Here is a 144,179-nt window from a genome sequence, read left to right as displayed (position 1 = left end):
CTCATATCATCTAATCTATCTTTTCTCTTGTCTGTGTTGCTTTCCTACCCTGTGTTGCTCTTTGATTTTTGCTTCTTTTTAGATCTTATTTTGGTGGAAGCCTCTTTCTTATCTCTTCCTTCCCCCCTTTCTTTGTGTCCTACCACAATGATGGATTTGATTCTATTTTCCAGTTCTACTCTGTAGCCCTGATCCAATTCAATACATCAAGTATTCGAATGGGAATCTGGCTCATCATGTCTTGAGGATGTGATTGACTCAGCCAGTCTAGATTTCATTTCCTTTTTCTGGATGCTTAACCTTGGAACCATACTCAGCAAATCTCATGTGCGAGTAAGATATCCCAAGTCTGAATTATAAGAATCCTTGGCCCTTAAGATTTCAAATATATCTCCTTCATATGCTTGAGAAATTATCTCATAGGAAGCCTTCTTTGTTACTACTTTTTTTGATAATTTCAGAAGGTTGATTAAAATCTATTTTGATCAGTAATTTCACATTATTGGAGTACTGCAAGGAGGCATCTATCCCTATGACTTCTCCTATGATAGATCCTATTATTTTTAGGGTTTCCACTTATTTCGATTCCAGCGGTAAAGCTAGGATGTTGAACCATCTAGGGCACCAAAATTTTATCCCATCTAACCTAAAATCTTGACTCCAATCTATAAATTTAACAATTTTCACATTGAAGTAACAATCCAAAACATTCATAAACTCTTTTTTAAATATAGCACTCTTACATTGCAAGTAAAAGGTTTTATCTGAAAAGCTAGAGATACTTACTTGGTTGCAATAGATTTCCTCTAACTAGTTTGAGAGAAAGAAAAAATCTTCGCTTGCACTAGTCCATACCACAAAAAACCCCATTTCTTGGCATTTGCTCCATGCTGCTTCAATTTCATCATTATGAATAAAAATGGAGTTTTCTTTATGGACAAGTTTAGCATTATGATCTTTCTTCCTTTGTGAGTTTAAGGTATCCTTGTAATCCTTCTTTGTAGATCTTCGATGAGGTGGGAGATAGGGGAGTAGAGATTTGGCTAGGGCTTCAGTCGAACTAGGTATATAGGGATAAAGAGAACTAGAAAGACCGACCCTATCAGTTTCCAAAGAAGACAAATTGAAATGCTTGGAAAGTGCATATTTGGTTAGGCTAAACACCCTAAATTGATCATTCAAGCTTTTTAAGGTGAAAAATGACTGAGGCCGAAGATGTCCATCGAAACCTGGTATGGATTGAAAGGTATTGTCTTGCAAATTTCGTGGCTTCGGCCAACTTTCATGAGCTGCTTTCAAATGGGCTATCGATTTTCTAGGTTGCCCTCTATGTTCTTTAACATCTTCATTCTTTGCTAACAGGGAGAATCTATTCAAAATTTTCATAGCATATTTCGTTCCTTACAAGTTTCGAGACTCTTTGCATGTCTGCTCTACTTTTTTCGTGCGACTGCCAAATTTTGCCATTTTTTCATTGGAACTATTATTTAATTATTAGAAAAAAATCTATCTATTTATTATTATTATTATTACTACTACTACTACTACTATTTTAAAAATTAACAATTAAGAAATAATTTTTCAAGTTCAAAAACCAATAGAAAGAAGCTATATTTTACACACTTTACAAAATAGGCAAAGTACATTTAAAAAAACAAATTCTATATTATGTGTTAGTTTCCCTTTTTTTAAAGTTGTGGTTATTATATCTAATAGGTAATTAAAAAAGAAAAAGAAAATTTATCTACAATAATTAAAATTGATATAATGTGGATCATTATGGATTAGACACATTTGGTTTCTCACTCAATTGTTAATCTTATATTAACTAGAAAGGTTAATTAAAATTATCTACTATTTAAGGGCTTGAAATTATTACCCTCTTAGATAAACATTGTAATTTAAATCAAAATTGGTTCCATCAACCTTAGAGGAAGATTTATAGTATAATTAATTATTTTTAAGTATAATATTATTTCTTGCTAGATAATTTTATAAGTTATTAAGTCCATAGACTTTATGTGGGAGATTTGAAATTATTTTTTTGAGGAAAAGTTGTAAGACCTTTTTCCGATATTCCAAAAAATACTTAGTTTTCCTTTACCCTTTTTTTGAATGAAAATTAACAAAATCATTTTTGAAATAGTAAGTTGCCTTTTTCTTAATATTCCTTTTATTAATTTGTTTTTCACCTTTATGAAAATTAGTAAAAACTAAAACTTTCAAATCAAATATCACAATAAATAAAAAATAAAATTTTATAATAGAAAATATAAATACAATTATATGGATATGAAATCCATTATCTTATCATTTTGTCAAACTGTCTAGAATTATAAGAGTTTTTCAGGAGCTAGATTATCAAGCAACAAAGATATATAGGAATTCTTGTAAGCCATTTTTTCTTTTGTTTTTCATTAATTTTCTTCTTCTATCTCATATGCAAAATGAATAAAGAGATTGCATAAAGGAAATTGTATTTGGTAGATTTCTTTTAGAAGAAAATTAAGTATAATAGTATTGTTTGGAAATCTACACAAACTATGAATGGTCATTGGTTATACTGTGGGCATTTTCATTGATTGTTGTATTTCAATTGTTGACGCTATTGTGATATTTTTTCCTACAATATGTTGTGGATCTATATGCATTTGATTGTTAATTTGAAGTTTGTATTAGATTTTGGTTATTCTTGATTACCGAGTTTAAGGTTTTTTCCTAAAATATATTATGTACATGTATCCATTTCATTGATAATTTGAATTTTTTATTAGATTTTGGTTGTTTGATCGTTTGTTTTATAAAAAATTGTGATTTCATTTTATGATGCTAATATATTTTGAGATTTAATAACAATTATCAAAGATATGAATATTATTGAATTCCATTGATTTAGTTCATAGTAGAATTTAAATAGGAAGTTTCTAATTTCAATTTTCGACATGCTGATTTTTTAGATGTGGACTTAAAAAGGAGTCAATTTAATATAATCACCATTTTAAGATAGAATTTAATTTTTTTGTCAAAATAAAATTTACTTTCATATTCTATGCTATGAAATAATTTTTAAATTAATTTTTTTAAAGTATATGTTTGGATTGAATTTTTTATTTTAGTTGTTCAAAAACGTCATTATATTTTTTATTTTGATTTTAATCTTTCAGTTAGTCATAAAAAAATTTGTGTTTACATATGATTTCAAATTATTTTAGAAAGTCATATTATTTTAGAATTTCTTTTTGGTACTTTTAGATTATTTTATTTATTTATTTTAATCTTCAATACAACTAACAAATAATATTTAATTTAAATATTCTTTTTTATACCTATATAAAATTACATCAACATTTCATGACTTCTTTAAATTTATTTAATTATATTTAGTGTTTCTTTTTTTTACGTCTCATCTTTTTAAAGAAGTTGAATTTTAAGTTTTAAAGCTATAAAGTTTAGTAAGTTTGTAAGAGTTTAAGATAGAATATTTTTTAATAAAGTTTTCGATTTTAATACAATTTAAATTTTATTAAATAAATTATAAAGTGTATTTAAATCATTTACAATTAAGTATTACGTTTTTACATTTCTATTTTTTATATTGTTTCTATTACATATTTATTTACAAAAATAGATTTAGAAAGTGGAAAGTAAAACTAGAGTTTGAAAGTAAAAATAATAGAAAATAAAACTAGATTATAAATGAAAAAAGAGGAAAGAAAAATAGAGTTGGTTAGATATTGATTTTCATATCTTCTCAATTTAAGTTTATGTTTGGTTTATGTATGTTCTTAATCCTTTAGTGATGGACCTCTTTGTATTGAGAAAGGATATCTAGTCCTTATCTCATTTGTACATTCTTGTTTCATCTCTTTGTTTTGTTTTATTTTGTTGCTCATTCCTTTTCAAACACCATTTGGTGCTCCTATTAGGTTTCTTTTCTGCCATGTTGTATCTTTCGGTCCCTTGGACCCCTTATTGGTCTTTTGGCACGCATTCATATCATTATCTTATCTTATCTTAGCCAATCAAATTAATATTACTATAATACTATAAGATTAAATTTAAGAAGATCTAAAATATTCTAATTTTATCATTTTATAATATTATATTACTTTATATTTTAATATGTTGTTTGTAGTTATTTTTCTTGTCTGTTATTTTATTGCTATTATGAAACACTACAAGAGTTGATTAAATGATTGTTTTGATATTTTATTTTATAAGTTTTGAGTATGCATGATTTAAAGATTGTCCCTATATCTATTCATTTTGTGTTTTTTAAATTATTATAATTACAATGTAATTTAAATAATTTATTTTTTTCAGATGATCTTGATTGATGTGTTAAAAAGTGTTGTATTAGAGTTATGTGGAAAATTAATCAAAAAAATGAAAAAATTAAGTGATGTTTCCCTTAACATAATGATTCAAACTAATTATTGTTATTTTTTAGTGCAATTTTTGTGATTGGTAGATTTGGTGTTGGTTGAGTGCAAAATTAATATCTTTCTTGATGATGCTTATAGATTTAATGATAGTTTAAAGATGTTGGCTAAATATTTAATGATAAATCTAAAGAAGTTTTCTAAATATTGAATGATAAATTTAAAGAAGTCTTGAAGATAAGATAATCTTACTTTCTTACCAAAATTGTTCTTATTTTTTAGTAGGCCAAATCCAAATCACACAACAATTTATAAATCTCAGTTGTTTTTAAAAGGAGATGATTCATTTTGTAACATATTTTGTAATTTTAGCACAATTAATTAAGCTGATAGGCTTATTGAGGGAGCTTTGCTTCTGGATTTTTATTTAATGTCGATCATGTGAAAATTCATCAATCTATGATGTAAGATCTTGTAATTCCCAAGTTTATTATCTTCAACTACTCCTAAGCTAAGAACAAGGAATTAAGCAACAAATCTCCTCAAACGAAAACAAAATGCCACAATGTTTCTTCAAATAGTTATCAATTTTCTTTCATACACATGCATGATTGTAGATAGCTAAGTTCTTTCCATTTTTACATGCTATTGTGATGTAGTTTTGTCTTTATTTTTTGTTTTAATAGTTGAAATATATGGATATTAGAATCTTTGGTATGAATATAAATCTAGGAAAAAGAAAATTTAAACTATCATGAATAAGAGAATAAGTTTGTTTGAAAATTAAATTTGATCAATTTATATAATTAACATATTTATATTTTATCAAATATATTAAAGAAAATCTACATATATCAATTTTGATAACTAAAATGTGAAATTGTAAAAGTAAAGGAAAACCAAATTAAAATTTATGTCCAATTAAATATCACGCATATTTGAACTAATAGATTATCTAGGTTTTAGTTCTAGCATTTTACTTATATTAAATGTTTATTTAGAGAAAAATTTCACCATCTTTCACATGCTCAACCTTAGCATTGAATTCTCTCTATAATTGATTATTCGTACAATTATATAGAGGTATATCCTTTCTCTTTTAATCATATTGGTTCACTTTTAAACAACTCATCTAAGATCATTAATAATAGAATGTAAGAAATTTGATTTAAAAAATTAAATTACTAATTTTTTAAATTAAAATTAAATATTTATTAAAAAAATTACATAATCTTAATTTCTTTAATGTTAAAGTATTGTAGTTCAATACATACTTCCATTCTAAAAAATAATACATAATTTTTCTTTTTGTTTTATTTACTTATAATGAGAATTTATAAAATACATAATGTTTAGCAAGGTTTTCACTCCTATTGGCTAATCGTTGCATGTACATAAACAAGCAACTACTAGTTATATTTAGATGAAGTTATTATTAATATTAAAATAAGGTTCATTGTTAATTGCAAGCATGGTGAAAGAAGACAATCATCTTCTCTTGTCCCCTTGGTATCCTTGGTATGGCCAATATGTGCTTGTAATGTGAAAATTGTATGGTAATCTGAAAATTATTATGTAACATGAACTTTTACCATTACCTTTGTTGAGATTTCTTTTACTTTTCTTGTTATTGCCAACATTGTGTAGCATAAGGTTGGGGCCATTTGGCCAAGTTTCTTTTTCAAGGTCCAATTTTTCCTTGGGGACACCCTTATTGGTTTTTATTAAGTTTTTTTTTTTTTTTTTTTTTTTTTTAAATACTAGCGCCAAACATAAATTTTCTTGGATTTTGTTATATCTATTACCTTGGCTTTGAGTTTACTTTTTTTGAGGCATTTTTAAGTGAAGAATTATTGGCAAAGGTGTTCTAATGTGATTTATTGTAGATGGCCATAACCAAGGTGGAGTTTGACAAACCAAAGGAAAAGGGGGATTGGGCATGGGAATGTGTCTTTTGAGAATTGAGGGTTAATGGCGGAGATATCCTTTCCAACTATTGAGAGTAACCAGTTTTATAAAATCATCTTAGCAATTTTCATAGTATTTTGAGGCTTAGAAAGGTTAGGATTAAGGATGTTATTTATTATAATCCTAAGATTTATTGTAGTAAACTTATTACATTGCATTTTTACATAGCCAAATTATTTTTGAAGTGCCTAAATTATGGAACCTAAGCCCTCATTGAGTAAGGACCTACATAGGATTGATAATATGGAATTATAACCAATAAGAATTAAAGATCCTAGTGAGCATAAATGAGAAGCTAGTGTGAGGCATACCTTCTGGAATCAAAACCGACTTTCAGGATGCAGTCAAACCCCACAGGGGGAGGATGTAAGACCCCTCCTCTTATGCATTGAATAAAACCATAGTTATTCAAATACAAAGGATAATTTTGGTAACAATGGTCTTACATATACCTTCATGGGAATTCTCATTGATAGATTAGAAAACCATAATGTGATAACCTAATGTTAGGCGTTAAGATAAATTAATGTGCATAAAATTTGTAAGGCTACATATGGTAAAATGTTATAGTGCTATAATATGGTGAGTATTGATTATCTATATGGGAATGCTAAATAAAAGAAAATGTAAGTTCGTGTTACTTTCATATATGCTTGAGACAATAGATGATTTAATTGTGATAGAAATTGAACTAGAGTTTAACGAAAAATAAATAGGCAAGCTAGATATGTTGGTTGAAGTTGTTCTCATCTACTCCAGATGCTATGAAGAATTACCAAATCAATGATAACATAACTAGTATGAATCTTCATTAGTTGACTTAAGTAAATTTAAGGAAATGCCTCATATCAAGATAATAATGGGGTTTTTTAGTAATATTATTATGAATAATTAATTTGAAAAGGAAGCATAGCAAGAAGAATGTGCACTACATGGAAAGAATCTAAAATGGAAAGGAATTCAACATTATGTGAGATTCCAGTGTGAATTATTTATGTTGTATTTGTCTATTGGAGGGTAGTTTTTTTTTCTCATTTGGACCACGTGATGATCTCATGGGTTGTTGTTTAGGAATTTTTTTAGACATTGATATTTTGAATCATCTAGACTATGTGATGATTGCATGTGATGTTATTTAGGACATAGTTATCCAACTATCTATAAGGAAACTTGAAATAGAGAATATAACCACTTCCACATAACCCTTAATAGATCTGAAACAAATATGGAACTAAAATCCACATGCAAGAGAATAAACAACATACCCACAAAAATTGTGACACAAGATATATCCTGGGAGACCCTTGTTGAGGGAAAAACCCATCCTCCAAAAGCATCCATCACCATCTATTGTTTAGCAAAAAAACACCATTGCAATACAAACATAGAAGTCTTCAAAGCCATAGCCATTACCAAGAAATCCATGCGAACAAGCATGAATCCACACATCCCATGTCATACTTCTAACCTTCACAAATACTCCCTTGGCTAAACTGTCAAGCGTTTTCCTGTTCGACTCTTTCCCTTTTTTCCTTTTGTCTTCTCATACGCAACAACCACCCTTGTGGCTTCTTATATAATAGCAAGTCTCACAAAACTACCAAGTGGTATTACATAAACCATGTGCTAAAACCATGTGAGCTACCTAACCCATTGACCCCACATTTAATATTGTAAATATAATTCTTTCCACAATATTAAATAATTACATGAAATATTATCACAATGTTACAATACAACTCATCAAGTATATCCCATGGAAATCTTTGCATGTTGCATTTCCATCTAGGTGCAACACTACATAATAAAATAAATTAATACAATATTTTGCAACGTGTGCAACACCCAACATCCATTATCTCAACAATCTCCCACTTGTTGTATACATTGCATAGGGTCAACCCATAGCCACATAAATGAACAAGAGAACAACCTCTCCTAGTAGATCCACCATCATGCATCAAAGTACACCATGTGCTCCATCCTAGTACTTGCAACAAAATCAAAGTATCTAGCATCTCAAACATGAATGATCTCTCCTCCTATTATGCCACTGTCACCGGACATACATAGAAGCCATCAAAAGAGAAAGCCACCCAACTTGTCACATCAAAAGATCATAAAATACTATACCAAATGAAATGCCAAGCACAAAAAAACTAATCCAGAGGTAATCACATATATCTATAGCTTTCAAAATATCCATACCTGAAATAGAACCCATAGCAAGTGTCAAACCATCCAACTATTCATACCTCCAAAGGTATACCAACGGAATCTCACAGCATCAACATATCCAATCTATAACCTATAATCACAAGCCTCATGAACAATACCTGCCACATATAAACCAAGAAGCTCCCACTATAAAAGATAATGTCAAATCTATAACCAATCCACTCACAACATCTAAAAGAAGTGAATTCATGTAGTCTCAAGGACGTCCAAAACACATAAACCAATAACCTGCAAGAACAACTCTCATAAAAAGTCTCGAACTGTCTCTCAAGCTCTCCACAACCAACAGAGGAAAGAGATAAAGGAATAACCATGTCATCTCTCACATGACATACATGAGCACAAACCAGTGATCACAATCTCCAACCAATCTCAAATCCAATGTTAGTAAAATCAAACATCCAGGAAGACAACCAAGACCAAGAGAAACCATGCAAATCATAATTTGTATCATGTCCTTCTACACACACCTCTAGATGTAAACTATACAAGTATGATCTCCTCCATAAAACCCCAACCAAGAAGCCTCAACAACATTCAAACCGTACCATATAACTCATCATGGATGTAAGCATCTTACAAGAAGATCAAACTCATAAATGATTACTACGTCAAGGAATACGCCCAATATAAAACCATCTTGCAAACTTAACCAGCATAAAAACATATGCAAATGGAGATAACCAATGCTAAACCATCTCTCAAATGAACCCTCCAGAATTGACTCATGTACCATAGCCCAAGATCCATATCTATGAAAGATAAGCATAAACATAACATCACCTAAGTGAAACAATGGGCTATACCTCTCAAGAAGTAAACCATTGAGTAGACCACGAGTGGGGAATGAGAATGCTCATCAAGATATCCAAGTCTCCAACCAAGTCTCATCTAAGAACAATCTCCTCTCAATTCATATCAAGTGAATTCCCCTCAGTCTTCCTACTAAAACCATCAACTGTCCCAACTAATAATTATCTAATTTAAGAGAAATCAACATCACCACCATCTCTAAGTATCCATGAGCATCTATAACTAATCTATCCATGCCAAGTCCAAATGCAATATAGCAATATCATGAAGTATCTAGCTTATGATCAATGTACTCAATACCAAGAAACTAAACCAAGATCAACGTTAAAGTTCCAACCATGGCTTCAGGAACATAAACATGACAACATAATCTAACCATCTCAACCAAAGAGATAAGATGCTTCATATGAACATGCTATAACCTGTCAAAACTCTAAACATGTATCAAGAGTATACTATGACATAAAAATTAAACCATCCTAACACCAAGGATAACATGTCAAATGAAAGCAGAAACCACACATTTACCAAGAACCCTATGAGTCCTCAAGATGCAACCATCTCCAAACACCATGAAGAAAAACCATCTCCACATACCATGAAGAAACATCTCCACACACCATGAAAATAACCAAGAAACCCATAAGTTCTCAAGATCTAACAATCTTCACACACCATGGAGATAACAAGTGCACCATGCAAATGTCAAAGATGCTTCTGTAGCAACAAGATCTAAGACAAACCTCCAACATATGCAAAAACTCAATAAATATGCCAATGCCAACAACTCGCACTCAATCATGGTACCAAGTCATCTATGGCATCATTAAATCCATCTCCTACACAAAGATCCTCTAAGTCTACACTCACATAATCAAAGTGTTAGTAACAAGTGAAACCAAGAAGATATAAGCCAAACTAGAAACTAATCCTACACTGTCACCTCATCACTATCACAAGCCCCCAGTAAACAATGTATCCAAGCTATCCATGACATTATGATAAAAAATCATCCTCTAACCATGGGAATCAACCACAGTATCAAACCATCAAAGAACTCAAAGTGCACATCATGAGCTCCTTAAAAGAAACCAAATGACCATGATCTTCAACTAAGAAGATATACCATCATAACCAAATTAGGAATCCAATCCAATGAACATTAAGGATGTACCTATATATCCATGGCACTATGATCACATCCATGAACTAGGCATCTAACTCTCAAAGTCTAATTTGTCATCATAAAATAGTCAACCACAATCCTTCACCATGATTGTACTTGGTAACAACATCTCATCCCTTCTACATAAAGTAAAAATTAGCACATCATGTCACTTAGGGCATAAAAAATCCAAATCCAAGCCACGAATTTGAATATACATCAATAACGAAATATCAATGGGCAAAGACAACCTATATCTAAGCCATAAATGCAACCTATAAGTATAGACTGCTTACAACACTGCACAACTTGTAGACTCAACAAATCATCATACATATCTAAACCAAACACCAATAATCATATCATCATGAGACCAATCTGAAATATAAATTGAGTATACAATGACATCAAATCTTAAATCTCCAAACATACAATGTCATAAACTCACAATGTTACCATATTCAATATATACCATAAACTATTCAGATAAATATATCACCAAATAAACCATGCCAAACCTGTACTAAATCTAAACCAATGTGTAGAGCTCTCCAAGAGCTTTTCGTTGACTACTTGAAGTCAAAAATCGAACTTCGTATGCCCAAGTTATGTCTTAATTTGTGCTCAAAATAAATAACATCTAACTTTTAGGCTCTCAAAACCTAACAAAATTTCAAAATCATAGAACCAAACCTACACCAAGTTGTAGTGCTCTGAATTAACTTTCCAATGCCTATAAAAAATCTAAAATCTGATATCCTAAGAGAAAGTTATGGTTGTTTGACTAAGATAGTTTTTTCACCATTTCCACTACGATTTTTTTTTAATGAAAATTCTAATGGGATTAAATTTGATAGCCATCATGGGTTGAAACTAAAAAACCTTTGCATTTCCTCTTATCATGGCCAAATTAGGGCATATTATATATCAAAATTTATGGAAGCATCAACCCGAATCCAATGGTGAGGTTTATTTTTACCCAAGAGGTCATTTTTGCTTGAGCTCCCCCTAAAAACCCTCATTTAAATGAAACATCCAAAAAAAATCTGATCCACAATTTCACATGCCCAAAATCTACCAACATCCCATCATAACAAAAAACCTAAAACCCTCATATCTACAATAAACAACTCATATACCTTGCCCTCTCTTTTATCCTCTAATGCATTCCCATGGATTCAATCTAGGGTTACAATAATAAAACCATAGTTCTGATACCACTTGTAAGGAAACTTGCAACAAAGAATATAACCATTTTTACATAACCTATAACAAATTTGAAATAAATACATAATTAAAATGCACATGCAAGAGAATAGACAACATACCCACAAAAATTGTGATACAAGATAAACCCTGGAAAACCCTCGTTGAGAGAAAATCCCAATCTCCAAAAGCATCCATCACCATGTATTATTCAACAAAAAACACCATTGCAATACAACCATAGAAGCTTTCAAATCTATAGCCACTACCAAACAATCCATGTGAATAAGCATGAATCCACACATCCCATGCCATGCTTCTAACCTTCACAAATGCTCCCTTGGATAACTTGTCAAGCCTTATCCTACTTGACTCTTTCCCTTTTTTCCTTCTCTCTTCTCATACACAACAACTACTCTTGTGGCTTCTTATATAGTAGCAAGTCTCATAAACCACCAAGTGGTATTACATAAAACATGTGCTAAAACTATGTGCTACCTAACCCATTGACCTCATATTTAATATTAGAAATTTAATTCTTTTCCCTTATATTAAATAATTACATGAAATATTATCACAATGTTATAACACAACTCATCAAGTATATCCCATGGGAATCTTAGCATGTTGCATATCCATCTAGGTGCAACACTACATAATAAAATAAATTAATAATATATAACAATATTATGCAATGTGTGCAACATCCATTATCTCAACACTATCTTATGTTCTATAGGTCATGATGATACTAATTTGATACATTAAGTGTGATACTTTGGTTATCATACATGGTTTCTAGGTGATGTTAATTACTAATTTTTTAGCATACTTTTGTATTTGGGGTTATAATTCATATATCATTATTGTTAATGTAAAGTAATTTTGTTAATGCAAAGTAATTTAATTATCTATTTTTCATTTGTATCCTACATTGGCGTATATAAGTTGATTTTATATTTGGAGTACATAAGAATTATCATGATGCATTATGTTTAGGAATGTGGAATTAAGTATGCCAATGAACATGGATATGTAGATTTTCTAATATAATGGTTTCAATATTCCTTATGAAAATGATTAGAAGGGAAAGTTAAGTTTGATAAATGGATATGTTAATTAATGTGAATTGTGCAACATTAAATTGTCATGCACTTATATGCATGTATTTTTATATGATTTTTATTGGACTATTGATGCTCGAGTTCAGTGTGCAGGAAAAAGAAGCATGGAAATTTAGTGAAGACACAAGGTCCAAACTTATGTGGACACAATATAGCCAAGGAAAATCTTCGGAAGGATTCAAAGCCTTGTTGTGATGTTTTTATTTCATAAATGTAATTTTGCATGTATGTAATAAATATATATTCATGAATGAATTAGGGACATGTATTTCTCCTTCCAAATTGCTCAATCACTATCACCAGATGGTACTACTTTGATATCTGTCACAACCTCCCAAATGGTAATGTCAGACTCTTCATTTGGCTAGGTGGCTTCTCTTGCAGTATTCAACTCATTTAAACACTTATTCCACTTGGCATCTATTATAGCTTGAACTTCTGCAACTATCAAGTGTTGATATCTACTTCAACTTTTTACATAATGTGAATAATATCAAATGTTGTAACAATATCAGTTTCATCGTTACTCTAAGAAATGGATCTTTCGTGTTTCAATATATTATCAAAAGAATTAGACCATTCATGCCACTCCCATAAGTTATTATCATCATCAACAATTTTTTGAATGAAGCTAGGTGTCCCATTAGCAATGGTCTTCATCTTATTGTTTATCAACTACATTTTTTTCTGAGAAGAAACCATTCAACTGCTTGACTCTATTTATCATCTTCCTTATGGAAATGGTAAGCTCCTTTGGTAATTCTTTCTTTGGTGTCGAAATTGGGACATTTTTATCAAAGAATTAAATGTAAGGGCCCCACTTCATAAATAATGGAGAAAGTAAAGGTAATGCTTATGAATATTGATCTTAGCTCCTTGTAAAGAAAACGTAATTTTTCTTGAGATTTTGTGAAGCTTGTTTTAGGATATTTATTTTATGTGATAGCATGTTTTTCATTGTCCTTACTTCTATCTCTTTGACTAATTCTAATTATTCCACTTTCATTTGTTGATCCATATCCACATTTGATATATCAATGTTTGTTTGGGTCTCTTCAGCTTCCACCTAAGTAACTGGCCTCATTACATTATTCAAAGTTTTAACCTCATCTTCTAGACCAGCCATTTTTTGTTCAAGAACATATGTTTTCTTCATTTCTTCTTCATACTTCTTCCTTGTCTCAATTTACATGAGCTTTAAGTCTGAAATAGTAGTTCTTTCAACATGTCCATCTTGCTTTTCCCCATAAATAACATTGTGTTCATCATATTGTGTATATGGTCACTTGATGTTGTAGTAACATTCCAGAACATCACATTTCCTTTGGGGGAGTCTCTAACTTCCATAAGTGTTAGCTTATCAGACTCAGAGGCCAAACTCCATATTGTCATTACCTTATTTTCAATATTAAAACCAGTTCCCTACAATTCTACAATGATATTGGTCTCCTCAAATAAGAAAGATTTACTTTGTCTTCTAATCTGATCCAACATGAAAGATGAACTCATTTCCCATCTATGGAATAACAACATTCCACTTCTCTTTACTATCTCTCTAGCTTCATCTACAGCGAGGGTTTCACTATTTGGATGATATTCTTGTAATTTTTGCACTAGCTCTACAATAATCTCTTCTAAATCTTTTGGTTGCAATTGTAGAGACAGTTCATTTTTATATATCTTGAAAAGAAAAGATTTAATCTCCTCATAACTAATTAATTCATCATCCTTCATAAACACTTGATCTTGTATAATTATTTCATCTATCATCCTGGCTTGAAGCTTGAGTTTAATTGGGATTCTTTCAATTTTTTTGGCCTGCTTTATCAAAAAATTGTGCTTGATATCATCAAAATTATTTCTCCCTCTTGGCATAATATGGAGGGCCTTTTCCCTTTCTTTGTCTAGTATTTTAATCAACTTATTCATTTTCCTAAAACCTTGAGCCCAAGAAGAACTTACTGATTGTTCCTCCTCTTCATGAATTTCAATCATGATATACTACTCAGGAGATTCAGGTTCTATTTTGTTTCTAACTTCAGGGGACACCTGAGACATTATGTTTTCATAATTTTGGATATATTTTTTGAATGTATCTTAATATCTCTCTTCATGATAGAAACCCTTGAAAGAAGGATATTTTCTTTTCATTTCCTCTTCAATTTTCATTATATCTTTCCACTTTGAGGTCCTATCTTTGCATTCCTCAGTCTCCAAGAAATATACGATCAGATATTTTTCCTAGTAAGGCTTTCTAGTGGACAAGTTAAACTTCCTCATTTGTCTCAAGGCATGCCTAACAATATCACTAGGGTCATACATCCTAGCAGGAACTAAAGGCAATAGAAATTCTCTCATAAATTCATCCAACTCTTGTGTTGCATCTTTGCCTATGATAAAATCCCCAAATTTGACATTTCTCAATACAAAATATCCTTTTATTATTGTGAGCCCCAAATACTCTTGATTCATCATAATCAATTTCCAATAGAAATCAATGATTCTCATTCTTTCCAGAATGTGTCTTGGTAAAAGATGAGGAGGCTAGGGGCATCCATAAACCCTTATGATAGAACAATTTTCAAAAAGAAAAACATTTCCCTAATCATGTCCTAACTTCCTATCATCATCATAGCATCTAGAGGATTTAATTAACATTCTAACACCCCTAGGGACCCTCTCAATTATATCAGTTAACACATTTAAAATTGGATGCACAAAATCATTGTAGAAAGATAAAGAACTTGAATAGGGATAGAATCTTTGACATACCCTAGTCCACTGTTGTACTGATAAGTTATCTCCCATCTCCTTTGTGTAGCTGTAATCTCATTGTACATAACATTGATAATATGGGTAGTAAATTCATAACCCACATTGGTGTACAAATCTTGTATATCTAAGGCCATGATATATACATTACTAGGAGAATTCATAGTTCCATCCAACCCTATCACCTTGTCCAATCTAAAGACTATATACTAAAAATATGTACTGAAAAAATCCAAGGGCATAAGGTGTCCTACCTTTTTACAGATTTCACCCTTTTCTTTTATGTAATTAGGAGGCATAACCTTTCCAGTAAAGAAACTTTTTTTACTCTTCAAAATCTCATCGAGCTTTTCATGTTCAATAATTTTGGTCATAGGTCCTCCCATATTGAAGACTTCTAAGAATGTCTCCCTATCCAGTACATAGGACACTTCTATCCTTTCTATGAAATCCATGGGTCACAGGATTATATGCCTTTTTCAAGGTTTCACCAAATCTACATCAACAATGACTTCTGGCATAATCAATTTTGTCAAATTTCTATTCCAGGGAATTCAAATGGGGGGCTTACAAAGCCTTTTGTTATAGAAATACCAAAACAATTCATTACCATTTGTCTTTGGTACTTTAGCATCCCTACAGATTTTGTAAGGATCTATGAGGATGTGTGAATTAACTGACATAACATTTGTTGAACCTCGCAAAAAATAGACCCATTCATCACAATACAAACTTGTTACCTTCATCTTTTCTTTCTCAATACTTAGAGTAGCTTCTTCAATATATATTTGAACAATCAACTTTCCTTCTTGTGTCATATTTTCTGAATTCAAGATCTCTGACACTTTTCTACAATTCAACCATTTTTAACAATTCCACGCACATATATCTTCTTAGCTCTAAACTTTGTGAATGTTGGTGTTTAAAATTTTGTTACATAACCCCTTTTAATGGTGCTTGAGCATGGGAGTGGCATAAAGTGCATTTTTAAGGCAGCATAGATGAAAATTTTCAAAAATTCTAAAAAGTATCATATTCATTTTTTATGGTGCTTGTACTACTGGTGTTTAATGTTGGCAATATGGCTAGATAGATGAGGTAGTGTTGTCATTTATGGAAACATACATATTTTGGTATTTCATTGTGAAATCGGAGACAGAAGATTTTCTAAGTATTGGATAGTTTGCAGAAGCATAGAGAGAGATTCGATATGTATGGATGAAAGAGTTCAAGTTAGCTCATCCGCAGTTACAGACTAATAGATGATAGTTTCATAATGATGTAATTTAGTGCGCAGATCTGTACTGACAGTATGGTGACAATTATAGAGGAATTACTAGTATAGGTAATTAATAGACCAGAACAAAACACGATAGTAAAATTCATTATACATCTCAAGGAATTATTTTGGTAAAAAATTAATTACTTAGTCATGATGGGTTGACATCATAGATGTTAACCTCGAGTCATTTTTATAATTAGCCAAGCATGTGGAAGCTTTAAGGCCAACTAGTCAAAAGTTTGGATAACTTTCAAGGTATAAGTAAAGATCATATCTGGCACAGTTAATAAGAAGTGAACATGTGATGCAAACTATTGTAAAGGAATTTGATATGATATGTGAGCTTTATATGATGCCAGATCTTCTGTATGCTCAAAAGATTCGCAAAGTGCAGAAATGAGACAATATCATATATATATATATATATATATATATATATACTTGTAAAGAAACTTATTTGTATATTGCATGTTAGGGCAGTGGGCTCTTCTTGCATACATTGTAATTGTTCTACCAACTCTTAATAGGGTTGAAGCAACTCCTAATAGGGTTAAGACTTTTAATAGGGCCTAGTCCTCTAATAAGGACTCGAGATACTAAATGTATTTGACATAGTCCTAACAAGGTCAATATCCTTAACAAGATTATTATTTTTGGTGGATCATCTTGTGGGTATCATCCCCACTAGGGTTTCCCTAGTTAGCAAATAATGGTGCTATGAGTTCTTTGTGTATGGTTTTATTTATTGTTCAACATTGTTGGTTTACTTTCATATGCAAGTTATAAAGTAATTAAGAATATTCAGTTGTGGGAAAATATTTGTAGAATACTAATTCACCCCTCGCCCCACCCTCCCACCCACCAATGCCCCCCCCCCCCCCCCCCCCCGCCACTCTCAATATTATCTATTTCTAGCACTTCAATGTTTTCTAGCATTTTCAAATATTATTTCATGTTTCTAGCAATTAGGAAATCATAACAGTTATTTTGCCTCTTTATGCTTTAAGAAGTGACTATGTGAACCTTTAGCACTTTGAGTTGTTCACAGTGTCGCCAGGTTTGTTGTTTAATTCTTTTTTCTTTAATGCCACCAGTTGAAACCCTTACTCTTTGGTTTGTGGTCATTTTTCACATTTAATCTTTAAGCCATGTGAAAGAGTAAATACTACTAGTATCACCTCATCTCTACTTCACGACTTTCTTTTTTCCTTAAACTCTTAGCTGCATGATTGAGCATTAACATAAACTTCTTCATTTCTTAGCCATGTTCTAGGGTCTCACTTGTGTGCACTAGTTGCATTCCTTACACTACAAAGTCACATTAGCACCTTTAACCCATGATGGGGCATTATATCTTAAGGCTTGAATGATCATTTCTTTGCCACTAATTTTTTAAGGCTTTCAAATAGCTTGCAAAACAACGAACAAATCTAACTTTTATTTTCTCTTCTTCATGGCTTCTCCTTTTCTTTATAGCTTTAACAATCGAACTGAGCATTAACCAAATAGGTTTATCACACATCTGACTACTTCGTCATTTTGTGGTTTGTCAATTAAACTACAACCTTTATCCTTGCGAATGCATGATCGGAGTTGGTCTCCAGACCTCCCTGCTTAGTTAACTCTTATAAACTTTAAGTTGCGAAGTTGCATGAAGGGATTCTCTAACATCAATCTACGCTTTGCCACTTAATTATTCTTTTTGTAACATAATGTATTGTCTCAAAATGCCTCCACATGTCACATTTTAAAGCTATCATGAGGCTAGAGATCTGGTGTGAATGCCTTTCACATCATCACCACTTAAGCCATACACTCATGCTTAACCACAGAGAAGTTACAAAAACTTCCCATTTAGTTGTGTCATGCCTTTGCTACTTGAACCAACTTTTTGTAATAAACCACAGAGACCTCATGAACACCTTGCAGTTAACTATGTTGCATCATCGCACCTTAGAAAATTTTAAAACTTAACAAGGTAGAGATATAGAGATGAGCCTTGGTCGTGACTTCGCCACTTAAAATTTCAAATTTCTTTTAAAGCACAAAACCTTTAGCACATTCGTTTAAAACAAGAAAGCTTAAGACATGAAAATATGCGTGCAAACATGAAAGTAGGGCTTCTCTGGGAAAATCTTTGCAACATGAAAATACAAACCCTAATTACATCAATTTAACCTAAATTTTTACAATAGGTTCTTAGGATTTTAAAATGGTGAAAATATAGGCCAGTAGTGGCTCTATCTGGGGATAATGGATAGTTTGCATCCATATAAGAATTTAGCATTTTTGGGAGAGAAAACAATATACTTGATGTAATGACAACTTCTTCAGAGAGAAATGCCCAACAAAACAAGGAAAGCATAAGATATATACAAGGACTTACAAATGTAGGACCTAAGCTATTGTTCATGGAAAAACAAGTACCTTCAACAAAAGTACTTCTTCAAGAATTGTCCATGAACTGACAATTCCACAATGTCTCCTAGAAATTCTTTGACAAAATAGGAATCCTCTCCCCATTTCTCATGAATCATATATGGGCCCAACCAAATAAGGTCAAACTTTCCATGTTTACCCTTGTCTTCCATTCTAGCATTCCACAGTAATACCAAATCTTCTCGTTCAAATTTTCTTGCAAGTGCCTTTTTTGTCATACAATTGTTTTATCTGCAATTGCAACTTAGTATTTCTAGCAGAGGCTTATTTTCTATGGTCATTTAATCCATCCAATTTTCCATCCTCTCTTGCATATCATCTATGACATCTTCATCATACTTCAAGACATAATTGTATAAACCAATCAAGTTGTTCTAGGGCAATCTTACTTGAATCCCATAAACCAAATCAGAAGGTGACACACCTATTGCCTTTTTATTGTTATTCTGTCAGCCCAAACTGCAAGATGTAATGTGGAATCCCATGCCTTTTTGTTGTCATCTAGAGTTCTTTTAATAAAATTCAATAAATTTTTATTTATAGATTCATCCTATCCATTTCCTTGTGGGTGATATGGAGATGGTGTTGATCTAGTGATGTCATATTTGTCACAGAATAGTATGAATTCATCTGATCTAAAGCACATGGCATTATCAGATACAATTCTATGTAGACATCCAAATCTAGTGACTATGTTGTTTAGCAAGAAATTGTTCATAATTTTACTAGTGGCTTTTCTAGTAGGAATAGATTCTACCCATTTTGTGAAATAATCAGTTGCTACAATAATCCATGAATAGCTAGTACTAGACTTGTTTTCTATTTCTCCTATGAAATCTATTCCTCACTACTGGAAAGGTGCTTGAACTTCTACTGGCTTCAGATGGGTATTTCTAAAAAAAAATAGTTTATCAGCAAACCTTTGACAAGGATCACATTTTCTAACCACATAGCAAGCATCCTTGAATAAGCCTAGCCACCAAAAACCATCTCTCATCACCTTGTGATTTATTGTCTTCGCCATATAATGACCTCCATAGACTCCTAAATGCATCTCAATGAGTATTTTGATTGACTCTTCATGATTAATACATTTCAATAACACTCCTTCAAAGTTTCTCCACCAGAGCCTCCCATTGATGATAATATATTTTATTATTTGTAGCTTTACAGATCTTTTTTCATTGTCAGTCAAATTGGGTGGAGCTTCCATATGTTGTAAATAATAAATGGCATTTTTGTACCACTCACAGTCATCCATGTCACTTGTCTATGGTTGGTGGTCTTCATCAACAAGATTTAGTTGGTTAGCATCTAAATTGGATTGAGCCATTAGTTTAGCCAATCCTTGGCCTCTCACAAGTTATGTTATTTGGATCTCAATAGTGAACTCTTGGATCATGTTTGTCCATTTGTAGCTCCTACTAGACACCTATTGTTGGGAAAAAATGTCCTTCACAGTAGCACTAGAAACAAAAGCTACAACAACAACACCTACAAGATTTGACTTCTTTTACAAGAGCATATGCTTGCTTCTCATTGATTCATACTTAAGTTCTACATATTGGAGTGACTTGCTGAAAAAAGCAATCCATTGTTCAAAACCCTCCTCGTTCTTTTGGAGAAAAACTACTGCAATGGTATGGAAAGATACAAATGAAAAAATATGCATTGGTTTGATGTAATCTAGAGTTCTAAGAACTAGGGTTTCTTTATTACATCTTTTATTTCTTGAAAGGCCATTGATGGTTCACCTTCTTATTTGATTGTTGCCTCCTTTTTAAGCATCTTGGATATGGGCTAGCTAATTTATGTAAAATTAGTTACAAATCTCCTCAAGAAGTTAACCTAGCCAAAGAATGAACACACTTGATAGTTTTTGGCTTGGGAATTTTATCTATTGTTGCAACCCTTTGTGGATCAATTTTCACTCCATCTTTAAATAATATGTGGCCTAGTAGTTTCCCCTTTGTGACTCTAAAAGCACATTTACTTGGGTTCAAAGAAACTCCATATTCCAAATCTTTTTAAAAGATTTTTTATAAATGTCTATAATGATCTTCTGATTTCTTGGAAAAGGTTGTCAATTCATCTTGGTAAATAACCATGAATTTGTCTATATATTCTGCAAAGGCAGCAACCATGGCTCTTTAGAAAGTATCCCTTGCATTAATTAGGCCAAAGGGCATTCTAACATACACATATGTTCACCATGGTGTGATAAAAGTTGTCTTGAATTATTTTTCTTCATTAACTAGTACTTGGTTGTAACCAGAAAACTCATCCTTCATAGACATCAACTCAAAGCCAATGACCCATTGTAGCATAGCTTCCATGTTGGGTGAACCATAATTCTCCTTCAAGGAGGAAATATTAAGATTTCTAAAGTCTACACATAACATGATATCCCCATTCTTCATTCTGACTGGCACTAAGTTGGATACCCAAGTAAAATATCTCATAGGCTTAATAATTCCCCCATCCCTAAGATTCATTAACTCATGCATTTTTGGAGCTAGTGTAGGATTGACAAGTCTTTGCTATTGTCTAAATGGTTTAACATTCTCTTTTAATGGTATAAAATTCTTGAAAAAAATCTTCTCTATAGGCTTTTAGATCATCATAAGACCATGCAAATACATGTCTAAACTTCCTTAATAAATCAATTAATGATTTTTTTATAGCAAGGGATAGAGTCTTACCTATATACACCTTTTTGATAGACTTTTTTGTTTCAAGATTAATTTCTTCAAGATCCTCTAGTTTTTTGTCTTTGACCTCTAGGTGAACCCTGCCTTGATTGTCAAATACACTTTCCAACACTACCATCCCTTTAGGTACTTTATTTATCATCAACTGCACTATCTCTTGACCAAAAATGGTCTCCTTCCCATTTATGTTCTCAACAAAGGTATTGCCTTCTAATTCATGACCATGGTATTTGTCTTCATTAAAAAGAAAATTCACAATATCTCTGTCATCTTCAAATACTTGCCAATTCTCTATATTATCAGGAATTGAGGTTCTATTCTGCACTTCAATCTTTGAGACACTAGCAAAAGATATAGCATCAGGTTTGATGGCCACATTAGCTAGCAGATTAGTCATTTTATTATTAGTCTTATCCATCCGAGTGATTCCAAAATCATCAAATGCTTCAATCTCATCCCATACAACATTCATGTATTATTTCAATCTCTTATTCTTGGATGCATATGTCTGTCTAATTTGAGATACAACTAACTCAGAGTCACTGATAACATGCGACATTTTGATTTTGTGAGTTGTAGCTACATTTAAACCAATTAAAAGTGCTTCATATTCTACTATATTACTTGTGCAAGTGAAATTCATGGTAAATGAGTGTCTAAATGTGTTCTTCTCTGGTAATATAAAAACTACTCCGACCCCTTACCCTTCTTTGGAACTAGTCCTATCAAAATACATTGTCCAAACATTGTGTGAATCTATACATCTTATTGCTTCTTATCAAATAAATGGGACTATCTTTTCAGTTTCTAGATTAGTGATCTCAGCCCTAAAATTATTTACTTATGTATCTAATAAATATGTAGAATTAGTATCAATGTTGTCTTCAATCATATGAATAACCCTTGGTTCCCTATTAACCTTGATAGTTTTTTCCTCTATTTGAAATGTAGCATTGGACAAGTCACATTGTAAGCTCCCTCCCATTGTAGCACTCTACTTTCTTGAGAGAAACATTCCATATAGATGAGGGATATCAACTACTAAGACACTCATGATTAAGTCAAAATCAAGATAAGTAGCTAATCTATATGGTAATGCATTGACGGTGCCTATAACAAGGACTTCGCTTTGCATCCATGGCTTGGCATCTACCCTATTTAGTATCTACTTTTAGATTGAGGGACTCCATTATTTTAAAAGGAGTGATGGTATTAGAAGCTCTTGAATCAATCATACAATTCTTTAAGGTCTTCCCATTTATAATTAGGCTAACAAAAAAGGGGTCAATGTTCTCTATATATGATGTTGATGAACCATCCAGATACATTTGGGGTATTTGGAATATTACTCCTTTATCTTCCTTTTCTTTTATCATAGTTTGTCCCTCTTGTTCCAATATCAATTCTCTCCTAAGGATATTATTGTTCCCAATCACTCCTAACCAAGAGAGGGACTTACTCTTATCCTAAACATTTCAGATAAAGGGACCTTGACAGTAATTTGTGATAACAATAAATCATATCAATGGTCTCATAGACTTGGGATTTGCACGAATTACCTTTAGTTTCTTGTACTTGAGCAGTAGGATCCTTAATCTGTTTGATAGCATCAAGATTTAACTTCCTTTCTTCTGTATTTCTCTTGACTATTTCTACACCCTAAATTTGCACCTTCTTCTTAGGTTCCCACTTCTTATCTTTGTTGTCCTTGATCTTGACAACCATTTGATACTCTTCTTTATTATCATTATTCATTTTGTGGGTTATATCCTTAATGAAGATTGTTGATGCCTTCCTAGTAGTATTATTCACTGTTCTATTCCTTAGATTATAAGTACTATGAACTTGAGCAACCATCTCAGTAGTTATTCTATCAATTTCTTCCTTGGAAGGTTTTCTCAAATTCATGTATGTTCAACACTTGAAACCATGTTGCATGTCTTGTCATCAACATGATCTTCTTCATCTGGAAAAAATGGTTCATGGTATAGTAGGTACATGTTTCGTCGATCACTCACATCCATTTCAGACTCTTCATCATCAAATTCTTCACAAGAGTTAATCATGTTGCAGGCCACATCATCATGATTATTTTCTTCCTTCCTCTCTTCAAGCTATGTCTATTGAGATGTAGAGAATGACTAAGTAACTACACAGTAGTAAGAAGAATGAGGATATTGACAAATAATAGACCAAGGCATTTCTTTCATCATATTTAGAGAACTTCTTTGTAATGGATTTGGTGTTTTTCTATCATTTGTGCCTTGTAGATGGTTATTAATGAGCTTTCCATTGTGTGTTCTATGGGTAATTCTACAATCTAGTTTGCCTATTATAGTAGTTATTGAACTATGGCTTTTCACCAGTATTAGGCTTATTTGCATTTTTAATTGGAGGCTTCAACTTTTTTAGCAAGTTCAAAACCTGATCCATTTTTTCTTCGTCAGGATTTTTGGTTGTGATAGGCTTATCACCTTATTTCTTGTTTTCCCTAGGGTTAAATAATTTGGTATCATCTCTCCTTCCAAGCTTTCTTGATTCTCTTCTATTATTTTCAATGTTGATAGCTATCTTGAAAGTATCCCTTAATGTCCTAGGATCTTTGTCTCTCAAAAAATAAGCCATCTTATTATCAAAAGCATTGAAATAAGTAGTGAGACATACATTCTCACCTAATCTCATGACTTGGAATAACTTATACATACCTTTTTGGAACCTCAAATTAAAATCAAATGTAAATTCATTTTGATTTTTTTGAATATTGTTAAAATCATTCAACATAAAACTTGCATTAGTATTATCCCCATACTACTCCTTGAAAAACTTCTCTAGATCATCCATGAACCAATGCTATCATCAGGAAGTCTCCTAAACCAGTCTCTGACATCTTCTATGAGTGAATGTACAAATAGCTTCATGACAACATCTTCATGTTCCACTTCATAGTCATTTAGCATATCAATAAATTTTCTGAGATGTTCTTCACCACTTATGGCATTATTCCCAGAGAATTTTGTGACTTTATCTCTTAACTCATTAGCAATAGAATAAGGAAAAACACAGATACCTATAAAAGACATATTTTTGTATATTTCCATATCTAGATGGGCCTTTTCTGAAATCCTAAGACATTTGAAGAGCTAGGTCCTGCTCCTTGTGTTTGTATGGGATTTTTTCCTTATTGGGTTCTAACTGAGTAGTAGTAGTGGAAGAGGAAGCTAGTATTGATTAGGAAAAACCTTGGCTATTTATCACAGGACCACAAGTTGGGAGAGAAGGTATAGCCTGTGAAGTTTGGTTTTGCCAAGTTGTTAAGCCAAAAGTGGATTTAAGGAAATGAATTTTCCTCCTTGTCTCTAGTACCTCAACCTCATTTTTCAACTTTCTCCAGTTCTTTTGCAAGATCTTCCCTCTCCTTTTTTTCTCTTTACAACTCTAAATCAATTTTAGAAATAACAATATTCTTAGGGGCAACCTGAGGCTCATTGATTTGTATACCTACAACCTTCTACTTTCATTTATTAGCATTCTTAGTGGTAAGATCTATTACATTTTCCTCAATGGGTTTATAGGGTTGGACTTGAGAAATGATAGGTCCTTCTTTGTCTCATAGAATTCGTTCTTGATCTTGGATTTTGGACCTTATTTCTCCCATATCTCCAAATATGTCTAAATGTAGAGTAGAAGATTTCTCTTCCAACTCCCTATTCTGCACTTTAAGTGCTTCCATTCTTCTAAGAAAAAATTCTCTCTCTATGAGGGCATTCATAGTGATTACTTCCTTTTCTTTCTCCAAACGTATATGTTTGGTATCTTCCTCCACAACTTTCTTCCTATGTGTTTCAATCTTAGATAAAAAATCATCAAGATCTACAGAGGTGGTTTTTGAATCTATGGGATCGTCTAGATCTATGAGATTTCTTTCAACAGATGGAACTTTCCCAAGGTTTGGCATAATATTTAGGGTGTTCATATACCCCCATTGTTGGTTTACCTCCTTAGACATATTGGGTCTAAAAGTAGTATCTCCTATGGAAGAAACAATTTTATCCTAGTATATTCTTTCTTCTGCTAATGGGGTAGTGAAAATTTTACCAAGAAGCCTAGTTTTTTCAGACTCAGAATTCAGGGATGAGGATTCTCTTTCTATCACATGTTGATATTGTGAATGGGTTGAGGCATTATCTCGGGGCTTCCATGTATAGCTAAAATCTCCTTTCCTCTTAGGTTGGTTCTTCCTACCAACCTAAGGTAGTTCTATGTATAGAAGGACCTCTTTATTTGTCTTCATATATGCTCTTTTATTTTTCCTTCTATCAGCCATTTCATACACACTTTGAAAAATATGCCACTAGCTACTAAACTTTTGACTGAGTCGCCACCCACTAAAGGGAAAAAATTTAATATGGCTAGAAAATAGGAAAATATCATGAGAATACAATGTTTGACCATAGATTTGACACAAAGGCCCAATACATTATATACTTCTATCATGGTGCACTTTGGGAAATGAAACTCTTATCACACAGACATGACACTACCCTGATGCATGACCTACCATATATCAGGATACAACCCACGTCATGTACTTCCTACTATATTGAAACTTACTTCCTACTATATTGAAACTTTTTTAGATTCTCAAGGTTTGTCTATTAAATGAAACAAGCTCCCAAGTAGAGTCATCATTTTGTTGGCTTCTAATTTGATATAATTTCAATAGCCTTTTAAAAGTAGAGAAATACCTAGGAGTTAGCTAAAAGCCATGACACGTATTACTGAGAAAACAATTTAAAAGGACAAACTGACAAGACTATACAATGTCTTCTCCACTTTGAACTTTGCAAAATTCAGCCGAGTTTAAACTAGGAATTCATTTTCTCTATCCAATTTTCAAATCTTATTACGAATTCTAATGTAACAGATAATTGCCTTATTTTCTTCTAATTCTAGGACTATAAGAGAGATGACAAATGGCTAATCTATCAAACCCTAGAACTCCATGAATCAAGTATAGGCTCACTTTTCAAATCTTCTATAATAAAACATTAAAAGGATGATTTATAAAGACTCTTCATGTCACTAGGTGGCTTCTCTAATAGTATCCAACTCATTCAAGCACTTATTCCACTTGGCATTTGTTACAGCTCAAACCTCAGCAACTATCGTGTTGATATATGCTTCAAGTTTGTACATAATGTCAATAATATTAAAAACTATAACAATATTAGTTTCATCGTTGCTATAAGCAATGAATCTTTCATATTTCAAGATATTATCAAAAGAATCAAACCATTCCTGCCACTCCCTTAAGTTATTATCATCATCAACAATTTTTGAGTGAAGCCAAGTGTCCCATTAGCAATGGTCTTCATCTTACTGTTTATCAACTACATCTTTCCTGAGAAGAAACCATTCAACTCCTTGACTCTTTTTATCATCATCCTTGTGGAAATGATAACCTTCTTAGGTAATTATTTCTTCTGTGTCAAAATTGGGACAAGCTTATCAAAGAATGAAGTGTATGGGCCCCACTTCGTAAATAATGAAGAAAGTAAAGATAATGCTTTTGAACATTGATCTCTGCTCCTTGTAAAGAAATGTAATTGTTGTCAAGATTTTGTGAAGCCTATTTTAGGTCATTTATTTTATGTGACTTGATTGCTTCTAATTCTTCCACTTCCATTTGTTGATCTATACCCACATTTGATATATCAATGTTTGTTTGGGACTCTTCATCTCTCACCTCAGTAACTACCTCGTTACATTCTTCAAAGTTTTAACCTTGTTTTCTAGAGCAGCCATTTTTTGTTCAAGCACATGTTTTCTTCATTTATTTTTCATACTTATTCTTTTTCTCAATGTACATGCTATAAGTCTTATATAGTAGTTCTTCCAACATGTCCATCTTGTTTTTTCCCATAACTGACAATGTGTTCATCATATTGTGTATCTAGTCACTTGATGTTGTAGAGAATTTCAGAATATCACATTTCCTTGGGTGCAGTCTTTGACATCCATAACTGTTGGCTTATCAAACTCAAGGGCCAAACTCCATATTGCCATTGTCTTAGTATCAATATTAAAACTAGTTCCCTACAATTCTCCCCTCATATTGGTCCCCTCAAATGAGACATATTTACTTTTTCTTCTAATTTGATCCAACGTAAAAGGTGAACTTATTTTTCATCCTGCGAATAGTAACATTCCACTTCTCTTTACTAGCTCTCTAACTTCATCTAGAGTGAGGATTTTACTATTTGGATCATATTCTTGTAATTTTTGCACTACCTATGCAACCTTTTCTTTTGAATCTCCTAGTTGCAATTGTAGAGACAATTCATTTTTCTATAGCTTGAAAAGAAAAGATTTGATCTCCTTAGAACAAATGAAGTCATCATCCTTCATAAACTCTTGAGCTTGCATAATTCTATCATCTATTATTCTGACCTCAAGATCAAGTTTATTTGAGATTCTTTCATTTTTATTGCCCTGCTTTATTAGAAAATTTTGCTTGATATCATCAAAATACTTACTCCCTCTTGGCATAATCTAAAGGGCCTCTTTCCTTGCTTTGTCTGTTATTTCAATCAACTTCTACCTTTTTCTACCACCTTGAGCCCAAGAAGAACTTTCTGGTTGTTCCTCCTTTTCATCAATTTCAATTATGATATCCTTCTCAGGAGATTCAAGCTCTATTTTTTTCCTCACTTCAGGGGGCACCCAAGACATTATGTTTTCATAATTTTGGATACATTTTTTGAATCTGTCTAAATATCTTTCTTCATGATCGAAACCCTTGAAAAAAGGATATGTTATTTTCATTTCCTCTTCAATTTTCATTGTCTCTTTTCACTTTAAGGTCCTATCTCTACATTCTGGAATCTCCAAGAAATTTGTGATCACATCTTCTTCCCAGTAAGGCTTTCTATTGGGCAAGTTAAACTTCCGCATTTGTCTAAGGGCATGTCTGACAAGATCATTAGGGTCATAGGTCCTAGTAAGAGCTGAAGGAAATAGAAATTATCTCATAAAATTCATCCAACTCTTCTTTTGAATCTTTGCCTATGATAAAGTCCCCAACTCTGACATTTCTACGTACAAAATATCCTTTTTTTCTGATTGTAGGCCCCAAATATTCATTGTTCATCATAATCAATTGCCAAAAGAATTGAATGATTCACATTCTTTCTAGAGTATGTCATGGTAAAAGATGAGGAGGCTAGGGGCTTCCATAAACCCTTATGATGGAACAATCTTCAAAAAGAAAAATACATCCACAATCATGTCCCAACTTCCTATCATCATCATAGCATCTAGAGGGTTTAATTAACATTCTAACACCCCTAGGGACCCTCTCAATTATATCAGCTAACATATTTGAAATTGGATGCACAAAATCATTGCAGAAAGCTAAAGAATTTGAATAGGGATAGAATCTTTGCCATACCATAGTCCAACGTTGTACTGGCAAGCTTTCTCTCATCTCCTCTATTCCTTCAATTAAATCAGGATTGATTTACCCTATGTTCTTGTACAAGATTATATGCATTAACAATGAGTAATGATGAAATTTGAAATTACCCATTTCTCCGTTTTGTGCAGTTGTGATCTCATTGTGCGTAACATTGATTATATGGGTAACAAAGTCATACCCCACATTGGTGTACAAATCTTGTATGTCTAAGTTGATGATATATACATTAGCAGGAGCATTCATAGTTTCATCCAGCCCTATCATCTTGTCCAATCAAAAGACTGTATACTAAAAATATGTACTAAAAAACTCCAAGGGCATGAGGTTTCCTACCTTTTTAGGGATTTCACCTGTTTCTTTTGTACACCTAGGAATGTGTCTTCACATAACCTTGCTAGTAAAGAAACTATTTTGACTCTTGAGAGTCTCAGCGATCTTGTCATGTTCAATATTTTTTTATCATAGCTCCTCCCAGGTTGAAGACTCCTATGAATATCTCCCTATCCAATGTACATAGGACACTTCTATCCTTTCTATGAAACCCATGGGTCACAAGTTATATGCCTTTATCAGAGCTTTCACCAAATATACATCAACAATGACTTTTGGCATAATCAATTTTGCCAAGCTTCTGTTATAGGGATTTGAAATGGGCAGCTTACAAAATCTGTTGTTATAGAAATACCAAAACAGGTCATTACCATTCATCTTTGGTACTTTAGCATCCCTGCAAAAGTTGTAAGGCTCTCTGAGGATGTGTGAATTAACTAACTAGATATTTGTTGGCCCCAGTAGAAAATAGACCCATTCATTAGCATACAAACTTTCTATTTTTGTCTTTCATTGCTCAGTATTCAGAGTAGCATCTTTAATATTTACTTGATAGATGAGTGGGATGCTCTTCCATAGGGAATCAAGAAGAATCTGAACTTTGATAGATTTCTTGCATAGATGTGGGAGTACACTAGAGATAGGCATGCACCTAAGAGCCAAAGGCCAAGACAGACTAATTTGAGAGAGGCAACCAACAAGACGACCATGGCCCACTCTGATGAAGTCGAAAGGTTGCAACACGAGCTTGGGTTCATAAGCTTGATACTTATTTAGCATTGTGTCACATGACTGAGGAGGATGTTATCCGCTTTGTTGTGTTGCATTTGGATGGAGTAGTTCAAAAATTGGTGGTACCATGGGCTTGTGTAACTACATCACGATCAGATAGTTTCCTATCAAGTGTTTTTTGGCAGGTTGATAGAGCAATTTGATAGGAAAGATCTTGAGACTTAGTTTAGAGAGTTGGCATAGTTGAGACAAACATGGTCTTGAGGCCTTTATCAGTGACTTTTAGCAGTTGTTCATGATGGTTTACAATATTTTTGAGAGGAGAGAAGTTATGCTTTTCATTGAGAGTTTGGTTGAGCCACTTGGAGGGTGGATTAAGTCCTTGGAAGCACCTACCTTGCAGAAGGAAATGAAAAAGGCAAGGAATCTTGAGTCGTCTACACCACGAAGAAAGTTTGCTTCAAAGCCTACTGCTTTATCCTATGATAGGGAAGCCCCTAAGAAAGATAACATAGTTGATTCTAAGCATCCTATGGCAACCCTTTTAGATCAAGAGACTTTGAATGACCTGAGGAGGAGGACACTGTATTTTTTATTGTAGAGGACTTTACGATAATAATAAAAGCATGATTGCCCTAAGAAGCCTAAGGGTATCAATAAGATGGAGTGGTTCTATGATGATGAGGATAGTTCTAATTTTTCCAATCAGTCAGTTGATTATGAGCATGTCACACATGATGCTTTAGATGATGGTGATGAGGTGATAGATGATTCTAACCTCAACATTGTTTACCTTTCTAGCATGAGAATGGAAGGTATTTTCAAGATGCATGGATTCTTGTTAGGGAAACATGTTGTTGCTCTCTTTGATACAAGTGCTACTCATAATTTTACTAATTCACATATGGTTACAAAGAGAGGTATTAAGATAGAAGACTTTGAGGAACTTAAGAGCACATGTGCTTGATTGTTACACCCTATGGTGTAACAAGATGACTTTTGAGCTTCATATGAAGCTAAACAATTAGTCTTTTAAGGTAGATTTCTATGTGGAGGACATGGGAAACACTGATGTAGAACTTGGTATAAGTTGGTTGCATACCTTCAAGGACATTTCTATCAGCACCGAGAAGATGAAGATGATATTTACTGATGGTAAAACAAACATCCTTAAGGTTGTGAGGAATAGTAATTTGGAATTGATTTCTTTCAAAAGTACACATCTTTTAGTACAACATGATGAAATAGTTGATTCGGCAATAAAGTGTAGGATGTTGCCTCCATTAGTGGGACATATAAGCCAGCCTACCACCCTGACATTCAATATTTGATAACTAAACACTCTAACGTGTTTAGTGACATACCACTTAGCAGGCCACCTAATAGAGGGATTAAGCACAATATTGAGTTAGAGGAGAGCACTAAGCCTTTTATGATTACTCTTTACCGATACCCCAAGCGGCTTAAGGGTGAGATGAAGAAGACTATCTAGGATTTGCTTGATATGGAACATATTAGGTTGAGTAAGTCTCCTTTTGCTTCATGAGTTGTTTTAGTGAAGAAAAAGGATGGGCGACTGACAAGAAAACTATAAAGAACCGATACTCTATCCCTCAAATGATCTTATTGATGACTTTCATAGGGCATGTTACTTCTCCAAGATTGACTTGAGATCATAGTACCATCGTATCAAAGTAAGAGAGAAGGATGTGGAGAAGATGACATTCAAATCACTATGGCCATTTTGAGTCTATAGTCATGCCCTTTAGCTTTACTAATGTCCCTACCACATTTCAATCTACTATGAACACAGTCTTCCATATCCAATTGCAAAGATTTGTACTAGTGTTTTTTTATGACATCGATTTATAGTAAGACTTGAGATTATCACATAGCACACCTAGATAGAGTGTTGGGCATTCTTGATACAACTTCCTTCTAGGTCAACGAGTCTGAATGTGCATTAGACATGACAAAGTTGTTGTATTTGGGACATATCATCAATGCAGAGGGAGTTCACATGGACCCTAACAAGGTTTGTGCTATTCAAGATTGGTCTACACCGAAGAACTTGACACAACATAGAGGGTTCATTGTGTTAAGTGCATTCTACTGCATATTTATAGTAGGTTTCTCTCAACAAGCAACTCTCTTTACTAATCTATCCTATAAGGGTGCTTTTGAGTGGGTTACTCAAGCTCAAGAGTGCTTTGAGAAGTTCAAGGAGATCATGGCATCATGCCCAATTTTAGCATTGTCAAATTTCACAATGGCATTTTAGTTGCACTGTGATGCCTCGGGTGAGGGTATTGGAGTAGTTATTTCCTAGGATCACCATGTTATAAAACAAGTCTCTTGGAGAAAATCCAGCCATCTCTTTGCCATGTGTTTTTTGATGCATTTTCATGAGCTAATGAGGGTTTGGGCATTGGAATTTTGAGAAGACGAATTCCTCATTTTTGTTGCACTTTGAGCCATTGCAATATATGGCAAATTGCACCCTCTTTTTTAAGTTTTGATTCTACAATCAGGTTAATAATTTTTTGTGCCCTTGTATACGAAAATTATCATTCATACTGCGCTTCTCAAGGGAATTTTCTGAATTGGGCATCATTGAATTCAATCCTTCAGTACTGTTAATCTGTTGCTTGAAGGTGATTGGAATGTTGCATAGTGGCGCTTATATTCTGCAAACTATATTAATTATGGGCAGTGTTTATAGTCTGCAAATATACTAAGATTATGGCCAGCCAGCTTCCTAACAGGGCCATGTGTTTGCAAAGGGCTGTGAATCACTATTAAGGAGCAGCGTTTGAATGTGCAAGAGCTGCATTTGATTCTTCTCAAGTAATGTTGCAGCTGGAAGCAACGTGGAAGGGGAATTTACAGCTTGACGTGGAGTTTCACGAGTGGAGCTGCTACTTGTATTTGGACGCCAATCCAATAATCGGGTGCTTCAATTATTCTGAAAATTGTTGCGACAGTTTGCAAGTGTTATTAATGCAAACATTAAATCTGAAACAAATAACTTGTATTGGCATTGTTAGTAGTTGTCTTTAATTGTTCATTTCAGCATTCCATATATATTTGAAAATTCATGAAAGTTACGTATTGCAAAAGAACCAAAAAAATTGCAAACTTCCAAAAAACAAAAAAAAACATGTTCTTCAGCATAGCTAAAGAGTGAGCCAACAGGATTCTTACATTAAGCATAGCTAAAGAGTAAGCCAGCAGGGCTCTTACATTAAGCCATGAAAAAAATCAATGACAAGCCGTTGTGACTGTCATGAAGGGCGAACGACATAGTATGTACAAGTAGTGTGATAAAGCTGTCCTCAAAAGCAGAGATCTTCAAACTCCACATGCAAATACCTGAGTTTTCCAGGGATAACTTTTTGAAAGTGGTCTTTTTATTGTCTTGAAAGGGAAGAAGGCATCCAAACATTGTCATGAGAGCATATTAAGAAAAAGCACTATTATGAATGGAGATCAAGACACGTATTTAAGACAAAGTGCAACACCCTGAGATGTAAAGAGCAAAGGAAAAGATGTCATTCTCACTAAACAGAGAGAGTGTCAAGAGCAACTCAGGGTAGGAAGAACTCCATTAAAGTGCATATTTATTAGGGAACAATATTGAAAGGGCAGGGGGATTCTCTTTTACAGCAATTGCAATGAGTTGTGTGCATGTATTCAAATAAGTCAATAAATGGGTGAAATTAATAATATATCATGGAGTAAATGTTTCAAGATGTGGAAAAGTTCTGAGTTGGAATAACAATTGTAATTATAGATGTCATAACAGTAATTGTAAAAGCAAGTAGAATGTAAGAGGATCAGTATGCCATGATCATAAGTAGTGCATAAAGGTACCAAAGAATGCAGAGGCAATGAAGCTTCCCATAGACAATGATACTATAAGAAAGCATAGCCAAGGAATATGATGTGAAAACACAAAGAATAAGACTTTGTTGCTAAAACAAGCTTTTAGTCATCTTCAAGGAGCTAGTAGTTGAAGAATCAGTGGAGATCATCATGTCCTGAATCAAAGACCAGTTGAGGCCTATAATAGGTGATTTTTGGAGAAATGTAAAGCAGTTATATAGGTGTGTCGTTACTCAAGGCAAGTTTTGAGGCCACAATAAGAAACTTTCTTCAAACTGACGCATCAATTACCAACAAATTTCCATTTCTTCTTCAGATTTCAAGAAGCTCTTTCAATTCTAGATGCAATTTCTTTTCAGTTGGATTGACGACCTTTCTACAATGCAGTTGTATTTTCATTTCTCCAGAGTTCTTTCTTTTTGCATGTGCAAAGGCAAAGATTGCATTGAAACTCAGTTTTCAAAGTGGTTTTAAGTGGAGAGAAGATATTTTCAGATCTGTAACAGGAAACTCCTTTGTTTTTCAATAAAACGCAACAAAATGTTTGTTGTGAGGTTTTCACACCATCGCCTCAAAATTTTGGGGACCCCCTTTTTTTCCGATTGCCTTAGCAATTTTCGGTCCAGAGATTTCAAATTTGAAGATTTCACGTCTTGGACACCTTCAGGGCTAGTGGGGAGAGGGTTAGATTTATTTTCACCCGGTTTCAAATTGATTTTCCAGAGCCACCAATTTCATCCTTAGACCGAACAAATTTTAAAAGAGCAACACTTGGCAGGATAAAATTGTAAATTTTGTACTTAGACATTTTCTTTTGAAAATTTGGATATAATTGTATAAAATTGGATAATTTTCAAAAAATGAAAATTTTGTTAAATCTGGTCTTTTGGACAATCTTGATTATTTTTGGTGAAAAGGATTAATTTTTGTGATGGTGAAATAAAATTGCAAAATCGATTTTTGGCTCTAGAAGAAATTTTATTTTATTTTTGTCAAATAAAATTTTATTGGCCTAGCTAAATTGATTTGGAGAGAAATTGCAAAAAAAATTGGTTTTAATAGATTAAAGTTGCCTTGAAAACTTTTTGCCTTTAATGAAATTGGTAATTTAATATTTAAAAAAAAGCTTTTGGTTAGCCAAAATCCAAATTTAATGACGTATTAATTACTAAACCCCCATTAAATGAAAATATTTAACACTTTCAAGGCATTATTTAATTTCTTTTTGCAATTTAGAACTAATTGGCAATTTAGAAAGTCAATTTTCATCATGGCAAAATTAATTTTGGTTAAGTATTTAATTGTGGGCCATAATTTTGCATTAATTATTTGTTTTTCTTTCTCCCAGGGTCCAAGAAGAAAGTTGGGTATGAGACGAGGCCTCTCTCCCATTTCTTCCTCACTTCTCACTTCTCGTTCTCAAGGTGTTGGTAATTTTGCAAGAGTAGATCTGCACTCTTCTTGCTTGGCGAAATTTGTGAGAGCTGAATTTTGTGGAGGGCAAAATTTATGGGAGTTGAAATTTGTGGAAGATAAAATTCTGATTTTTTCAAGAGGCTGCGATTTTTCCCTACGTTGGGTAATTTTATTTGAAGGTGAATTGCATGATAAATTTCTGATTTGCAAGGGATTTGAAGTTCTTGAGGTCTTGTCCTAGGTTTCAAAAAGTAGCTGTAAGATTATCGGTTAAGGTGAATTTTCATCATTTAGAGTTGCAAGGGGTCCTTAAGCTGACATCCATCTTTCGTTCTAGTCTAAAGATTGCTCCTCTTGGTTCTTCTTGTCTTCTAGTCCACCACTCTAACATCTCCTAATAGGGCAACGAGCATGGAGGATGGTAGTGCCAGCAAGAATCCCAAGCGGGCAAACACTAAGAAAGACAGAGGATATGATGCCCAAAACTCACTTCTTCTCGAAAATGAAGAAAATATCTGACACCAATATCGCTACAGTGGACATGATACAGATGAAGGACAAACTAAAGGAAGGACAATCCCCCTTGGCTATAGGTAGAGGCAATTTCAAATCATTTAGAGTTGCAAAGGGTCCTTAAGTTGACATCCTTCTTTCGTTTTAGTCTAAGGATTGCTCCTCTTGGTTCTTCTTGCCTTCTAGTCCACCACTCTACCATCCCGTAATAGGGTGATGAGCATGAAGGATGGTAGTGCAAGTAAGAACCCCAAGCGGGCAAACACTAAGAAAGACAAAGAGGATATGATGCCCAAAACTCCCTTCTTCTCGAAAATGAGGCAAATAATGAATACCAATGGTGGTACCATATAAGGATATACAAAAGGCAATTGCACATCACAACCCAAGCGTCGACACTTTCATTTCAACCATGATGAGTAACGTTGAGGTGGCACTTGATTTTGAGGATATCAGAGAAGAGGATGTCAATGAAACAGATTTTGGATCAAGGTTGGATGAGTTGGGGAAGGTTGTTATCAAGAAGAAGCATTTGGGCACCCTTTCCTCTCTCAATGCTCTTATTGGATTTGAGAAAGAATATGAGAAGGATCACGAATGGATACTACAAGCAACAAGTGGCATGGCGAAGTCAGTGGAACTCAAGGCGAAGCACACACCTTGTCCTCCTATGGAAGAAGTTAACGAAAGGCTAGCTAAGTTCATTGCCTTAGCTAAGAAAATGAAAGAAAAGGGAAGAGTTATATTAGAAGATCATTTGATGTAAGCCCAAGTGGCAAATTTCCCCTTTCTTCTAGAATAGGACAAGTGTCTATTTCAGATTGGCCACCATTTTGGTGCCTTCTCATTGGTTGTCACTTTTTGCACTTTTTTCATTAGTCCATTAATGAGGTGGCAGCTTCTCATTGGTCGATGGGGTGGCAACCCTAATTAGGGTTTTGAGGATCCAATCTGGATCGTTGATCTTGTTTTGATCTCCACCGTCTGTTGTATTTCTGGCCCCTATAAAAGGCCATTTGCTCTCATTTGTAAAGGGGTTGGAGAAATTGTTGCGAAGATAATACCAAAATTGCTCTCTTTTTCATTGTTGCGATTTGCATGTTGATTAAGAACATTGGGTATTATTGCATGTTTTCTACTCCCACTTAGTTAGATTTCCTTTGAAGTCGTTAAAGTTGGTTTCATTTCAAATTGCTAAGTAGGAGTGAAGTAGATGGATAATTGCATGGTAGCATTGGTAAATGTTTGATAGGGATCAATACTAGGCCACTAGCATCCTAGCGGCTGGTCGGGAAGCTTTGTGTGGTAAACTAGTTTATCATTCCTTTGAATCATTGCACCTGTGGAAGTGAGGCCGTTGCTCAGCTCTCATTAGGTTTGATCCCCGTCCATTTGCTAACCTTCCATTCATAGGAGTAGGAGTAGAATAGTGAGTATCTAGGTAGTGGAAGTTTAGGGAAAGAAGTTAGAGTAGGTCGAGTATTAGAACACATCCATTCACCTCCCATAACCATCGCTTTCCCATCAACATCATCCTTGGCAGACACATCCTTCATCACCACCACCATCAACATTATCTGCCACTCGCATATTTCACAAACCCATCATCATCTCCATCATTCCAGAAAAGTCCAAGTCACCCTTGAACGAATAGCGTAAGGCCGCCTACGTGATTACCAACAAATCACATCGATAAAACTGAGCAAGTATCCACAAGAGTAAGGAACATTGGAGTTATTCTCATATCCCATGAGCAATAACTTTTCAAGAGAGGAATTGTATGTTTGATATTTTGTATTGAATATTCAATTACTAATATGTTATGTAAGTGATACAAAACTCGCATCAACAATGTTCCTTCCAGATCTTTTGGGCTACTTTTGTCTGTGTGATTTTGAGTAACTATCATTGTTTTCGCTAAGTCCTTTAACTTTTTCGTTTTCAGAAAAAATGGAATCAAGCAAAATTATGAAGATTAATGTTGTGTTTTGCTGTTTTCAATATGTTAAAGCTGTGAAACTTAATTTCCTTCAAGTAAACATTGAAAACTAGAACCTTTGTATGGTTATTTAAGTATTCCTGGTTATGACTCAAGTTTTAAACAGAGATTAGCTTTCATTTGAAGTCCATTGTGAATAAGTGTAGCTGTCAGAGATTTTGGAATTTCATAGTTTGGTGTATCACCTTTAAGGCTTTTAGCAATTCAACTCAAAGCAATTCTTCTGACCTTTCACTGTCAAGAATTAGTTTAGGGTGATCAATAAACGAAGCTACCTATAATCTCGACATTCACCTTTGTTATGAGCAAGCCACAGGTTTGAAGAAGTTTTCATGATTCACAAGATTGTTGAGCTTCTGGCTTAGCATTAGGGTGCAATCCTTGTGGTAATTCCTCTCAAAAATTGTGTTTTACTACTCAGCCATGCTTGACGAATAAATTATAATTCAAAGAAACCTACATTGAGATACGAAGATGATTGGAAATGTACCATCCATACAATTAAACCCATAATGAAACCTTTAGGTACAACATTACACTCTTTGTAAGTATATTACACTCTCTGAATCAAAGCACATGATTTCTATAAAAACTAAAAGACATTGAATAACAAACTCTCTGCCATTCTGTATAGGCCAAATTCACCAACTGCAAGAGATTTTCAGATAAAATTGATTGTTGCAGCCTCTATTGTCTTTTCACATTCAACTTCATAATTATAAGCATCTTGGTAAAGTTCAGAACTATCAATTTAAAAATCATCCAATCATCCCAAGCAAGCTATCTTGTATTTTGGGAATTTGGTTTGTTCTATATAGCAACAAAGCTCTTTATCGATCATTTTAATTTTTTTCTTTTCAAAAAAACTAACAGGCATTTTGCAACACTTACAAAAATATAGTTATGTTCAAAACTCTTTAAGTAGCAGCCAACACAATCCTTAGTTGAAATGTACTTCATCATGCTTATCTTGAAAGGATGGGGAGAAATTGTAAGAGGTCAAGTAGTGACAAAAGCAGACTAATGAGCTGATACATACAGCCACTAGTAATATAAAAATCACCAGGTTTATAATGAGTCTGAAACGCTGAAAAGGAGACCAAGGTAAAGCATTCCAATATCTGAGAAATCATTGTCAGGCATTGACAATTTAATCAAAGCTAAAAGGATACACAATTTCTTTTCAGTTCAAGATTCGGATTAAGGGTAAAAAAAACAACACCAAGGCAACTATTTTTTTGGCTGAGGAGTGTTTGCAAATTGCCACGTTGCACGGTAAAGGCCTTCGCTATACCTCAAAACTGCAACCTCATGTTCTGGAACAGCTGAAGCAATCTCGTTCAGCTCGTGCTGTGATAGCTTAATTTTTAAGGAACCAATGTTTTCATCCAAGTTCTTTATTTTTGTTGTTCCTGCAAGCCAAAGGTAACATGAGGTGTAATAAATCAAATTCAAACATAGACACACTTTTATATCTTAGGTGATATCTGCATCCAATATTCATCATTTCTGTGCTGAAGGTTACCTGGTATAGGTGCAACATCTTTTCCTTGGTGAAGTATCCAGGCAAGTGCCAACTGTGCAGGTGTACAACCATGTTTCTGAGCGAGTGCAGAAACTCGTTCATATAATACTTTATTCTTCTCCAAGTTCTCTCCAAGAAACCGGGGTAGCCTGATCTAGACTCAGTAAAAGCAAAGGTTCGTAGGGAAAACGAACCATTTTGCATCATCTTTGAAGATGATGCAACTTAAGAGTAACTGTAAATATGTTTGGTTTTCCAGTAACGGCAAAACATTATTGTTTTCAAGCCCCTTTCTTTCAAGAGCCTCCATAATCGCTATGATTCCTATAAAAATTACGTGATATGTATTTGGACTTTTATATCTCACTATAAAAGGCGAGATACACAAGATGTCATTTACTTATACTTATTTTCAAGAAAAACAGTTTTTTGAAAGGATAGCAGATTTATTTTCAAATGGTTATAGCCATAAACAAGGTTAACTATTGAAAGAATGTCTTCAGTGAGGTTTTCCTACAAAGCAGTGTTGTGAGGTTTCTGTATCATTGCCTCATTTCAAAGCGGGACCCACTCTATTCAGTTGGCAATGGAGTAGTTGTCCCAGGTAGTCTTAGTTAAGTGGCAATATTCAAATCTCCGAGTGTAAGAGATGAATTTGAGTGACTTTTGCCCATTACGGAGTCAAGTTAGTAGGGGATATGAGTGAGAACTGGCCAAGCTAATTAAGGATGTGGAATTCACATCAAGGGATTTGTGAAGAAATGAGTTGTAATCATAGTTACACCACCCTGGGGGACGGGGGGACGGCGAAACGGGGGGACAAGTTTCCGGGACGGGGGGACAGAGGGGCCTTAATTTGGGGACGGCGGGGGGACGGTGGGGGGACAGCGGCAGGGGACAAGAGGGGTGTATATATCTATGCATATGGTATTTAAAAATGTTAGTTATGAAAATATGTATTGCAATATAGGATGTAAAGATGTAAAAGAGTGAATACTTGAAACATTGCATTGAATTGGAACATCGAACATTAAACATAAATAGTTGAATTTGCAAATAGTGAATAGCAGGATGTCCCCCATCCTCGGTGGAGGTGGTGGAATCTAGCGGCACCGCTGGGGACGGGGAGACAGAGTCCCCAAGTCTCCGGTGCGTTGAAGTCTCCGAGACGTCGGGCAAAAAGGGGGGGGACGTGTCCCCGTGTTACTATGGTTGTAATCCTTGTTCTAGTTTTAGATTTATATTGGGAAGTCAGGAAAAGGCATGACTAAGAACACTGATGGAAGCAAGCTGACTGAAATTTGACTGTCATGAAATTTTTGGGATTCTCAAAATGTACAATCTCCACTGTATCTCCTGGCGACCTGAAACCACTCTCAAACATCATCATGGTATTTATATAAAATGTTACATTTATGTTATATTTATATAATATATTCCGGCCTCCAAGCAGCGAGTTGACACTTAACAAAATTTTGATCCTTGGAGTGAGCCCAAGAGAGGATTGGAATCCGACCTTTCCTGGGGCTCAAGGGGCCCAAGAGAAGGTCTGAATCGAACCTGTTGTGGGGCTCCATGCCGTATGTCATGCATTGAAGTGTTGAATTGCAAGTCAAAATGGGGAGATAACACAAGTTCGAATGAAGAGTCAATGACTTATGCGACTTTTGCCTCTTGGTCAAGCCCAAGAGAGGGTCAGAATCCAACCTCCCTTGGGGCTCACGAACTCAAGAGCAGATCAGAGGAGGGTCGACTTGAAACTCAAGAAGATTGATCCATGAAAGTTCAAGTTGCTGAAAACCAGTGTATAAGTTGGGATGATCAAAGTGTGAAAGATGAAGTGGAGAAAAGGATAAATCAGAATGCGAAATCAACCTTGAGGGCATGAAAGAGATCGAATTGAAAAAGTTTAAATTAAGGGTTGAACATTTTACCTTTCTCTTGGGGCTCAAGAGACCAAAAAGAGGTTGGATTCTGACCTCTCTTCAGGCTTCATGTCCAGTCAGCTCCCAAACTTACCCAACACAGAGGAAAAAATAAGAACATGATCAGTTAATGCAGATCATGTTTGAGAAGTGAAATCAAGATTAAGGATGCAAACTAGGTGTTTAGTGGCTGTTTAAGGATCAATCCTGATAAAAACAAGCAGCTTTCTGTTATGTGCAAGGAAAATCAAAATATTAAGCTTTAGAAAAAACAAAACTCTACCATCATACTGAAATTCATAACTTGGCAATTGTTTTACAGATGCAACTTTATATCAAGTTAACATCCTGTGAGTTTCAATTATTAGTTTATGTTAATGTTGTTTATAGTTGCCATTTTTTAAGACAAGGTTTTTTTTTTCCTGTTTTGGAAGGGTGAATGTAAACAAATGACAACATGGAGGCATCATCAATGCAATCACTACTGATTCACCAGCAAGTTGCAAGAGGTTTGAGGTCAAAGTACAAGCCAACATGTAAACTGAGTTCGAGGACAAAATAACAATGCAAGTATAAACATGAGAATTGATCAAGCAAGTAAATCAAAATGACATTGAGATCTCATGTACATGCAAGTTCAAGGCCATGCCAATGAGAAGATTTCCAAATTTTGAAGATGCTGAAGTGGAGTTTAAACAAAGATTGCAAGATAGAAATGTTGATGTGGCACCTATCCATTTCCAACCAATCAGAAAATTTATGTGGATTTGCCCTAAATTCTCCAATCATATTATGCCGAGTGTACATGCGGAAGGCATCTAGTGCCTCTCCCTAACCTTTTTCTGATTAGTCAATAAAAGCAACATAATTTTCTTATTTGCCCCCAAAAGTGTCTTTTTCTGACTGGACAGCATTAAATCTTTGTAGCTAGAAACCCTGATTAGGGTTACGTAAATTAAGCTTGGTAATTGATCTCAGATCAATCCTAGCCACTCATTGTTCTTGGAATTACTATAAAAGGCAAACACCTTCTCATTTGCAGCTCATTAGAGAGAGTAGGGGAGACTTGGAGAAATTGTTGTTGTAATTATATTCAAAATAATTGCTAATTCGTTGTTGGTTTTAGTGGTGAATTGTTCGTGTTGCTCTTAAGTATTGCATAGTTTCTTCATTCTTCACTTAGATTAGGACTTTGTTTCATGTTGATTAGAAATAGTGTTTAGTTAAATGGAAGATATCTTGGATGCATCTTTGGTGAACTCACTTAGACCAAACAACTAGCTGCTTCTTGGTTGTAAGTTTCCCTTGCATGGTTAAATGAAATATTTATTAACTTTATCTTGATTATTGCTCATCTATGGATGGTGTTAACAGAATGGTGATAGTTTGAACATCTTATATTTACCTTAGGAGATTGAACTAGCTTGGTTCGTGCCAATGGCTAAACTAAGTCTAGTAGAGTCACAAAGGCATTCATAATCTCCTTCATTTTAGGAGCAGATTAGCTTTCTAAATCCTTTTCCCTTGTAGTTTGTTAGGTTGGGAAGTAGTAGAAGTGTTGATATCCATTGAATGAACATCACAAGTCCCTTTGTGATACCCAACATATCACACCATTACAAATGAGTTATGTTAAACTTGAACCAGATTAAATTAAATATCAGCGAAAAGACATTTTATCTTGTGAAAAACCCTCTTCTTGAAGAAACAACCCAGCTCCACTAAATGATGCCTTTATTTATAAAAAAATACTTCCAGGCCTTTCACAAGTTTGAATCAGATTCAAACACTTACGAAGATTACAATCTTACACCACATATGCAATAAAATCACAAATGAGAATACAATAAACAGAATTCTGATGAGGTCTTAATCAACAAGACTACACACTGATATAAATCAGTAAAACCCTACAAATGGAGGAAGCAAAAATGAACAACATACTATATGCGAAGACACTGCCAGAAACCTTGAGACATGCATATACAAAGCTAAATACAAGAACTAGTGCAAGTGCTCAAATAACAGAGATAACGTGTAAAAGAGGAACCGAATCCACCTGAGAATTAGAGAAAATTGATATAAAAGAATAAGCCTGCACTTCTCCTGAAAGCTACACACACACCCAAAAATTGAACTCCACACACCCATGTCTTAACTAGATGAAGATTAATATAAAACTGATGTTCAATAATGAGCAGCTTCCTGAGAATAGAAAGGGTCATCTCAGAAGCTATAAGCACGCAGAGCGAAGGATAATAATCCCAACAGTTACAAAGAAGTGTAACCATCATTGCTATAAAGAACAAGAGCACCCGATAAAAATATCTGTTGCAAACATGAGAAGAGTGTGCCAAAAACAAGACCACCCGTCGGAAGACAAAGGAACTAATATGCCGCCAATAATAAAAATTCTAACATGGACTCCAACTGTTATACCTGTCGTGAGTAGTTCATACTCTAACGTGGAAGCCAACAAGGAACACAACTTTTGACGGATGTTTGAATCCAGCATAGAAAACTTGCTTGAAATGAAGCCCACCAAAAACTTGCTAGAAGCGTAGTATCACAAAATTGCATGAAGCATAACAAACCAAAATCTCATGAAGAAAAAGACAGAGAAAAACATCTCTCTTGCAGCTACATCAGATCTTCAACACTCCCTCTTAGCAAGAGAGAGATCTTTGATTCTTTGTTATGAGATAATATCAAGTGGTTGCAACCAGTCAAATAGTTAATACAATGTTTCTCATTAAATTTATACTATAGTCATCACATTATAACAATAGATGAATATTATCTCAACATAAAAATAAAATAACAATTGCATTCACAAAATACTATTGTTATCTTCTCATAACAGTATCACAAAAATCGTTATCAACATATACATCATTATAGCTACTCCTATAAGATGAAGACAATGCAACATGCTTCCATCACGCCTACCTACAGAGGATGGATTTCACTATGCCTACTTGCAGAGGGTGTTTGAATGAGGAATTTCACCTCAATCTTCTCTCTGCGAAGATTCTTTGGAGAAGACTTTTTATTTATTTAAACCATGCCTACACGCAGAGGGTAAGTTCACCATGCCTACATACAATGGGTGAAGTATTTTCATCATGCCTACTTGTGGAGGATGAACACAAGTATTATTATATGACTTCTCTCCCAATGTACTCACAATGAAATAGTTACTAAAACTAAGACTCTCTCTCAGCGAGTATATCATTCTCCATTAGACCAAGCTTCTTTCAGAAGTAGTTAAACTCCGTCCTAGGTAGAGGCATGATAAGAAAATTTAACCACTTGTTCTTCGGTAGAAACATACTTTAGTTCAATAACTTTCCTTTGAACCATGTCTCTAAGATAATGATATTTAATTTCCACATGTTTAGATCTGTCATGAAAAACAGGATTAACTGAAAGCTTTATACAACTTTGATTATCACACATAATCATAGTAGATTCTGCCATTACCAAAAAGATCAGAGAGCAATTTGCGAAGCCATACAACTTCTTTTGCAGTCATACATGCTACTAGATACTCTGCTTCAGCAATACTTTGAGCCACACAAGATTGCTTCCTGCTACACCAAGAAGTTATGGCTGAACCCAGGCTGAAACAATATCCTGAAGTAATCTTTCTGTCAGAAACAAATCCTGCCCAATCTGAATCAGAAAATCCTGCCAAAATTAAATCAGCTTTTGAATAAATAAAAAAAGACATAACCCAATGTACCACGAACAAATTTCAGAATATGTTTGGCTGCAATTAAATGAATTTGCCTTGGTACACACATGAATTGACTCAGAGTGTTAACAACATAACAAATATCAGGCCTTGTGTTAACCAAGTACATGAGAGAACCAATGGGTTGTCTATACATAGTAGGATTAATTAGGTCTGAATCAGCAGCCTCCTCATAGAGCTTTTTCGGTTTGCTTCCATTGGAGTGGAAACATACCAGACCTTTTCAGAATGTCTATTGCATATTTACCTTGACTTAGAAGAATACCTTTAGATGGTTTCCATACCTCAAGACCAAGGAAATAATGCAAGTAGCCAATATCTTTCACTTCAAATTCTGATGTAAGATATCTTTTCCATTTCTTAATCAGATCATCATCACCAGCAAGAAATAAATCGTCCACATAAAATACGAGGATCAGAAAGTTGTTATATTCCTTTACGAAATATAAATTTGAATCAGCATGATTCTTTTCAAATCCCAAACTAAGAAGATAATTATCAATCCTTTCACACCAAGCACGAGGGGCTTACTTAAGGCCATATAAGGCCTTTTTCAGTTTGCACACATCGGAATCTTTGTCATGAATAATGCACCCTTCAGGTTGTTCAATAAATACTTCCTCTTCAATAACACCATCAAGAAATGATGTTTTAACATCCATTTGATAGAATTTCCAGCCCTTCACTGCTGCAATGCTAATGATAGATCTAATAGAGGAAGAATGAGCTACAGGAGCAAAAGTTCCCTCATAGTTTACGCCCTCCTTTTGAGAAAAACCTCTAGCAACAAATCCGGCCTTATATTTCTCTATACTGCCATCAATAGAATGCTTAATTTTAAATAACCATTTTGAAGAAACCGCAGACTTACCTTTGGGTCTTGAAACAATATCCTACACATCATTTTTGAGAACAGACTGATATTCTTCCACCATTGCATCTTTCCATACTTGCCATTTTGAAGCTTCTTTAACACTAGAAAGTTCTGAAGCAATAAAGTGATTCATTAGAGCAACATATCCAGAAAAGTTATGGGGCCTCTTACTTTCTCTAAATGTGCCACAAGGTGCAGCAAAGGGCTCACTTTCTTCCGCAAGATTTCTAGCCCATAGGGGACATTTCTTGCTAGAAGAGGAGGAGCTAGGACCTGCTGAAATATCTATGAGATCAGGAGGATTAGAATTAAAATCTGCATTACAAGACTCCCTCTCAACCTCTACAGGAGATATAGGATCAGAATTAAGGGGAACTTGAGGAACATCAACATCTTCTTCAACATTATCAGAACTTGAACCATTTGAAAGTTTACAAGCTTTTAATTCATCAAATTTAACATCTCCACTAATCTCAATTTGTTTTTGACCTAGAATGTAGATCGAGTAAGCTTTAGATGAATCATTTTATCCAACAAAAATGCCACTTTCTCCTGAAGGTTCAAGCTTAGATCTTTTCTCCTTAGGAATATGAATTAACCAGACAACCAAAAAATTTGAAATAACTTGTATCTGGTTTAATACCTGAGAAAGCTTCTTTTGGAGTTAAATTGCCAAGAATTTGATGAGAACATCTATTCTGAATATGCATGATGTCCAACAGGCCTTAGCCCATAAAAAGATACGAAGGTCTTGATCATGAATCATCGCTTTGGCTGCTTCAATAACAATCCTATTCTTTCTTTCAGCCACAATAATCTGTCGGGGATTATAGGGAACACAAAACTCCCTCTTAATCCCAACTTCTAAACAAAAATTCTGAAAAAAATCCTGCCATATACTCTTTGCCATTGTCTGATCTCATTATCTTAATATTTTTGTTCGATTAGTTTTCAACCAAAGCTTTGAAATCTTTGAATCGAGACAACACTTCATCTGACTCTTTAGTCTTAAGAAAGTAGATCCAACACTTACAAGACTAATCATCAATAAATGAAATATAATACTAGAATCCACTAAGAGAAACAACAAACATAGGACCACATAAATCTGAATGAATGATTTCTAAAAGTCCTTTAGATTTAGATTCACTAATATGAAAAAGGATTTTGATTTCTTACCTAAAGCACAGCCTTTGCAAACTTCTTCGTGATCCTTCTTAAGATGAGGAAGACCAATAACTGCATCCTTCATGTCATGTCCCCAAATTTTAATATAATAATTGAATTTAATTAATTAATTAATTGGTCCTAGAATTTAAATAATATAATAAAAGGACTTTTAATTAGTTACTTTAATTAATTAATATGGGGCCCCAATTATTAATATTTGTATTTGTGGTTCCAATTGATTTAGTAAATCTCGGACCCATTTTTATTTAATTGTTTCCATGGGTAGGTGTGGTCGTCGGCTATCTTTGTACACCCTCCGAAGGTTTCCCGACAGGTATTTAAGCATGGCATGTAGGTAGTAGTTGATATGCGATTTGGATTATTTCCTTGTACTGCGAATTCCCGTTAGGATTTTTTGTGGTTTTCTATTTCAGAACTGAAAAATCTTCCGTACTTGGCTTTTTCGGTTTTGGTGGGATTCAACCCTCACCCTATTTCGTTTGTGTACTTCTTAGCTCGGATCTTGCAAATCGGAGCATCATTTGTATATAGAAAATATCATTACTATTCAGTAACAAGTGTGTATCTATCTGGTCCATGGCTTTGCAAATTATTTGTGTTTAATATATTGCATTTACATTTCAAACAACATTGCCGAATTCCTCCTTGCCGTGATCACCTTAACCTTTCCAACCTCCTGCATGTACCACCGTATGGACGTACGGCTCCTTGCAAGCAGCACGCAATCATCCTCACTCCTCCTTCAGCCTCCATTTGTCCTACCGTATGGACACCATCCACACCGTACAGTCATATGTACAACCCAACCCTGAATACTGTACGGTTTGACTCATCTCCTCATACCGTACAACTGCAACTCCTCAGACCGTACAGCTACCAAGCATTCCCACAGTACATTGCTCTTCCCTCACCCATCACACACTCCATTTCTTCTGCACAGACTTCTCCTCCATACTGTACGGACTTTGTGCTAATCGTACAACTACCCGAGGGCCTACCGTACAACCTCCCTATCCATTCTGTACGGCATCCCTCTGCATTGTATACCGTACAGCTCCTTTCCCCTTCACTTCCACCGTACGAACCTCAAATAGCCATTTCTGCGTAACTAAGCATAGAATCAATCGATCTGCACTTCAAAACATTTCAGTGGTGTCAGAGCAATTGCCTCCGAATCAAGTTCCCCTTTGGGTCGAGATTCCCTTCGGATCGAGTTCACCTTTGGATTAGGATTCCCTTCAGACTGAGTTCCCCTTCAGGTCAAGATTCCCTTCGGACTAAGTTCCCCTTTGGATCAAGTTCCCCTTCACATCGAGTTCCCCTTCGGATCAAGATACCCTATGGATTGAGGTCCCCTTCAGATCAAGATTGCCTTTAAGAAGAGATCCCCTTCAAGACGAGATTGCCTTAGGGCCGCGATCGCTTTTAGGTTGAGTTCGCCTTCGAAACATTACATTGGTATCAAAGCAATTGCCTTCGGATTGAGATTCCCTTCGGACCGAGTTCCCCTTCAGATCAAGTTCCCCTTCGGGTCAAGATACCTTACGGATTGAGGTCCCCTTCGGATCAAGATTGGCTTTATGTAGAGATCCCATTTGGGCCGCAATCACTTTCAAGCTGAGTTTTCCTTCGAAACATTACACTTCATAAATGATAGTGATCTGAAATTCAAGTGACCAAATCTCTTGTTCCATAATTCATAGGAGTCAGATGAATTCAGAGAAAGAGCTTGAACAAGGTGAGCAGAGAAGTGATAAAGACTATCACGACAAACACCAATCTCACAAGATGAGTTAAAATTAGAATTCTTTATCCAAGCCAAAACCTTCCCTTCAGCAGATGCTATATTAAAACCCTTATCTTCCAATGCAAAAATGGAAATCAGGTTTCTCTTAATACCCGGAACATAAAGAACATCACTTAGATGAAGAGGAACTCCAAACTCCAATTGAAAAGAAGCAGAGTCAACACCTTTAACAAAGTAACTAGCATCATCACAAATAATGACATTTAGGTGAGTCTTTCACCTTTAAGTCTGATAAGTTTGTCTTTGAATGTAATGCCCCGCCAAGGGATCCAAAGAATTAACCTAGAATTTCACTAAGTTTAGTAGCATTTTTTTTTTCTTGAAAGTAAATACCACATATAACTTATGCACAATAACGGAAGCAATAGTAATGTCCATCTGAAATTAAACATAACATACATAACAGATTACATTCTTTAAAATCCCTTAACGTTGAATTACATACATGAATCCATCTAGTACAACATCCACATGAAATAATAATGATAATTCCAATGTTTATACATTACATTTCAAAATGCTCAATCATCCACTGCACATGTCACAGGGTATGACAAGCTCAAAGAATACACATACATGAAATAAGGTACATCATCCCATTCTAATCCATGATTCATCAAAGTAAAGATAATCACATGATACATCATCATAGAAGACATATACATCCATCATAAAGATCAAACATAATAAACTAAGTGCACGGTTCCTCCCAACCGTTAATAGCATCATTAGACCATCGTGGATCCTAGCCATCCCTCCGTGTGTAACATTCCAAATCACCGAAGAGATCATCGGTATTAACATAGCAGGGATGTCACTCCCTATATACACAACATCATATGTAGAAAGTAATCTAACATGCAAATAAAAGCATAAGATAACATCATCTAACATATGCTAATCATCAATAAAAAGGATACATATCCACCATCATGAAGGACGCATCAGTCACGATGTCTCAATGAATCTCAAATGATAAGAGTGGAAAATACACTACCACCTAACCACGTGGTACCTAAGTGGTCCACTCCCACCATGCTGAGGAGATAATCTCAAGTCCCAAACAGGCTATCTAAATCACATAGCATAAATATCTATAAGTCCAGGAATCCTAAAAGTATACTAACTCAAAGGTTCCTAACACAAAATCTGACATGTAATCTCAGAGGCACACAATGACATGTAGGAACCTACTATGCAAGCGGGAAAGTGTCATCGCAATTATCACGTACAAGTTACCCTGGCAGTTAGCTAAACTCCACGGGTCCATATTGATCTCATGCGGCCACTAGTATCCTCTCATACTGACGAGGCATACTACGGAATGCAAGGTTGCAACCATGCGTCTCACTACTCCTATCCTAGCCTGTACAAGCACTCAAAGCATGGGCGAGAACAAAACACTTATCTTTTTAGGTTCATTCAGTTAGTATTAGGTGTGAATGTTATCACTTATTAATCCAACTTAGAATGAGTTACCCTGGCAGCCTCTTAGGGCCCCGGCCCCCATTGCAAGCCACTTCCCATCACTACATGCAGATATCCTACCCTAATGCTCACAGAATCATAAATCTCAAAATCACAAAAGATAATCCATAATAAAATCATCAAATATGCATTAAAGCATCAAATCTCCATGAGCAAACATCAATAGAAAATCATGATCACAACAGCTCTCTATTGGCAACTGAGGTATCACTGATAATCAAAGTATCCAATGGTTCTCAATAACCAAAATATATCTCAATCAAACTGATCGAAGACTCCAAAAATGGTTGAGTCAAACATGTCACATCATGACATCATCAAGAATAAATCCACATTACAGTCCTAACATGGCAACTAGAAAATAACTAAGGATAACTGATCGATGACCAAAAATAATGGTTAAATCAAGTATCTCATACACAAGAATTCTCAACTATCTGTAATCACATCCAATACATAGAGCATTCCATCACATAACCATGGTTGGGTTTATAAGGATCGAAATTTAAACATCATCATGACATCACAATCACATAACTCCCAAGCCTCTGGTAGACATCCTATAACTGGTCAACACTAGTCAACCCAAAAACCCAAAACAATAGCATAAAGAATACACAATGCAAACATATGTTTTGGTTTTGCTAAGTTTACAAATTTGAATTTAAATGCAAAAGTCTCGGTTTATGTTTTTTCCAATTTAAATATCAAGTGGAGAAATTTCACGTTTAACCTAACCCATGCTTTTGTATTGGTAGATAAAAGTTTCTCCAAAAAAATCATTAGACTCAATTTTTCTAAATGTCCTATATTTCCATTTAGACCCCCATCATTTTCAAAATAATATTTGAAATTCTTTCTATATTCATCTTTCCAAATTTAAAAGATTAAATTGAACCTATATTATAAAATAATTTGTTATTTAAAGAATTACTCTTTAAATTCCAATCATCTATTAATTACTTATTATTAATAATATATATACTTATATATATATATATATATATATATATATATATATATATATATATATATATATATATATATATTCATATACATATATATTTATCAATTTATAAAATAAATCATATAAAAGAAATCGAATTATCATATGACAACCGCACATCACATAACTTAATATATAAAATTAATAACAATTGCGGATTATATACAAAAAAATGCGCGGGCCTTAAAGCGACCGCACCGCAAGTATACTACGGATCGCAGGTACTCTGCGATCTCGCAGGCCTGCGGTGGGTGGGGTATGGAATACCTGTCCGCTCAATATCATAATGCATATGTATATTTTTTTAAAATGTTTTTAATATAACATTTTTATTTTTTTTAATAACGTTTCTCAAACGAAATTACAACTCGCAAATGCGTTTTAATGAATTTTCACTACGATAATTCGCTCGGCTTTCCAATTAATTTTATATATATAGATATATATATGTATGTATGTATGTATGTATGTATGTATGTATATATATGCATATGTATGTATATATATATATGCATGTGTATATATATATATATATACGCAGAATTTTATATATATATATATATATATATATATATATATATATATATATATATATTTTTTCACAAAGAATATATATATATATTTTCACAAAGAATATATATATAATTTCATGAGTTTCCTATAAATATTTACTCTCTAAATTTTCTCAATAATTTTCTAATGAATTTGGCTACAATTCAACCCTAGCCCCGTATTCTTTTCAGATCTATGCATATAAAGATTCTCAAATAAATTTTAACTACTCATATTGAGCATGCATACAATTAAAATAGGAAAAATTCTCAGAAGACATATGGAAGACACAAAAAAGACAGGAAATGCAAGATGCGGAAATAGCATAAGTAAAATCACAAGAATCTACCCAGATTCTTATGCTAATTCGCTCTTCCTCAGAGAACCCGCAGATCAAGCTCCTCCCTTCTTCAAAGTTCTCGAGTCCTCGAATGCTCCAAAAGCTCTCCACCCTATCTCTAAGCCTCTATGAATGCCTAAATATAAAGAGCTTTTAGGAAACATCTAGAATGCTTCTAGAAACAGTTGGAAGGTGTCACCAACTAAGCATGGGTCTTTTTCCAACCTTCAAGATGAGCCATAGGGTTGTAGACACCATGTGCTTAATTGATGCGCTAACCCCCGTGTTGTTGACACATGAAATATAGAAAAGTGCATTAACTCCCATGCAAGCTTATAACTCCATTTCACTTTTATATAGTTTCCATTTAAATATTTATAACTTCCATTTTAACTTTTATAACTTTTATTATTATTATTTATTTACTACTTATTATTATTTTATTATTATTATTAATTTTAATTTCTAATTCTCTTTTATTTAATTCTTTTTTCTCAATTAATTCTCATTTAATTAATTATAATCAAAATATCAAAGATTATGATATTTTATATTAATTTTTCTCAAATAATTAATTTGTTAATTAAATCTATTTATTAAGACTTAATTAATAGAAAATTCACCATAGACCTCCAAGATAAAATATGAAAACCCATCGTAGAGCAAATCACACAAAATCAGTCTAAAAGGTTAAACATCACGAATCATGTCATCCGACACATTCGGTGGGTAAAATATCCAGATACTTGTCCTACCTCACTAGGACAATTGGCTTAAGGGTTTGGGATTTGGACTTGAGAATTTATCTCCCTTCTCTTATCATTGAGATAGTATAACAGGGTACGCTCATCCTGGCAATTCAGGGAAGTCGATACCCAGTACCTGCAACCTGCAGAAAAACCATGCATGTACATACAATATATATAATGCTAAGCTAAACAGACAATGGCAGCAAGTGGTGCATCGTGTAGATCCCGACTAAGCAGGCGACTACAACTCCCTTCCTTAACCACATCAGAAACGCTATACAATAAGAAAACACGCACACCATACACATGCAAGTATGGGGTAAGTATCCATAATAAAACACATAAGATAATAACCATCAACTAATCATCAATAATATCTAAAAACAATATAATGATCATCATGTATGCATGAAACGTAAAGTCTAAATGATCTCATCACATAACCTTTGAATCCATAACATAATGTCTGATAGTGTCAAAACAATACCACTAATCCATCAACATAAAACTAGTCCATCACAGTCTGATAATAATAGCAACAATATGTCCAAAAAAGATGTGAACGAGGGTAGGCACTACATTGAAACCAATAATATGACGGGAGGCTCCACTGCCAATCAGCCAAGTATTACTGTTAGAGGGAATATTGCTGGAAAGAGCAGAAACAAAAAGAAAACCTTCATTTATTTTGCAGGATTACTTTTTCGAAGAAGAGTTCTCCACATCTACAACAACTCCATGAGATGGCTTTAATTTCACATGACAATCTCTAGCATAGTGACCAAATTTATCACATCTGAAGCATTGAATGTGAGAATGATTTATTTTCTTTTCATGTAGTCAAAAGAGAAATCAAGATCCTTCTCTTTGAATCTTTTAAAGTTTCCTTTATTCCTTTTTCTTTTAGATGTATGAACAGAAAGTACATGATCATCTTCAGAGAAGGACTTCCAATTAATACCTCTTGCCTTATGCTTGCATTCTTCTTGAACACAATCTCCTCTTAAATGATCGAACTTAGGAAGTTAACCTCTACCACTAATACCTTGAATGAATGATTCACGTGATCGAGGAAGTCCACTCATAGCAATCATTACCAAATCTTTGTCACCAAAAGATTCACTTATGGCACCAAGTTGATCTTTTAGATCTGTTATTCTCATTAATTAAGAAACCACAGATTCTCCTTTAGACATCTTAACATGCAACAACCAACTTCTCAAGGCAAGAGTCCTACTAGTGTTATTGATTTCATATACCTCCTTCAAGGTATCAAACATATCCTTAGTTGAATCTAATTTGGAGATGACTGAAATCAATTTATCTTTCACAAAATCGATCATGACCTTTCTGGCCGAGACTTTATTTTATCTCCACTGAGATTTAGCAGTCTCATCAGAAGGTTCGAAAACACAAAAGGTGACATAATCTAGCAAATCATTTTCTTCAAGAACTAGAATTTTGGGTTTCCGTGATGCAAAATTTGTGGAGCCTTCCAATCTATCCTCAACTTTAAGTCCATTCACCATCTTGAATACAAGAGAAATTAAAGATAGAATCAAGAAACCTGGTTCAAAATAGATCTTCAGCAACCTGGCATTGATACCATGTTAAATTTGAACCTGATTAAATTAAACTACAACAAAAAAAACTTTTATCCCTAGAAAATCCCTCCTCTTGAGGGAAACAACCCAGCCCCACTAAATGATGCCTTTATTTATGAAAAAATACTTCCAGGTCTTTCACAAGTTTGAATCAGATTGAAACACTTATGAAGATTACAATCTTGCACCACATATGCAATAAAATCTCAGATGAGAATATAATAGACAGAATTCTGATTAAGTCTCAATCAACAAGACTACACATTGATACAAACCAGTAAAACTTTACAAATAAAGCAATAATGTAGATACGCTCTGATACCACTGACGAAGGTACGCTCTGATACCACTAACAAAGGGCCACACCACCCTTACCAACTCATGACAAAGAATGCAACAATTTAAAGACCAAGAAAATAAAATGCTTCCCAAAGAACTCTTTTATTATACTTGAAAATCCAATATCAATTACAATAACATTTTTGCAAGATCTCTCAAGATCCAATCCAAACCCAAGCTAGCCTAGATCCACACTCTGGTAGAAACCTCTAAGATCTCAAATTGTGCTCGCAAGCCACCAAGCAACCTCCTTGTTTTTAAACCGCAGTCACTAGCTCTTCTCCAACTTTATCCAAGATCCAAGTGTAAACTACCTCACATTCGGCGCTCTGTCTACACACTCACAAGTCCATCATAATCCTGCTGTAAACTGCCTCACATTCGGCACTCTGTTCACAGACTCAGGAAAACTCACTCTTCACTTTCTCCTTTTTCTCTTTCAAACCTTGAAACTTTCCAAGCTTTCCTACCACACCTTTCTCCTTTCCAAGCTTCTACTCCTTGAGCTTCTCCTTCTCAAGCTTCTCCTTGAGCTTCCACTTCTCAAGCTACTCCTTGAGCTTGATTAGAAATGCTCATATGCTTTGCTTAAATAGGCATTTACCACCCAATGCATGACTTATCCACAAGCTTCTAGAATTCCTCCACAACCTTCTACAACTTCCACAACCTTCTACATTATCAACAAATTTCTATAATATTCATAACTTTCTAGAATTCTACCCACACACCTTGATAAATGAAATAACAACCATTTATTTTTTTATTTTTTTCTATTATGCCACCTATGCACCTCGAAAATAGAAATCCTCTTTTCCTTTCTTCTCTCCTTTTTCCCTTTTTTTATTTTTTTATTATTTCTCCTCTAATTTTCGTCACTTTCTCTCTCCTCCACAATTTTTTTTTTTTCCCAATAATTTTTCCATGCGAGATGCTCCTGCATCAAACTCCCCCGGTAGATAGAAAAGTGTGTCCCACACTTTGATGCCAAAAAGAAAGATCTACCACCATCTTCATCTTCACCAAAGGTTTCCACCTCAACGGGGACAACAAAACCACCATGCAAATCTTCCACATTTGCATTACTCTATCAAACACCAGAATCTTAACCATCCAATCAACATGCTCATTCCCAGGAACAAACTGAACATAATGCTTCATTACCAAACTCCCATTCACATCAACAACTAGTGAATTCACACCCAAAGCAACAAACCCCACATCAACAGCCACATGTAGATCTCCATCAACACATGCCAAACTCTCAACACTAGCAACCTCACTGCTCACAACAAGATGCTCTGCAAGATATAAATCACCACCAACATCAACTAGATCATCCATGACCAAATGCTCTGTAGTCTCCATGTTAGACTCAACCAACTAATCATGAAAACCAACATCTGTCCCAACACCAATAACATTAGGAATATCTTCAGCAACAACCTCTAGTTGCTTTGCAGATTCTGCATCAGGCTCCACAAATTGATCAGCAAAACCATCCCCTTCCACCTTGACCTTCTTAGCTTGATCAGCCAATCTAGCATCCAATCGAGAAATCATCTTAGAAAAATTCCTCTCCACTATATCATGGATTTTGGCAATCATCTTAGGGTCCAATCCTCTTGGAGCCATCTTCCAAGATCTTCGTAAACCTTCTGCAACAAATCCTTCCCACGCTCCTTGTGACAACCTTGAATTGTTTGCAAGTCAGATCGCAACCTGCCACCTTGCACGAACAATCAGGAACCAAATCACAAGTCTAGGACAATGGATCTGCAATCCACAAGCTCTCCACAATCATGCCTCAACAAGTCCAGTCTTCCATCTCCGCATTAATCGATCAATCTACATGTCCTCCCAAGGTCCTAGTGCAAACTACCTCAGCTTCGACGATCTGTTTACACGCTTAGGAACTCCCACTCTAATAAACTTCACCCAACCAAGGTCCTGGTACAAATTGCCTCACTCTTCGGCGATCTTCTTGTACACTCAGGAACTCCTGCTCTGATAAACTTCACCCAACCAAGGTCCTGGTACAAACTACCCCATACTTCGACGATCTGCTTGTACACTCAGGAACTCCTGCTCTGATACCACTAATGTAGATACGCTCTGATACCACTGACGAAGGTACGCTCTGATACCACTAACAAAGGGCCACACCACCCTTACCAACTCATGACAAAGAATGCAACAATTTAAAGACCAAGAAAATAAAATGCTTCCCAAAGAACTCTTTTATTATACTTGAAAATCCAATATCAATTACAATAACATTTTTGCAAGATCTCTCAAGATCCAATCCAAACCCAAGCTAGCCCAGATCCAATCTCTGGTAGAAACCTCTAAGATCTCAACTTGTGCTCGCAAGCCACCAAGCAACCTCCTTGTTTCTAAACCGTAGTCACTAGCTCTTCTCCAACTTTATCCAAGATCCAAGTGTAAACTACCTCACATTCGGCGCTCTGTCTACACACTCACAAGTCCATCATAATCCTGCTGTAAACTGCCTCACATTCGGCTTTCTGTTCACAGACTCAGGAAAACTCACTCTTCACTTTCTCCTCTTTCTCTTTCAAACCTTGAAACTTTCCAAGCTTTCCTACCACACCTTTCTCCTTTCCAAGCTTCTACTTCTCGAGCTTCTCCTTCTCAAGCTACTCCTTGAGCTTCCACTTCTCAAGCTACTCCTTGAGCTTGATTAGAAATGCTCATATGCTTTGCTTAAATAGGCATTTACCACCCAATGCATGACTTATCCACAAGCTTCTAGAATTCCTCCACAACCTTCTACAACTTCCACAACCTTCTACATTATCCACAACTTTCTATAATATTCATAACTTTCTAGAATTCTACCCACACACCTTGATAAATGAAATAACAACCATTTATTTTTTTATTTTTTTCTATTATGCCACCTATGCACCTCGAAAATAAAAATCCTCTTTTCTTTTCTTTTCTCCTTTTTCCCTTTTTTTATTTTTTTATTATTTCTCCTCTAATTTTCGTCACTTTCTCTCTCCTCCACAATTTTTTTTTTTTTTTTTTTTTTTCAAAATTTTTTTTTCAATTTTTTTTTTCCCAATAATTTTTCCATGCAAGATGCTCCTGCATCAAGCAAAAACGAACAAAATAATAAATGTGAAGACAATGTTAGAAACCTTGAGATAGATGCATATGCAAAGCTAAATATGGGCACTATTGCAAGTGCTCGAATAATAGAGATCACGAGTGTAAAAGAGGAACCAAATCCGCGTCAAAATGAGAGAAAACTGATATAAAATAATAAGCCTGCACTTCTCCCGAAAGTTACACACACACACAAAAATTGAACTTGACACGCTCGTGTCTTAACACAATGAAGATAAATATAAAAATGATTTTTGATAATGAGTAGCTTCCTAAGAATAGAAAGGGTCATCTTGGAAGCTATGAGCACATGGAGCCAAGGAGAATAATCCCGACAATTAGAAAGTAGTGTAACCATCACCACTATCAAAAACAAGAGCACCTAATAAAAATATCTACCGCAAATATGAGAAGAATCCGCCAAAAATAAGACCACCCATCAAAAGACAAAGGAACTAATATGCCACCAATAATAAAAATTCCAACATGGACTCCAACTAGTATACCTGTCATGACTAGTTCACACTCCAACATGGAAGCCAACAAGGAACACAACGGTTGAAGGATGCTTGACTCCAGCATAGCTAGAAATGAAGCACACCAAAAAATTGCTTGAAGCATAACACACATGAAAATTTCATTAAGCAGAAGATAGAGAAAAAATCTCTCTTGCAGCCACATCAGATCTTCAACAAAGTCCACATTAAAAAGAAACCTTCTGGTTGTCTAATTTGTTTAGACAATTCACATACAGTATTTAGCATATGAACATCCTTATCCAAGAGAGAGTTGGAGATTAGGTGTTTCATCTCAGAATACTAAGTATTTGATTCTACATGTTACAGTGGCATAAAATTCACATCAACAAGCAATATATTTGTTAGTTAGCAGTTTGTTTCCTTACTTTGAATTATACCTTGACTCTTTATAGAGCCCAATGCTTTGTGGAGTGTTGTCCTCCATTTTGTCACCACAAAATGTTGGTAACAGCACGAAACTTTTTCAAACTAGTTTTGTGTCTCTCTAAGCTTGAATTTGATATTGAATTGCTTAATGTTGATCGATTGATCCATATCAATTCGAATATCAAATTGTTTTATTGAAGGCCTTCGTCAAGTCTTTTTTTGTTTTGTTTTCTGTCGAGCCTTTGCTTTATTTTTGAAGCCTCCATAGTCCGTTCTTTGTTTTTGAGTTTGAGTTTGCTTGTTTTTAGTCCTTTGGATTTGTTCATGTCATGCCTTTCTTCCCCTTTGATTCGGTCTAATCTTGAGGTCAATTGGAGTTGTCAGTCAAGAGTTATGCCCGTTTTAGTGCCTCAAAAGTGGACATTTTAGGTGCAACAACACAAATTTAAAAAATGATGTTATATTTTCAATTTGATATTCACTTTTTCAAAAATACAACATTTTACTCACTTTTTGTTATGTTTTTAAGTTACTTCTACTTTAAATTTATAACTTAAAGTGACTATAGTGCACTTTATGTTATAATTTTAAATTGAGTTACTTTTTAATTTTTCACTTAAACTAAATATAGAATTATATAGTTACATTTTAAATTTTTGGTTTTAAAATCAAATACTTAATTAAATGTCACTTTAAAATAATGTTTGTGTTATATTGAATCATATGATAAATGAATATTATTTTTTACCCGTATTGAGGACATTTTTATAATTTTAAATGAAATACATGACTTAAAGGCCTCAAAAGTGGACTTTTTATGTGCAATTGCATGTAAAAATTATGAAAAGTGGAAACTTTTCATGTTATTACATATAAAACTCACTTTTGAGGATACTTTTCATGCCATTACATCAAAAGCTTATGAAAGTGGATCTTTTTGATGCAATGACATGAAAAGTAGAGATTTTGTGCTTAAGTATCAAAAAGGTGAGACACATTTTAAAACATGTAAATTGCCTCAAAAGGTCCGATTTTGCCCATGAGCATGTTTTAAAACATGTAATGCACTCCAAAAAGTGTGATTTTGCATAGAGACATTTTAAAACATGTAAGTGACCTCAAAAGGTCCGATTTTGCATAAAAACATGTTTTAAAATATGTAATGACCATTAAAATGTCCGATTTTGAGAAGGAAATGTGTTCTTGCTCCCCAAGAATCTGATTTTGGCCATAACTCAAGATTTTCTTCATGGATTTGAACAAAATCTTTTGCATTCAAGGCGTTTTTGCTTGGTGATCATTATGCTTCCATCAAAAATGAGTTTAATGAGCTGAAAAACATTTTTGGGAGTCCAAATCTAGAGCACGTTTTTTGTGAAAAACTCCACAAATCTTCATTTTTACCAAATGTTTTTGCATGGAGATGAATTGTTTTGCCCTTATTGGTTGATTGCATTGCATTTTGATTCATATTTTGGTGTTTAAACACCAAAACGTTTTACTTGCAATCCATGGAGAAACACGTTTTTTCTAAAAATGTCTCAAGAGCATGAATTTTCAAAAACGTTGGAAGTTGGAGAGGTTTTCGGGCACGTTTTGGCATCTTGCAACTTATTCTCCTTGTTTGCTGCCCTCTCTCATTCGAATTTGCAAGATTGGAAAAGGTCTCACCATTTTTGAAGAATTTTTCAAACAAAGAGCATCTTTTTCCTTCATATTTGGCACTTATTCTTCATGTAAGTGGACTTCTTCCTTCTTGTAATTTAATTCACGCTTATCTTTGCTGATTTTATGCATGAAATCATTAGATGGTTGCCATTTGTGAAGATCTTTGCCATAGAAAGTGCATTTTTCCTTTAAATATGATGTTTTCTTTCATTTTCATATTTTTGGTTCTTCCCCAAGTCCCAATTTCGAATTTGAGCTTTGAAGTGCATTGCATCTTGGCATGTTTTGAGTTATTTTCAAAGGTACGTTTTTTCTTTTGTTTTTGGTTTTTCGTGTTTGTTTGCCGGTTTTTCTCCATTTGGAGAACTTACAAGTTTTTTCCCAAAAACTTGTTTTTGCTTCATTTCATGCGAAAGCATCGTCATCTTTCACATTCCATTTCCATTTCCATGTCATTACATTTCATATCTCATCCGACAAATGCGATTACATGTTTTCCATCTCATTTGCCATCCGCACATGCATGTAATCCCATTTTCCATTTCCATTTTCACCTATTTCACTTTTCACTTCCATTCGCACGACACGATAACACAAAATGTCTTACGTGTAATTGCATCCAAAATGTCCGATTTTGATCAAAAGTCACATTTTGAAAAGACAAAAAGATGTCATTTTTGCTTCCTGTGTACTTTGACTTCTCATTTTCCCCAAAAGTGACTATTAAACATCATCTCACCTCCATTTTTCATTTCCATCTCTTCATACGCATTCGTGCTTACATGAATAAATACATGTTTTCGCCTCATTCCATGCTTTACATCTTAGTCTTCATCCGCATATACACGTAAAGTGTATCTTTCACTCGCACTTGCATTTCATTTCACCCTCCACCTTCCGTTACATGTTGCATTTACATGTACTCATTTTTCATACAATAAAGCCTTGAAAACGCTAAGTTGCTTTTGAAATCAGCAACTCTCACTTTGCACGCATTTCCATGCGTTTCACCTTCGCACAATTTCATTCCATTCCATTTCATTCCATTTTCCATTTTCACACTTTCATATCATTTCATTCCACATTTCGTTCATTTCATTTCACTTTCCGTTCCGTTGCATATGCATATGCCTTCTCTTTGAAAGTCACTCCTTTTTCGAATCTTCACTGCTACTCCGGAATTCACTTGCATGGAGATTCCTTCTGATGATGTATTTATGTTTTGGGATTTTTGTGTTACAGCACAAGCATAAGATATGTCCTCGCCATCCAAATTCAAAGGCAAAATGAAATATCAATATGATAAAGAATTGGCTCATGCAGCTCCTTCAGTCACATCTGTTTTGGATAACGTGCTAGACACAAAAATTGGTCATGTAGACGTGGCTGATTTTCTAAAAAGAATTGAAGCTCCAACTACTCATGAAATGAAGCGCATTAGAAGAAGCAACATCCACTTGGTGTCTACGTTTCCCATGTCGACTATAAAACCTGACTTTGTTTATGGATGTGCTCGGTGGTTTACTCCTAAGACAAGGACTATCAAAGATGCTGATGGCAAGGTTATCATTAGCCTTGATCCTGAATTTATTAAGCAAATCTTCAAAGTTCTATATAAATCAGAACGTGCTGATTTGACTAAAGAATCGTCATTGACTTGTTGGAATGAGCAAAAGAGCAGTTATCAGAAGTATGTCAACCTTTACTGGTTAGACAATAAAAGAAGCAATTTTCCCAGGTGGCCAAAGGCTCTTCATCGGTCAAATTTTAAACAGGAATACAAGGATCTCATCATCCTTCTCAGCAGGATTTGTAGTCTTAAAGATTCTTCTGATTTTGAGCGGTGGATGTACAAGTTTACGTTTCAAATTATGGAGAATAAAGAACACATCTTTTGGGGGGAACTTATCAGTACTGCACTCTGCCAGCAGATATGCAATGTAGGAACATCAGTGCCTTTCTATATGAATTCTTATCTAGTTTACATTGCTGCTGCCATGGGATCTTTTTCTAGTCTTTCTACCAAAGAAAATCGTCTTCAAGTACCTATCTTCAAGTACCTATTTGGGATTACTATGACCAAATCACTTTGGCTAATAGTAAATTCCACTATGGAAGAGTCCAAGATGCCTTCTTTGGACATTAAAGGTGTTTGTTCGACAAGCAGTTGTTTATCAAAAGAGTATGAGACACAGCATGGGAGAAGGTGAACCAATACGGCTGCATTTTTCTCCAATTTTCCACTTTCACATACAATAGTTTGATATTTCAAGGGAGAGCCATATACCTTACCTAGGTATGTTACAGATCGAATCATTCTGATGGAATTAGCAAGACAACTCATGGACGTGCAGAGTGATCAGCATGCTTCACATAGGCCAGGATTTGGCATTACCTCAGCTAAGCCTTTGTCTACTAGCAATTATTCAATTGTTTATGTGCCTAAAGCAAAGAATATGGAAGCAGAATTGCAGTTGATTACATTGAAAAAGTTCAAGGCTAGATTTGATTTTGATTATCGAGAGATGAACTCTCAAATAAAAAGAGTCTACACTCATGTTCATCGCATTGAGGATATTTGGATTGATATGAGAACAAAAATTGACATCATGAAGATGGATTACTGCAGGTTAACTTTGTAGCAAATAATTGATCTTAACATGTTGGAAATCCCTCCAGAAGATGGCGACATCCTTGATCCGGAATTTCATCAAGCCGATTTTGATAAGATGTGCCCTTTCCTTATTCAATGGCAACAAAAAGAAGGTACATCTATCATGGACAGAGTTCAATCCATCTTAGTAAACACTAACAAATGGTTGAAAAGTAAAGGCCTTAAAAGAGTAAATCCTAAGATGGGTCTGGATTGTGGAAGTTTTGGTCCTCCTGGCAAGAAATCACAACTGAAAATTACAGGGAAAGATGATGCCTCATCTTCAAATGTCAAAAATGCCCTCAAATTCAAGTTAAAAGGCGGAAAAGGAAGTAAATCATCTCAAGTTCCTGAGCCAATTCAAAAATCAGTGGCAGAATCAGAAGAAGAATTGGAAACAGAATCTAATTAAGAAGATTCAAATGAAGAAGGAGAAATTAGGATCATATCTCCTGCACAAGCCTGTACGTCTTTTCTACATGAAGAACCCTTTTTGCATGAGGTTGATGATGATGTAGATTCATTTTCTACTGTTTTCACTCACTCCATTCCAGTCTCGGAGGTTAACACCATGGCTCTTCCTATTTCATCTCCTGCTCCTCGTGTTCCTACACATGAACAATATGAACACTTAGCAAATGTGTTTAAAGATTTTCCAACTCTTACCAGTGGTTAAGTTTCCCAACTTGATACATCTTTGATAGGATTTGAACTTTTCATGACAGAGTTTTCACATGTTCCTATGCCTTCAAGAATACAAATTGAATCCTATTCAGTCACTACGGATATACAATCAGGATCAATGCCAATGTTCTCCACTGTGCCTGCTTCTACAGATGAAAGTTTCAGCTTGCCTGCATGGTTGAGTAAAATAACAACAAAGAGAAGGAAAGTAATTGTTCCTTCTGATAATCTCCCTGTGAAGAAGACTAAATCCAAATCTCTGAAAGATAAGATTGTTTCTAGAATTTTGGTTGATTTTGATAAAACCAAATATGTTGAGGTTGTTGAGCCCTTGGTAGATAAACCTGTTGAGGAACTTATGACTACAAGTTTACTAAGGTTGAAGTTGGAAAGCAATCTCGTTTGAGTTGTTTGCAAGATGCTGAAGATGCATAGACAATTGTATCAAAAAGTAGTCATGAGCTTTGGGAAAAGAAGAATTAGTTGAAACATGAGATATCTCATTTGAATGAGGTTATCCAGAAGCAATCTTCTCAAAATGTTATTGTTGCATCACAAACATCTAAAGAGAGAACGTTGATTGAAGCTGCTAAGTCTTGGATACAGGAAATCATTTATGAAGGAGTTCGAGCTATCACAAATACACTTGCAATTCTAAGGCGTGTTGGAGAGATGAATGAAATGGAACTAAGCTTAATTTCTTCTTTGACTCGAGAAGCAAATAACCTGAAAGAAACCCTTGATGATTGGGATGAAATGATAAAATTTGATCTGGATGCTATGGTCTCGTGACGTTCTTCAATCATGTGAAATGTTCTTTAGATTTCAAGGACTCATTGGTTACAAGAAGGAGACATTAAGAAAGCTGATCACAAAATTGCAAGTGGCCCTTGAAGATTGTCAAGCAATTGAAACAAGTCTTACTTGTGATTTGGAACAAACTGAATGCCGTGTTACTGATGATTTTGGTAATCTTTTGGCAACAAAGAAAGTGAATTCAGAATATACAATCAGGATCAATGCTGATGTAGATTCTGAAGATTTTGGTTCGCACACAATGAACAAGTTTGTTTTGTACAAATTCTTGACAAAACACTTGTTAGATACTACAGCAGAAAATTCCAAAGTTGTGCAATCAGCATATGAGAATGCAGTGAGAATTGAAGCCATATCAAAGACTATGGAGATTGCTGATCTTCCCACAGTGCATGACATCATTGTCAAGTTCAAGGCACCGAGAAACAGTCTTTAAGATTGTTGTTTAGTTTCTATTTCATGTTAATAGTTGTCTAGAATGCATTACATGAAAAAATGTAATTACATGTAATACGAGTTACATGTATAAGAATGTAGTGCGAGTTGCATGTGCAATTGCATGTAACCCTTTATGTTCTGTAGTTAGACTTGGTCAAAGTTGGTTGAGTTGCTTTCACTTTTTCCTCCACCTTTTTCTCAACTTCTTTGCCTATATAAAGGAGTGCCCCCTCATTGTAAAATCATCATTATCTTTATGCAAGAGAGCTCTGGAGAAATTGTGCCAACAGAACTTTGTTTGTGTCATTACTATTTTGAGATAAAGTGAATACAAAGGAGCATTTGAGACTTAACTTTGATTAAGTGAGATTGTTATTTGTGTTAATTGTAAGCTTTATTTATAATTCATTCAAGTTATCTTTGATTGATACTATCTTTTGTTATTGGTATTGTATCTCATGAATTAATAGAAAAGAGTTAAAAAACAATTGAACCCAGAGCTTTGACCAGGAACAATTGTGAAAATCTATAGCTAGAAGCTTTGTCTGTAGCTTATATTTTTGTCTTAATTCGCAAAATAGTGAGGTTATTCTTACTTTTAGGAGTCTCTGTGCCTTAATTGTAAAGCTTTTTCCATATAGATGTATGACCAGACTTAGAGCCAAACTGAAACATTTTAGCTAGCCTTTGAGTTAGTTAAAGTTGATCAATATCATTGTTTCCAGGTCTTGATAAAAGTGTAGTTAGAGATTCACCTCACCCATTATTCACTCTACGAGTGAGTGGATCCTTTCTTGAAAGTTAAGAAGAAAGGATATTAGTAACACCCTGTTTATAAATCTCTCAACTTCTTGCTTACCTTGAGTTGATCCAAGAAACGGTGAGAAGGGGGAGGCTTCCCTTTAAGGTAGAAGAGACTCTGTGTCACATGCTGTGGCTGGTCATCTTATTTTGCGACTGGATTTTTACCCAAAACTGTTGGTTGCAAAAATATCCACCCAACATGGAGAACAATGATGTTAATAATAGAATGGATCAATGTAGTGATCTATCAAGGACCCTTGAATTGAAAGGTACAACTCCCTTTTGAATGCAAGATATGCAAAGAATGTTGTTTTTTGAGTTTTTGGGGTATGCTCTTAACCAGAGAGTAGAAGAGGCAAAAACCAAATTGCTCAACACTTTGAACAACTTAGGCAATAAAAGGGGGACTAACTCACAACAAGCAATCTATTCTAATCTAGATGCAATCAAAGGAAACATGCATAAACAGCTACAACAGCGGGAAGAAAGGAAGAGATGGTGAAATAAGTAATTCCCGAATTAGACAATTAGCTGATGTTTTGACAATACCCAGATTATCTATCCCTCAACTACTCCACACACCAGTTTTTGGCTTCCTTATGCAACAAACTATACTAAAACACACAAACTAAAACGTACAGCACAGAGAACAAACGAGATGCTTATGTTGAAGAAAGTAAAACATACAATCTATTGAATGAAGGAAACAAAACCAAGTTCATTCACATTCATCGAACTTTCAACATTAGCACATTCATACCATACACTATACTTAAACTAAATGAACAACAAGGCTTAAGATGAACTCAGAGTCACACACAATAGTCCTAGCTACAAGGGTTTGCCCAAAGTAAATTATGTCGATCTTATTAACTTCTTCAAAGATTACATTTATAGGCCTTATCAAAATGGTTGGTTACATTGGATGATTTCTTTGCAGAGCATCTCTAAGCAGAAAGACTAAAAATAGGACAAGCTTGAATCATTGTCCCTTACAAAGACTGACAAAATGCCCAAAATGGCTACAAAAAGAAAAAGAAGGGGAAGAATGATAGATGTCTGGAAGAGCATTAGAACATCATGTCTTTTTAGGAGTAACTAATTTAGCTCTATAGGCTTTCATAGCGTCAATTACTTTTTCTAGCTCTTCGACACTTGGAATGATGATGTTGTCGGCTCAAACCATCCAGTTGTCATGCATCTCTATTAATTCATCCATTCTGGTCATCCTAGACAGGAACTTCTCTGATTCTCTCTTTATGATTGCATTCGCTACTAAGAGTTCCTGGATCTTGGACACTTGGAAATTGAGAGGTTCAACAACTTCATCGACAAATGCTAAGAACTTTGATTTCATTCTCTCGATATCCACAAGCTTGCCATTGCTGGACATAAAAAACTCTATGTGCAATATCTTCAAATATTGAAACAACTTATCAATGACCTTTTGCACCAGGTCATATACATCCTTGAGCTCATTTGCGGACCTCATGGAGCTTTCTATGACAAACTTTAGGGATTGTTTCCAATGAAACAATGGCTCCTTACCTGTCTTACGGATCCCTTGAGCAATGGCCACATTTGTCTTCATGTCAATTACTTCTTGTAGAAAGGTCAATCTCTCTGTCAATCCATTAGCTACCTTCTGTATGGTTGTCTGATGATTTGAAGTTGCTTCCCTAAGCTTGTGAGCCTCCACTACTAGGCCTCCCAAGTTTTCAACTAATAGGAGGGCTTGAGCCTCCATCTAATCTATCCATGCTCAGCCAACCTGCTCGAATTTCCTTTCCTGTTGCAACTTTAGGAGTAGGTTTTTGTTCTCCTCTGCATTCAGGTCAAATTGACTCGACAAAGTGCTCCCAAGTGCAGACCTTATGTATTCCACCAATTCTTTGTTCGAGGTCTTTAAATTTCCTTTTCTGCTCTAAGCTCTTCCAACTTATCTTTAGTTTTCTCATTTGTAGATTTCCATATGTTCACCATGGAGTCATGAACTGGGATGCCAAGATCCACTATCCTGATCTGGAAATCATCCTTCGAAAGCTCATGAAATTTGCCTTCCCTGTGTGACAACAATTTCAACTAGCATATGGCCAGTTGTTGAATCCGTAGTCAATGCAGCTATTTGTCTTCTGCTTCTTTGTCTCCTTGGATGGCTGAGAGGGAGTGACTTGTGTGATCAAGTCCTTTAATGGGGTTGCTTCCTCATCTCCTCTTTTTCCTATCAATGGTCTCTTCAAGCCATGACTCTATAGAGAGCACATTGATAGCCAACTGCAAGGCAGTAGGGTGAAATAGCTTCCTCGGGATTAACGAAGTTTGCTCTCTCTGAGAAGCAACAAGGAAGGCCGCGACCTTGGTTACTGAAAGGGCTAAGGTGTCTCCTAGCTGGGATGCATCTTGTTCTTGGCCATCCATGGGGTTGGTATCGCCATCCAAATTGATGACTTGGACAAGGGAAGATGGCTTGGCCACTGATTTTTCTTGTTCTTTCCCCTTATCCTTGCCATCCTCCTCCTCTCCCACTTTTCCGGTGTTAGGAAGAGAGCTAGCTCCACAAGTAGGAGTAATGGGCACATTCTTCTCTAGAGGTTGATCTCCTCCTTGAGCAATGGATTGTGATGGGCCCGCAGATGTTGATGTAGTCGTTGTGGTAGTTACTGCTACAGTTGATTGAGCGGCACCTGAAGATACTCCAACTATAGAACTAGTGCTCCCAATCCTCTTTTACCTTGCTGAAGTCCACTCCACCCATTTATCAGTTCTCTCAATGATCCCCTGCACAAGAACCTCCATAGTGTCAACGAACGGACCTACAGGTGGGGTAGACAGAGTTGGAGTGCCCTTGATCTTCTCGTAGGAGGTGGGATGCATGTAAGCTCCATCATCTGCAAGGTCAGAAACATCAACAGAATCATTATACAATTTAATCTCATCGATGGTTAACTGTGACCAAAACCTCTCCCGAGTTTGGTATTCATCAAGACACCGCGTCCAGAAGTCTTCAATGTCTGGGACATGCCTATAGGCATATCCTAGCTTTAGATGATCCTTCACAAAATTGAATGGATCATATTGAGGCCTGAGTACCTCGTAGTCTAACAATTTGGTCTTGTTCTCGAAGCTCTTCACCAAATTATGAGCATCTAATCTAGAAGCACATGACTACGGACCAACCACAATAGGGAAGGGAATCTTAGCAATCTTCATCACATTTGAACACAGGGTATTCACTTCAAGGATTTGTCGACACAGTTTGACTAGAACCACCATGTCTTCTAGATATCTAGGCAATTTTTTTGGAAAGCCGTCATAAACCCCTATTCGCAAATAGGAGAAACTTGGAAAGTGGATGAACGAGCATCCGAACTAGCTTATGGTCGAAATTGCCTCTGGTGAGAATCTCCTTTCAGGGCATCCCTACAATTCTCGACACAACCTTATTGTGAAAGCATCATTAACAACCACATACTCCTCATGGCTTCTTTGCAGCTGCAGATGTGGGTAAAATTCATATACCTTGCTGTGCTCGTAATTCTGGATGCTAGGGAGGCTGGGCCACATGTGGTGAGTTGCCAGGGCATAAATTAGATAAGAAGACATGTAAAATTGCTTAAACCCTTTGGCCGAATTTAACCATGAAGAGAGCTCATCACAAATAATCTGCGCCCAGTCAATCTTCATATCTTCTACACATATAGCTTGTACGAGGAAGAAATGGTGCTCGATGAACTCCAAAATCTCCTTTTCTTGTAACCTGAGGAGCAGGGCAAGGATGTCTATTATCTCCCTTTTCATATTAGTCCCAAACAGAGTCTTAGGCATTTTGCTCTTCTTTGAGCAAGCAGTCTGTAACCATGTCCTCTCGTCTAAGAGTTTTCTTCTCATTAAGCATGGACACAAAAGACCCAAAATCAATGTCACAGTACTCTTCCCTTACTGGAATGCCGAATGTGGACTGCATCAACGCCTTGTTGATTAAAATAAGGATAGATTGATCCGAGAATAAGATTTACTTTGTCTCAGGGTTGTATCTCTCGATACACTCCTTCACAAGCTCAAGTGCATACACTGCCATTGGAAAACCCGTTGCCTCAACTAGTCCACTCCCCTTGAGCTTCTGAGTAATGGGATGAATTGGTTGAGAATTGAATCTCCTATGAAGATCACCCAAGTCGTAGAATTTAAAAGATGTATCTGTTAACTCTCTTAATTCACTCTCCAGGCCAATTAACTTATCATAACCAACAACTCTGACTGTCATTCACGATGATTGCATAGGATACAATTCTCGATAAATAGTCATTTTGATATACTTGTAGAAACCAGTTACATGCAATTCCGATGAAATAGATTTAGGAATTAGAACATTGGTGCCACACGAACGAAATTAAGTTCGGCCAACGATTATAACGGCAAGATTTGCATTTAATTTGATGAATAACGACTATTTGAATTTTCTGTTCATTTGCATGTATAATATTAATTTCTCGAAAGCTCTATTACTTCACATAAAATAAAGTAATATGACCAGGAGTCACTTAATAACACAAATGCTTTAGCTTTACGTGAAGTACCCTACTTTGCTTCAAAATCTGGATTGCAGATATACTTGATAACATTAACATGTGCGGGAAAAAGGGAGAGACTTAGCTTTTCCACAAACCAATTTTCCTTCTATTCGGGATCGCTGCACAGGGAGTAATCCTCCGATGGCTTGCATACTTCATTCCTTCACTTTCTGCCTAAAGCCTTTAACACCTCATCACCTTCATAACGAGGTTGCATTTTCATCACTAACTTTTCCGAAAGTATCCTTTGAGCATCCCCGAAGGATTTTTACATTTTAGAGTTACTTTACTTTATATTGTCAAAGCTTTGGAGAAGTGGCCTATTTCATTGCCTTGGGATGGAAAACCCCTTTCTCAACACCATTTCCCGGACTAGAGCACTGCAAACAACACTTTAACCTTAATCTCAACCTGATAGCCTCAAAGCTAGGTCTTCAAACATCCCTTACCAATTATGAGCCCAAGATGCTTCATTCAACATCGTGTTCACACTATTTGATCACTGAGACTAAGATTTGGCCCAACTTATTACAGCATCGAAAACAGAACAAATCAACCTTCTTTCAAGGAGTGCGCAGCAGAAAACCCATTGACCCGTGCGGCCTCATAGCACTTGATTTTACCTCTATAAATTTGAATGAAATTCATTCTAGCTTCGATCCACAACTTCGAAGGCCTTCCTAGCATGACTTCATCACATTCACAGCTTATTATTTACCGCCACGGCTTCATCCTTCGAATTCGCACTCAATATATAGTTCGGTCAAGGGGGAAATCAGCTCGAAAGCTCGGAATCTGTGGGACATGGAATGATAGGGCAAGATCGTAGAAAATGAAAAACGGAAATACTTACTTCTCATCGGGAGGATGCTAGATGACACCCCAACCATGCCTAGATCACCTAGACCCCATGCGCACCGGAAAAACAAGAAACCCGCATAGCATGATTAGGAAGCCCAGAAAGCAAAGAAAGTGACATACTCGGGAAAGATGAGAAGTAACCTAAAGGATACTTAGACATCACTTTTGAACACAAATTCACTTAGATTCCAATCACTTCAAGATTTTAAGGGGAAGACTAAATCTTGGGAACAATATCCAAGGTTGAGATGTCACACTCTTAGAAAATATTGGTCTAGTGAGTCATATTAAAACACCTTTGGTAAGTATACATTTGACACTACAATTTTTAATAATCATGCTATGACTGAAATACAACAAAAGCAACCTAAGGTAACCTCACATCACAAATAACAAGCAGCACATGTGAGCTCGAGGAAGCCACCATAAAGAGTTCTGTTTGGAGAATTCCTTCTTATCAATCCCCAACTGTCCAACTCAATAACAATTGACAACCAACAATGCCTTCAGATGATATTGTATCAAAGCATTTTTTTAGCCAATTGAAGAGCTATTATTTTTTATAAATAAGGAATTAATTATTATTTCTCCAAGCAATATGCAGCCTGCTAGAAGTACACTCATGATCAGTAAACCTGAGATAAAGAGTTACATACATATTCATATTTGATTGTGCATCATAGCGTCCACAGAAAAAATTTAGTCTAAACAATTCATCATGACGAACAGTGTTTTTCTATGTAAATTTCTGTAAAAAGTGTGGGTTTTAAGGATGTTCTCCGTATGCTAAAAATAAGTATCCTATTATAAGTTGTAACCATGAAGCTTCTTGACAATTTGACAGGCTCTGTACCCACCTTTCTTTCGCTTATATGTTTTACTTTGTCAAAGAGAACAATCAATATTTTAAGGCTATCAGTAGATTAAAATCTCATTATTTTGTAGTAAAATACAAATGCAAGTAATTTAAAGTTTAAACCAATTTGGAGGCATTGAATACTTACCAATCGGCTGTCACCCTCATGTAAGCTTTCAACAATTGCTTTACCAGCAAAAAAACCAAGACCAAGTGGACTCTATGGTACAGTCCCTATACCCATATCTCTGTATAATATAAAGGATAACTGATCGAATCAGATATTAATAATATAAGGCTAAACACACAAAATAAAAATACATATGTGGGCCATAGTGGTCAACATAAAACGACATTTACCCAATCAAATTACATTACAGGCCACAATGCCATTGCTGTCCTAATTCTTGTCAGTATGTTTAAATATCAATATGTGCCTCATCCATGACTTCTAAGAGACTTTAAAAACATAAGAACAAACGAATAAGATGAAAATAAAATAAAATCCTCTATGAATTGTGTAGCAAACATATTTCAATGTCCTTAGTTACATTATAAAATAAGCAACGACACTTTTATCCCTATATCATGAACAAGAGAAGGTACAATAACAACTATCCTTGAAAGTGTGGATTAAAAAGGGAAAAAAGGTTGCTAAATTGTTTCCACTGACAATATGTAGAGCTTTCAGGTGCTGCTGATTATACACTTCATTAAGCTGGCAATACACCCTGTTTTTGGACACAAATTGTTCCAACTTCTTTCTTAATGCTAAGCACCCCCTTTCCATCTTTTTGAGAGTAGTTATCAGCTGTCATTTATTTCCTAGTGAAATCACACTTACAGATAGGTGATCCAGGTTGCCCTTTTATGTTATGAGGGTTCATAAAAGCCATGGGGTTTGGTGGGTTTATTCATGCCTACATGTTGGATCTTGGACTTGGCATTTTCAGACTGGATGTATGCTCCATTGGTGGGTTTTGAATGATTTTTCTGAGGGTTTTATCTCTGCTTCAATGGCTTGCAGTAGGACTTTAATATATTGGGGATTAATAAGAATGAGTTGAGACTTGAGAAAATCCTTTTCCCTGCCTTGCAGACATCAACAAACTAGTTTAGGTGTAATTCAGTCCTTCTGCCAAGCTGGGAATGCTTGCTTTCTGATGGAGCTATAAACATTCAAGTTGTTTTGGTCTGCCCCATGTGTCAAGTTCTCTAATTTTCCAGGTATTTAATAGCATTATCTGGTTGTATGTTCAGTTTAGAATTATTTAGATATCTATTTTGTCCTCAGAATTGAACAGCAGATGATAAATCATAAAACCGATTGTAAACAACTCATCTAACATTTGTAACAGAAAAGCATTATTTAATGCCAGAATATTAAACTTGTGATAGCAGAAAATACTTTCACATGCTCATTTGTTTGATCCTTGATGGGTTTCATTAGTATCAACTTTCAAAACCACTTAGGGAGCGTTATTTCAGTTACTCATCAACTTTTGCACGGTTTCAGAGCTTCAAAAATCTTCCTATAGAAGGGAAAATTAATGAAACAATAAGATTATGTATCCATTTTCAAAACAATAACTTTGTAGAAAAGCACATGATAATTTGGCTAAAAATAATCCACCACTGAGATTCCTAAACATAACTAACCTGCAAGTGGGTAATATTTCACACTCAATATCACGTGTCCACAAAGACCATTCAAGTTGAACAGCTCTTATAGGATGCACCGCATGAGCTTGTCTGATTGTGTCCACATTAGCTTCAGAGAGCCCAATATATTTGACCTTTCCTTCTGCGACTAGTTTCTTGAGTTCCCCTACCTATGACAAAGTCCAGCAGTTATCTTGCAAACAGAAAATGGCTACGAAAAACTGAACAAATATAAATACAAAATATGTGATTATCATATCAATTCTTGTAGTCAATAAATCAAGAACCGCCAACAAAAGCTAATTTTATTGCTTAAAAATTTAATTACACATACAATTATTAATTAAACTACCAAGGACATAGGAGTAAACCATTTAAACTAATCAATGAAAATATGATTCACTGATGGAAAACAACTAAGAACATTAGAAAATTACAAGCCTTCTATCATCAAAGAAAACTTACAGAAGCCTTCCAACAATGCATAAACTAATGCATAGGATAAAATATCACAAAGAACTTCAGTAAAAGTAAGCGATTCCAATTAATAGAGCCAACTTTTCAGCTATTTTTTGGTATATAAGCATAATATCTCGTGTTTAACTGTTTGCAAAAGTTGAGGCCATTTAAGCTTGTATAATTTCCATGGGGTAAAGCACAATTAATTGTTGTTAAAATATATACCAGATTGCATTTGATTATTTCAAATGCAATCACAATATATACATTTATAAGATTGCACATAATATATAGGGCTCCTGAAAATTTCCAGCCATTTGTCATCAAGTTATTATGGAGATATTTGGCTGGACGAGTTTAAAATTTAAATTAAGGTCATTTCTCACTTGACTGAGTTTTTAAACAGTGTCTAATACTGACTGGAACTAAAGATGCATACATTTTCCCTCTGGTGAGCCTTTGGTGTTAGCAATTCACAATATGGCAACATTTTGTGTGTCTATGACTCTATGCATGTGTGTGTGCGTGCGCGCACATATTAAATAAGATCTTTATGTTTTAGCTTCCACTAATTAACAGTTTAACAATGAACTCTTTTGTGAATCTCATCTTACCATGTTTAAGTGTCACTCACAAAGACATCTATAATCAAAGTGAATTTGTACTAATCCTTAAGTGTTTTTGTGTCATCATTAAAGCTTTTTACTGTCCAAATTAGCTGCAAACTCTGGCAGTATGCATTTGCTCTCTTTGAAACAGTCTGCAATGACAATTGTCAATAAACAAGGATTCAAAAGTAGTACAAATTATTCAGAAATGATATTCCACATTGGAACATATCCATGCACAACATGTAGTTATGAAAACAGAAAGCAGAACATTATGCAAGAAAATTTGAGTACATTTAAGCACCATGTATGACATATTAAAAACTTACAGTATCCTCTATTGGAACTGTAGTATCCACCCGATGCTGGTAATAAAGATCAATGTATTCTACATCAAGACGCTTGAGACTGTTCTCACAAGCTTTTCGCACATAATCTGGTGAACCTTTAACTTGCATAACACCATCTATTAAGACATTGCCAAACTTTGTAGCAAGTTGAACTTTCTCCCGAGGCAGTCTTTTCAAAGCCTGTTGAAGTGAGATAAAAAAAAGTTTAACCATTTAGAGAAAAGGATTTCTACTATCTTTGAACAGTGACAAGTAGTATCGTTCTCCTGATCTGAATAACAATATAATTGCACTTCAAAATAAGCCCTTATTTTATACCCTCCCTAGTTTATTTATTTCCTTGCAGCTTGTTTCAGCCTAACCTCAAGAAATCATGTATGCCTAATTACAGTCATATAACCCTGGAAATCGTTATTAGGCATAATTACTAGCCATTCAGTTTTGACAAATTTCCTTGCAGATTGCTTTGGCTTGACTAAACAAGTCACATATGTCTAAATATATACATACAAGTATGGACATGTTTGGACCTTATGCCTACCTATTTGGTTTGTACCTAGGGGAAATGAACCCAAGGTGGACCTAGGTTAAAAATGAGAAATTGAAACACAAAAACAATTATTAAAATAATACTGATTAAAACAAAGCTAACTAAATCAAAATTTCTTTTTTTCATTTTTGACAATTTTGGAACTTGGTTAAAAGCAACACAATTATAAAAATGGCATGTGCCATGAAGGTTTGTCTGGCCTTGAAGACTTTAATTCTATGTTACCGGAATCAGCCAAAACTATACATACCCTTGTACGATTTATTTAGAATTAAAATCAAGTTCAATTTACCTATGGATGTGTCTAGGACACAGTTTTTTATGCACGAATTCATTTGTAATTATTCATGAGAAAACCCAAGCAGTTCAAACAGTGAAAAACAGTATCAACGCAATTTTCTTTACTTTTGACAATCAGAATTCAACCCCTAAACCCTAAACCAAGTCATTTTTACTTGCATTTTCTTTGATGGGTAATATGAAAAAAGAAGTATTGCATTTTTCTTGACAAGTAGGTAATGCCAATGTAAGATCTGCAGTCACCAAGTAAGCAGCACCATGAATTTCCTCTAATTCTGCAACTACTTCCACTTTTTGTGTCCGATTGCACTGGGATACATTTAATACAATCGGTGGTGGGATTGCTTGCAGTTTTTCAAATCTTACTCCATCATCTAATGCTGATAATGATAATGATGTTTCTCTTGATGAAAACTATATTACACTGATTATTCATTGTATTATTTCAATATTGAAGAACGATCATGACATTCATGCTTTACAAATAGACATGATATTGGTATATATTTTCAAATTTGTGATATTTGTGGTAGTTTTGTTAAGAACATGCATCATATGTAGTATTCCAAGTTTAATTTCTATTTATGGCTGTAAATGTGTATATATTTATGATTTTTCTATGTTTTTGTACAGACATACCCAGAACACAACAAGACACAACCAGCCCCCAGAAATTCATGATACCGGCAAACCTGATCTATAGTTGATTCCAATTTTCCAGAAACTTAGCTTAACTTGGTCTTAATGACATAGGATCCACCTATGGATCCTCACTTTGGCCTCACAAAGAAAAAATAAATGTCTAAATGGAAAAGCAGCAGGTTCTTAGATCTTTTTCAATTAAATCCCAAGTAAATGAGTCCATTAATAATTATGATTTGCGGAATCAATCCCAATTTTATACAATGCCATTATATCATATGCCAAGTTAATTTATCTTTAACATTTATGCCAAGCAGTACTCCATTATCGAAAATCAGTAGTGATCTCAATTCTGTAACCAATTTTGCACATTCTGTGAAAACTTAGATTATTTTACATATTTTTATACTATACATGTCAACAGAGTATCCTTCAATACAGCCATACTGAACCCAGTAGATGTCAAACCCAAATCCCAAACTCAGGCCAGCAACATAGGGAGAAGTATTTAAGATAAGGAAAGGAAACGAAGGATGCTTCTCTATATCCTCTAATAAAAGTAGATTACAGGAAATGAACAAACTGAACATGCCTCTAATTGTGCAGCCTATGCTCTAAATTGAAAGCAACAGAATTGAAAAATCAAAAGGATGAAGCTTCCACAGGCGGATAGCAAGTTACTGAAAGGATTTTTGACTTCAGTAAAGCAGATTTACAACCACGGATAGGGTTCTTTTATTATGAGTACAGAACTGGCAATGTAGAGTTTTCTACCATAGAAGACTTGTATTTTGCAGGAAAAGAAAGACCCTATACAATGGTACGGTGACGAAGCACCAGAGTTGCAATCATTTGCAAAGTAATTACTTTCACGGGTGCATGTTTTTTTCATCATGTGACAAATTGGAATACATGTGGTTCCATTAATTCTCTATATGTATAGAGAAACCAACATGAGTCAAGGAGGGAAGAGGACATGGGATACATTCATTGTACCCATCAATCCATCACCATATTATTTTCTGCACCAATCAATGTCCCCATCTCCAAGACTGCTACTAAAAATGTATTAAGGTTCCTTGTCAATTTTATCATTAAAAACAGCCACAATTGTTGATCTGATATCAATCCAGTCCAATAAATGGCATTATAACAAGGCAAGTGTTCCTAATCTGTTTACTTCTTATTTATAAAAGATGGCTCATGTGTAACTAAAAGGAGCACTCTGCACATAGGGATGAAATACAGCTTGTACACAGTATTAACGGTTTCACAACAATGTCAATTGATGGTCATTAGTTACAATTTGTCATTTTATTACAAAATAATTAATTGGAAACTTCAAGTATACCTTACCAACCAGAACCTCATTTGTGAAAGGTCCATACATGTCTGCAGTATCAAAGAAAGTGATGCCTCTGTTGAAAGCATGCTCAATTAAAGCAATACCATCTTCCTCTGCAGTAGGTGTACCATAAAATGCTGACAGCCCCATACATCCCAAGCCAAGTTGAGAAACCTATTAGCATTGTATAATTCAGCATTTATATTAGAAAATAGGATGTATCAAAGAAACAAGCACGTGACTAAAATTTTTCAATAATTAAACGAATAGGAATCCGGTAAGAAATAGATACTTTAAATTCTTACAATCCAGATAGCTTTTATCACATTAGCCACCAAGTTCACATTCGAATTTGATTTGGTCACAGTGAAAGTTGGGAACTTTCGCAGTGGAAAATTTAGAATTTTAAGACAAAGATAGGCATGTTTTATTATAGATTTATGTATTCAAGTTAAATATGTTTACAGAAGCGACATTCCAAAATGGAAAAATCAAAGTTGGGTAACAGCAATGGTTACTACAAGAGTTTAGTTAATAGACTGATCATTTATGGTGTCAGTGCTCAAAATTCACAATATTTATCAACACAAAATTACATTTCAAGTAGTTTAAACTTTAACAAAAAATAAAAAATAAACTTTACCTTTTCTTCAAAAATTACATTTTTTTAAGGTATCCTTCTGAATAGGATGACATTCCAAAAATTTAATCAAAATGGAAAAACTTTCTCCTAGATTATTCCTTTTACACTTCATAAATAACAAAGAGGACATAGTAACTAATGGATCGAAGATCAATAGGAAAGACTAAAGAGATGAAAATTAAATTAATAGTTTATGCAAAGCCTCACTTTTAGCATGCTTTATATAAATGTTTAGCCCTACAATCGAGACTGACACAAAGATAATTAGGTAGATAGTTGTAATGAACTAGTTGTTCAAGTTTATGAAATGCAAGCAATAAATCAAGCAAAAGTGGAGGTCAAGATATATTTTCAGACCTAAAATCAAAGAAACAGCAAAGCTTTAATCTTGGCTCTATCCTGACTGATGGAACCCTATATTTTTGCAAATTTAGAGTTCCAGATCCATGACCAAGAAGCAAGTTTCTCATCAAGTATGTTCTTTCTATTTCCAACTCCTAGCAGCCAATGGTCAATCTCTAGGTATGTATGTATTTCACATGAGAAATCATTCCAGAGACGCACTCTTGGATCCCAACTTCTTTATATTTGTAATTTGAGTATTCCTATATTCCACTATAAACCTAAGCATATTAAAATACATTTTTCTTTTTGAGATTCACATAATATCACTAATCCATATACATTTTGAGAATCTTAGAGCTTGTTTTCTTTAAAGGAAATAAATATTAATATATCTCATGTAGTTTCAATTACAAAAATAAATTAAAGTAATATTATGTAACGAAATCATATTGACAAGACTCATGCACATTACAATATCTAACTCATCTAAGCGCTTGAATAGTAGTTTGATATAACTTTGCAATAAAAGAAAATCGATAAACCAAAGTACATTAGAGGATTGTAATAAACATATGGATAGTTGACAACGTCTCTTCCTTTTGAGAAACTTAAACAAAGACAATCTGCCTGTATACGATGAATGTCTGGGCGCACCTGCACTGTCCCATTTGCGCTGGAACCACTAATATCACCTGTACTTTTAAGGTGGAAAGTTTTATGGAGACAAAAGATCTTATTGGAAGGCAAAGTGGATGACCTTATTAGAGATTGTTGGTGGATTGAAGATGAAATGAAAAAAGCTATTACATTAAAGAAAGTATACAGCTCTGGTGAAATTATTTTCAAACATATCAAAAGCTAGTTACCAATTATGAGTTGATGGCAGCTGCTATTTGTTAATGTCAATTTTGTACCACTACATAACATATAGCAATTGAATACTTGATATGGAATATCAAACACTCAATCCCTATCTTGAAAAGTAAATAGTCATGAAGACATGAGGAAAACTCCAATGTTCCTTATACCTGTGGATACTAACTCAGTTATATTAATGTGATTTGTTGGTTAATCACGTAGGTGGCCTGATGTTGTTCATTCAAGGATTGTCGAACTCTCGTTGTGATGGTGATGATAGTTGGCTTTGTAAAGTATATGAGCGCCAAATAATGTTGATGGCGATGATGATGGAGGGTATGTCTGCCAATGATGCTTCTTCTTTTCTAACTTTCTTCCCAATTGAACTCTAACTACTACACTATTTGTTGCCTTACTCCTACTCCTATGAATGGAAAGATTAGCAAATGGATGGGGATCGAATCTAATGAAAGCTTACCAACGGCCCTACCTCCACAAATGCAATGATTCAAGAGAAAAAGACTAGATTACCACGCAAGGCTTCCTCACAAGCCGCTAGGATGCTAGTGGCCTAGTTTATAGATCCCTATCAAACATCCACTAATATCACCATACAACTATCCATCTATTCTTACTCTCAACAACTTTCTTGAAATAAAATCTACTTTAACAACTTCAATTAAATTTAACTCTAACTATTGGAAGTAGAAACCATGCAATAACACCAAGTGTTCTTATCACCATGCAAGTCACAACAATGATAATGAGAAGCAATTTTGGTATTATCTTAAGCAGCAATTTTCTTCAACCCTTTACAAATGAGAGCAAATGGCCTTGTATAGGGGCCAAAATTACAACCAACGGTAGAGATTAAGAGGCAAAATTAACGATCCAGATCGAATCCCGAACACCCTCATTAGGGTTGCCACCCCATCGGCCAATGAGAAGGCGCCACCTCATCAATGGACCAATGAAAAAAAGGAAAAGTAGCTACCAATGAGAAGGCACCAAAATGGTAGCCAATCAAAATCAGACACCTATCCTACCCAAAAGAAAGGAGAAATTGTCACTTGGGCCTACATCAAATGATCTTCTAATATAATTCTACCCTTTTCTTTCATCTTTTTAGCCAAGGCAATGAACTTGGCTAGCCTGTCGTTGACTTCCTTCATGGGAGGGCAAAGCGTGTGCTTCATCTTGAGCTCAACTAAATTCATCATGTTGCTCGATGCTTGTAGTGTCTTCTCGTGATCCTTCTCATATTCTTTTGCATATCCGATAAAGGCATTGAGGCAAGGGTGCCCAAATGTTTCTTCTTGATGGCAACCTTACCCAACTCATCCAATCTTGATCCAAATTTTGTCTCATTGATATTCTCTTCTTTTGATATTTTCAAAATCAAGTGCAGCCCCAACATCGCTCATCATGGTTGAAATGGAAGTGCCAACGCCTGGGCTGTGTTGTGCAATCTCATTCTATATCTCTTCAAGTATCCTCAATCTGATAATGAAGGCAACAAATCAAGACTCCACCGTACTCACTCCTCCATCTACGAACTTGGTTCTCTCCAAATATCTCTCCGGTAGCTCAATAAATGCCTGTAGCCTGGGAATGGCTAAGTCCTTTATTGGAAGGAAATCCTTCCACTCCCCTTCAAATGTTTTGAATTGGCAAGAAATTTCACCCATCTTGAATTATATCATTGATCCAATCTTTGACTTCGCGCAGTTGAGCTGCTATCTCTTCTATGTTGCTCCTGTTGTCTTGCGGAAGGGCTGCCTGATGCAACTATTGGATAGGCTGGCAATCTCTCCAACACTTGTTTTTGGCCTCCAACTTTACAATCCTCTCATTTGCCTTCCTTAACCTTTCTCTAATTGAAACCATACCTTCCTGGATCTCCTCACATTCCATGTCATCTGTGATTCTTTCCAAGTTATGCTCTACTATCTCATACTCCTGGGCTACAATTTCATCTACTACCTTGCTAACCTTTGGTATAGGAATCTGAACTTTTCAGTGACCCTCATCATCACTCCTGATTACCTTTGCCACCGTTTTTGCAATTTGTTTATGTTTCTCACTATCTTCCTTTTCCACTAACCCTTGAATATCTTCAACTGTTCAGACAGTCACCACCTCGCCTCTTGGCATAAGCATTTGCCTTAACCATAGTGGTGCAGTGCATCTCCTCAAATCTGGATTCGGTTCGACTAGCAAAGCATCACCAACAGCCTTGGGTGCCTGGCTTATTTCCTCAATATCAATTGGCATATCCTCTTCTTCACTAGTGATTGCATGTTGGTTCTTCGAGAGAGGAGAGTACTTGGTGTTGTTACTATAACCACTTGATTTTGAATCAAAGCTCACCTCTACTGCGACCCTTTGTCCACTTGTATTAACCTCTTGGCTCCTAGCCTAAATTATGCTCTCCCTTGACGGTGTTGCATTTTGTCCCTTTGCTAGAGGTTTCAGATGTTCTTTACTTTTCTCAACCTCCAAATTTCTCTTCTTGCTCTTAACTACTCTTTGTTACCGGCTATTGCCCCCACCTTTCTGTACTGGCATCGTTGGAGCTTCTTCCTCTAGTTTCATCCTCTCATAAGTAAGGCGTACCTTCCAACTTTGTAATTGTCTTAACTTCTCATTGTACCATGATTTAGTGTGTAAATCAACTATCCTTGTAATTGCCTCTAAGGAAGGATCCTAATGATCATCCCAATCCACTGGACCCAGTTTTGTTCCATCCACTGTATCATAATCTTCCCTTAGCACATTTTCATCATCTTCCAGTTGATCGGGAATACCAAGGCGTCTCCATCCGATTGCCCTCATCATGCCCACTAACAATCTTGAGAAAGATAGCTTTCTCACATGAAAGTCATCCTGTACATTGGCCCAAAAATCTTCTACAGTAGGAATATGTTTGAATGCGTTTTCGTGAGATGCCTTGCTAAGACCATTAGGATCAAATCCCTGTCTTGCTCTATACCATCCTAGATGATACCATTCTAACTCCTTCTCCGTAGCTACAAAGGCAACAAGATTGGGGCAAGTATTATTGCCTATTCCAAACGAGAAAGTAACCCTTGTCTCTCCTTTAAGTTTTATCATTTTGTCATAATGCTCAAGTTGCCTAGCAAACTCCATCAAAACTATCTTGTCGGGCGGGTACCTTGGAAGTCTCTTGGGACAAATTGTACTTCCTGCTACTCTAATATATTTGAATTGTGGAAATTGGATGAACCAACTCCCATACTTCTTAACTTTTAATTCCGCTTCTGTTGAGAGCCTTCTAGCAGGTGTCCCTTGTAATATCCTTACTGTCTTCATGGCAAAGGCGTCATAAAACATCTTATATATTTGGTGTTATGCAAATGAAGTTGTGAATAGCACTCATGCACCAAACATTGCCCCGGCCTATTGCCAATCACTCCTAAGGCCTTACGTCTAGGATTTTCATATAGTCTCACAATCAGATAGAGAAGATAGGATCCCATATAGAATTGTTTTTGATTTTGCACTGTCCTAAGTTGCAACTTTAGATTTTCACTTATAATTCTAGCCGAATCAAATTTTCTCTTTCCATTTTGAATTTTATCAATAAAGTAGTACATCCAGTTCTCGAATTGCATACCTTGAGCCACGCCCATGATCCAGTTGAGAAGCACAATTAGATTGCCATACTCCGATTTCAAATCTGACTTGGTGAGCTTTGACGACTTGGTGACTCCCTTCTTGCCTTCGTGTAACCAATTCTACTTTAAATGAATGAAGTAGGCCTCATGATTATCCTAAAATAACTTGGCCAATTGATCCATCATTACCACTATTATGCCTTTATACTGGGGAATATTAAATACTTCTTCGACCACTTATCCGCTGATGTTAGTCAACACTCTCTCCCCTTATCAAAAATGATGGACCTAGTAACAATATCAAACCATGATGCACACTCCATTACCAATTCCGGACAAGACAAGGTAGGAGGGAAAGTTGTCGTATGTACAATTCCGCTCTTGTAGAGCTTTGCCATGTGAGATTGTCCTTCCTTCAATCTATCCTTCAACTGTACCATGTTCACCGTGCCGATATTGGTATCACTTATTCGCCTCACTTTCTTAGAAGAAGGTGATCTTAGGCATCATGTTTTCCTTGTCTTTTTTGGTATTCGTTCCCTTTGGGTTCTTTCTTGCACTAACATCTACCATCCTAAACACTTATTTCTACCTCTTCGTTCTAAATGATATGGACTACACTTATCAATCTCCAACCTTCTTTCTATTAAAGGAATCTAGCTTATTTCTGCCTCTCCAAGTCCTATCTCTACACTTATCAATCTCCAAACTGCAATCCTAGGGGTGGGACTACCACTTATTTCTACCTCTTCGTTACCTTAGGATGGACTACACTTATATCTCCCAACTTCAATCCTAGGGTGATCCAGCTTATTTCTGCCTCCCCACATGTCTTATCATGAAATCTACACTTATATCTCACAACTTCAGCCTATCAATAAAATGATGAAGTGGTAGATGATGAGTGCAAAAAGAAAATAAGGGAAACGAACCAAGCAAGAACAAGGAATAAAATCCACCTTTAAAACCAATCTTCACTTCTAAAAATGAGTAGAATTTTACCTTAAATATGTCTTTACCAATAATTGGGTCTCTTCAAATTCAAAATCAGATCTTTGAAAATTCAATCCCGCTTGCAAATAATGATGCCCTAGCAAAAATCAAAATTTTGACTTCCTTGAAATCGCCCACACTTACCAAAAATCAGAACCTAAATCACATTGCCCTTTCACCAAATAAAATCATCAAATTCTAGAAGGAGAAATCGGTGCCAAAGATGGAGAAACTTGACCTCAAAAAATTGCCCAATTCTGCAAAAAATCGGATCTACCCCAAAAAATATGTCCTAAGGCAAAAATTCACCCAAGCAAGGAGGAAAAAAGTGCCGCCAAGCTATGGAGAATCTGCCCCAAAAATCACCCAAGCTGAAATTTGCTTCCCCTTTGAAGAAAATTGCACATCCAAGGAGGAGGAGGAAAAAGGAATGAGAAAATAAGAGGGGAAGCCCCTCTTATACCAAACTTTTTGTCTCTCCAAGTGGGCCGACCTGCCTGGCGGGAAAACAAAATTAAGTTAATCCCTTAATTAATGGTCATGATTTAAATGCAACATTAAATTTACTTAGCCCATCCTGAAATTGGCCCATTTAATTGCTAGTTTTGATCAAAAATTGCAAAATAGAAACAAGGTAAGCCTAGAAAATGTCAAAATTTTCAATTAATAATGTTTTGGCAATCAAAATATCATTAAAATCAAATCTAGCAAGCCAAAATCGATTTTCAATTCCAAATTACCAATTTCTTTTAACATTTCTAAAATCCTTTAGGCAAAATTTCAACCAATTTAATGCGATTTTGCAATTTAATTCCATTTCAAATTTGCAATACAATTTTAACTTTTAACAAAATAAATCATTTTCCTGGCAGTCAAAATTCAAACTCCAATTTCAATTTCACTATCAAATATTTCCTTTTCACCGATAATTTTAAGATTTCCCAAAACGACTAAATCTAACCAATTCTTTTTGAAAATGCTCAAGTTTATACAATTATATCAGATTTTCAAAATCCATCTAAGTCCAAAATTTGCAATATTATCCTTCCAGAGATCGTTTTAACCATCTAAAAAATGTTGTTTTTGAATTATGTTTGGCATAAGGATAAAATTACATGTTCCAGAAAATCAAGTTTCACACTGGCTGAAAACAAATCAAATCAAATCCCTCTTGGCCCGAAGGCATCCAAGGTGTAAAATTTTCAAATCGAAAACCCCTAAACTGTTAGTGTAGTTTTTTTTTTTTTTTTCCTATTTTGCTAGGTTTTTCCTACACTTTTAATAATCTCGCTTAGGTTAATAAAGCATGTCTTATTAGCTGAATGGTTGTGAGGTGTCACCTTCCTACATGTGAGCATCCATTAGCTATCTTGGGAAGATACTTTGCTATCTTTAGTCCGATAGATGGTTGCTCCTCATTGGTTGGTGTTGCCACCTCCTCCCTCTTCCTAGCCTATATAAGCATGCTACCTGGCTTGTATTTGCATCTCTTGTTTTTGCATCCTCTTAATGCTATTTTGCTTCCAGCATTTGCATTACTCTCTTGGAGACGAACTCTATGATGCTATTTTGATTTTGTATCATTTGCATTCATAGTTTAGATATTTATTTTTTGCACTAGTTTTATGAGTTATTAATCTTTTCAGATTCTAACATGGTATCAGAGCTTTTCTATGTGCAAAAGTAGATTTTAGTTTCCTTATTTGAGAGATTCGGGGGGGGGCTAAAGTTTATTGTAGTTTTTTGAAAAACGAAGTATGCTCTTCTCTTGCATCTTTGGATGATCTTGAGAATTAGAAAAGTTTTGACAAAAACAATTTTTCTCTGGGGTTTCAATCTCAAATCTGACAACCAACTTGCATATTTGGAGTTTTCAATCAGTTTTGCAGGTTCCAGCATGCCATTGATGGACTTAGGAAGCTGATTCAGCATTTGCATGTCATATTCTGGTTGTTGGAGTCAATTTTTGATTTCTGGAGCTGTTTTTTACTGTTAAAGGCATCTGATTTACACTACAGCAACATCTTCTGTACATCAGCAAGAAAAATGTTTTTTGGGTTTTGTTCGCAGCCCTGAAAAACCATCTGGGTATCTTTTAGATTTTGCATGCAAGCTGTATATTTTGCAGAATCGAGCATGAAAGGCTACAGCCATACCCTTCTCCGTTGGCAATCGCAAATTTCAATGCAGTTTTCAAATGTCTCATTCTTGCTCATACGGACTCCGATTTTGATGATTCTTGTTATGAACTTGGCTATTTTTTTGTGCTCTATCCACTAGTGAAGTTGTTTTTTGATTTTCATGCATAAATTCTTCAGAAATTGCAGATTCTCAGCCGTGACTGTGCACAGTTCTCGCTTTGGAAACTTCGGAGGATCATAACTTTCTCATACAACCTCATATCGAGGTGATTCTTTTTTTGAAAGTGCATGATTTTTCGAGTAAATCGCAGTGGTGCTATTTTTTTCCTTGATTATTGTGCCCAAGTTTCACTTTTAGCATATGCTCTTCATTAGGGTTTGTAATGCATTGAAATCAAGACCACTAAGTATTTCTTTCTAGTGCTAGTTGTAAACGCACTAAAATAAAGTGTCAAATCATATTTCTTTGGGGGGGTTCTTTGATTGAATAAAAAGGGGGGGGCATTGTCGTGGCTGGGTTCTCTTCTTTTTAGCATTTCTTCTCTGCATTTCTTCATCATGGATCAAACAAATATGCCCATCCTAACTCCATACAATTACTTTGAGTGGAAATCACGCATGACAATTCACTTAAAGAAAGCTGGATTAAATAAGATAACTAGGGACTTGAAACTGAACCTACTAAAGATGAAGACAAGCCTAAGTGGTTTAACAAATGTGATGAGGCATATGGAACATTGTGTTTGTCTGTTTCTCATGACTTTCTATTTCACATTGAGTCTGTGGATACACCAAATGAAGTATGGACAAAGCTAGAAACACTATTTGGGACACAAAATTCAATGAGGGGTCATATGTTGGAAAATGAATTAATTAGTTTGAGTCCAGGCAATTTCAACACAATCCAAGATTTCTTCACCAAATTGAAATCACTAATGCTAAGTTCAAAATATTCTGTGTTTGTCTCTACCTTCTATGCTACTAAGGGTGCACTTGGTACTCAATTCACCATGCCATCTTTAGATGATTTTGCTGTCAATCTCACTCGAGAACAGGACCAACTAATCCAGATGGGCACTCTTAAGTCCTCTAAGTCACATGCCCTGGCTGCCAACCAAGGCACAAAAGAACAACAAGGACAAAGTAGTAACAAAAATAGTAAGGATGAGAAACAAAATAATAGTGAGGAAAAGAAGGATCAGATACCAATTGCTTCAAAAGCAACTATTGATACCTCATCCTCTAAGGGCGATAAGCCTAAGAAAGAAAAGGTTAAATGTGCCTATTGTAAAAGACCCGGTCATGATGAACATAAATGTTTGAAGAAACAAATTGATCACTTGACATACATTCTTGAGAAGAATAATATTAGTGTTCCTGAGTCTATCAAACAAAGTTCTAATGAAGAGTCTAACAAGGCAAAAGAAAACAGCAAGGGGAAAGGAAAGGGCAAGGCCCTTTTTGCAGTTGCTTCCTCACCATCCACTTGGGTTCTTGATTCGGGTGCTTCACATCACATGGCTTCATCTAAGGAAGAAATTGCATCCTTGGAGCCATGTACTATGCCTTCTATTTTGATGGGTGATAACACTCTTGTTGAGGTGTGTGGGAGAGGGTCTGTTGATGTGGGGGTTGGCACATTCCATGATGTTCCTTGTGTACCCTCATTGCCAACTAATCTCCTATCGGTATACCAAATCACTCACACAAGTTTAAGCAAGCGGGTTGAGTTCACTCCTAGTTCAGTGGAGATATGTGAGTTGCACAATGATTCTATAGTTGCAGTTGGGAGAGCAGATCATCAGTCACGACTCTATATGTTTTCTCACTTTGTTCTTGATCCTCCTTTGACTGTTTTGCTCACTCACTTTAATAATGTGAGCAGATTATGGCATGAGCGGGTTGGCCATCTTAACTTCCACTACTTGCATCAGCTTAACCAGCAGAGCATGGTCACAAGGTTGCCTTCTACTTTGACATTGGAGTCACTTGGAATACATGATAGATCTTCTGATGGGCCAGATTCACTTGAGCAGTCTTCTACCTCCACTATTGATGCAGAGAGTGATTTAGAGGACTCACCTCCTTCCTCTCCTCATCATCATTCACAGGTTGATGATTCTCCTCTAGATTCTCCATCTTCTGGTCCACTTTGGGATAGACAGACCTTGCAGTTTGCAGGTGATTGGGTTGGGGATCAATCAGACACCAAGCAGACTCGGTCACAATTCAAGGATGCTCTACATATCTTCATTGCTACTGCCTCAAATCCACAGTCCTTTCATGAGGCTTTTGGTATTTCTGAGTGGGATACAGCTATGCAGGAAGAGCATAGTTCCTTGATGAGGAACCACACTTGGGATCTTGTCCGTTTTCCTAAGGGAAGAAAACTTGTTCGATGTAAGAGGATCTACCGGACAAAATTTGCAAGCTTTGTTGGGGGTGTGGGATGCTTCATCTTTTGGGGGGGCCTCTTCCTCTCACTTGGAGTCCTAATTTTCTTTGGAGAGTCTCTTTTCTCTCTCTTTTGGGGGAATTTTATGTACATGGGTACCTCATCAGGCTTGACTTGTCGAGACCCATTTCTACATCCACCTAAGCTTCGCTTATCAGGGGGTGTTAGTGTAATTTTTTTTTTTCCTATTTTGCTAGGTTTTTCCAAGCATGTCTTATTAGCTAAATGGTTGTGAGGTGTCACCTTCCTACATGTGAGCATCCATTAGCTATCTTGGGAAGATACTTTGCTATCTTTAGTCCGATAGATGGTTGCTCCTAATTGGTTGGTGTTGCCACCTCCTCCCTCTTCCTAGCCTATATAAGCATGCTACCTGGCTTGTATTTGCATCTCTTGTTTTTGCATCCTCTTAATGCTATTTTGCTTCCAGCATTTGCATTACTCTCTTGGAGACTAACTCTATGATGCTATTTTGATTTTGTATCATTTGCATTCATAGTTTAAATTTTTATTCTTTGCACTAGTTTTCTGGGTTATTAATCTTTTCAGATTCTAACATAGACAACTCCAAATTTGCTAAGGCAACTGAAAAAGGGGGTTCCTAAAAATTTTTGGGGCGATGGTGTGAAAACCTCACAATGATATTGAATGGACAAAGGAACGAATGATATCCAAATTGTGAGAGTTCATACAGCTGAAAATATTTGTTTTAGAACAAATGTGATAGCAACAAAGATGCATCTTTGACACACCGATAATAGACTTATATATTAAATAGTGCCAGTGATAACATAACCCTATAATGACATTTTATGACTCATGACCAAATCATTATACCAAATAGCTAGCATGGATCATACCATGTGACCTAGTACCCACCACTAATTCAAAGAGTTTATTTGAAAAGTTGAGTTGCGTTATTATGAACATTATTATAAGATTATGATCATTATATTGCAAAATCTTGCTGTCATTTTAACGATTCACATCATAATTCCTAAGTTACCAATTTGGATGTGAATTCTGAAGTGGATTCTGGAAGCAAATATGTGATGTGGGGAATTTTTTTTTTATGCAAATGCGGGAGGAAACCTATATATGTATATATATACAAAGAAATGCAAGAAACATACAAAAAGAAATCATTTGATAGTATGACTATGATACTTCACCCTCTATCAAAATTCATATGATATATCAATATGTGCTTGTCCAACATTAGAGTTTAGTCTTAGACAATAAGTCCAAATAGGTCCTGTTCAAGATTCCAACAAAATAAAAACTTAGTTAATGATTCAAGATTCAATCAACTAATATGCATCAGAGTCCAAATCACAAGGATTCGAAGGAAAATCCTCATTCTCATCATCATCTCCAATTGCTGAAAGATCATATGAAGCAAACATGGTTTCACTTATGCTAGATTCACCACGTGCAATGCTATCATCATCACCATCTCCGGCTGTAGTACGTGTTAAAGTTGTAACTTTTATCGGATTGGTTCAGTCTGAGATACATTATTGTTATTGGTAAATCATCATTTCCTATATATATACTTATCCATGATAAACAATATTATTGTATATATATATATATATAGATATATATATATATATATATATATAGATATATATATATATATATATATATATAAGTAGGAGATAATTTCCACATCAAGTCAAATTGTGATATTGCTATAAGGTTTTACCTCTGTGATTTTGAGTCAAACTCATTGACCCATGTTTCATGAGTAGTGATTCAATATGAATCCATCTCTCATGAGAATAAATGGAACACTTAGCACTCATTGGATCTAGGTGATGTTCACAGGGGTGAAGCACCGGGACATCCCGGGAAGTCACCCATCCCAGTACTCCTCCATCCTGAGTGCGCTTAACTACAGAGTTTCCTCCATGGTTAAACTCAAAGCTTGAAACCCCATTTGCAAAACCTTCACCAAGTGTTGCGCCTTATGAACCATTCATTAGAAAGCCCCTCAAGCTATTCAATTGATAAGTAGGAGATAATTTCCACATCAAGTCAAATTGTGATATTGCTATCAGGATTTAATTGTGTGACTCAATATGAATCCATCTCTCATGAGAATAAATGGAACACTTAGCACTCATTGGATCTAGGTGATGCTCCACAGGGGTGAAGCACCGGGACATCCCGGGAGGTCACCCATCCCAGTACTCCTCCATCCTGAGTGCGCTTAACTACAGAGTTTCCTCCATGGTTAAACCCAAAGCTTGAAACCCCATTTGCAAAACCTTCACCAAGTGTTGCGCCTTATGAACCATTCATTAGAAAGCCCCTCAAGCTATTCAATTGATAAGTAGGAGATAATTTCCACATCAAGTCAAATTGTGATATTGCTATCAGGATTTAATTGTGTGACTTTGAGTCAAACTCATTGACCCATGTTTCATGAGTAGTGCTTCAACATGAATCCATCTCTCATGAGAATAAATGGAACACTTAGCACTCATTGGATCTAGGTGATGCTCACAAGGGTGAAGCACCAGGACTTCCCAGGAGGTCACCCATCCCAGTACTACTCCAGCCTGAGCGCGCTTAACTACAAAGTTTCTCCTCCATGGTTAAACCCAAAGCTTGCAACCCCATTTGCAAAAGCTTCACCAAGTGTTGTGCCTTATGAACCATTCATTAAAAAGCCCCTTAAGCTCATCAATTGATAAGTAGGAGATAATTTCCATAGCAAGTCAAATTGTGATATTGCTATCAAGATTTAACTGTATCAAACTCATTGACCTATGTTTCATGAGTAGTGATTCAACATGAATCCATCTCTCGTTAGAATAAATGGAATACTTAACACTCATTGGATCTAGGTGATGCTCGCAGGGGTGAAGCACAGGACTTCCCGGGAGGTCACCCATCATAGTACTACTCCAGCCTGAGCGCGATTAACTAGGGAGTTTCCTCCATAGTTAAACTCAAAGCTTCCAACCCCATTTGCAAAACCTTCACCAAGTGTTGTGCCTTATGAACCATTCATTAGAAAGCCCCTTAAGCTCATCAATTGATAAGTAGGAGATAATTTCCATAGCAAGTCAAATTGTGATATTGCTATCAGGATTTAACTATGTGATTTTGAGTCAAACTCATTGACCCATGTCTCAGGAGCAGTGATTCAGCATGTATCCATCTCTCATTAGAATAAATGGAACACTTAGCACTCGTTGGATTCATGCTGAATCACTGCTCCTGAGACATGGGTCAATGAGTTTGACTCAAAATCACACAGTTAAATCCTGATAGCAATATCACAATTTGACTTGCTATGGAAATTATCTCCTACTTATCAATTGATGAGCTTAAGGGGCTTTCTAATGAATGGTTCATAAGGCACAACACTTGGTGAAGGTTTTGCAAATGGGGTTGGAAGCTTTGAGTTTAACTATGGACGAAACTCCGTAGTTAATCGCGCTCGGGCTGGAGTAGTACTACGATGGGTGACCTCCTGAGAAGTCCCATGCTTCACCCCTGCGAGCATCACCTAGATCCAATGAGTGTTAAGTGTTCCATTTATTCTAATGAGAGATGGATCCATGTTGAATCACTACTAATGAAACATGGGTCAATGAGTTTGACTCAAAATGACACAGTTAAATCCTGATAGCAATATCACAATTTGACTTGCTATGGAAATTATCTCCTACTTATCAATTGATGAGCTTAAAGGGCCTTTTAATGAATGGTTCATAAGGCACAACACTCGGTGAAGGTTTTGCAAATGGGGTTGCAAGCTTTGGGTTTAACCATGGAGGAGAAACTTTGTAGTTAAGCGTGCTCAGGCTGGAGTAGTACTGGGATGGGTGACCTCCCGGGAAGTCCTGGTGCTTCACCCTTGTGAGCATCACCTAGATCCAACGAGTGCTAAGTGTTTCATTTATTCTCATAAGAGATGGATTCATGTTGAATCACTACTCATGAAACTTGGGTCAATGAATTTGACTCAAAATCACACAATTAAATCCTGATAGCAATATCACAATTTGACTTGATGTGGAAATTATCTCCTACTTATCAATTGATGAACTTGAGGGGCTTTCTAATGAATGAATCATAAGGCACAACACTTGGTGAAGTTTTTGCAAATGGGGTTGCAAGCTTTGGGTTTAACCATGGAGGAAACTTCGTAGTTAAACGCACTTAGGTTGGTGTAGTATTGGGATGGGTGACCTCCCGAGAAGTCTCGGTGCTTCACCCCTGTGAGCATCACCTAGATCCAATGAGTGCTGAGTGTTCCATTTATTCTCATGAGAGATGGATTCATGTTGAATCACTACTCATGAAACATGGATCAATGAGTTTGACTCAAAATCACACAATTAGATCTTGATAGCAATATCACAATTTGACTTGTCGTGGAAATTATCTCGTACTTATCAATTGATGAGCTTAAGGGGCTCTCTAATGAATGGTTCATAAGGCACAACACTTAGTGAAGAATTTGCAAATGGGGTTGCAAGCTTTGGGTTTAACCATAGAGGACACTCTGTAGTTAAGCGTGGTCAGGCTGGAGTAGGCTGGAGTAGTACTGGGATGGGTGACCTCCCAAGAAGTCCCACTACTTCACCATTGTGAGCATCACCTAGATCCAATGAGTACTAAGTGTTCCATTAATTCTCATGAGAGATGGATTCATGTTGAATGACTACTCATAAAACATGGGTCAATGAGTTTGACTCAAAATCACACAGTTAAATCCCGATAGCAATATCACAATTTGACTTGTTGTGGAAATTATCTCCTACTTATCAATTTATGAGCTTAAGGGGCTTTCTAATGAATGGTTCATAAGGCACAACACTTGGTGAAGGGTTTGCAAATGGGGTTGCAAGCTTTGGGTTTAACCATGGAGGAAACTTCGTAGTTAAGTGCACTCAAGTTGGAGTAGTACTGAGATGGGTGACCTCCTAGGAAGTCTCAGTGCTTCACCCCTATGAGCATCACCTAGATCCAATGAGTGCTAAGTGTTCCATTTATTTTCATGAGAGATGGATTCATGTTGAATCACTACTCAAGAAACATGGATCTCAAGAAACATGGGTCAATGAGTTTGACTCAAAATGACAGTTAAATCCCGATAGCAATATCACGATTTGACTTGTTGTGGAAATTATCTCCTACTTATCAATTGATGAGCTTATGGGGCTTTCTAATGAATGGTACATAAGGCACAACACTCGGTGAAGGTTTTGCAAATGGGGTTGCAAAATTTGGGTTTAACCATGGAGGAAACTTCGTAGTTAAGTGCGCCTAGGCTGGAGTAGTACTAGGATGGGTGACCTCCCAGGAAGTCCCGATACTTCACCCCTGTGAGCATCACCTGGATGCAATGAGTGCTAAGTGTTCCATTTATTGTCATGAGAAATAGATTCATGTTGAATCACTACTTATGAAACATGGGTCAATGAGTTTGACACAAAATATCACAATTAAATCCTGATAGCAATATCACAATTTGTCTACTTGTGGAAATTATCTCCTACTTATCAATTGATGAGCTTAAAGGGCTTTCTAATGAATGGTTCATAAGGCACAACACTTGGTGAAGGTTTTGCAAGTGGGGTTGCAAGCTTTGGGTTTAACCATGGAGTAAACTTCGTAGTTAAGTGCGCTCAGGCTAGAGTAGTACTAGGATGGGTGACCTCCCAAGAAGTCCTAGTGCTTCACCCCTATAAGCATCACCTAGATGCAATGAGTGCTAAGTGTTCCATTTATTCTCATGGGAGATGGATTCATGTTGAATCACTACTCATGAAACATGGTTCAATGAGTTTGACTCAAAATCACACAGTTAAATCCTAATAGCAATATCACAATATATATATTGTTATACATATTATTATTATTTATGTTAATATAATATTATTAAATGGTGATTACTCTAGAGAAATGTCTCTTCATGAGACATGTCTCCTCTCATATTTATATGAGATCCAAATCTGCATTTGGAACACATCAATTATAATGGGATAGTACATTTGCAGAAAACAATCCATGTTACTTAACATGGTATCAAAGCAGGCTGCAAATTTAGAAAATATAAAAGATACAGAACAATGAAAATATAGTAAAGGAAGAAATAATCCTTGTAATTATCTTTGGATTCAAAGTTATTTTCTTTATCAATTCATTATGTGTATCGGTCTCCCCAAGTGTGGTGGTTGATGGCATCAATCGACAATGAGTACTGAGGATGTTACCCTCATTATTGGCATTCTTTCACTGTTGAAACAACAAAGCCAAGACGATTTAGAAGAAGTGGATTGCTTTGGACGAACAAAGAATGAACCGAGAAAGCTATAGAATGCACAGCATCGAGTGGAGTTTACGAGCCGTGGGATGGGCTAAAGAAGGAAATAAAACTATTGAAACTTCACTTTCTTATCCTTACATTATGGCTAATTTCACAGTGGAATGTGCACGGGATTCGAGTAGGGAAGTGATTTATATAGTCCAACCGCTAGAGATCAAGTCCAAGTTGTCACAAGATAAAAGCGAGGATACATTGATAGATAGCAATAATCACAAACATCAAAGGAACGAGAAACAATAAATCTGAGTCACGGTTGTACTAGTGATATCAATTTGAACAGGAATGGGAGTTCGATAGTGACTTTTGTAGGATCAATGCGGCAAACACCGTGAATGTTGAGCCCTCACACATTGACCGCAAAAGCATGAGATTGTCGAGAGTACATGTCATGTGAAGATAAGGAGACATACCCAAACTCTCAATATGTATGTGACAGTCAAAATTATTGGAAGGTCATTGGCCCCCAAACTAACCACTAAGATCAAAATAGGTCAAACCCATACAAAATCCTCGGTCAAACAACTAACACAAATGTTGTAATCTCCAAAGTTGTGAACCACATGATGATGCAAGTTGACACAAACAATAGTAAGAAGCGTAACGGTATAAGGAAGTTAAGTCCTCGGGTAACCACCAAATAAGAGTGTATTTGGGTAGAACACTTCTATATAATAATGGACTATTCAAATAAGCAATGTAAATTGAGATTGTCATATTTAATATGATATGTTTATCTGACAATCAAACCAATCAAATTCCTGTGTGTCCATGTAAGCGACTCATGGGAAGATAGGAATTGGCATCGCATACTTATAGGCTACTGTGGAGCCACATCGAAGACGGAAGAGAAATATAAAGCGGATGATCAGTGTTGGATCGACCTTAGTTTCTTGTAAAAACAGATATGTCCGAAAATAGTATGGGAAGCATAAACATATTCAAAAAGGGAAGTAACCAAAGAATGTCGAAACTAAGTTTTGAACCCGTAGAGATAAGATAACATACGTGCCATAGGATGGGCTACGTTGGAAGGCCCCACCAAACATGTAGAGACATCAGAGGAATAAGACTAGGAGATCGGATCGTCAAATATCTTTTCTGATGTCTACTTCGTATTCTTTGTAGATTGCTCATGTCGATCAGCAGCCTCTTTTCCTTAGATACGTAAGTACAAGTGCTAGAAATCAGAACACCATTATTTTTTCAAATGCTATAATCAGAAGACATAAAAGCAAGCATTCAAATCAAAAGATCTTACAGAATTGCTATATTAGTCAGACATTCCAGGCAAGTATTCATACAGATCAAAAGTCTTATCAGGCCTACTTAAGTTCACCTTTGCATATTGATAAATCCATATCAGACATAACAGGTAGAGTGATCCACCAACCTGTAATATATCGTCATATCACAAGAATAACAGACGAGCGAGTGGGTTGATCAAAGGGGAACCATTTTGGATAAGTATACTGTGTTATCAGGAACAACTTACTCTTATGCTACAATCTTCATAAGTTTTTACAGAAAGAAGTCTCTTGCATTTGACGATAGTCCAAAATCATAAAAAGATTGAATTAGGAAACAGTACAATCTTTCAAGTTCTAATTAAAACAATTCAAGAAATTTTTTGTATGGAGGAACAAATGTATTCTTTAAACCAATCAAAGTACATACACGAATGAAAAATCAAAATGGGCATTGCTTGATTTGGTCGGTCATAACTACAGCCTTTCCACCTGTGTAAGGTGCTCTTCTGGATTTGTTAATCATTCCAAGAGGATCCTCGATGGAGGGAGCTATTTCCAAATGTCATCTGAAGACACATGGGGAAGAATATATATTTTACATCTGTTTACATAAAGAACAACTTATCAACATACAAAGTAGAATCTATCTACATTGAAAAGAGGATGCATATCATGGAAGGCACCAGATCACCAGGCATGATTAGAATGGATTCAGTTGAATCTAGGAGAAGGCCTCGCTAAAATCCTATTGACTAGTTTTCTCACTACCCTTTGTATAGCCATTCTCAGTTACTCATCTGGTTCTGATGGCTCAATTGTGTTCTCCAGGCGTGCTAAGAATCAGAGATATGATCCGGAGGGTAGGCTTGGTGAAACATCAAGTCCAGAGCTTTGCGATCATGGGCAGATCTCTGGTGCATACCTTAATGCAGCAATGGGTGTAATTCCTGGATTGAAGATTAGAGGCACAAATTACAGCACTCCTGATGGTACCCGTACTAGAGATTACATTGACGTGACTGATTTGGTGGATGCACATGTTAAAGCCTTGGCTAGTCTAGTGCTGGTCATGGTGAAGTACATATATATAATATTGGCACTGGCAGAGGAAGGTCAGTCAAGGAATTTGTAAAGAAATGCCCTTGGTTATCCTACGATTCTGGGATATGCCAATCTTGAATTGAATGTACAGTATCAAGAAGCTAAAATGGGCATTATTAGGAAATGAGGGTTTCCTTCCTAGTAATTGGGCAATAATGGGCATTATTTGGATATACCTTTATTGTAATTGGGCAACGAAACGAGGTTTTCTTCCTAGTTCTTTCCCTGTGGAGCCCTTGAACTAGATTTTTATTTTATATATTTATATATGGTAGCTCTGTCTACATTATTTTCAAAAAAATATATATATACAAACAGATAAAAAGGGGAATCATTAATATAATAAGGTTGACATTCTTATCACAACTATTGTTGACAATAGTGCCCTGAAGATTAGTCTTCATCAAAAACAATTGCATTGATCAAAGTATCTCAAAGAAAGAAGGATATTGAAGTTCTACTAATAGAATAAAGTCATAACAAAAGATTATCATCCTTGGTTAATAGAAGAAAAAGATTCCCACACATGTCTATCCTTATAGTACACGAGATTAATCATTTCATAATTGGTGTAAGGAAGCAAATAAACATTGGTCTATCTATCGAAACTAAGAATCATTACAGAGTCAGAGAAATATAATTATCCTAAGCATGGATATAGACAATGTACAGGAGAAATATCCAATCGGTACACTAACTATTTGAGCAAAATGATAACTTCAAACTATATGCGGATAGTGATTGTGGTCTTATAAGAAGCCAGTGATCTTTAAGTTTGACAATAGATAATTTGCCCTTTTTCAGTGAGCCCTCAAGTCAGGCTCCGTGAGCTGATCCTCTTAAAATAGAATGAGTATGTGACATAAAAATACTAAATAGACATATTCTGGTTACAAGATGGTTAGAGAATTATAATCACGATGGAACTGATTGAAAGAAAGACTATCCTAACTTTAAGACAAATCAAGTGAACAACCTAAGATGTATTTATGAAGTTATTTATACATGAATTTAGAGAGATTTCTTATAGGAGAAATGGCACCACGAGAACCTTTAATAGGCATAAGGAACATATCTCAAAGATTATAATATAAGAATTCAGATTAACTATCACTTATGGTATTACTCAGATCAGAATAGGATCTCAAATAAATAAACATATGAAGAATAGAAACATCAACCCTTATATAGTACATCTCTATACTAAATATAAACCTTTTTTATTCATATTACAAAGTCAAGTAAGAGGAAAAAGAGGGAGATTGAGAGGGAGACTGACACACACACACAAGGATCATCCCGAGAAGACTGGATATGATTATAATTCATCTAAAAGTTGAAGTGAACTAGACTATTTTATCGTTCAAATTAATAATAACGAAGTATGTGGGAATTCTACATTATTGGGGGGTGAATGATTACTTTAACCAATGTTTCATTCCCCATTGGAGGCATTTTCTTGTTTGATGTATATGGACCTTCATTGGAGCAACTTGTATCAAGAACGTTAATGTGCAGATAAGTATTCATTATCTTTGATTATTATATTTACTTGCTTATTATTTGTAATTCTACAATCCTATAAGAGTTAATTGCCTTGATCTTTTCCTTTGTGTCTGATGATGCTCTTGCAGGAAAAGCAGGTTGGTTTACCAAATATAGTGTAGACTCAATCTTATGGCAACAGCTGTAAAGAAGCTATACATTAGTCATTTGATGATCTGGCTGATTAAAGTGAGGCTCAAGAAGCGAGTATCTTTGATGATTGAGGTTATGAGTATACTTTCGTATCAAAAGAGAGTTCAATACTTCATCAAAGACAACCATATACAAGGAGCTTAAAAGATTGATACTTAGACGAACTCTAATATACCTATGTATGACTACATAATTGTGATAGGCCTACTCATATGTACATCACAAGGAAGTAATAACTTGTCACTTGAAGGTTGAAAGATTAATATTGGATTGAAAGCGAGTCTAACAGACATCCTTGGGTGAAGAGAGTCTCAAAGGGAGTAACTAGAAGACTTGACTTGCCAGGATCATTGTTCAAAGAGAAATTTTTTGAAGTGCAAACCTTTGTGAATGATATCTTCTCTATGAGGAAGAAGTTCTAAGTAAAATTTATTGTAATGTATTCTTCCCTGTGAGAGAGAATTGAGGTGAAAACCCTTGTACCACCCTCTCACTTGGTTCATGGTGATTACTATTTTGCATATGATATGTAATGAAAGGTGACGATCTCTCATTGACACATAAACAGAAGGTAACTATTGTAAGGTGGCAATCTTATAAATGATAGACCTGATAGACTTCATTAAGTTGTTGTCACAAAGTGCTCAAAGTCATGATAACGAATGTATCATGACAGACTTCATTAAGTTGTTGTCACAGAGTGTTGAAAGTAATGATAATGAACGTATCATGATCAGACTTCTTCAAGTTGTTGTCCCGGAGTGCCAGAGATCATAATACTTGTCATGATAGAGTTCATGACATTGTGCTTTTTGTTTATCTGATTGACTTAATTGTCTGAGAGAGCCTGAAATCAGATAACTCATTCTCTTGATAGACATCTCTTATTTGATGCCAGTGCACATATCAAAAGAATATAAGTATAATGAATATCATATGATTAATATTTCTTGTTGAATCATACTTCGTATTATATTTTGGATTATATTGAAAGATTCTAAATCGACAGATATACTTTGATATCCTTAAATATGTCATTCCAAGAATATCATACTAAGATGATATTTCTTCATATACTTGAGAGCATAATGTGTTCTACAAATCCTCCCTAGCTAAGAGGGAGTGTTAAAGTTGTAGCTTCTATTGGATTTGTTTGATCTGAGATACGTTATTGTTATTGGTAAATCATCATTTCCTATATATACTTATCCGTGTTAAATAATATTATTGTATATAATAGTATATAATAAAATATATATATATATATATTGTTATACATATTATTATTATTTGTGTTAATATAATATTATTAAATGATGATTACACCATAGAGACATGTCTCTTCGTGAGACATGTCTCCTCTCATAATTATATGAGATCCAAATCTGCATTTGGAACACATCAATTACAATGGCCATGATAGTACATTTGCAAAAAACAATCCATGTTACTTAATAGTAAGATCATGAAGTGTTGCATCCAAATTCGCACACTCAGGGGCTACATCCCAAAGCTTTGTTGCCCCTTCCTTGTAATGATCATTCTTACATGACAAAAGATGCAAGTTGGTGTAGAAAAAGACCGAGTCCTTAGCTTTCTTGGAGCCCAACCGATTGCACTTCACTAAATGGATAAAGAAGTATGCACTCCAATTCCTTGCAGCAACAGAAGAACTAAGAACCTAGATAGTTCTCACAAAACATACAAATGAAAAACAAATTATTTTTAAAGAATGTGTGAAACACTAAATTCTAGAATGCAAGTGTAAACATAAAAGTCAAACAAAACAAAATTAAAAATTTACTTGTGATAGAACCTTGATTGCAAGAGGTTGAAAATGCTTGAAAGGTTGACCATACATGTACCACCATGTGATAGCTCCCATTCTATTTTGGTCCTTTAGTGCAAATGGAGAATGCTTTTGTTAAGAATGTTAGCCTATTAGTGAATTGAAACATCTAATGAAGTATTAATTATTCATATGTTTCTATACATCATACATCATATATATATATATATAATTTGTCATAACCTTATATTGCAAATACCAATTATCGGTGACAGTCTATTCACTAATGTTTTGTCATTAATGTAATATAAGGTACTTGGGAATCATGTATATTAATCGTATCAACCATGTAAGATATCTGTATTATTATTTGGAGTCTCGTTTTGGCTTACACACCGATTGGTATTAGGTATTTTGCTTCGCTTACACACCGATTCGTATTGGTTGTTTTGTCTTGCCTTTCACATTGATCAGTATCAAGTGATTTATGTTTTGTTATGATACGGTACAATTAAATATATGTTGAGGCATGATCACGTAGGGTCATGCCCCTACGTGATTATGTTTCAATATATGTGTATATATATGTATGTATGTATGGGTGTGTGTGTTCTATTCAATCTAAAGATCATTATCAATAACATCGGCATATTTGATCTCAAGTTATATCAGAATACTACTTCAAAATATATATTGAAAATATATTGAATTTACATAAATCATCAAGTAGTCATATAACTCTAAGATCTCCAGATTTAGTTCATCTCAAGACTGAAAATATAGTTGCTTAGTCTCCACCAATAAAGATCTATCAAACTTTACATGGTATCAGAGCCAAGTTGGTAGAGAGACTTTCAAATTTAATCTTGAACCAAAACTGACAATATGTAAAATAATGTTAGAGTAGAGGACAAGCTTGAAGGAGCAGCAAATTTATTTTTTTAGAAAATTCGGATTATTACAATTCTCGAAGAATTAGAACTAGAATCTTTTATTGAATCAGACATTTTGATACCTAAAGATGAGGCAGAAAAAACCACTTGGAAAAGACGAAATAATAAAGCCAGGAAAATCATCGTGGTCTCAGCAAAAGATTATATTCTTCCATCCATCTCAAATCTCAAAAAGGCATTTGAAGTATTCAAGACAATTAAGGTTACATTTGAAATCAACAACTGAAGTAGATTGATCACATTAAAAAATCAACTGATCAATACAAAAATGAATAAAGGAGAAACAATCTCCTCCTACTTTGGAAAGATTTTCGAACTTAAAAATCATCTATCGTCTATTGGAAGCAAAGTAGAAGACCAAGAACTATCAATAATAGCATTTAGAGGATTATCCATATCTTGGGAAGCTTTCATCCAAGTCGTCAGCAGACCCTCAATACTAGCTTTTGACAAACTAAAAAATGAGTGCACGTCAGAAATCAAGAATAATCTCTTGATGGATGATCAAGAGGGAGAAAATCAGGCTCTCTTCTCAATCTCTAACAACAAAAGGAAAAAGAGGAAATTCAAAGGAAAGAAATATGACAAAAGGAAAGGGAATAATAATTACAAAAGAAATGACTTCTCCAAAGTTAAATGTTATAAGTGTGAGAAACTCGAACATACCTTCAGAAATTGTCCAGAAAGGGAAAAAATCTTATCTTCTTTAGCCGAAACAAAGAAGGCTGAAAATCTATTATTCTACCCTGTCTTATCAAACGAGATGAAATCCAACAAAAATGTGTGGATTATAGATAGTGGGGCTTCCCGACATATAACAGGATTCAAAGATAAGTTTGAAACTTTTGGAAATTATCTCACTGAAGGAGTCACCATTGGAAACAACTCCACTTATCCAGTTAAAGGAATTGGGACCTATTCTATACAACTAAGGACTGGGGTCACACTAAAATTGAAAGATGTTCTCTTTGTACCAGGCATAAAAAAAATCTAGTATCAATTTATGAACTAGTTGATGAAGGTTTTCAAGTCACCTTCAATGAAGACAAAGTTTTGTACTGGCCTAAAAACACTAATCTAAAAAATGCTATCACCATAGGGACTAGAGATGGAACCCTATATAAACTATGCAACATTCAAAAGAAAGCTATCAACCACAAAGTGACAAATTCTAATGAAGTGGGGCATAGAAGATTCGGATATATTGGACTTAGTTCACTTCCAAATGTAGAGAAAATCAACACTAGAACACTTAGCCTAAATTCAAAACATATAGGCACATGTAAAGGATGTGCTCTAGGAAAGAACATTAAAAAACCTTTTCCTCCTAGTGAACACAAATCTAAATCAATTTTGAAACTAGTTCACTCTGACTTATGTGGACCTATGCCAACACTTTCTCTACAAGGTTACTCTTACTACATAATATTCATTGATGATTTCTCTAAGAAAACTTGGACCTATTTTCTAAAGGTCAAAGAATTAAATGAGGTTCTATCAAAATTTAAAGAATTCAAAGAAATTGTGGAAAATCAAACGTCAAAAGGAATTAAAACCCTAAGATCAAACAATGGAGGAGAATATAATTCTGAAAATTTCATTTTTTTTGGTACCTCTGTTGGAATTAAGAGGGAGTATACAGTACCTTATAATCCTCAATAGAATGGGGTAGCAGAAAGGAAAAATAGAACCATTCTTGAAGTAGCAAAAGCCATGCTTCATGTTCAAAACGTACACTTCTCATTTTCGACGAAGGCCACCACTACTGTTGTATACATTCAAAACAGATGCCCACATTCAATACTAGAAAACATAACACTTGAAGAAGTTTTTACAAGAACTAAACCTAACTTAAGTCATCTTAGAATTTTTGGTTGCCCTATTTATATTCACATACCTAAAGAAAAAAGAACTAAGTTAGAACCATCTAGGAAAAAAGGGATATTTGTTGGGTACAGTGAAAACTCTAAAGGGTATAGAGTATATGTACCTGGCCAAAAATCAGTTGAAGTAAGCAGAGATGTCATATTTGAGGAAAACACTGTATTAAAACTATCAACAAGTATAGAAGATGAGCCCATCACAAACTTAGATGAAAATCTACAAAGTGAAATTCAGAGGGAGAACATATCAGAAGAAAATGAACTATTCCAAATACAAAAAATAGAGACATCTCTAATATCAAGAAAAGGCCATTATAGGCAAGAAAAATGATTGAAGAAAATAATGTTGAGTCAAATGAAATTTCCAGGGAAAGCAAGAAAACCATAAACAAATCTTGTTACACTACGTTAGTAACTGAGCTTACTAAATCTAAACCATCAACTGTTGAAGAAGCCCTAACTTGTTAAGCTTGGAAAGATGTTGTGGTTCAAGAATATCAATCCAAACTACAAAATGATGTTCGGAATATTGTACCTAGACCAAAAGACAAATCAGTTGTTTCTTCAAAGTGGTTATACAAAATCAAATATGCTTCAGATGGCAATATTGAAAAATATAAAGAAAGGTTTGTTGCTCGAGGTTTTTCTCAAAAGGCAGATATTGATTATGAATAAAACTTTGCCCCTGTTGCTCGATACACTTTGGTATGAACAATTATTGCAATTGCAGCAGCCAAAGGATGGAAGATACACCAAATGGATTTCAAGATCGCACTCCTAAATGGAGTCATTAATATCATAAGAAGAACTATTACCTCTCTTTTATTTTGAGACTATGGAAGTGGTCAACATTGTAACTTTACACACACACACACACACACATAATGCCACCATGATATTTTGGTAATATCTATGAATTGCACTTACATGTATATATACATATATGTGTGCACACCTAGAGAGAATATAATGATAAAAAGGTATTATACATACTCTCAAGTTACACACATGTATAGATATATGTATATGTATGTATAGTTATAGGTAGAATTCAATAGCATGATGACATTATATATATATATATATATATATATATATGTGTGTGTGTGTGTGTTTCAAACCATGAGAAAGTATAATCTTTATATCTTAATTTTGGCTTCATATCGATGAGCACTACCACCTTTCATATCAGCTTTATTTTTTTTAATCTGAAAGTTATGAAAGTTTCTTGTAACCGATATTGACATTGATCGATTTTCCTTGTAACTGAAGTCATGGGAGACACTGCTTACTCTCCTCACGGCTAGAGTGAAGCATTCAAAATCATTTCTTTCCTCATGCAATTGCTCTGAACTGAAGTTCCTCTCTTCCCATTGCACCTTTTTTTCTAAGAACAGCATATTAGAGGATCACATTTAGATACCCTAATAGCAGCATTGGCTATGCTTGATAGTATTCTCATGCTAGAGTCGTATTGCTAGACCATACCATCAAATCCAAAGCTGCAAAATTTCTCAGGTCATGAAATCATTCAACCAGTCCTATTTCTTATTTTATATGTACATCTCTTATGTTGCATTCTCTGAAATAAATTTCGCAAGGAATAACGAAACATTATGTTTAACGCATCCATGATTTGAAGGCTCAACAGTATGAAGAACTCTTAAAGAACATCATCTTTGCCTTCCATTTTATGTAATCATTCTTACATATCGGGTGCTAGTATAGACTCGCAGAGTCCAGCCCGAAGAGACTCTTTTTGTTTGTTGATCAAATACTTGTGTAATGCTTAATGTTGAAAGATGGCATAAGAATAATTCTTTAAATTTCACGAGAATATATCTGACTTATACAGTGGTATTATCGATATACCAGTTGAGATAAGAACCAGATTTGTGTTCATAAGTTCTGAATAAGAATACATAGATACCAGCATATCTCCCAAGATGCACCCAAGACCAACTGGGTCGAGTATAAATGGGTGAAGAGAAGAGCTATCCCTGCAAGAAATAAACTGAAAATCAGAAATCAAAGAGCATGAATATCTAAAGAAAAGGGGAAAACTATTTAGTCCAAGTCAGCTCATGATTGTCCAAAAAATATTTAGTTGTCAAATCGAGCGGTGGTGATCGGGCTATTTATTTGCCCATCTAAATCTGGGGCCAAGGTAGATTAGAGACATGCTTGCCACGAATGATCATTAGAGGTCAGGAGTGCTAGCTGACAGAGGGAAGGTTGATGGAGGAATTCCTCAGCCTTGTCTGCTTCTTAGCCAACACTCTTAACACCGGAATGCTCGGATGGTAAGACTATGGTGCCCCAAGCCTAACACGAGGTAGGGAGGGTCTTTCTTGTAAGAGATTGTGTGGGGATATGATAAGGTCTATGGTTGGGAGGTTAAGCCTATGCTAATGCTTCTCTTCACAAGATGCCAAGGCTTGCACAACACATCGACAGTTATTTCAGTTCATGTATGAATTGTAAATCTTTTACTTGTACATACTTTTATATTACTTGACGTGTATAATTGTAAATATGGTTTAGTTGATTTGTTCACAAATGTAATCAAAGAAGTTAGTTATGGAAGTTAAATTAATTGTCTTTCTTATGAAATGGATGTAATCATTACTTAAATTCTGATTTTATATCTTGTATACTCAATTCAAGAATAGTTCTATTTTTGTAAGATGTATCGGTATATAAATTACTTTGTCATTCTGTTATGATATTCAGTTATAATCTTAGAATATGTTCTCTACTTTCAGCTTAGTAAAAATGGTATGTTACAGGTGGATAAACACCCCAATGATATCCTTTTCCCCTTTTCGAGACAAGGACAACATTTTTAGGACATACTTGATACACATGGCCTACATGACAGCCAATCACCATCCACATCAGAATAATGTGAGTACTCTTATTGTTTTCCTTGTTTTAAATTCATAATCTAAGTACATAGATAGATTTATGATTGAATTTAAATAGTTGCATTTCAGTTTCTTAAAAGTGTACCAATTGCATCCTTTCATTTAATGGAATAATCACATGTGTGTCATTTATCAAGTAGTACTAGAGTAGAATCTATGTTGTTGATTACTTTGAAAACTTCATGCAAAAAAAAAATACATTGGAAAGATAGCCATTTTACTATTGAGTTGAAAAACGTAAACAATTGCATGTAGAAAACTAATTGATTTTTACATGTTAGATATTATAGTTGTTACACTTGGACAAGCGACGGAGGAGTTATAGCAGCAAGCTCGTGTGATAGAAAGGGGCTTCTTAAAGCTTGGAATGACAAATTTGGGGAAAGGGGCTGCCTCTACTTCTGGTTCTATAAATGAGATAACTTGAGTCTCATTTGTTCTTCTATTGTAGAAACTTTCCTTGCAACTTTCTCCTCAAATTGTATCTATTGGTCCTCCATCTCTTCCTCGTATAGCCTTTGTTGTGCTTCCAATTGCTACTTTTTTTTTCTAAAATTGCTACCATGTAATGCCTTTTCCAAATTACATACACAATTGAAAGATCCAGTGAGTCAGTTCCTCCAAGTGCATATCATATCCTTGTCTCCTCTACTTTCAAGCAGTCGTCCAACCCAACCCAATAAATTTTTTTTTTAAAGTCTTGATACCCCAAATCATCCATATATATGAGCAAGTCTGGGTCCCGATTGAAACCCAAGTCAAGGCTAATAAACCTATGGCCAAGATCCACAATTTGATCCCTGATCCCATCAATAGCCATTTTAGCTAAGTTGCTGATTCGGGTTTGGGGACGGATTCAAGTTTGAAGTTCGGGTCTGTGGGTTTGAGCAAATTTTTTTCCCCATTTGTGTTCGTGGGTGGGTTCGTGAGTATATATACATATATATACATACATACATACATATATATATATATATATATATATATATATATATATATATATATATATATATATATATATATATATATATATATATATATATAAACACACACAAGAGAAACATGCATAGTTGCAAAGCAAAGTCGTTTCACAATATGAATAAGTGTTGCTTGATCATTGGTCAATGCCAAATGTCAATGATAAACATTAAATACTCGCTCATTAATCGATCTTCATGATTGTAAAGAAAATTATACATTGAATTACTAAATTGCAAAACATAGACTAGTGCATCAAATAATAAAGTTTGAAACATCATGATAGATGACAAGTGTTTAGTAGTTTATCAATAATCATCATATCAAATGCCCTTCAAGGGTCAAATGGATCATCATAAAATGAGGGATCAATGGCTTCATCCCCAACTGCAACTATATCTAGATCCTCATCATTGGAACCCAAATTGGTTCCACTAGTGTCATATGCCGCTATATCATCCTCCTCCTCAACATAAGAGATTAGATGAGTGAAATATCTTTTATTAAGTTCCTTTTAGAGGTACATAAGGAAAAAAAAACACACTCTTTAAAGTTGTTTTAGCCCCAAGTCCTCTTGGGTTCGTTGTGCATTTGTTTGGGTTCACTCCAATAAGGACCTGGGCAAACCCACAGTCCAAACTAAGAACCCTGCCTGGACCCGCTACGGACCCGTGGGCGAATCTGGACCCATGCGGACCCAGACCCAAATTCGAGCAATAGGGGATGAATCTAACAACTTAGCATTTTAGCTAAGATGTAAGTAGGGGTGAGAGGGTGACAAGCAGGTGAAGCGTACTAGTCATCTAAACTGAAACCAAGCTAAGGTTTAGAATAATATTGGTGATAGGAGGGTTAAGGGGCAGGAATATCAAGATATGGAGGATGATATGATGTGTTTCTATCAAAAGGCTCCATGTTAAATCATCAAAAAGCTGCAAGTTCATAGAAAATGTTTTTTTTTTAAACATAAAAGATCCAATTTGGTCTTTACATACACTAGCACTAGGACGTAAAAGTTAGAACCAATAGATTTTGCACTTGGAGTCACCATGATGTTTAAAAAAATGTCTCCAAAGGTTTGTTGGCATTGAGAATAACACCCAAATTCTTAGCGGAGAAAGTTTAGAATGGTCAACAAATATGAATGTTGGTCCCATTGAGCATGCCAAAAGCTATTATTACAAAAGTTTGCACTCTTGCCTAACATGTTATCCTCAGGGAACCTTGTGAAATATTAAGACTAACCCCGAGTGTGGGACTTGCGCATGTGAGGTTGAATCTCTATAGAAGGTTGGCTTCCTTCCAATGAGGGTGCATCTAAAGTAAAACTTTGAAGGAAAAGGGGAGAAGGAATATAGAAAAATAAAGGGGGGGTGATGCACCAAATTGAATGTGGTTGCTCCCTACCTGTAGCTACACACAACATCAATAAGGACTCAAACTTACACAATTATCACTTTGATTTGCCCCCAAAAAACTCATATGAAGATTAGAGTTTGTGAGATGCTGAAAGGAAAATAATTCACAATGCAACATTCACAAACTAGATTGACACAACATAAGAATTAGAAAGGGAAAAAAGAAACAATTATAACAAGACAAGAAATATGCACAAATAGCTAAGTGGGAGAAAAGATAAAACAGAGATGTTATTGATGCATGCTGAAGACAAAGTTACAGTTGTAGAAAAAAGATTTCTGCAAAAGAACCAAAGAAGAGTCCAGAAAATATGGAAAAGATTGTCTTTTAAAAATTTCAAGCATAACCCAGATTACAATAGTTATTTATAGAAAAGTTGGAAAGTAAATAAGATAAATCAAAATAAAATCTAACTTCTATGTGCACATTTGATCCATGAGGTGACAGAAAAAAGCCATAAAGATGCATCCGGTAGATAAAAAGGACAACAATATGCTTACAAATAGTAAATGAGCATAGAGATCATTGTTATAGGACTCTGCGAGTCCAAACCAAAGTCCACATTTCCGAGGTAAATGGCCTCTAGACTCGGACTCGACAGAGTCAGCATGGACTCGTCGAGTCCAAGGACTCTCCTAACTCACAGAGTCCCGAGCTCTGGACTCTCTCTGGCAGCATGACTCATAAAGTGCAAAAAATAATAAAATAAAGGGTTAAGTGAATTGTTTATGCTTTGTATAACATCTATTTTACCTAAAAAGGTCATTTCATCCTTTGCTAATGCTTGTGATAGAGACAAATGAGTAAGAGAAGAGTATTGGGATTTTAAGAGAGAAATTAGCAAACCAGTTGGTTCTCTCATTTCGATTGTTGATTGTTTGTGCAACTTTGTAGCGTGCACTTAAGTATTGAGAGGAGCTAAAAGAAGCATTGGAGGAGGCTTCTAAAAACTTACTTGCATTTCCATTGTTTGTGCAAAAATTGAATGATCTTGTCTTTGTAGTTTGTTCACTACAACCTTCGCCTTCTCCATAGACAAATCTAGGGCACTGATATATGACCGATAGTGTTAGAGATTGTTGATCCACATACAGAGTGGAACACAAAGATTATTGATCCTTTCTTCAGTGATGAAGACGTGGAGTGGGTTGATTAGGTGGATTGGGACGCAGAGGCAATAGCAATGGCAGTCAAGAACGCTACAACGCAAGAAGACTGAGTGCAAGACCTTAAGGCTGGGAGTGATAGATCCGAGTCTGATGGTGAAGATTATGTGGGTATGGATGAGGATGAAGATGCCCTTGAGGTTCAGCCTTGAACACAGGGAGAAAGGATGGCTCTAGAGTCTTCCATTAGTTAACTAGGCGTACTCGTAGGAGGGCATAAGCTACTATGAGCCTTTGTCTTCTACACTCTAGCTGATATTTTGATTCCATCGATTTCATATATTGTAGACATTTGACAGTGACACTATGTTTAACTTTATAGCTTACATTATGTTATTCAGTTTTTTTCCTTCAAAAATTCACTTTTATACTTATGTGATCTATGCAAAATTGTATATGAGTGTTGAGTAGCTTCTATTTATCTCAATTATTGTGTATTTGATGTTAATTGACTAAATGATGTATGAAAAAATCGTTAAATCCTTAAAAATATTTGAATTTCATGGGTTTTTCGATTTCTGAGTCCTTGTTGAGTTTGGTCACCGAGCCCAATTTTGACTTTCCGAGTCAGAGGTGAGTCCAAGTCCCGTAACAGTGATAGAGATGCACTAGCGTCGTGTTTACAATGCCCCAAATTAGTTTGGCATTGAATATTCAGTCATGGTGTCGTGTCATGGCCACAAACTAGTAAAAATGTGATGGTGGCAAAGAAATGTCGAAAGAGGAAACACATTGTGCTAACCCACTAGAGATTTTGGTGACATCATTTGCCTCCCACCGATCACCGATGTCTCATCGACATTCATCTTTGTTTCATTTCAGCGAGACAAAAGGGAAGCTCTAACGAACCAACTAGCAAAAACCAAGAGGAGGATAACACCTCAAGTTAACCATTGGAAAACACGACAAGTTAGCCTACTATAGCAAAGTTCAGCCCATGATAATGTCTTAGATCAGTTATCTATAGTAGGCTAATGATAGAAAAAATAAACAACAATACAATAACTTCTTGCTTGTTGTTGGAGTGGCTTTGTTGGGTCTTTGGCCTTTCCCTTTATATTTGTTGCTTTGATTTAAATTAATTAAATCCTTTGACTATTGTGCATGTCACTATCTAGGCAGCTACTTCATTGACAAAGTACACCACATCCTTGCTCTAATACTTGCAACAGCTACACTATATGTAAGAATTTGCCTTAGGGAAAGATTCACCCAAGATTGTAGAACTCAAACACAAGCACAACTGTAGACCAAAAAAGAGTATGATCAATTAATCAGAGTATATCCTCATACATTGCTCTGTATTGTATGTACAAACACACTAGGAGTGCCTATATATAAAGGCCTCTCAAGAAGCACCTAGAATGTCTCTAGAAAGAGCCAGGAGATAAGATAAGCATGGCAACTAAGTGCACGTCTTATCCATCATTCTAGATGATAGGATAAGAATGATGAGGTGTATCTCAAGTGGAGATGTGTGTAGACACCATGTGCTCAATTAGTGTGCTAACTCCTATGTTGTAGACACCATTTGCATAAAAGAGATGCGAACTCTTGTGTTGTCAACATGACAACTCACAAGAGTACGCATACTCCTAGGTGACTAATAAATAAATAATAATAATATGCATTAACCTAAGTAAACTTAAGTAAGTGTAAATAGTAAATACTTATTTACACCAACACCCCCCCTTAAGTGAAACTTAGGGGAATGCACTTAAGCTTACAAAAACTAAGATGAAATGCATAATGGATCTTAGCTACTAGGCCATGTTAGGTACCCATGTACATAATGAAATGCAATCTCTCATAAAAGCGGAGAAAGAGAGAAAACCTCATGTGAAAAACCCTCCTCCAAAAAGAGAGATGATAAGGGATGCATGGATGGATGGAGTAATCAAGACCCACCCATTACGACATACATCCAATATATACAAATAAGAAAAATGAGAAGGACAAAACCTACTAAGAGAAAAAAAAACACCCCAAAAAGGAGAAGAAGAAGACGAGTTAGTCCCCCCCCTTTAAAGGTAGTGTGCCGACCAGTGAGAAATGCTCCAACATAAAAGTTGATCCATGACCGTTGAATGATGTTCCTCCCCTTTGGAAGAAACAAATGCAAGGGTACAAAGGAGATGTGCCCCCTCTATGGAGAAGGAATCTCTATGATGAACGGTGTCTCTGAAACCTGCTCAAGTGTCTTTGTGTTGATGCCGATGGTTGCTCCCTCCAAAACTACTGAAAAAAAATGTGCACATCGAGCAAGTAGTGATGTAGAACCTATTTCAGGAAACCAACAATCTTCTCAAATGATAAAGAGACCTCCGACAATTGTTGTACATAAGTATCCACAATTATGCCAACCTATAAAGATTGATCATGTAGAGAATGGACATGAGGGTCAGAGTGGGCCCTCGCAACAACTGTAGAAGGATCGTCCTCAACAAAGAGAAGCGGTAGATCATGAAAGAAGTCCTCCAAATCTGTTGTGTGCGACTCTATGAACAAACCTGAAATGTCAGTCAAGAAGTCATCAGCTGAGGCTGGAACTGGAAGACAAAGTGTACCCTGTTGTGCTGAAGTACATAAATTTGTCAACTATGGCAATGAATGAATTATTCGCCTCAAAGAGAAGACGAATATCATCAATAGTGTCTCCCACATCTTCAATGTGAGACTCCATGAACAGGCCTGCAAGGGCAGGAAGGAAGTCATCACATGAAGGTAAAGTAGGAAGACATAAAGGGTTCTGCTGCACTAAATCTGAAGCATCTATGGCTGGAACAGGATCATTAGGAGCAACAAGAGCTGGAGGTGTGATCTCACCTGAAGAGGATGCAGTTGCAACTGGAGATATTAGATCTTTTGGAAATGGAGGAATGTGTGGATCTCCATACGTCTCCCAAAGATGAATCCAATGAACATATGGATAGTTACCTTAAGGTCAATAAGTGAATCCAAAACCTCCATATCCATATATAGAAAGAGAACGCTACTAATGAAGGAGAAAGTCTCAATATCATATGTAAGTCCTCTTGCATATGGTAGTGCATTATGCTCGCTGAGATATTTGATAGCAATTTGACTCCATTCCTGATTGTTGTCTGAGTGCAAATAAATCAAATCTGCCTCTTCCATGATGGACTAATCAATGTAACCTCCAAAGAATCAAAGAACCACCCCCCCAATGTATGATTTGGGCACTTGATAGCCACTTGTCAATTTAGTGCCTATTTCTGAAAGCAGTATTTCTGTCCATAGAACCTATAATTTGGTTGCAGATTTGAAAAGTAGACAAAAAAATATGCACTTTCAAAAAAATGGAACCTGATTATGTGTCCAGATGAGCCCGTACTAAGCATTTGAATTGGCAAAAATCGAAATTTTGGAATTGCAGAAAAATTCAAGAACAGAGAAATCAAACTTCCTACACTAATATGTAAATCACAAAATTCTACCCCAAACTAAAAAAAATTGCTCGCAAAAAGGAGTCCGTATGAGGGAGATATCACTGTTTAAAAATCACTGCTATTATTATTTTTTCTGAACCGCCGCTGTGCCTCCAAAAATCAAATGACTCCAGATTTCACCTCTGATGTCTGATTTTGGTGAAACAAAAGTTGATTTGGGAGTTTTTTGACCTTTTGAATGTGATGCAAATATCTGATTTGTACCAGCAAGCACCAATCTTCACCTTCAAAAAATCTCTCCTATGGCCCGATGGCCAAAAAAATTCCGGAAAATAATGCAAATGCAAAAAAATAGCAGAGATGCAAATGAAAAAAATGCAGATCTAAAAATTAAATATACAGATCTGAAATGATCATACCAAAATTGCAAATCGGGCCTTCAGGTGCCGATTTGCAAAAAAAATTTGCCTCAATTTTGACTATGCCTAGGGTAGGCGAATTTATAGTCAAATTCACCAAATTGACGCACCGGACGCAATGGTGAGGTCCACTTTGGCTCTAGGCGCTCCCAATAACTACGATACTCCGAATCTAGGTCGAGGTGTCCTCTAAGAGGTGAAGCAAGAAGATGGTCTTGTTGGCTTTGTCAAAAGAAATTCTCCAAGAGCTTTGATACCATGTAAGAATTTGCCTTAGGGCAAGATTCACCTAAGATCGTAGAACTCGAACACAAGCACAACTATAGACCAAAAAAGAATATGATCAATTAATTAGAGTATGTCCTCATATATTGCTCTGTATTATATGTACAAACACACTAGGAGTGTCTGTATATAAAGGTCTCTCAAGAAGCACCTAGAATGTCTTTAGAAAGAGCCAGGAGATAAGATAAACATGACAACTAAGCACACATCTTATCTATCATTCTAGATAATAGGATAAGAATGATGAGGTGTATCTCAAGTGGAGATGTGTGTAGACACCATGTGCTTAATTAGTGTACTAACTCCTGTGTTGTAGACACCATGTGCATAAAAGAGGTGCAAACTCTTGTGTTGTCAACATGACAACTCACAAGAGTACGCATACTCTTAGGTGACTAATAAATAAATAATAAAAATATGCATTAACCTAAGTAAACTTTAGTGTAAATAGTAAATACTTATTTACACCAACACTATATATAAAAAATAAACATTTCAGTCGTCTTTAATTATATTCTATTCTATGATTAATGATTATAATATGAAAATAAGTAAATGGTTTTAAAATGGAAAGATATCAATTTAAGAAAGTCCAATTACTTGGTCACGAATGAACTGCGAGGAAACCATATAAAAATCAAGGTACTATAAAGAAAATTTCAAGGGAAAAACAGATGCATCATAGAAAGAAGATACAAGGAAATTTCAGGGGTAAACGGGATGTATAAAAGTAAAACATCGATATTTTTTGCAAACATGTTCAAGAGGATAGAATCGGCTATGGGAATTTGTCATATCGCACCCTTAAAACTTCCAGAGGAATATGGGTGTCATTTTAAACAATCAAACATATATCTCTACAACAGGGTTGAAAAGCTATTTTGAGAAACCAAAACACTTACGGAATATTTAGTCTGCTCTAGCCTGATCAGAAGTAGCATATTTTTCGCTATTTTGTGGGGAAAAATCGTTTTGAAAAAAAATTAATAACTTAGGATTTATTCAAAAAAAATCCTGTATATTTTACAGCTATAAATTACAAAACGTAACAATTCATGAGTTCTATGATTAATCACGATTTTTTCACATTTCTGCTGCTTTGGGCAGGTCTTATAGTTCCGAAAAATATAATAATGAGACAATTATCGAGGCGCAGCTATGGTGTGTCTCTGAGAGAAGATATGGATAAATTAAGATTTCTCAAGCGCGTGAATTACTCACGAACCCTAGGGAAGGACTGATGGAAGTACATTAAAACACATGGATGATTTTAAATGAAACAATAAGATCATGTGAAAAAAGTATACTGGCGTTCAAGCACTTGAAATCCACTTATTCTGCAATTTAATGAGATAAAATTGATGGTAGGACTATTCAACTATCTCAGGAAGGAATTGGTAATCCTGAAAATTTGCAGCAAAGCAATCAATTTGAGACATCTTCAAGACAATTAGACATATGGCCAATGAAGTGGCACTGACAGTTCCAACTGGAAGTAAAAATGCATAATAATTGATCGAAGAAAAATACGATATACACCAGAATAAAGCGAATCACATCACTACAATTTCCAAGATAAAGACAAAGTAAAACATCAGCATAGAAGGAAAAGCCTACAGAGTAAGACAGGACAGACTGTAATTACCGTTAAATGTTGCTAACTTATATGTACCTAAAATATTATAAACTACAGATTTAATCAAGCCAAAAAGATAAGTACTAATAGAAGTTGAAAAGGGGACCTGGAGTCCTTGTGTGCCAAGGCTAATGGATTGAATGGAAGCCATATTACTTGAGCTCTGCACAAGTGTGAAAAAGCTGGACAGGTTTTTATTGGACGTAAAAACGCTGGAGGTAACACGCTGACTCAGACTTACTCTTTGTGCCGATTTTGAAGGAATGGATGAGTACAACAAGAACAACAAGAACGGATGTCTCGATTTGGGCAGGGGCAAATCCACGGAAGTGACTATAAAAAGATTTTAAAAAATTGACTAATTACAAAGACGCCGCCATTTAGCCGCCGTATGAAATGGAGAGCCAATTTAAAAAGAAAGACGCCCATGTGTGATTTGCATTCAATGGAAGTGACTATAAAATAAAATTAAAAAATTGACTAATTATAAGGATCCCGCCATTTAGCCGCCATATGAAATGGAGAGCCAATTTAAAAAGAAAGACGTGGCAGAAACCGTTTGAAGAGTATGGCAGACGTCACAATCTGAGAAACTGCTTTAAAGAAATCATATACCCAAAGAAATCCACTGCGTAATCCGGCGTAAATATAAGTCCTAACGTTGTGCATATAAGTTACCCCATGGATTTGCCAAAGTAAATAATAATAATAGTGGGCGTTGTACAAGTCCATACCTACGTCAATATAGAAACATTCTTTTTTTGTTTCCATGCTAGTCCTCCCATACTCCACTATTATTTTATTATTATTAGTCCCTGCCTATATATAGGCAGGGAACTAATGTTTTCACTAGCTCTTTTTCAATTAATTTTTAGGTTAAAACAATCTTATAATTTAAGGGTTTAAGATGTTGTATTTTTAAAATAAATTTATGTACAATAATTTCTATTTTATCATTGGTTAGAACTGATTTTTCTGGGGTTTAATTAATTTTTGTGTTCAAAAATTTGAAAAAAAATACAAGTCTCATAAATTCTGGAAACTTCCCTATCATTCGCGAAGCTTCAAGTTTAATGGCGAACTAAGGAACTGGCAACAGCTCTGGAAACTAGTTATATGCCAAATTAAAGAACTGGCAAGTCTTAAGAGCAGATAGAGGCTTGGCTCCTACTCTTCAGTTGTTCTTCATCTAGATTCAAACTCCATTTCCTCTGCAAGAGGATTTTTCCATTCTACAGACTAAAAGTGTGCCCTAAACAATGATCATATGATTTGAAAAATACAGACTTCACTATGCCCCAAACGCTTCAATCCAATCAAATCATGTTTTGGTGTGTATTTAGCGCTCTATGACTCACGGACTTCCGTCTTCCTCACGGAGTCCTCGCTCACTTATGGTCAATCTAACCAGGTGTTCTTATAAATTTCAATCGCTCTAAGTCGTTAATTGCACTCACGGAGCTCTGATTTTCTGCTTTTGGGCATCAAAATCTAAAGTGGGTAACGCTGTCGGATCATCCAGAACGGGGCGCCAGGTGAAAGTGATGAAATTAGATAGCCAAGTTATGAAATTTAAGCCCCCCATAACTGTAGAACAAATTCTGCAGGATTACCCAAATCATGTCATATTACTCTCTGACGTTGTTCGTCATGTGGGGATTAGAGGAAAGGCCCTGGAGGGATCCACGGAGCTTAACCCCAAGCAGCTGTATTTTCGACTGGAGATGCCCAAAATCAGAGCTTTTCATGGCCCCGGTAGGGTTCGATCCGAGATCAACATGAGCGCCCAATCGCGGTTGGAAGCCATGCTTTTGTCTCGGAGGTGCAGTTCAGATATCACTCATCTTGCTTCCTCTTCTTCTCCCTGTTCTATTTCAGGGAATTCTTCGCCCATGAAAGGGGAGGACGGGACGATAAGAATGTAATTAATAGTCTTTGAATGAAATCTGTTTTTAAGAACTTTTTAATATAGATTCAGCGACGAATTTTGTCCTGTGTTGATTATAATAGCTCGAGATTGTAAATATGAGATAGCGGAGAAATTGCTTCTATCGTGGTGGAGGCTATTTATTTGCCCTCGCTTTTTTTTCCGTGGGCGCCGGTTTTCCACGTTGGTAAGCCTCCTAGTTTTGTGAGTGGAAACAAGGCAAATGGTTTTGGTGTTTGCTAGTTCGGGGGAAATTCATTTTGTAGAAATAACTAGAAATTTTCAGATTATAGTATTAAATATAACTTCTCAATATTATATATCTCTTATTGTACTTGCCTCATATATCTCTTATTGTAATTGATGTAGGCAATGTACTATTGCATTCAGTGCAACTCAATTAATCAATAGTTTTGCACTCCTCTATCAATCATATATAAATATGTGTTTCTTATTTACATATTTCTAAAATTTTCATAAATATTTATTAATTAGAAATATTATATAAATGACTTTAAGACCTCTTTTTCGGAGCCATACTCCATATTCATTTTTTTCGGCAAGATTTTAGGATTATAATCTTAAGATCAAATTTTAATATTTTACAAACTATTTATCTAAGTCATCAATGTTTCAATTAATATGGACTTTATTTTAATTTCAAGATATTTAATTCTTCTCAATGACACAAATTATATTATATTTTTAAGTTTTATTTCTCTATTTCAATTTTACAATTTAATGAATATAATCTATTTCTTAAATTCATTTATAATTATTTTTTTATTTTACAAAAAAATCACAACTCAATTCAAATTAAATTTAAAATAAAATATTATTTTATAATTTATTCTTTTATAATCCATGTTATAATATTAAAATTATATATTATATAATGGAAAATTTATTATTATTCCTCTAATTAATTACTATAATATTTAACAACTATTTCTGTTACAATTATTTTACGGCAAGTACTTTATTATTATTCCTCTAATTAATTACTATAATATTTAACAACTATTTCTAATACAATTATTTCACGGCAAGTACCACTTGTTTATCAATAATAAATAAGATGGTATTTTTAAAAATGTAATTATATTATGGACAAGAGATATATTACAGAACTATTCAGTTCTATTCACTATTCTAATATTAAATATAATTATCTTAAGTTAATCTGATTAAAATTTAATTAATATTGTACAATAATTCATGCATTAACTTTAACTTAGTTTTTACTTAATAACTAAATTTGTAAATAATTATATTTTTAAAAAATCCTATCCAATATTTTTGACTATATTTTAGATTATAAAAAATATTATTTTCATAATATTAGATTGATTAATATATAATAGATATTATTTAAACTATGTTTAATATATCAATATTGCAAACACCAACCTATCATTCACCAACTTCTACCAAATATCTCTTACTTATGTGTATTTAATATTATACAATAAATCATAAAGCAGCTTAATAATACCTTAAAATATTTATTATCAATTTAATATTATTTAGTTATTATAGGAATGATACTTATCCTATTTAATAATTGAATTTATAATTACTATTATAATATAATATAATATAATATAATACATTAGATTAAATAAATTAAAAGTTTGATATAATTATAAACTTGGCAAAACACTTCATCTTTTTCAAAGGCCCAATCAAGATAAGTAGATCATCCATGCATTTATAGTGCTCTTTTGTAGGAATAATTCCACAACCTTTGATAACATACTCTGTCAATAATAAGAAAAGCTACTTAACATTACATTCTATGAGCTAATATGGTAACAATTAATTTTTCCATAAACAATAATATTACAAATCTACCTTCCCTAAGGCAGGGACTCTAGCTCCATCAAGAGATCTTGTTTGTTTACCGTAGAAGAAAACTCAACTCAAGGAAAACACATTTTCTATTGCTTAAGAAAATGCTTATCATCAAGCAATGGATAATAATTTTAAAATATATTTTATTATTGCATAAGTAAATGATAATTTTTAGATTTAATTTATTTAATAATTAAATAATAATTATTTGAATAATTTCAAATCACTTTATTTGAATTTTGAAATTTAATTTTCTTCATTATTTTCTTAAGATTAATTAGACAAAATGAAAATAAAAATATCATATAATTAATGAACAATAAATTCATTTTTCTATTTAATATGGACTTTAAAATAAAAGTTAACATTTAAACTTATAATACTAATATTAGACATTAAAACTTACTAAGTATTCTCAATACTTTTTTTATTATTATATAGATATTACTTTAAAGATCCACCATATCTATAATTTCACATACATATGCATTTAATATCATTTATTATTATTAAATAAAATTACATAGATAATAATATTAATCAATTTTCTAAAAACTTTACCCAATAAAATAATACTTATAACATATCATAAATTAGTTTAAACCAATTATACTTTAATTAATTTAAATCAAGTATACTTATTGTCTCCTCTTCAATCCATTAACCTGCATAAAAACATCATGAAAATTATATAGGCTTTAGAAAATAGTAATGTATACCATTAAACTAGTTTTTTTCTTACCTTTCTCTTGTTGAGTAGATTGGCCTCAACTGATACTCTTTCATTGTTTTTTTTCTTTTACTCTGTTTGTTTTTGCTTGAATGCTCTTACTCCCCATATTTCTCTTACTCTCCCATTCTTGCTCCCCCATAGCTCTTATCCCCCATAATTATTATTCCCCCCTTTTGACACTGATGTCAATGGGTTATACATTAATAGTGTATTTGTCTAAAAATGATTTATGGACCTCAAGAATAATCTTAAGAGTTGCATCCCAATTATCACATGCTACCTCCAAAGACTTGATTTGGATGGCCAGCTCAACAACAAGCTGTACTAAGCCATCTAATGTAGAAAGATTGGGGTCTTTCTTGATAAGTGTTTCTGCATAGCCTAGCTCCTTGTGTAGAATCTCCATGTGAGGAGTCAATGTCAACTGGATGTTGATTAGTTTAGCTCTTATGTTGGCTTCATCTACTTTGTAGTGTGGCTAACTGACTCTAGGTTTGTAAGAGTGTTCTAAAATGTTTCTCACTTTGAGTTGGGATCATGGGAAATTTGGCTCTGGATGACTACGTTTGACTTTCCAAGCTCAAGATGTGATTTCTTGTCTCCTGTGTGAAGAGTGTAGGATTACACAATTTGGTGTACAGAGAGAAAATGTTCTCTAGTACCTTCTTCACACTATTTATCTTAATTGCCAATGCAACTTGTGTTAGTGCTATATCACTAGATATCTTCTCATTCACTTTATGTTAAAACTTCTTCTCAAACCATTCTAACAATTTTGCATTATTATCTAGGTTTGTATCACTTACTCTATCCACTATGTTGATCAGTTGTTCAATGATTGGCTTTGTTTCATCTGGAGTAGGCAGACTGAATACATCTAACAAAATTTCTTTAATCGCACTCAAAGCTTGCTTCTAACTATGCTCCCTGTTGAGCAGTTCTTGATGTTTCTTTCTTGCTAGGGCCTCTTGAAGTATACCCATCTACTCAATTGTTATTGCTACAAAGTCAAACTTGGGAAAAACAATATCTTCATCTAGGCTAACATGTCCATGAGTGATTACCTCTTCTGCCTTTGATGAACTAGGACTCAACACTGAGAATCGCAAAGGTGTTGTATCTGTGCTCGGCCTCTAAAGAGTTTGACTGGAAGGACTTCCTGATTTTGGTAATGTTACCAGTGCTTGAATTGATTCTAGCTCCTTTGGCTTGGTTGTCACATTTGTCTCTTTAAGCTTGTCCTTTTCTGCCTTGTTGATTCGAGTTGCATCTTGAACTTGTATTGGAGGTCAGGTGCATCTACCTGACCTATTTGAATCGGTGTCTCGACATTAACTTGTGTTTCCACCTTATCTTCTCCAATTATCTCAACCTTGTCTTTTTCAAGTTCTTGCTTATTTTGTGAGACTAGAGCACTTTTCTTGGGTGTACTGATAGTGCATCTTGTTGTCTCCTTCCTTTAATATACAACTAAGTCTGGTAAAGGTTGTATACTTGTGAGTTGAGGAGTGATTGTAGGTGTGGCTTGTGTTTTCACTTTCTCCTCTGACTTCTGAATTTCATCAATACTTACCAATACATGGCTGTCACATAATTTGGCATGTAGTGTGGATTGGTTAAGTAACTTTTTCAAATCCTCCTCTTTCAAGGGATTGATGTTCTGAGCAGTAGGATTAGAAACATCCTTTATTGTAACAGTATTAGTACTTAGACTTATTACCTATGGAGGGATAGCACTTGACATTTGTGTATCATGTACACCTTGATCTAGTTGTTTCTCTTCCTTAGTTGTTGCCTGATCATCAATGTTCATTTTAGTACCTCCCTCAACTATGCCTTCTTCAATTTTATCTTCTTTTTCATCTTCTACATCAATAGGTTCTTTCTCATCATCTTTGGCTGTGGCTAGTCCATATGTAATTTTTCACATTTGTTTAGACTTCTTTACAACATCCTCTATGATGTTTTGTAATATGTTGAATGCCCTATACTTAGGTACAAATCTCACATCATATTTCTTTATGGATTTTGTCATTTCAGCCTTGCTAAGTTCTGGCATAACTTGGCTGAGGGATGTCTCCTTAATTTGCCTTTCTAAGTTCAAACAATAATGTAATTTTTACTCAACTCGTTCATATAGACTCTTGGGTATTGAGTTGGCAATTTCTAGTGGAGTGTTCTTGAATGTAGCCATCATGGTATATATTGCTTCCTCTACTTGATTCTTCTCAATCTTTCCAAGTTTATCAAATTCAATGTGAGAGAATCCTGACAAATCAACATTATTTCTGATGTTCTCACATAAATTATCTAGATATGAGGAGGAACTATTACTCACCACTTGGAATAGGCTAATGTCACCAGATTCAACCTGAGCAACATACTTTCTTCTTGGTCTTTTATGTGCTCCACCTTCCTTCTCTGTAGGCTTGGCTACCTCTTTAGGGTATGTGCCAGATCATGGTGTGCCAAAAAGTGGTGATGTGAAAAAAGTGAAGTTTTAAAAAGTCTAAAAGCATTTCAAAATCTGTTAACTTTTTTCCACCCATCTTGATACCAAAGCTAACAAGTTATCACCCAAGCCTTTTAATCAAATACCCAATATAATATTGGGTACCGAAACCTGTAGCATAGATTTATAATAATTTTTATATAAAAAAATGAGAGCCTTTTCACATTTGTGTTTGTTTTGTTTTGAGTGTGGAGGCAATTCAAGTATCAAATATCAGATTGGGTATCAGATAAGGTAAGGTTTTTTTTGTTTTTTTTTTCAATGTTTTGAGTGAATATTATTATAAATTAGTTATTTTTAATTGAATTTGTTAAAAAAAAAAAAAAATTTAATAGAAATTGTTGAAATTTAGGATGTTTTTAATAGAAATTATTTTTTGCAAATAAATAGGTATGGCTGACCCAAATGATAATACTAAGGCAAGAAACAATGTTCCTCGTAACCCTCCACCAAACAATCTAATACCCCTCAAAACCATCCACCAAATGATCCCCTACCCCCTCAAAACCCTCCTCAAATTGAAGATTAGATATTTGAAAATCTCGTTGAACTAAGGGTTTTGCAAACCGCATATAACACTATACCCACATTGGCTCTAATGTTATCCACGTTAAACATCGTAGTGGATAATATTGAAACACTTACCAAGGAACAAAATGTTGCTCTTCACTATTGTGACCAAATGCATGCCATGTTTGATGATGGGTTGGACTATGATGAGATTGCAACCCTAAATATAACTAAAGATGATATAGTTAGTCATTTTGTGGACCCAAAAACTAGTAAACAAGTAGAATGCACAAAGCCTAAACTATCAATTAAATGGTGCATAAATGAGGCTATGCGTGCGAACCTTTGGGATCATTGGTGGATGGTTTCTAACATTTCTCCAAACAATAATTTAGAGCTACCATTTTATTTCATTAGAAAGTTGTATGCTAAATTTGTATTGGGCCTCAAGGTGAACTATTGGAGCATGAGGCCCAACATGGATATAGGAGGAGGGGCTCCTCAAGGTAGACCCTTTGCCTAGAAGAAGAAAGTTGGCACTTTTGTCCCCCCTACTAATGTCTCCCCCCCTCATCTAGTGCAACATCCTGATATCATTATAGAGGCTAGCTCTCAGACTATTAGAACGGTCCATAGATTGAGTAGCCTATTGATATCCTAGGCTAGGTCAGTGTTGCCTCCTCGTGTTGATGATGCTAGTGCGATTTCATCACATTTTTGTGTGCCCCATACTTGCATAACATGCAAGAATATTTTTTTGGGTCCCATAGGTGATCTTTGTGAGTATTAGTTTGTATTTGAGGATACACTAGATGTGTATACAAAGGCTACACACCCTAACGTGAGAGAGAAGGGGCATGTAGAGGCATGGAATCCTTTTGTGTTGGTATGTGTATACATTTTTTTGTTATGACGTGCAATTTAAAGTCTTTATAATAGAGTAATTTTAAATTTTAACCCATACTGACTTATACATGTATGTGATCTTCATTCATGTTTAGTTGATGACTGAGAAGGAGCTCAAATAGCTTGATAATGTCACTCTCTCGACTACTTCATTTGGCCTTGAGACATCTATAGTATATTATGTTGTGTTCTCATTGTTTTTTCTATTTGATATTGGAGCATATATGGTTTCTAATCTTTCTTTTCTCTTGCAGGTATCTCCTGTTAGTGGTGGGCAGAGTGCGGGGGATGAGGCACAATCCATTGACAAGGGAAAGGTAATTAGGTGTTTTTAAAGTGATTAAATATCAACGCAGTCTTGTAAAATGTTTGTGGTAATGAAATTTAATTACATTGTTTATTGTATAGGGTGTGGCTACTGGTGATGAGTCTAGGTCAATTCCACGTCATAGATGCTCTAGTGTTTTCATTCGTAGTGAGAGCCCCATTGTATGTATAAGTATCATTTATTTTTTATTTTCCTTATTTCCATAAATAAAATCAAAATTTTTTTCTATGATATTAACAAATAGTATTTTGTATCTCAGAGGAAACACCTAGTGTACACGAGGTTGGACACCAAAGTTTTGTATCTTTGTTGACGTAGCCATTAAATCTAGAGGAGGAGTCAACACAGGTAAGTTGTAGTTTGAATTCTTGATTATATGCTATAAATTTAGCATGCTATGAATTATAATGTTTTAGTTTAATTTTTAGATTCATTTGAGAAACATACTTGAACATATACAAGCCGCAATCAATGAGGTTCAAGCATTGCCGAGGACATATGAGAGCACTCTTGACTGGTGTAGGAGGTCAACGAGAGAGACATTTATGATGAAAGCTTAATACTATAAATCTTGATTAAAAAAATGATCATTATGCATTTGAGTAATTCAATGTTAGATACATCGAATCATATAAATTTAGTAGTCTAAGTTTGGGTTTTCCTTTTTTGTTTATGTAGGAGGCATTTGATCCACCTAGTGTAGTGAAGAGGCTACATTTTGATCATCCACCAGTAGCACAAGATAGTAAAATTTTCATAGGATGCATCATGGGACATTTTGAGATGGCATATGCCTCATTGTATACATAAACATTGATATTATACACATTTCGATGGCATGATCAACCACATTTTGTATATGGATCTTTGTATTTTGATATATATTTGCATAATTTGTCTATGGATACATGAACTTTGATATATATTTGTGTAATTTTCTATAGATACATGTGTTTTGATATATATTTTTGTCAATTATGTGCATAATGATATACATATTAATTTAGTATATTATTCTTCAATTTATCATGGATCATGTGTATTGTTCACGTTTATGGAATATCATTCATTTTGATTATGTTTGTGAATAACATTTTAACAACATTTATTATCAAATTTTGATCCAATGTTTAATTTTAAATGCTATCATAAATGTTTAATTTGAAATAATCTTTGCAATCCCTTAAGATGTCACTATGGTTGACCTTCCCAAATGCAATTTGAGCACCTTGGAAATGAGATAGGTTATTGTAGACCTTGACATGACCATCTTATAGCATTCAACATTTCATTGATAGCCCTCACGAGCTCTGAGTTACAATCCTTAGAAGATTGACCTCAAAATGCACTTAGAGCACCTTGGAGACACTTCAGTACAGGGTGATCGCGAATGATGGAGGCTTTCATGGCTGAAACAAGGGTGTCACTAGGGTTCACCCACCCATTCAAAGCTAATGATGCTGATGATTCAATTCCAAGATTAGTGGTTTCAAAGTTACATTGTGATGCACCTATGAAGTAAGGCATACTATGAGATTTAGCATTGAGCGAGATCGTTGTGCCAAATCCAAATGAGATGTGATCTCTCAAAAATGAGATAGGTTATTTTAGGCCTTAACATGAATATCCTATAGCATTTGATGTTTCATCGATAGCCCTCACGAGATCCAAGTTACGACCCTCAGAAGATCTACCTCAAAACGCACTTAGAGCACCTTGGAGACTCTTTGGTATAGGGTGGTAGCAAACGATGGAGGTTTTCATAGTCAAAAAAAGGATGCCACTAGGGTTCACCCGCCGATCTTGAGCTAATGGAATTGATGATTCGATTCCAAGATCAGCGGTTTCAAATTTACGATGTGATGAACCTATGAACTGAGGCACATTGTGAGTTTTAGCATTGAGCAAGATCGTTGTGCCGAATCAAAACAGAATGTGATCTCTCAAAAATGAGATACATTATTTTATTCCTCAACATGATTGTCCTACAACATTTTACATTTCATCGAAACCCTTTACGAGCTTCGAGTTATGACCCTTGGAAGATCGACCTCGAAACACACTTAGAGCACCTTGGGGACTCCTCACCACCAATACAGGGTGGCTGTGAACGATGGAGGCTCTTAGCAGCTAGAATAAGGGTTTCACTAGGGTTGGTATTAAGTAAAAACATTATTTTTTACCTCTCTCAAGTTTTTTTCATTGGGCACAGTGCAAGTTTGGTGTTAGTATGCATTAAAACCATCATTTTTAGGTCTCTCCACATAAATTGCATAAAGTAAAATCATTTTTATTACTTACATTAAATAAAAAAGTTTACATTTACAATATTTCAATTGTTTCATCATTATTACATCAATACACAACTATAAAAAATAGTAGTGTCAAAAATCATAGTGTCAAAAATTGTAGTGTCAAAAAAAGTAGTGTCAAAAATAAAATAGATTTTTCTTCATTCTGCTCCTTATTTAGTTTTTTATCTTCATGCATGGATACTCTTCATGATGTACCTACATTCCAATATCATAAAAAAATATTAGTAACTTATTGTATTAAACAAGATAATCATCGATTCATCGAATCATTATGAACAAAATAACATAAGAAGTAAATATACCTAGTCGAGTGTTCTAGTAGGGTCTTCTCTCTACTTTAGGGTCTCCAATAGGGCTTCATGATCAACATTAGTAATATTAAAAAGTTCTTTTACTTTTGGTCTTCTTTGATGCTTCAACAATTTCGCATTTGTTGCTATAATAAGATGTGAATATATGATAATTGTTTTGTGCTTTTGATAGTCTTCGAATGCAAGAATTTCATTTCTTCTAAGCATGTATGTCCATAGCCATGTTCTAGAAATAACCACTGAACCAATAGGATATGTGAATCTATCATCATCTGTGATCGATTGTACAAGCTTTTGTTTACCTCTTACACAACGTGCTAACTAATAATCTAATTTTTCATCATTCCCCTATGGTGCAACCAATGCAAAGACATGTCCTGGCTAAAGAAGATCTGATAGATGGTTATGCTCAAGTGAACTTTCCATGTCATCATTCTGGATAGAGGGTATGATAGACAATGGAGTAAGATAACATGGAGCCCATGTGTGCACCCACTCACTTGACTCATAGTGATCCCAACCACACTGAAAACAACTAGGACAAAAGCAAGCTAGTTGTTGTCTCCAAATGGTCCATGTACTAGAATCAGAGCTTTGAAATGAATGCATTTTTTATGAGTCTCTCACTATAGCACAATCTGATCTATCACCTATGAACCCTTCCTCAACCAACCAAAAGAACCTATGTACTATTGAATCAAGAGTCCCCCCTTGTGATAATGCTGAACTACACCAACCAACAATGCTATGAGAATCAAGAAGCTCTACTCCTAAAATCTTCAATTGCTCCTTAACTAGAGTTCTCTTCACACATGCCTTTGCCCCATCATGTTCCCATTTCCCATGGCCAGACTAAAAAAAACTCCAAATATGAGGCACCCCTCTCTACATGCATCCTACACAACCAATAAAACACGTGAGCATTCTTAAATTGATTTGTGCAATTATCTGACCAAATGATATGTCTATCCATAGCAATGTCATGGTCCTATAAGAAATCAAAATAATTCTTGAAACAATGTTGCACAAACTCATGAGAGTGAGATCTATCGTCACTCATATAAAAATGGTACTCTCTAATAATCTTCTGATTATCTTCCACACTATCAACAGCATGTCTATATGTTATGTGGATAAAAATAGCTATCTAAATGGAGTTGTAATACTGAGATTGTGTCTCATTTTGAGGGTGCAATGTGTAGTTCTCAGCAAAGTCAACAACTGATATAATAGTGCCAATGGGAAAAGTCTCCTTACATATTCTAAATTGTTGATCCAACCACTAAGACCTGTGACTATGTCTTTCATACTTATGGAAAATATTTGTCTTGAAATCTAAAATAAAACTAGCCACACTGATTTCTTTTGCAACCAACTCACATCTAGATCCCCCACCCCACTCTTCAATGTGTATTTCATTGTTTCATATACCATTTTTTTACTATTTTCTTCCCAAGATCTTGTCCACACCCCTTATGGAAACATGTGTCAAACTTGGATAAGCCACCACATTATGAACACTTCTCATTTAAGAAAGCATTTTTATAAAAGAAACAACCATCAACTCTACCACATAAAAATTGATCTAGCAAGTCTCTTGATGAGTTTGGAAGCCCACTAGCACCACAATTCTCCAACATTTTTTTACTATGAAAAGTAGAATGGATGGAGCATAATAGTTCATGGTGCATAGAAAACTCGACATGATATTTACAACATGTATTTTGAATTTTAAGTGGCACACAATAAAATGGCTTCAAAGATTCAAAAGCCCTTTGTGATACATGCAATCTTGGATGACTTTCTCTAAATTCTTTGAACAACATAGTTTGACTTATCTCTAAATAATGTTTAGGATGTGGTGTGTGGTATCTGATGCCAATTTTCAACTTTAACATGGCTTTAGCATTGGGTGATACTCTTGAGCTAGAGTGCCAAAACTGTGTAATTTCTTCCTTCACATCATCGGATAGCTTCTTATCAAAATGTGGAAGTCTCCCACCAAAAGCCCATGTTTCATTTTGAAGAGGATCATCAATTCCCTCTCGTCTACTAAGTGCTCTTCTTAAAGTAGTATGATTTATGTTCAAGTCAATACAATTTTGTCTCATATATCTACCCTTTCTCAAATGATGACTTACCAAAGAGGTTGTAAAAACCCTTCGAGCAACTCTCTTATCCTTCTCCCTACTATTTTTCTCAATGATATTGAGAGCACTGAAAAGATTCTTCACAATAATGACATTTCTTTCCAACTTTTTATTGACACGAATCTTCAATTTGGAAAGCATAGGTCTCATCTTTTGCATCTTTAATAAGTGCATAAAAAGTTGACATTGCTTTACCACTATCTTGTTGTTAAAAAACATCTTATATAGTCTTGAAGCCCATGATCAAATAGTTCTTTGTGATTTTTTCCCTGCCAAATTGGTAATAATCATTTCATCAATTTCAATTATCCATTTTGGTGTTTTAGAACCTTCATGTCGATTATAATTAGGAGATTTGTAACATTATTGGGCATTGTCATTTTTGATATGTTCAATCATGTAATTTTCACTATGAACTAGTAAATTTTCATTCTCCAAATTTTCAATCCTGACATTATCATTATCAATTGGTACATTTTCATTCCCCAACTATACATATTCATTATCTGACTCTATGATTTCACCCTCAATCAATACATAGTCAACTTGACTCACATTTAACATACCTTGTCTCTTCCTTTGGTGATTTACCTTGTCCCTTTCCCTATATGCTGCAATGTCTTCATTTGATACCTTCCTTTTGTATTTAGCCTTTTAACGAATATTGCTTCCCATTCAAAAAATAATATCGGACACCTAATCATACATTATAGAATCTTTTTCAATTATATGGGCCCCAAGAGATCATTTTTTCTCAAAATCCATAAAAATGGCCCCAAAAAAGCATGATTGTCGGGTTTGCAATGACAAAATATTTTGGAAAAAGTATGCTAGTATTTTGGGTACACAATCCCATATCAAGTATCCTATCCTAGATTGGATACCCAATATGGGATCGGTTACCCGAAATGGATGCTCAAATTTTGGAGGGAAATTAGAATTTCAAAAGTGTGGGCAATGTGAACAAATTCAAGTAGAAATGTTATTATTGTTGTTATGATTATTATTATTAATATTATTATTATGATTTTTACAATTATAATTTATATTATTATTACAACCTATAAATATAATATATATGATTATTATATTATATTATTATATTTTTGCTATTACTATTAAATATAATATAGTATATGTATTTTTATTGTTATTATTATTATTATGACCTATATAAATATAATATATTATTATTATATTTTATAGGATATTATATATGATTATTATATTATATATGATTATTATTATTATATATGGTTAATATATATGATTATTATATTATATTATTAGAATTTTTACTATTATTATTATTATTATGACCTATAAATATAATATATTAATATATATATATATGATTACTATTATTATATTTAATAGGATAGTATTATATTTGGTTGGTTCAAATGCATCGAAAGGGGTCAGAGGTTATTCTATGACGCTTTCGATGCATTTTGTGACAACGTATGTTCCTAGGGGCCCTACAACCCCTAGGGACCCATTGGTTGGTTCAAATGTGTTGAAAGGGGTCAGAGGTTAGCCTATGACCCCTTTTGATGTATTTTGTGACAATATATGTCCCTAAGGACCCTAGAACCCCTAGGGACCCATTTGATTGGTTTAAATGCATCGAAACCTATGACCCCTTTCGACACATTTCGTGACAACATATGTCTCTAGGGGCCCTAGGACTCCTAGGGACCCATTTGGTTGGTTTGAATGCGTTGAAAGGGGTTAGAGTTTAGCCTGTGACCCCTTTTGATGCATTTCATGACAACATATGTGTCTAGAGGCCCTAGGACCCCTAGGGACCAATTTGGTTGGTTCGAATGCATTGAAAGGGGTTAGAGGTTAGCCTATGACCCCTTTCGATGCATTTTGTGACAACATATGTCCCTAGGGGCCCTAGGACTCATAAGGACCAATTTGGTTGGTTCGAATGCGTCGAAAGGGGTCATAGGTTAGCCTATGACCCCTTTTGATGCATTTCTTGACAACACATGTCCCTAGGGGCTCTAAGACCCCTAGGGATCCATTTGGTTGGTTCAAGTGCGTCGAAAGGGGTCAAAGGTTAACCTATGACCCCTTTCGATGCATTTCATGACAACATATGTGCTTATTTGGTTGGTTTGACACAATCCCTTTCATCACATTCCATGACAACATATGTTCCTAGGGGCCCTAGGACCCCTAGGGACCCCTCTAACCCCTTTAGATGCATTCAAACCAACCAAATGGGCCCTTAGGGACCCATTTGGTTGGTTCAAATGTGTTGTAAGGGGTCATAGGTTAACCTCTAACCCCTTCCGATGCATTTTGTGACAACATATGTCCCTAGGGGTCGAATGTGTTGAAAGGGGTTAGAGGTTAACCTATGACCCTTTTCGATGCATTCCATGAAAACATATGTGCCCAGGGGCCCTAGGACCCCTAAGGACCCATTTTGTTGGTTCGAATGCATTGATAGGGGTCGAAGGTTAACCTATGACCCCTTTCAACACATTTTATAACAACATATGTCCCTAGGGGCCCTAGAACCCCTAGGGACCCATTTGGTTGGTTCAAATGAGTTGAAAGGGGTTAGAGGTTAGCCTATGCCCCCTTTTGATGCATTTCATGACAACATATGTTGGATACAATTATCCAATTTTGTGTTGTCTTTGATGTCATACAAATGTCATAGCAGTTATCAGTTAGTGTCTATCGAGCTCAGTTGGTCAACAAAGCAATTCTCAGTGCTTACCGAGCTTAGTTGGTCAGCAAAGAAAATTTTAGTGTCTACAGGATTTTGTGGCAGAAGTCAGTGTTAACTAAGCTCACAAGGTTAACAAGGGAAAGTTAGTGTTTACCGAGTTCATTTGGTCTCCAAAGGATTTTGTAGAGTTCATAGTGTTAACCAAGCCTCTGTTGGTTAACTCAGGAAATTAGTTCTAAAGCAGTGTTTACCGAGTAGGGTAGGCCAATGAAGGATTTTGTTGTTTTGGAAAATAAAATTTAAATGTTTTATGTAATGATTGTAACCGACTGATGTAATGATTATTGGTGATTGTAAGTTGTAAATGAGCCAACTTAACAATTTGTAAGGTATATATGAAAGGGGAAGTTGAGAATTCAAATGTATGAATGAGTGAGCATGCAAGTGTATTGATTAAAGAAGTGAGTGTGAGAAAACTTTGAAGGATGGTCTGGTATCCTTGAGGAGCAGCAAAGTTTTATTTTTTCAAAGAGGATCTAGTGGAGCAGAACAGAGATTTGCATCAACAATTTAGTTGCATCTCATCGAGGTCATTTTCATTGTTACTTTCTCACCATTGTAGCAGTGATTCCTAAATCTCTTAATAGAGTTGGTCTAACAACTATTTATAAATCCTCTAACAAGGTGACAGTTCTATTGAATTATTCTAAAAACCTCTAGCAAGGCCACTCTTAATAGGGTGATTAAATCCTTTAACAAGGTCACACCTAACAGTGTGTTTTGTAACCTTTAACCAGGTTGGCTCCTAAAAAGGCTCACTTTAGAAGAGTGAAAATCAGTAGCTAGTTACTTGGTGGTTTTTCCCATATTGTGTTTCCATGTTAAATCTAGTGTCTCATTTGTTCAAGTTATTTCTTTTATGGTTGCATGTTAATCACTGTGAATGTTTAAAGATCAATAATAAGATAGCATACACTGCATCTACCGAGTTATAGAAATTTTCTATATGTTTACCGAGTGATAGCAGTAACTAGTTTATCAAACATCTAAGGGATCTGTGGATTTGTTTTTATGGTAACTGATTCACCCCCCCTCAGTTACTCCATCTATATTTCCAACAACATATGTCCTTAAGGGCCCTAGGACCCCTAGGGATCAATTTGGTTGGTTCAAATGTGTCTTCGACATATTTCATGATAACATATGTCCCTAGGGGCCCTAGGACCCCTAGGGACCCATTTGGTTGGTTTCAATGTGTCAAAAGGGGTAAGAGGTTAACCTATGACCCCTTTTGACACATTTCATAACAATATATGTGCCTAGGGGCCCTAAGACCCTTAGGAACCCATTTGGTTGGTTTGAATGCATTGATAGGGGTTAGAGATTAACCTATGACCCCTTTCAATGCATTTCAGGACAACATATGTCCCTAAGGGCCCTAGGACCCCTAGGGACCCATTTGGTTGGTTCAAATGCATTGAAAGGGGTCATAGGTTAACCAATGACCCCTTTTGACATATTTTGTGACAACATATGTCTCTTAGGTGTAAGGAAACTTGGCAATAAATAATATAACCGTTTCCACATAACCCATAATAAATCTGAAATAAATACGGAATTAAAATCCACATGCAAGAGAATAGACAACATACCCACAAAATGTGACACAAGATATACCCTGGGAAACCCTCATTGAGGGAAAAACTCAGCCTCCAAAAGCATCCATCACCATGTATTATTCAGCAAAATAACCATTGCCATACAACCATGGAAGCCTTCATGGCCATAGCCACAACCGAGCAAACTATGTGAAAAAGCATGAATCCACACATCCCATGCCATGCTTTCAACCTTCACAAATGCTCCCTTGGCTAACCTGTCAAGCCTTGTCCTGCTCGACTCTTGCCTTTTCTCTTCTCCTTGTCACTCTTTTTTCTCTACAACAACTACCCTTGTGGCTGCTTATATAGTAGCAAGTCTCACAAAACCACCAAGTGGTATTACATAAACCATGTGCTACCTAACCCACTGACCCCACATTTAATATTGGGCATTTAATTCTTTTCCCCAATATTAAATAATTACATCAAATATTATCACAATGTTACAATACAACTCATCAATTATATCCCATGGGAATCTTTACATGTTGCATGTCCATCTAGGTACAACATTACATAATAAAATAAAATAATAAAATAACAATATTATGCAATGTGTACAACACCCATTATTTCAACAATCTCCCACTTGTTGTATACATTGCATAGGGTCAATCCGTAGCCACATAAATGAACAAGGGAACAATACCTCCCAACACATCCACCATCATGGATCAAAATACACCAAGTGCTCCATCCTGGTACTCGCAACAAAATCAAAGTATCCAGCATCTCAAACATGAATGATCTCACCTCCTATTATGCCACTGCCACTGGACATACATAGAAGCCATCCAAAGAGAAAGCCACCCAACCTGTCGCATTAGAAGATCATAAAATCCTATACCAACAAAAAATTCCAAGCACAAATAACTGATCCAAAGGTAATCACATGTATCCATAGTTGTCAAAATATCCATAGCTGAAATAGCACCCACAGTAAGTGCCAAACCCATCCAACTATCTATACCTCAAAGGTATAACAAGTGAATCTCATATCACCGACATATCCAATCTATAACCTGCAATCACAAGCCTCAAGAGCAATATCTGCCACATATATACCAAGAAGCTCCCACTGCAAAAGATAATGTCAAATCTATAACCAATCCACTTAACACATCTCAAAGAAGTGAATCCATGTAGTATCAAGGACATCCACAATACATAAACTAATATCCTGCAAGAACAACTCTCGTAACAAGTCTCCAATGCTCTCCCAAATTCTCCACAACCAACAGAGGAAAGAGAAAGAAATAACCATGCCATCTCTCACATGACATGCATGAGCACAAACCAGTGATCAAAATCTCCAACCAATCTCAAATCCAATGTAAGAAAAAACTAAACATCCAGGAAGATAACCAAGACCAGAGAAACCATGCAAATCATAACATGTATCATGTCCTTCTACACACACCTCTAGATGTAAACTGTGCAAGTATGATCTCCTCCATAAAACCCCAACAAGAAGCCTCAACAACACCCAAACCATACCATATAACTAATCATGGATGTAAGCCTCTCACAAGAAGATCAAACTCATAAAACCATTCCTAAACCAAGGAATAACCATTCCTAATCCAAGGAATATGCCCAATAAAACCATCTCCCAAACTCAACTAGCATAACAACATATGCACATGGAGATAACCAATGCTAAACCATCTCTCAAATGAACCCTCCAGAACTAACTCATGTACCATAGCTCAAGATCCATATCCATGAAAGACAAGCATAAATATAATGCAACTGAGAGAAACAATGGGCTATACCTCTCAAGTAGCAAACTGCCGAGTAGACCAAGAGTGGGGAATGAGAATGCTCATCAAGATACCCAAGTCTCCAACCAAGACTCATCTAAGAACAATCTCCTCTCAAGTCCATATCAGGTGACTGCCCCTCGGGCTTCCTGTTGAAACCATCAACCATCCCAACAAATACTTCTCTAATCCAAGAGAAATCAGCATCACCACCGTCTCTAAGTATCCATGAGCACCTGTAACCAATCAATCCATGCCAACTCCAAATGCAATATAGCAATATCATGAAGTATCCAGCTTATGATCAGTGTACTCAATACCAAGAAACTAAACCAAGATCAATGTCAAAGTTCCAACCATGGCCTCAAGAACATAAACATGACAACATGATCTTACCATCTCAACCAAAGAGATAACATGCTCCACACGAACATACTATAATATGTCACAACTCTAAACGTGTATTAAGAGTATACCATGACATAATAATGAAACCATCCTCACACCAAGGATAACATGCCAAATAAAAGCATAAACCACACCTTTGCCAAGAACCCTGTGAGTCCTCAAGATGCAACCATCTCCACACACCATGAAGAAAACCATCTCCACACACCATGAAGAAAAACCATCTCCACATATCAGGAAGAACCATCTCCATACACCATGAAGATAACCAAGAACTCCATGAGTCCTCAAGATCTAACCATCTTCAAACACCATGAAGATAATAAGTGCACCATGTAAATGTCAAAGACGCTTCTGCAGCAACAAGATCTAAGAAAAACCTTCAACATCTACAAACACTCAATAAATATATCAATGCCAACAACTCCCACTCAACTATGGTACCAAGTCACTTATGGCATCATAAAATCCATCCTCTCCAAACCAAGAAGATATAAATCAAACTAGGAACTAATCCTGCACTGTCACCCCATCATTGTCACAAGCTCCCACTAAACCGTGTATCCAAGCTATCCATGACATCATGATGAAAATACCATCCTCTAACCATGAGAATCAACCAAAGCATCAAGCCATCAAAGAACTCAAAGTGCACATCATGAGCTCCTCAAAAGAAACTAAATAACTATGATCCTCAACCAAGAAGATATACCACCATAATTGAATCAGAAATCCAAGCTAATGAACATCAAGGATGTACCTGTATATCCAATCATGTCATGCCAAAATTCATGACACCATGATCACATCCGTGAACCGAGCATCTGGTTCTCAATATGTCCAACCTGTCAGCATAAAATAGTCAACTACAATCCTCCACCATGACTGTACCAGGTAACAACATCTCATCCCTTCTACATGAAGATAAAATCATGTGACTTAGGGCATAGACAACCCAAATCCAAGCCACCAATCTAAATATGCATCAATAATGAAAGATCAATGGGCAAAGACAACCCATAACCAAGTTATAAATGCAACCTGTAAGTATAGACCGCTTACAATACTGCACAACTTGTAGACCCAACAAGTCATCATGCATATCCAAATCAAACACTGATAACCATATCATCATGAGACCAAACTAAAATATGAACTGAGTATACAATGACATCAAATCTTAAATCTCCAATGCCATAAACTCACAATGTTACCATAGTCAAAAAAATACATATAAACTGTTCAGATCAATATATCAATAAATAAATCATGCCAAACCTGCACCAAATCTGAACCAATTTGTAGAGCTTTCCGTTGACTACTCGAAGTCCAAAATCCGACTCTGTATGCCCAAGTTATGCCCTAATCCGTGCTCAAAATAAATAACATTTAACTTTAGGGCTCTGAAAACCTGAAAAAAATTTAAAATCATAGAACCAAACCTACACCATGTTGTAGTGCTCTGAATTAGCTTTCCAACGCCTATAAGAACTCTGAAATCCGACATTCTGAGAGAAAGTTATGGCTATTTTACTAAGACAGTCTTTTTACCATTTTCAGTACGATTTTTCATTTTTAATTTTTTCAGTGACGAAAATTTTGACGGTATCAAATTTGACGGCCATCATGGTCTGAAACTAAAAAACTCTTTCATTTCCTCTGAACATGGCCAAACTAGGACATATTATATATCAAAATTTATGGAAATGTTGACCCGGATCCAATGGTGAGGTCTATTTTTACCCAGGAGGTCATTTTTGCAAGCTACCCCCCAAAACCCTCATTTAAAATGAAACATCCGAAAAACTCTTTTTGTCCAACAATTTCACATGCCCAAATATTTTACCATTCCATCATAACAGAAAACCCAAAAACCCTCAGATCTGCAATAATTATTCATATATCTTGCCCTTTCTTTTATCCTCTCATGCACTCCCATAGATTCAATCCAGGGTTACAAACAACACAACCATAGCTCTGATACCACTTGTAAGGAAACTTGGCAATAAATAATATAACTATTTCCACATAACCCATAATAAATCTGAAATAAATACAGAATTAAAATCCACATGCAAGAGAATAGACAACATATCCACAAAATGTGACACAAGATATACCCTGGGAAACCCTCATTGAGGGAAAAACCTAGCCTCCAAAAGCATCCATCACCATGTATTATTCAGCAAAATAACCATTGCCATACAACCATGGAAGCCTTCATAGCCATAGCCACAACCGAGCAAACTATGTGAACAAGCATGAATCCACACATCCCATGCCATGCTTTCAACCTTCACAAATGCTCCCTTGGCTAACCTGTCAAGCCTTGTCCTGCTCGACTCTTGCCTTTTCTCTTCTCCTTGTCACTCTTTTTTCTCTACAACAACTACCCTTGTGGCTGCTTATATAGTAGCAAGTCTCACAAAACCACCAAGTGGTATTACATAAACCATGTGCTAAAACCATGTGCTACCTAACCCACTGACCCCACATTTAATATTGGGCATTTAATTCTTTTCCCCAATATTAAATAATTACATCAAATATTATCACAATGTTACAATACAACTCATCAATTATATCCCATGGGAATCTTTACATGTTGCACGTCCATCTAGGTACAACATTACATAATAAAATAAAATAATTAAATAACAATATTATGCAATGTGTGCAACACTCATTATTTCAACATTAGGGCCCTAGGATCCCTAAGGATTGATTTGGTTGGTTCGAATGCGTCTAAAGGGGTCAGAGGTTAGCTTATGACCTCTTTCGACACATTTCATGACAACATATGTCTTTAGGGGCCCTAAGACCCCTAAGGACCCATTTGGTTAGTTCGAATGCATCAAAAGGGGTCATAGGTTAACCTATGATCCCTTTCGAGGCATTTCATGACAACATATGTCCCTAGGGGCCCTAGGACCCCTAGGGATCGATTTGGTTGGTTTGAATGCATCGAAAGGGGTTAAAGGTTAACCTATGATCCCTTTCGACACATTTTGTAACAACATTATATTTAATAATAATATAATACTATTTATTTTAATATAATAATAATATATTACTAGATTATATAACAATAATATTCATATATATTACAATATTATATTTAACAATAATAATATTCTTATATATTGTTATATTTAATATTTATAATAATAATTATATAATATTACTCTATATATTTAATAATAATAATCATATATATTACTATATTATATTTAATAATAATAATCATAATAATTACTATATATAATAATAATAATCATATATATTACTATATATAATAATAATAATCATAATCATATATAATAATAATAGTTAATAATAATGCCTACACCACCCAAATTTTGGTTTCCCTCCAAAATTTGGCAGTTTCCCTCCAAAATTAAAATTTCCAAGGCCACCGCTTTTTGGGTGCCCGATTAGGCTTGGTATTGACCAAACTTGTTTGGTCAACTCAAAAAACGTGTTTGGGAAAGGTTTCACTAACATTCAGACTTCTAGTAGCCATTTGACAATATTATTTTCATCAAAATTCAATGAAATGAAAAGGGTTTTTTTTATAAGACTCAAGTTTCCATCGATATAATTGCTATCAAATTTTGAGTTCAATAAGTATTTATTAGTTAATTTTTAATGAAGATATTTATAAAGTGCTGATTGACATACTGATTGAAAAACAACTGTAACTTTCAAACGGTATAACATTTTTCAAATCCAAAAGTTACATCACATTCTATGCTTCACCTAGTATAAGGAAAAAAAACATATTAATTTGGTAAAGTTTTCAATTAGTTAAGGTGGTCAAACACAAGAGTTTTTTTATTATGGAAAAGGTATAGTAGAAAATTCATATTTAATTATTAATTTAGAATAAAAATACCCAAAAATATGCGTCACATTCGAGCATGAGTCTACTTTATAATTATTTTAAAAAAAATTATCATTTGATTTTGATTAAGGTGGTAAGATATACATCTACTTTTTATTTTCACCTTGAAAATTTTGTAGTACTGCATTAATATCCAAATTTTTGACCAATCAAATTATTTTTTCTCCAGATAAGGCCTAGTAGTTTAGAAACTACATTCAATTTCCTACATATTATTTTCTTAAAATTTTTTGATATAAAGTCCAGAACCACTTTAAAATTATGTTTCAAGTTGACATAACCTTGATTTGTTGGTTTTTCATTGCCACTTAAGGCCATAGTTTGGTTGACTATGATCCTGCACATACCCTTTAGCCTTTTGTGCAATGAATCTTGTACTATCCCTTGTGGTTTGGGCTAACTAGGTTTTGCAACCTTCTTTGGTCTTGTCACTATAGATGTCTTTGCCTTTCTTTTCCTTTTGTCAGTGGGTGTAGTGCTTCTTCGACTTCTTCTTCCTCAGCATCTTCTACAATTTCTATGTCCTCTTCATGTTGATCCTCTCCTTGTCCTTGTGTTAGAGCCAATTGTGCTTGAGCCTATGTTTCTTCTTCTTCTTTTTTATCTTCTTCTTCTTCATCCTTCTCGGCTTCTTCACCAAATTTTTCTTTTAGTTTCTTCAGTAATTTATTATTCTTCTTGATTACAGAGGCAGTCTTTAACTCCATGGTGATTTTGGATTTGGCCAATTCACAGTTACCAAATGCTTTGGCTTCTTTGTCCACTTCTTCTACAAGTAATGTTGTGATTGCTACAAAGGCCTCATCTACATTTATCTCATAACCTAATGGCCTTAGCCATCTCACTCTAGGAATTGTTGCTTGTACATATGTATGATCAGTATCAACTAGGAAGCAAACATCATCATAATGTTTCTCCACTAGTGATACTAGTATCCTTAGTCTCTTCTTCATGGATTGTTTGAAATCTTCAAAATAACTAGTCATTGCTAACTCAAAATTATTTCCTAATTGTTCAATGACCTCTCCTATCTATACTACAATTTATCTATTTGTCTTCCATATAACATTGCCAAAAGTAGGAAATGTATTTTGTACATAGAAGAAAATACATAGCAAAATAGATCCAAATTTGCAATGAGCACTCTTTGTTTTCCTTATTGCTCCTAGGTTTTCAATCAATTGCTGAAATTATAACTTGGCAAGATCATAAGTATGATCTTTCTTCACAATTTTATAGCCTACATCCATTGCAATGCAAGGTACACTATTTAATAAGCTTGATTGATAAAACTTATGTGTTATTACCCTCATTGCAAAAGCTATCAAGGTATCTGTGATTGTATCAAAGGTCATATCCCTTGGGTTCCATATAGCCCATGTGTTCTTTTCAATAACTTCTTTAGAGTCACTTCTCATAGTCTTTGATCGATCTAAGGTTGGATACCATGTTACCCTATGGGTAATTTTCTTTGTGATTTTAACTGGCCCATTACCTAGCCATACTGGGCTTTCATGTATTCTACTTATGACAATCCTTATCCACTCAGTTTTGAAGACATTCAAAAAATCCAGGGCACAAATTAACCCTTTCTTCTCGATAATATTGAATTTTCTCTCAATGCTCCATTTTCACATAGTTTTCCATATGCTTCTCTAATTTTCATGTCACAAATGCTACCAATCTTGCAATTATAATAATTCCTGACATCTTGTATCATTAAGACTCTTGATGGTATAATAAACAATGCACCATAGTAATCTTGCTTATATGGTATGTCTGGAATAACCTTGAAAATAGGTTGTTTAATCTTGTTACTAATCAATTGAATATTTAAAAATTCTTTACCCTTTACACCTTTTGCCTTTGAAGAACTAGATGCCATCTCATAAATCTAGGGTTTGCAAAATTTGAAACTGTGTAACTCGCCACATGATAAATACCTCACAAATCTTGATGAAATGGTGTCGAATAGATGTTCAAATCTTCTACAAATGTTTAGAAGAATTTCTCCAGATCGCCTTTAGCTCTTCGTCTTCTTTCTTGATTTTGAATGATGTTAAATGAGAAGAAATCAATCAAATAACCCTTAAAACACTACAATTAATGTGAAGTGCTTACATAGTTGTAAGCTTGGCATCAACTGATTTTTGGCTCACTCGACATCCACATGTCTTTCCATTTACTCAACAACCATAGGATAGTTTTCATGCTTGGCATTAACATGAAAAAGGTGACAAAACTTTAAAGATTTTCCCTTGATTTCTAATAACACTTTACATCTTTATTCATGCATATGTAATCTTTTTAGAACTTAATCCTTGGAACTGATGTATGCTATAACTTTTAAATATTAGTCCCACATACCTCTTGATTATTTAGTTTGATGAGATGTGATCACCTGACCCATTGGGTGAAGTGATCCCATCTACACTTGATGTGCTATAATCCTCCTTTCTCTTCCATGTCTTGTTCATCTCATCTCTGACATTTTTCAAATTTACCTTGCCTTTACCTTTGTTGAACTCACAACTTGTTGCCTTTGACCTTGTTGGACAATATTAGTTAATGTAACCAGTCTTCAAACAACTAAAACATATGGTTTGACTTAACCACCTTTTGTAGTCACTCCTGAAGTGTGTTCTAATATTGTTCTCAAGAATATGTCCATACTCGTGACAGTAGTAAAAACTATACCTTGTATTATAGTCCCAATTATAATAGTTGTCATAGTTCTTTACCTTTGCTTGCTTGTTTGATGACCACATGGGTTTGGATCTGCACTCAAAAGCTCTATGTCCATACTTCTGACAATTATAACGATATCTGTCAAACCTTTGAATGTGCATGGTCTTAGTTCTGCATTTATGTTTTTGATGTCCTTGTTTGTTGAACTTATGGTAGTGGCCCATGCTCTTTTGCTTATCATTTCGATTTACAATCTTTCTCTTGC

The 144,179-nt window shown here is 35.1% G+C and overlaps 1 protein-coding gene and 1 pseudogene across 2 annotated transcripts; one reads left to right on the top strand and one right to left on the bottom strand.

Annotated features, from left to right (window-relative positions):
- Window positions 1-39,374: 39,374 nt before the first annotated feature.
- LOC149558246 (putative aldo-keto reductase 1) lies at window positions 39,375-117,633 on the bottom strand (annotated as a pseudogene). Its single transcript, XR_016365000.1, has 8 exons — window positions 117,359-117,633; window positions 104,775-104,894; window positions 78,923-79,090; window positions 76,059-76,259; window positions 74,660-74,832; window positions 73,149-73,248; window positions 39,978-40,131; window positions 39,375-39,864 (listed from the first exon to the last, which is right to left on the bottom strand). The product of XR_016365000.1 is annotated as a putative aldo-keto reductase 1 (transcript).
- Window positions 117,634-118,326: 693 nt separating this feature from the next.
- Window positions 118,327-119,221, top strand: LOC149558245 (uncharacterized protein At1g66480-like). Its single transcript, XM_089786108.1, has one exon. The coding sequence runs from the start codon at window positions 118,797-118,799 to the stop codon at window positions 119,175-119,177; it is 381 nt and encodes a 126-aa protein (XP_089642234.1). The 5' UTR covers window positions 118,327-118,796; the 3' UTR covers window positions 119,178-119,221.
- The last annotated feature ends 24,958 nt before the right edge of the window (window positions 119,222-144,179 follow it).

This window comes from Cupressus sempervirens, chromosome 5 (assembly GCF_028749045.1).
Source record: "Cupressus sempervirens isolate cs-2001-9-10 chromosome 5, ASM2874904v1, whole genome shotgun sequence".
Lineage (NCBI taxonomy): Eukaryota > Viridiplantae > Streptophyta > Pinopsida > Cupressales > Cupressaceae > Cupressus > Cupressus sempervirens.
Note: the sequence above shows the minus strand (reverse complement) of the source record. Positions and strands in the feature narration are given on the sequence as shown.

What these genes read in the sequence shown, in the direction of transcription:
- LOC149558245 (XM_089786108.1), top strand. Translation starts at nt 118,797, where the DNA reads ATGAAATTAGATAGCCAAGTTATGAAATTTAAGCCCCCCATAACTGTA.